The sequence below is a fragment of the Nyctereutes procyonoides genome, unplaced genomic scaffold (genome assembly GCF_905146905.1).
Source record: "Nyctereutes procyonoides isolate TBG_1078 unplaced genomic scaffold, NYPRO_anot_genome, whole genome shotgun sequence".
Classification (NCBI taxonomy): domain Eukaryota; kingdom Metazoa; phylum Chordata; class Mammalia; order Carnivora; family Canidae; genus Nyctereutes; species Nyctereutes procyonoides.
The window spans coordinates 71658258-71802436 of NW_026575135.1; the positions used below are offsets into that span (position 1 = coordinate 71658258).

The following is a 144179-nucleotide window of genomic DNA, read 5'->3' on the forward strand; positions in this document are numbered from 1 at the left end:
ATGGGTACAACTCAGATATATTTTATCTCTGTCTTTTCACATTATGTCAGTAAATACTCCATAGAATTGAATTGAGTAGGATGTATACTATCCCAATCACATCACTAAATTGTGTCTAGATAGTTTTAACTTGGAACTCTCCTGACAGGAAATAAAATGGGTTTTTGCACTAAGAAACAGACAGAGGGGTGCCTGGCTGGCTCAGCTGGAAAAGCATGTGACTTTTGATCTCAAAGTCATTTGAGCCCTACATCAGATGTACAGATTACTAAAAAAAAGTAAACAAACTTAAAAAAAAAAAGAAACAGACAAGTAGCTAGAAATTAACCATCATTTGCTACTTCTGTGTATCACTGGTTCTGGTAGTTATACAGCCTTTGTAAAGATTATAAATGATTTAAAACAACTGAAATGTCCATCAACTAGGAACTGATTCAATATACAATGCATTTATCAATATTAAAGAGAAAGAGGCAAACAGATCCATATGCACTGATGTAGAATACCTCCAAAAACTGGGCAAGAAGAAAAATAATTCTTTTTTGCAAACCTATTGCTTCTATATTCTTGGTCTCAAATTGTGTTAAGTACTTTTTTTCTTAAAATATTTTATGAGAGAGAGAGAGAGAGAGAGAGAGAGAGAGAGAGAGAGAGGCAGAGACACAGGCAGAGGGAGAAGAGGCTCCATGCAGGGAGCCTGATGTGGGAACCGATTCCAGGAATTCCAGGATCACACCCCTGGAAGGCAGGCGCTAAACCACTGAGCCACCCAGGGATCCTAAGTAGTTATTTTCTTATTCACTTCTAGCAAAGAACAAACGGAAGCCTGGCTATGCCTTGAAATTGCAAGCCTTTGTGAGAAGAAATTTTATATTATTTTATTTTTTTTAATTCTTGATTTTTTTAAATTTATTTATTTATGATAGTCACAGAGAGAGAGAGAGAGAGAGAGAGAGAGAGAGAGAGAGAGAGAGGCAGAGACACAGGCAGAGGGAGAAGCAGGCTCCACGCACCGGGAGCCCGATATGGGACTCGATCCCGGGTCTCCAGGATCGCGCCCTGGGCCAAAGGCAGGCGCCAAACCGCTGCGCCACCCAGGGATCCCGAGAAGAAATTTTAGATAAAATTAAGGGAATTGTTGATGCAGACACAAAAAGGCAACAGAATTTTGTAGAATACAGCCACTTAGGAGAAATTTGTAAGGTTAAGGTGAAGACAGGAAGCGTTCATAAAAGTACAAGTCCTACCTGCTTACAAATGTAACCATTAGAGCATCTTGTGACAGTATTTATGAAGTCCCTTTCTGAGATTTCTGGACTTATATAGTATAAAGTTTTCTTCAATGATGTTATATTTATTCTTAAAATACCCTGTGCTAATTTGTTGCTATGGATAACCAGATTCCTACTGTCATCTGTGGCCCTCTTCTGTGGATGTGAGGTAGGGATCCTTTTGTTTGGTAGAAAGCCTGAAAAAATGTCATTTTGTTTTTGTTTTTGTTTTTTTTACTTTTGGGCTAAAGGAAATTTAATAGATCGGTGACCAATCAATAACTTGTTCTAAACCTATGTGCAGAAGAGATTTTGTTGGGGAAGGATAATGTGTATAGTGTGCTAATAATTATAAAGGTATGTAAGAAAGAATATGCTCACATATGCACAAAATCTCTCTGCAAATGCACACACCATACCTAGGCAACAGAGATGCTGGGAGAAGCCCAGGAAAGGCATCAGGGTGGGAGGGACATGTACTTTCACCTTATGTATGCCCTCTTGTACTATTTTGACTTTTTGTTTTTTCAACCATTAGCATGTTATTCAGAAAAATAATTTAAGATGTTTTCGAAATACAAGAAAAAGGATTGAAGGGGAGAAACTTAAAATTTCTATATAATTTCACAACCACCATGCAAGATAGATGTGTTATTCTTATTTCACAGAGAGATGAAATACTGACTCAAAATCATAAAGCTAGAGGTAGAGCCCAGGTAAAGCTGAATCCAAAGCAAACTGGTATCTTTCAGTTTTTTTACTTTTAACACATAAATAACTTGGATTGTAGTTATGAACAAACTGTAAAAAAATTTAACAATGAAATTTAGTTGATATAATTAATACAGTTTAAGCTCCCTAGATGCAACACTGTTATTAAAGTTTTCTATGCTGTAAAATAAATGGCTACAGTAAATGAGAAGGTATAATTTTTCTAAGGTAATAAAAATTCAATTAAAATTCAAAGACTTTTCCAGGACACCTGTGATTTCTACCTGCCTTTTCAACTCCTCAGACCGTGTTCCCCCTGCCGCCCCTGGAGCTGTCTACTGAGTGGATACAAATGCATGGATGTAGCTCTCCTGTGCTGGGTGGATTCTCCCTAGAGGTCTCCTTACCCATGGGTTTTTAGGATCTTCTCTTCATTGGCCCTACTGTTTCCATTCTATTTCTTGCCTGCTGGCTTGTTAAGGCATCTTCTTAGCTGGGATGTTCTAAGCCAGCACCTCTATATATTTTCTGCGACCCCGTTATTTTAATTTCAGGAGCCAGTCTGCATCTAATTCACACTTTCCACAGTGCACGAGCCTACTTTCGGCTCCCCACTGGGAAAGCTGTGGTCTTATGACAGCACCAGGACACCTCTCTCTCCAACTTTGCTTTTGTCCTAAACCCAAGCCAATCACACTTCTCAGCCTTTCCTACCACCAAGGTTTGTGCACACAGAGCCCATGGCTAGGACGACCCATGATCTGCTCTTCTACTTGGCAAGCTTCTCTAAGGCAAAACAGAATGGGGTTTAGGACACAGCATTGGCAAGTTACTGGATTTCCCTAAACTTGTTTCCTTACCTGTCAAGTGGTGGTTAATAATATGTTGTGAGGATTAAATGAGTTAATGTGTGAAATGCTTAAAAGAGTGCCTACCACATAGTAAGCTGTTATGATAATCAATAATTCACTTAAAAAATACATACACACACAGATACACAGAAAGAGAATGTGCATGCATGTGCTAGCTCAGCCCAAATAGTTCCCTCCATTCATGGTCCTGTTTTCCCCCTGAATCCATAAATTCCTTAAGGGCAAGAACCATGTACACCTCAGCAAAAGCAGTCTCAGGGCTGGAGGGTGGCTGGGGGTCAGGAACCACTAGGCTGCCTTGGTTTCCTTCTGACTTTGTCACTTAATAGGTGTTCAATCTTGGCCAAGTTTTGGGATATTCTCTAAACCTTGTTTCTTTATTTGGAAAAGAGGAAAAACTATACCTCTTCTGATTTGGATACAGCCACAATAAAAAGTACAATGTATGCAACAACTCAGCATGATGTCTGCCACATCTTATGTGATCTGGAGCTGCTGGTTTTCTCCTGCCCAGCTTCACAGTAGAGATCTAGAATGGCAGTTCCTATTTCTTTCTTTTAAATTTTTCCAAGATTTTATTTATTAATCATGAGACATACACACACACACACACACACACACAGAGACAGAGACAGAGACATGGGCAGAGGGAGAAGAAGACTCCACACAGGGTGCCCATGTGGGACTTGATCCCAGGACTCCGGGATCACACCCTGAGCCAAAAGCAGGTGCTCAGCCACTGGGATCCCAGCAGTTCCTATTTCAACTGGATTCTTTCTTCTATTTGTTGCCATTAGGTTCTATTCTTAAACTTGTCTTGATAAGGAATTTAATATAACTAAAATTTTTTTGTAGATAAAAGTCAAAGAACCTTACTATTGAAAAAGACTAGTTATAACCCAGCCAGCCGAAGAGAATAGATTTAATTCTATCAGGCTTCAGTGGCTATAAATAGCTGAAGCCTGATTATCAGGTATAATCAGGAAGTGCTTTCCGGGGGTGCCTGGATGGCTCAGTGGTTGAGCATCTGCCTTTGGCTCAGGTCATGATCCCGGGGTCCCGGGATCAAGTCCCACATCGGGTTCCCTGCAGGGAGCCTGCTTCTCCCTCTGCCTGTGTCTCTGCCTCTCTTTCTTTGTGTATCTCATGAATAAATAAAATCTTTAAAAAAAAAAAAAAAGGAAGTGCTTTCCTATGAAAGGGCTTTTTGGAGTATAGATTGTATTCTTACACACCTTTGGTCTGTTGTACTGAGGTTGCCTTGAAATAAAACTCTTGAAAAATACGTTTTTTTGGGTATGTGTAGAAAACAAAAGACAAAAACAACCTATGTTTTGAAGATTACAAAGTTTTTCCAAGAAGGGCTTAAAACCGAAATATCAATCTGTTCCAGACTTGTTGTTTTCTAATTTTTAAAATACATAAACAAGAAATTACTCAACTTCCTACATTGCTTCTATTAATAAAGCTGACTTCTTAGTTGGTAGCACTGTGACTATGAATAAGCAAACACATTTTGATGAAACTTTGAATTCTGGTTCTAAGGAACCCAAACACCCACTTAAAGGATAACGTGTGCATGCACACGACACATCACGGTCTTAGCTGAGACCATGACTAATTGAAACATAAAAACTTAATGATGCCAGTTTAATCTCAAAGCCACAAAATGGCAGGTTCAAATTTCAATGGCTCATAAATCATCTGTAAGATTGATGGAAAGCTCTGTTCTATTAGTTCACTCATTTCATTTCTTAGCTCTTATAAAAGTTCTATATTTGGCCCCACATGGGACCTATTGTTTGAAAAAGTCTTATTCTCTGCTAGGGCTTGAAATAATGTGAAAAGGGTCAAAGTACACTAGCAGTGGCATTGTCATTAAGCAGTCTTACATCTCCTGCCTATTGAAGGAAAATAACAACTTGTCATAAATGGGAAGGAACAGCAAAGAGAACAAATTTGGTTAATTTTCACTGGAATAAGGTGAGGTGGGGAGAAACTATTCTACTAATTTGTGAAAATCTGCTCGAAGAGAAAAATTTTGTAGGTATTGAGGAAGAAGCAAACTTCAACACAGCCCACTCTAGGAATAAAGTCAAATACTTAGCTGAACTCTCTAGCATACAGTTAGCTGGAAATGTCAGGAGAGCCACTGAACCAGTCAATCTCAAGTGAAAAAGATACCTCTGCAGCTTCTAGAAATTCTTTAACCCCATATAACCTCTGCAGCTTCTAGAAATTCTTTAACCCCATATGCACCTAACAACAGAACCCCAGAATACATAAGGCAAAAATTTCTCTATTGGATAGCAGAATATATATTTTTCTCAAGTGCACATGGAACATTCTCCAAGATAGACGATATGTTAGGCCACAAAACAAGCCTAAATGTATTTAAAATGATTGAAATCATATAAAATATGTTCTCCAACCACAAGGTAATGAAATTAGAAATCTTTAAGAGAAGGATATTTTGGAAATTCACTTTTTTTAAAGACTTTATTTATTTATCCATGAGAGAGAGAGAGAGAGAGAGAGAGAGAGAGAGGCAGAGACACTCACAGGCAGAGGGAGAAGCAGGCTCCATGCAGGGAGCCCAATGTGGGACTCAATCCCAGATCTCCAGGATCACACCCTGGGCTGAAGGTGGTGCTAAACTGCTGAGCCACCCGGTCTGCCATAAACATATTTTTTAAAAAGATTTTTATTTATTTATTCATGAGAGGCACATAGAGAAGGGCAGAGACACAGGCAGAGGGAGAAGCAGGCTCCCTGTGGGGAGCCCGATGTGAGACTCAATCCCAGGACTCTGGGATTACGCCCTAAATCGAAGGCAGATGCTCAACCACTGAGCCACCCAGGTGCTAGTCACAAACATATTTTTAAGATTTTTTTTTTAAGATTTAATTTATTTGAGGTAGAGTGAAAGAATGAGTGCAAGTGGAGGGAGCAGAGGGAGAGGGACAAGCAGACTCCACTGTGTGGAGCCAGATGAGGGGCCCAATCTCACAACCCTGAGATCATAACCTGAGCTGAAATCAAGAGTTATTTACTTAACTGACTGAGCTACCCAAGCGACCCAATATGTGGGGTTTAAATAAAATATGGATCCAAAGAGAAATCACAAAGGAAAGTAAAAAATACTCTAGGATAAATGATGCAAAACCCACAATATACCAAAGCTTATGGATAGGCAAAATCATGCTTAGGTGAAAATTTATAGTTGTAAATGCTTGTAAGAAAGATCTGAAGTTAATAATCTAATTTTCTACCTTTAGGAAACAAAACAAAACAAAACTAGACCCAAAGCAGAGGAAGAAAGTAACAAAGATCTGAGCAAAAACTAATGAAACAGAGAATAGAAAAATAGGCAAATCAGTGAAACCAAAAGTTAGTTCTTAGAATAGATCAAAATTTACAAACCTTTAGCTATACTGACTAGGCAAAAAGAAGACTCAAGTTACTATGAAATGAAAGAGGGCATTACTACCAACACTGCAAGAATAAAAAAGGATTATAAGGGAATCTTACAATTGTATGCCAATGAGCAAGACAACCTTGATGAAATGGACAAATCACTAAAGAGATACAAACTATAAAAACTAACTTAAGTAATAGAAAACATGAATAGATCTATAATAAGTAAAGACAGTCAGTATACAAAAAACTCCCCACAAGGAAAAGTCCAGGCCAGATGGCTTCACTGGTAAATGCTACCAAATAATTGTGTAAGAATTAATGCCAATCCTTTTCAAACTCTTTTAAAAACCAGCAAAGGGGAATTACTTCATAATTCATTATATGAGGCCAGCATTACATTGACATTAAGCCAGAGAAAGACATCATAAGAAAATTACAGATCGATACCTTGTATGAATGTAGATGCATAAATCCCCCTGGGCTGCCGGGGAGGGGAGGGAAGGGATGGGTCTGGATTCAGGTGGATTCCCGCCTGGAATGGCAGATGGCCTCCGCAATGGAAAGGGAGAGGGTGATCCTCTCCGCAGAGAACCCTCAGTCCTTTGAGCGCAGTGTGATGGGATTTTACAAGATATGTGGCCTGTACTCTCAAAAAAAAAATGTATTTTGGAAATATTTAGATAAATACAAGAGTTGAGACCATCTGAAAAAAAATACTAGCAAATAGTAGCAACCTGAATTTTGCAACATATAAAGGACAAAACCCACACAATCATTATAGGCATAGAAAAAGCCCTTGCAAAATCCAAAATTCATGATAAAAACACTCAATAAGCTAGAAATAGAAGGGAACTTTTTCAATCTGATAAAGGGCATCTATGGAAATCCCATAGCTAACATCATACACAATGGTGATAGTCTGAAAACTTTCTCCTCAAGATCAGAAACAACACACGGATATCTGTTTGCACTTCTGTTCAACATTACATTAACGGGGGTCTAGCCAGGGACAATTAAGCAAGAAAACAACAGGACTCTAGATTGGAAAGATGTTAAACTACCCCCATTTGCTCATGAGATGACCTTTTATATAGGAAATTTTAAGGTATCCACTAAAAGACTATTACACCTAGTAAAGGAGCTCAGCAAGGTTGCAAGGATAAAAGATCAATGTACAAAAATTAATCATATTTCTACAAAAATTAAATGGAAAAGGTATCCTCTCTTCAAGGACTGAAAACTATTTTAAAATTTTAATTATTTTTAAAATAATTTATTTGAGAGAGACAGAGAGACCACGTGTGGGGTGAGGGACGGAAGAGAGGGAGAAGCAGACTCCCTGCTGAGCAAGTAGCTTGATCCCAGGATCATGAGATCATGACCTGAAGTCAGATGCTTAACTGAGCCACCCAGATGTCCCAATATATATTTTTTTAATTAAAAAAATTTTTTTAAAAGTAGGCTTCATGTCCAGTATGGAGCCCAACGTGGGGCTTGAACTCAACCCTGAGATCAAGACTTGAGCTGAGATCAAGACATGGATTCTTAACCGAGCTTCCTAGGCACCCCAAAGACTGAATATTATTCTAAAGCAATCTGCAGATTCAGCATAATCCCTATCAAAATGCCAGCTGGCATTTTTGCAGATTGAAAAATTGATCTTAGAGTTTATATGGAAACACAAGGGACCCTCTATAGCCAAAGCTATCTTGAAAAAGAACAAAGTTGGGAGGACTCACACTTCCCAATTTTAAAACTTACTACAAAGCAATAGTAATCAATATCATGGGATACTGGCACGAGGACAGAAAGGCAGACCAGTGGAATAGAATTGAGAGTCCAGAAATAAACTCATATATTATGCTTAACTGACTTTTGACAAGGGTACCAAGACCACTCAATGGGGGGGGGGGAGAATAATTTGTCCAACAAATGGTACTGGGACAAATGTATAGCCACATGCAGAAGAATGAAGTTTGACCCCTATTTGACACCATATGCAAATACTAGCCCAAAATAGGTCAAAGATCTGAATATAAGAACTGTAAAAGGGCAGCCTGGGTGGCTCAGCGGTTTAGTGCCACCTTCAGCCCAGGGCCTGATCCTGGAGTCCCAGGCTGGGCTCCCTCCCTGCCTGCTTCTCCCTCTGCCTGTGTCTCTCTGCCTCTCTCTCTCTCCGTGTGTCTCATTAATAAAGTCTTAAAAAAAAAGAACTGTAAAATTGTCGGAAGGTTTTGTCACCCTCAATTAGGCAATGGTTTCTTAGATATGATACCTAAAACACAAACCAAAGAAAAAAGCAGATAAACTGGACTCCATCAAAATGAAAAACTTGTACTGTGAAAGATACTCTCAAGAAAGTGAACAACTTAAAGAACAGGATAAAATATTTGTATGTCATATATATGATAAGGGCCTAGTAATCTGGAAGTATAAAGAACTCTTACAACTCAACAACAAAAAGACCACCCAATTAAAAAAAAATTGGCAAAGGACTCAGATTTTTCTCTAGAGACATTCAAGTGGCTAATAAGCACTTGAAAAGTTGCTCAACATCATTAGTCATTAGGGAAATGCAAATCAAGAGCATAAGGATATGGTTTTAAAAAGGAAAATACTAAGTGCTAGTGAGGATGTGGAGGAACTGGAACCCCTGAACACTGCTGGTGGGAATTTAGAAACTGCAACTGCTCTGTATAACATTTTGGCAGTTTTTCAAGTCAGAGCTACCACATGACCCAGCAATTCCACTCCCAGGGACAGACCCAAGTGAGCTGGAGATAAGTTCATAAACTTGTACGCCAACGTTCACAGCAGCGTATTTGTGATAGCTGAAACAACCAATGTCCATCGCTGGACAAGCAGATGAACAAAACGTGGTACACACCCATACAGTGGCATATTATTCAGCCACAAAAAAGGATGAGTACTGATTAAAGGTATAACATGGAAGAACTTGAAAATGTTACACTACATGAAAGAAGCCAGATGCAAAAGGCTACGTATTCTAGGATTCCATTTACGTGAAATGTTCAGAATGGGTAGATCCACAGAGATAGAGAGATTAGTAGTTTCCAGGATGGCAGGGGGAGGGCAGGGGTGAGAGGTTACTGTTCATGAGTATAGGGCTTCTTTGGGGGTGATGTAAATGTTCTGGATTAGGCAGTTGTGATGGTTGTACAACCTAGTATAGTCACAACTATACTAAAAACCACGGAATTGACTTATCCTTCAAAAGGGTAAATTTTTATGGTATGTGAATTATATCTCAATTGAAAAGATAAAAATCTTCAACCTACCAATTTGAGAATTTACTACTTTTATTGGTTTACTGTAGTGGGAGTTAAGTTCTCATCCCTTAGGGATGCTGAAGTAAAAGGCTGAAAATTCACTGCTCAAAAGGTTTATACACACTGATAATCCTTCAAGCATAGAATTCAATATAACATAAAATATTTCAACATTTTCCTCATCAATACAGCAAAAAATATTTCATTTACACATAAAATTGCTCTCTCCCAACTTTTTAGAATTTGCCATTTTTAAAGAGTACTGTACAAATCAGGTAGAAAACCATCATGGGTAGATGCAATTCATTACTCATCAGTGCGTAGTTTGGAAAATTTTCCATATACTCATTCTTTCATCCCACAAATATTTATTGAGTCCTTACTATGTGAGAACCACTTTACAAGGCTGGGGATACAGTGGCCAGCAACACAGCTAAACGTTTCTGCTGCTGTGGGGCTAATGCTCTGGTGAAGGTAGTAGGTCAACCACAAAGCAGTAAGAGATGATCAGAGAGCACGGAGACCCTAAAGAAAGTAAAACAGAGGAACTCCACGGAGTGCCTGAGCAGGCGGTGCCTCTGCTCTGGACTATGTTGGCATGGGAGGAGCCACTGTGAGAATGCCAACAGGAGCAGCGTCATGTTCCTCCTGTGGGGATTCATGAGCACATTCTGTCTCCGAAACACACATGTGAGATTTGGGTATGTGATCTCCAAGTCGGCCTTCCGAACACAAGTGAGTCAATGATACTCAATAGCATGGTCTTTTTATTTTATTATTTATTTATTTTAATACAAAGCTTTGGCATTAGCAATTTTATGAAAAAATAAAATGTACTAAAAATAAACGCTTGTATGGCATGATTGGTAAATGATGCACAAAAATAGGTTCTTTTTTCCTTGAAGGCAATCAGTCAGAAAGCAGTTTTTTCTTCTTCAAAACCACTCTACCCTGTGGAATGAAAGGGAAAAAAAAAGAAGTCAAGAATCAGTTAAAGGGGAATTGCCAATATTTTAAAATAACAGAGAAAGTGATCCTCACTGAGGGGTGGCCTGGTGCTGTCCCCAACTACTTCCCAGCCCTGTCTGGTAAAGCCAGGAAGCCACTGGCATCTTCCTGAACTTAGCAGCTTCAGATCTGTGATCAAGTGGCTCAGTCACCTTGGAAGTTTGTGTGTCCTCCCACCAGGAACATGGGCAAAAGCCCAGGCTAATAGCATCTCGTTTAAAAATTCAGGGACAGGGGCACCTGGGTGGCTCAGTGGCTGAGTACCTGCTTTTGGCTCAGGGTGTGATCCCAGAGTTCTGGGATCGAGTCCCACATAGGCTCCCCATGGGGAGCCTGCTTCTCCCTCTGCCTATGTCTCTGCCTCTCTGTGTCTCTCGTGAATAAATCAGTAAAATCTTTAAAAATAAATAAAAATGCAGGGGCAACTATACTGGGTTGCTGGTTCACAACTTTTCCTGGTTTGAATGTATGTTCTCAGGGCCGCGTGTCCTGGAATCTGTAGTTGTTTCTTTATAATAGGATCCCCCTTTATATCTCATGCAAGAAGGTCAATCTTTACTTTGAAATAAAATTTGCAGAACCCAGCCCTCCAGGGCTTATGGCTCTCATGGGACTTCCCCAGACTGTATGCACACACATCTATCCCTAAAGCAGGTGCCTGACAGTACCTGGGGCCTCTGCAGCCTGGCACTGTGGGGCTGCTCCAGCTCGCTGAAGCCCTGTATGGCTGGCTCACTTCCTTGGCTCCCCATTTGTGTCTTTAGTGCTGCTTCCTCTTCTCTCTGCTCAGTTCCAGAGCCACGTTCCTTGCCTCTCAATCTCTAATCACACATTGCTCCAGCACTACTTCATGTCCTCTCTTCCCCATGACTTCCTCCCTTAGATCCATACTCTCACCTCACCCATCATCCTGTCTGCAGTCTCTACGCTAGAGCAACTTTTCGGCCACAGGAATCCTCTTTTTGCTGAAAAGCCTTACGTATTAGTCGCTGTTTCCAAGAACACAGTCCAAATTCTGCAGCTGGCCTACTGCCGCCACCACTTCCAGCAGACACAACCAACCCACAACTCTCTGGTCCTGTTCCATGAGCACCCCATCCAGGAAGCCTCTGCTAACTTCCCAGGGCGTGAGCAGGGCCCACAAGCTCTCCCATCACTTCAGCAGGCGCCATAAGCCTGGCCATAAGCCTGAGCGCTGCGCAAAGCAGCCCCATTCCCACAGCACCCCTGCAGGGGCAAGGCCATTCACAACTTCACACAGAGCTTTGGACTTGACTGGTTACTGCAGCCCTGCTGAACATAACACACTGATTTACAAAATTTTCCCAGAGAAATCAGATGTTAGATATAACAACTTTCAATGGGCAAATCAAGATTTTTAAACTGACTTTATTTGGGCTGCTCTTCTAAGGAACTGTAAATCGCTGCAGCCACAAGATTAAAGGGACTTGTGAAAACCAGAAATGACCACTACAGAGACAGTGCAGAAGTCCAATCCAAGGTCCTCATTGCCTTTGATCTTCTCTGTGTCATCACATTTCTAGAAAGCCAACAGTCTTCTTCTACCACATTATCCAGAGCCCTGGGATGGCTCTCTGGAGTAGTCAAAGATGAGCAATGCAAAGGGAAGAGGTAGACCCAGAAACATCGAGCTTGAATTCCAGGCCCTTCTTCCTATGGCATTTCTCAGGGAATCCCCCAGCCCCTTTGGGCCTCAGGTTATTCTGTGTATGTATCTTAGGCTCAGAGTGGCTAAAAGGAGAAGTAAACACTAGCAGAAAGAAGAGGATTCGTTATAAAATTGGGGGCACGTTGAATCTTTGCTGGTGTTATGACAAGGAAGGCTGTCTTGGAAAAATAAGTAATCCTTGATGGGTGCCAGTGTAAGCAAAAGGTACTCGACTGAGAACCAGAAATTGAAAATTTTTAGTTCTGTGTTTTCTCAAACTGCAAGCGGTCTCCTATTAATGGACTTAAAAAGCCATGCAGAATTCCCGACCAGCATTAACAACAAAGTGTAAAGGAGGATCGGTGGAATACTGTGTGTAGGGAGGAAGACACCTGTAAACTTTGTCAGTTACACACTGGGAATGTCACAATGCAAAATGTAGTTCTTACAGTGGTAGGTGGTAAAAAAGTTTTCAAATCATTGCTTAATATTTAAGGTTCTAAAAGGAGCAGCCAGCCAGCAGGGCATGAAAGGATCATTGAGGACAGACAAGTGAAGAGGGGCTCTCAGAACTACAGGGAACCTCTGGCCTCCTCCCACTCAGGGTCTGCCTCCAAACAGTGCTAGCCTTGTAGCTCATTTCTGTCTGCAGCTCCCTGGCTTGCAAAGCATCCCACGTCAGAGACGGATACTGTCGACCAGCACAAAGCTCTTCCTTGTACTCAGTGGTGCTCTACCTTCCTGTGGATATCTTGAGAACTCCCCAACTACACAGTAAGCTCCCCGTGTGTGTGCACTGGTCAGTCCCCATGGGATTGTGATGAGTGTCACACAGGGTAACTGGGGCAGACCCGAGCCTGACAGGAATAGGCTGTTGGGAGGTACTTGGCAAACCATTGCTATTTTCATCTTTGCGAGCCCTTCAAATACTTGGAGACCTCCTTCACATCACCCTCAACTTTGCTCTTTAAGCCAAGCATCCCCAAGACATCAAAATGATTACACTTTCAAATCCTTTTACACTGAAACAAGTTAATGTTCCTCTTAAGAGTGTGAGCAGAACAGGGCGCCTTGGTGGTTCAGTAGGTTGAGGGTATGACTCGAGTACGACTCAAGTCAGATCACAGGGTTGTGAGGTCCAGCCCTGCATCTGGCTCTGTGCTCATTGTGAAGTCTGTGTGAAATTCTCTCTCTCCCCCTCCCTTTGCCCTTCCCCTGCTTGTTCTCATGCTCTCTCTCTCTAAAATCAATCTTTAAAAAAACAAAAAAACAACATCCATGAGCAGAACAATTCAGAACTACTGAAGACAGAGTCAAATAGAAGCACTCATTCCTTTGATCAGGCTCCTAACTTTCCGTCACTATGCCTCAGGAGCCAGCTCAGCAGGAATACTGGCGGGGTTGACTCTGACCTGCTGCAGAGCTAGGGCTTCCTGGCCTCGGGTTATGCCACAGGAGTTTATATTTGCTACAGTCACTGCACATTAACCACAGCAGGGTTCATTTCCTTCTGCTGAGATGGTTTTGAAACTTGAATGTCTGGGTTATTATACTCCTGGGCAGATCCGTGGGCACAAGTTCTATCAAGTGGACTCTAGGAACTGAGAAAGAACACTGGAGGATACATAGCTGAACCTCCCATTCCGCTCAAAATCCATCTGCATCATTGTCCTGACCTCACAACGCAACTCGTGCCTCAAATGAAAACAATGAAAATACTTACTGTTCTCATGTTGAGGCAAAAATAGACTGATACAAACATAAGCTGGTGAACACTGAGATTTAATGAGGTTTTTGGAATGATGAAGTAGAGCAGCAAACCTCCTTTGGGAGCTGAAGTTTACTAACATTGCTTACTTAGGTATTAAGAAATTGGGAGTATGGAAAATTATATATATAAATATATTTACCTTGGATGTTATTTGCTGCTTTGACTCTTTATATTTGCAAAGTCTCAACATTCACTAGATTTGTTTGCAGTGTTAAAAATTAAAGCACAATTAGTCACGGTTGAGTATTTAAATAATATTTTGACACAACAGAAGGGGAGTGACCTCAGATTCATGGACTTGATTGACTTCAGATCAGGAAATAGCCTCAAGCCGTGGATAATTGCAGAGTGTGGTGAGGGCAGAGGGCGTGCGTTTAGCCCTAGCAGGGCAGCCATCCACGCACTGCAGCCAGGCTTGGGGCCGCCTGGGTTCCACCACATGTCAGCCCTGACATGTGGCCCACACTGCTTCCTTTTGCCTACAGGGTTTCACCCGCAACTAGACTGGGTCAAGGTCTTGCTAAAATCACAATATACAAGTTCAGTGTAACACCAGCAGAAGAGTAAACTATAATAGTAGGTAATATGTGGGGAGGTGAATTTTACTATCAACTTCCAGACAAATTGTTAACATGTGAAAAGATGGAATATACTTATATAGAAGACTATCTCACACATGAATGAGGTTACCTAGAAAACTAAAGTAGCAATTAAATTGAAAAGGCAATCTCATTTTGGCTGCAGTTTTTGGTAATGGCAAAAAAAGGAAGTAAGATAGATTTCAAAGAATTCACTGATGAAGAATAATTAGATTTATGTACTAATAGAAACTTTCCTCTGGAATTAAAACCTCATAGGAATTTTTCATCAAATTCTTGGGAAGGAGACACTGAGTAAGAGTGACTATTATTTTTCATCCTCCACAATTACAATGGCCTTTAAAATATTAAGTAATTCATGTTTTATTGAAAATCAACATATAAAAGCACAATAGGAGAGAAAAACATCACCCCAAATTCTACTAAATTAGGGTAATCACCATTAATATTTTGGTGACCATTCTTTCATGCACTCATATGTCCACACACACACACACACACACACACACACACACTCTCTCTCTCTCTCTCTCAATGGGATCGTGAAAATCATCCTTCAGAGAAGTTCTGATTGGAGGCACAGAAATATCATCAGGATGAACAATTGCAGTATCAATCCTTTACAAAGGCTCATGGGAGAAGGGTTGGCCTAAGACATGGATCTAAGATCAATGTTTAGATTGAGTCATGCAGGCATTTATGCGTGGAACTGAAATATTATGGCCCAGGGACCCTGATTTCTAAAAGGTAACATGTCTATTGAGCCTTCTTTAAACTATCTGATGCATGACCTGACATCTGGCAGATCCTTGGTGGCAGCAAGGTGATCATCACTGAACAGTTTTCTATAAGTGCCCAGAGTGCCCCTACTTGCTGTGATTGGTTTTCACTCATTTGTGAAAAATTTAAGGAGTGGGTTACATCATCATCTAGTTTGATGTGGTCACTGTGAGAGTAAGCAAATGAGGTGATTGCAGGTGAAATCACCATTTCTCTACAAACTGAGGTCTGAATCACAGGACTCACAGAGTTCCTGTGATTCTGTATTATTTCATGGAAGAAAATGAAATTGATTTACCAAATGATAAAGGCAGCTATGGTCATCTTGTTCACAGGACTGGAAGAATCTCATTGGAACTGTTCAGCTAACATTTATTGAGCACTTATTATGTACCAGGCACTGTGCTAAGCACTGTATATGCTACTTCATACAACCTATGATGTACTCCTGCCGTTATTCCTGTTTTCTGCGTGACTAAAATGAGCTTCCGAGAAATACAGCTGCCCAGGTCTCCCAAGTAGAAAATGGAAGAGCAGGGAGTCAAACCCAGGCTATGTCTGACTCTAGAGCCTGAGCAATTAATACTTGTTATGTTGATGTAAACCTGCATTGGGTAGGTTGACGTGCTGGATGGAGCAGCTGAGACTACGCGCCAGCAGGCTAAAGATGCCAACTGACCATGGCATCCTCCCAACCTGTGCTAGGCCAGGGATGCCAAAGGGCACTTCTTACAAGTATCTAGATCAGGTTAGAGATAATAAAATCAGGTCATTATAAGCGGAAGTTACTTGCCCATTTGTTTCCATAGCTGGACAATGAGTGTTCCATTAAATCAATTACAGGAGCTTGGCTGGTTATTATTAATAAGTTAAAATGCCAGGGCATAAGTGAGTGTGGAGAGCACAGGAATTCCACCTGTGCCAATTTAGGTTTCTATCCGGACTGTGTCCCAGAGATAAGTTCACCTCAAACTAGCTTTCATGAATACTGGTAAAGAAAAGGACTCAATAATACCTTACAGTTAAATGCCTTGAATTTAAAACAAACTAACTAACAGAACCAAAAACCTTTCCTGCATCTTACCCCTGTGGAAAGCTATCCTAGAAAATCACTAGATCAAATGGACCTTAACAGTCAGCTAGCTCAGTTTTGCCTACTCCAAAAAATCTCTGACCTACAACAGTCCAGACAAGTAACATGCAGCTTTTGCCTGCACTCCTGGTCCTGAGCACTCCCCACGGCAAACCAGTTCACTCGCAAGGAGCCTCACTGACAGATGTTCTTCCTTTCACTGAGATGAAATTCACCTTCCTGTCATCTGCCCACTGGTCCTCATCTTGCCCCATAGGAATACTGTTTATACTTATTTTGTTTTCCCCTGACAGTCCTCCCAATATTTGGAAACAGCAGGTCTTCCCAATTGCTTCTTATAGGCTACACATCCAAGTCACTGTCCCCTGATCACAGGCCAGGGTACCAGTGTTCCATCAAAAGCTAAGTATGTAAGTAAGAATCCAGGTGAAGTCTGGTGGGCACATAGGAGTGGGACTATTCCTGCCAGTGATCCGGACACAGGCCTTCTTTATATGCTACGACTGTACTGGATCCCTTTGGCATCTGCATCACACTGCTCTTGTACTTTAAGCTTGTGGCTAATGGGAGCCCCTAGGTCTTTTCTCAAGTGAGCTGTTGTTGCTGAGCAAGGTGACCTCCCCGATCTGTGTACTGACTGCAAATATATGGTCACGAAATTCATTATTTTGCTAGGTATGATCTCATCAGGATCAGTATGAAACTGGTGGAGGCCAATTTTCACCATATCTATGAAAATTACTCTACAAGTTTTCTTGGGGTCATGTGGCACATGCAATCCAAAAAATAATTTGTTACTTACTCATTAGCATTCAAGCTAGCTGTGGCTCTGATGATCATGTAGCAGAGTGTGAGAGCACTGAGGAGGCCAAAACTGGCAATAATAAACCATTCTTCTGTTGACAAAGGAAAGGGAGGAAATCACTCTGGGGAGAAGCTTAAGTCAAATCGATGTCAACATTTCCCTCAAATGCAACGAAGCAGACGTCAACGGAGTTGTAAGCCAAGACTGGCCCAAGGAAGTGCAGCAGGAGGAGGTTTGCCAGAGAGCTACTAACTGGAGAAGGTTAGTGGAAGTAGTGGTGAAAGCTGCAAGGGAGAAAGGAAAGCATGGCCCAAACATTTCTTCCAGTTAAGGTCTTGAGGTTGTGGAGGAGTGTGGCCACCAAAAAGCGTGCAGTAGAAATATGTGTATAAAATTGCACGTGGACAGAGATTTTTAAATTACTACTTTAGATGACAGTAAAATGGACTGGCCATACTTATATAATCTTTCCTTCTTCACTTTGTCACTTCTGCATGGTTGTGTTACTCAGTCTTAGAGACAGGCTTACAAATATAGAGTAGGGGTCCCAGAGGTCTTGTGGGTACTCCACGCAGTCCGCAGGCTGGCCTTCCGTGGCACGCAGCTCTACTTTCTTTTTTTTTTAGAGACTTACAGTCTTTACTTAAATAGGACATTTCACTGGTGACTCCTGGAAAGGCCTATGCTTCACACCCCCACCTCCCCAGTGGGGAGCGGCACTGGGCTGCTCTGGTTGCGTCGAGCAGGTAGTTCACCAGGTACACGGCCCATTAGAGAGCTGAAAATCTCTGGTACCCAAAGTTTTTAGCTAGTCTCTCTCTAGATCCAGGAAGTCTGTGAATATTTTTCTTTCTTTTCAAAGTCTGTGTTGTCAAGGTAACATTCCAAAAACACTACTGAGAACCTCAAAAATAACCTGTGAACCGATCTGACTTCCTAAAAAGTCTTAACTAGAAAATATTTCGTAGAGGATACACTAACTGGGGCTGGTTTAACACAGTGCTACACAGTCAAGTCCCTTCTATATCTGCAGTAAGGCAGTGGGAAGACATTTCTACTTGGAATGTCAAATGTTTCTATGCAAAGTGTGTAACATGAGTGTTTCTCAATCTGGTTTCCATGAATCCCATAAAATGCAAAATTATGTATGTCTAGGAATTTGTCCAGAAAAGGGTTTTTATAATTTCACTGGACTTTAAAGGTGGTGATCTTCAAAAGGTTAAGACTTTGTTCTTCAGGATTCCAGGATGATGAGTTTGTTCTATGAGCATTTCTTGGCCATCTTGATATTTATTATTAAAATGCTTAGAAAACTCTTTCTTCTTGGTAACAGTGCTGCCAAGTGCGTCCTGGATTACAAATTCCTCATCATTCAGTGAATTTATAAGGTTTGAATTTATGTCAAAATGAACATTTAAGAACCCACGCAAAATCCACCATTTTTACCTGGAGATATTTTAAGTTAGGAGAAATGTACACTGGCATTTAAAAAAATTAAGAGATGACTGGTCATCGGTATCAAGAAGCTTCGAACTCAGTGTTCTTCATTTTTTTCTTCTCAGAGACCTTTATATGTGATAAGGTGATAAGACTAACTTTTAGAACTTCTATTACATGTGTGTTTCTGCATTCTGAATATACCATCCATAGGTGTATGGCATTTCAATTATAAAAACTAGTGACCAAAAAGAAACAAACGCCATTGCAATGATCTCCATAGGGGACCCCGGGTATCTGGGCAGCAGTCAGCTGCAGCTGGGTCCCTGATCACCTCTGTCCACCCCAGTGTGTATTTAGCACAGTGTCTTGCACAGTGGATGCTGGGCAAATGCACTGTAGTTGCTATAGCACTACAGAGCTTTGAGGGGAAAGGAGAAGTATTTTTGGTTTAATTTAACCATGTGAAGTTATTGATTAACATGCATTAATTTGGCTAAAGGTGATTAATTTGATACATGAATATTTTTTTATCATCAAAACCTAAGATTTTGAAAGGACATTCCTGCATAAAATTTATAACAGGACCAGAACTTAATGTAGTAGGAGGTGCTCAATAAATGTCAATCAATGAAGAGCCTACAAAAACTCAGTGATAAGCAAATAACCTTTGTTTCCTTTATTGTTACTAGGTCAGTTTTAAAAAATCTCCACTCTAAAACCTGAAACCATGAAAAGCTGTTAAATCGCCAGGATATGAAAGGAAATGAGTCAAACTGCATGGAAGAATACTTTTCCTGCTTTTATGAATGAATGAAGTCTCCTTGAGTTTAGACAAATGACAGAACAAAACCTGGGAAACTGTTTATTACTACTGATTTTTGGTCAGTGAAAAACATGTACACTTCAGTTGAACAGACCACATGAGCCTTACTATGTGGAGGAAAACTCCTGTGATGGCTTTATCCGTGCCACTGACTCATAGGGTGAGGCGGAGGTCCATCGGGTATAGGGCTCGAAGCTACAGGCAAGCGACAGCACACACTGGGAAAGGAAGCACCACAGTGGTGACAGGGAGGATGAAGAGAGGCTGTTAGATGGAAAGACCGTGTAGGGGATGGAGCTGAAGGAGACAGCTGGCTTGTTGCAGGGTGAATGCCCACAGGGCCTACACACACACGCCTGCCAGCCCATGCATACTGTACTTCAGCCTGCCCACTGACACACACACACACTCGATATAATCGGAGCACCGCTTTTCTTCGTGTCAACACTTTACCAATCAAGATATTCAAAACTAGTGAGAGCGTTTTTAAAGGCACATCACCCAATGGCTCTTGGTCCACCCTGTGCACAGTGATACCAAGACACCAGACTTCATAAAAAGTATAAAATGAAATGAGCAGCAACAGGCCATCTCAACTCCCCCCTGGAGTTGTTTGTTCATTTGTTCAAATTCTGCCCTCGTTTTTCACTAAGTTGCCTGCAGCCCAGTGCTCATGGCTGGTTACACAACACATGATGCCCTGTGTCACATCCTAACGTGACTCTTAAAATGTCTGTCTGCAAGGCAGTCATCAAAACAGGTTTATAAACAGCTCCTAAGACAAATCTCTGAACAACTACTTGTCAGATGGCAGCTATTCCTATTTATTATACACAAATACACAAGCTCCTTATTATAAGGACAGTTCTGTCTTCCCAAATACCTGTTTTAACAAACCTACCTGTCACCTTGTCCCTTACAGACTACTATTTCCCTGGCCTGGGTGACTGCCTCAACTGTCCTCTGGAGCAGTCAACACACACCAAGCAGCAGCAGCAAATCTGCTCTGCGCCTGGGTACAGGGTCCCACTTACTTGTTACTGCAATGTTGATCTCTCCCGTTCTGGGAGTGAGCTCCCCATCCTGCGCAAGAGGCGAGATTCCTGAAGTTCGAAGCGGCTCAAGGCCAAGGGAGTTTTCAGTGGCGAGGTCACCTAGGGCTGATCTTCGGTTAACTGCCTGGGTTCTGGTGAGCCTTTCCATGTCAAATGCTACGTTATCAGTACATGGCAAATTTGGCTGCAAAATATTTCCAGATTAAGAGTACTTATAAGAATAACAAAATTTTTAAAAATAAAATTCTAAACGTCTGACACGCTGTTGAAAAGATCTCAAATTTTTTTCCATGTGATTTCCTCTCATTTCTTTCCCCATTTACCCTTTTTCACCCAAGAGTTTTCCTTTACGAGATGATCTCTTCCCAAAAAATGATACAAAAACCCCCAAATCCACTGCAGAGTTGATGAGAAAACTGGATCATTCATCTTCATGAAGAAACAACCACCTTTGGAGGACATGGCTCACGGGCAAAGGGATTCATTGTCATTATTCTAAAGCTGACCAACAGGAAAATGTAATTACACTGGCTCTTCCATTAATGTTGAGGGAGAGCAGATAACATAAAATACTGCTTTTATCCTATTAACTTCGCTGTAATGCCCCATTTATCTGGCAGTCAGTTTTTACCTTTTGACACGAGGATAGCACACGACCAAGAGTGGATCAACATTGAAAAGACCTTTGAACTGTGAGTATACCATCTGTTTCAAAATCAAAGCATCTAACCCAGAGGGAGAGGTATAGAGCTGCCCTGGGGCCAATATCTACCAACTAAAAAAATAAACGGGTATGAAAGTGTTCTGAGGTAACAAGATGGATATTTGGTTTCCCTGGCAACCTTCAGTTCTTTTAGCAGACAGCAGGTTGGAAGCAGAGCTGGGAAGGATGGCTGAGAGAAGCTCAAGGATGGAGAAGTGACAGCCAGCCAGACCCAGAACAATGGCTTCCTGTGCAGAAGTGTTCTAGATTGCCCCACGGTACAAGTGAAAATGCTTATAATGATACCCAGTCAGAAGAGGTTTATTACAGTTTTTATAGTTAAAACCACAGCAACTTGTAATAGATTTTAGAAGGATGTTTATTAAAAACAAAAGGCAGAAGTGTCAGTACTTCAGAGAATAGGACTCAAAAAAACCCCAAACCAAACAACCACCAAGATTGGAGGCAACAAAAAAGGCTAAGTTAATACTTCCCGAAGCATCTGTCATATGCCAGATATTACAGCAGATGCTCTACATTAAGCCCTTCAAGCAGGGGTGATGGTTCCCCAAGGGAGACACAGCAATGTCTGGAGGCATTCTGATTGTGTGACTGTTGTGTCCTGCTACTGGCATTTAGGAGCAGCCAGGGATATGTGAGACACTTTCCAGTGTACAGGATGTGCACCCCACCCCCCGCCCCGGTGGAATGATCTGATCTACAGTGTCAGTGGTGCTGAAGTAGAGTAACCCTGTGTTAAACTATGTCAATGACATGATCTCTGGAGACAGGAGGAACAATCTTGCCTAACTGGACTGCAAAGCATATTTCAAATAGGACTACCTGGATGTGCTTTGGGTTGCAAAGCTAAAATGAGCAATTCATCTGTTGGATCAAACTAAACTTTCAGTTCCATAAAGAAATCATTCACCCACTCTTTTCTGAGACCTGACTTTCCTCTAAGAAGCGTTAATTTTGGATATACACTTCTGGTAAGGAAGAACTGTAAGAAGTCTCCCAGGTCCTGGGTTAGTCAGGGCAGAGCTGCCTGGCCATAGCTGAATGAAGTCCTCTGAGTGGCACCTGACCAAAGGCTGCCAGGGTGGCAGAGGTTCACCCTGGGCTGGCACTGCCCACCTTTGCTGCTTGCACCTGACAAACGCCCTGGGGAGCAAAGCCAGATTCAAGAGGAAGGAACAAAAGTGAGGACATAGTTTTATATGATGCTAAATACAGAAAGAAAAAAATCTACTATTGGATCAAAGTCAAAAGTCTATATTCTAATTCTAGTCTTAAACAAAACAAAACAAAATACAATAAAAACAACAAAATCAGAATGGAAGAAAACCCCCACCCCTCTTTCCACTGCTATTCTTCACCACATTTCCACCACCTGATAGAAGCACGCTCCCAAGTGGACTAGTTCAGTTCTCTATCTTCTCTTCTGGGAGTTCCCCAAAATGGGCTGGCCTTTAAGGACTCTAGAAGGGACCCCTGGACTCACAAGGCTGTGCAGCAAAGAGGCTTAACCACCCGCTCACGTGACGTTACCTTACACGTGGAGACAATACCACACAAAAGTAGTGACAAAATAGGAAACATACCACAATTCCCAGGGCCTTCAAAATATTAAGTTTGCACATTGGACAGGTACAATGTTCACTAAGCCAGGGATCCACGCAGGACTTGTGGAAAACATGCCTATAAAAAAAACGGAGAGTCGTATCACAGATTATATACTAACTATTAAACCCAAAGAAATGGAGGTTTAGTGTCTTTTAGTGGCTTTTGGACATACTGGCAAGTCCTAAGAGACAAATACTAGGGATGCATTAAAATACAGCTGGCAGAAAATCTGCCCCCAATCTGTATGATGAGAACAGATATTTGGCTGTAACACTAGCAGGTTTTTTTATTCTAGCATCTGAAGAAACTTAGGATATTGATTAGGAATGAAACAAACTATACTTTTAACATTCAGTTATCCTTTCTACAATAGCTAGAGTAAAAGAAGGGAAATTCAAAAAGATATGAAGGGTAGAGTTTTCCACAAAAGTACTAATTGGTTTAGTGGAACTTGGTTTAAACGTTATTTAAAACATTATTTAAAACAACTTCTAGGGCAGCCCCAGTGGCGCAGGGGTTTAGCGCCACCTGCAGCCCAGGGCGTGATCCTGGAGACCCGGGATGGAGTCCCAAGTCAGGCTCTCTGTGTGGTGCCTGCTTCTCCCTCTGCCTGTGTCTCTGCCTCTCTCTCTCTCTCTGTCTCTATGAATAAATAAAATAAAATCTTAAAAATAAAATAAAATAAAATAAACAACTTCTAAGCAGTCTATGTTACATGTTTGTGAAAGTTACAGGGTGGTTGGGAGTATTTTTAGAGATGAGCTGTGCCTAAGAATCAGGCAACACTGAGCCAACATTTTTTCAGTGGAAACATTAAAAGGAGAGAAAAGGATGGGTGATTTTTTTTTTTTTTTAATTCAGGAGAGCGGAAAGTCACATCCTTGTATTGGAAAAGAAGTCAGTCACGGAGAGCTCTCCATGTGGAAATAATTTCTCAAGTTCAAGTACTCCTCAAGGCAGCATTTAGAAGCTAAAATGAAGCCACATGGAAGCCCAGAGTCCTGGCCACACAGGGAAAGAAAACATACATTCTGGGAACCTTTGGAGGAACTAAACTTGGGAGTCTTAGGATAAAATAAATTTTAAGAAAAAAAAATTTAAGAAAGATAAAAAATTGAAACATGGTATATACCCTTAAAACTTTGTTAATTTATAATTTACATGTGGCTTAGTTAAATGGTTACCTTTAGCTGGTTAAAAATGCAGGCTTGATCAAAAAAAGTAAGAGTCAAAAAAAGAAATTAAGAGTCTAAACACACTGCTCCCAACTGGGATCTGGAAGAAACATTCATGCTTACTTACAGCTTCAACTTTAACAATGCCTATGCACCCACCTACTGCCACTTGGTGACCTTGCACTCATTTATATGGATAAGAATAAATATCTTGAAGACTGAGTTTATCAGTGCAATGAACTGGAATGTCCTCATCCCAGAAGGCTTTTATTTAAAATATTTAAAACTGCAGGTTTTTACTTAAGGGGCAAAGGAGTCACCAAACCACAGGCAACAAGACCAAAATTTAGTATACACAAGGCACTGTCATGTCTGCTTGTCACTTGTATCCTCATATGACAGTGCTCCAACAGGGGGATGAAGGGCTCCCTATATGCAGGGCTCCACTGGGCAGGTGTTTTCAGAGCCAGGGTTTACACCCAAGCAGCTGCCAGCTGTGCCAGTGTTCACTATAGTCCGTCAAAGATTAGAACAAGGCTTCTAATCTTTCTGGAGACACAGATCCCTTTAGGTCAACTAACTGACAGGATCCTCCCCCTTACACCTGCCTAATCTCTGGCCTGTAGATCTCTGAGGGTTTGGTTAGTGTTCGGTGGGGGTGAGTGGTTGGGAGAGGAGCTTGAAGCCAGTTTTATGTGGAACAGATGATGGACTTTGTGCAGTTGGCAGGTGACAGGAGAGGTGAGGCTGTGTGACCTCTGATGAAGCTGCTGCCATTAGCCAGCTGTTTGTGGAAACCCTGGTTTCTACAAGCAGCAGTGGCCTGGGGCAAACAGTAGTTTGCTCTCCCCACTCCCTCCACTTGTGTTTTTGCTTTCTGTTTTTCTTAGTCTACTTTTCTTAGTCTACTGCCTTTCGTTTTGATTACTGGTTGTTCAGAAAGAAGAAAATGGTATAATCTCATATTTAATTTTTAAAGCTATGTGAGTTGAATGTTCTCTGCTCATCTGTTCCTTTAGTTATAAATGGATTTTTCCTACTTTGAGCTTTTAAACTGTTTCCTTATAGGTTTGTTGAAATAAAAGACAGTGTCCCTCCATTCCTCTTGGGGTACTGTAATGGACAAGGACTGGCTAAGTCTCTAGGGACAAACTGAGAATGGCCCCTTGCCCTGGCCAACCCAAAATCTGAAAAAAAAAAAAAAGGAAAACAAACTTCTTTCTTTAAAAAGCCAACTTTTCCTTTTGAATATGTGTCCACCCCCGGCTCTCCTACTGTTGACCCCACCCCAGTTGGCCACCTGCCTCTCCCTTTGACAGATTCCCCAACAGCCTGGTTCCTGCACCTCGCCTGAGGGGAGGTGGGAGGTTGTCAACCTAGCTCCCTTGCATGCCCCTCTCGTCTGAAAATAGCCCGGCAGCTTTCCTGTTCACCTAGGGCCCTCTGACGCAGACCCCCAGCCTCCCTGGGGTTGCTGCTGGGATCTTGGTGGGTAACTACCCTGTGCTCCTTCTTGTCCTCACCCATCTCCTTCCCCCTAGGCACACTCCTGCAGTTGTGGAGTCTGAGCCTGCCTCCTGGCTGTGTCACCCACAAGCTGCCAGGCAGAGCAGTGGCGAAGGTGCAAACTCCCTTGTGAGTCTGTCTGGGGCAGTGAGTGATGAGCTGTTGCAGAATACTTAGAAAAAGCACAGTGTGCAAATGAAAGGTACTATTAAACCCATATCAGGTGAAGTAACGTTAATGTTTCACAGGATAACCCAATAAATGGTCAGAACATATTGTGCGGGCCTCCAGCGCCAGCATACCCAGCACCAGTGACTCCTGACTAACAGGTGTACCCCCTGCACCAGTCACAAAATAGAGCAGAGCAATGGCCGGGGTGGGGTGAGGGGGCCACAATGAAGCCTCTTGGTGTTGTGCAAGAACCTGGCGGAAATACAAGGACCTAGGATCCTTAAAGGTCAGAGACAGAAGTCTTTCCCTGGCCAGCCTGGCAGCAGCCAGAGGATGGAGCCCTCCTGGGCTCCCCAAATGGCATCCTGAACATAGTTTATCTGAGCAGTGGCACTCTACTTCTGAAAAGTATTCTTAACTACTAAAAAATTTTGTGGCTGACCTTTAAATAAGAGGTCTAAATAAGGTGATAGTTTCTAAGATGCACTGGCTGACATCCAAGGATGATCAGCTGTAATCAAATGACACATGTAGGAGGCCCCAGAGCAATGCCAAGTGCCATCTGTCCAAAGTAAATTAATGTGACAGAAGAGGCAAAGTAAAGGTCATGCAACAAAAAGCCAGCAATCCAGGAGAGCTCTGCTGTCTACAGATAAAAAGTCTTAGTTCAGTCTCCAGATAGGCTTGTTAAATTTAAGGACAGACAGAAACAAAGGCACTGGGGCTTTCCTTGGTCCCTTCCTCAGAGAAAGAAGGATGGTGAGCATAGCTCCTTCCCAAAGTCTGGCTGTGTAGGGAGGAGCCGAGGGTGGTAGTCAGAGAGAGCTTATGAAGCTGGCACAGAAGGTGCTTGAATGTGATGCAGCATCAGAGCTGCAGAAACAACACAAACTGGTAGGGGCACATTGCTAACAGAGGGAGGTCCGGGAGGAGGGAAGGAGTTGGCATGTAGAGGCTGAGGTGGGAGGAGCACATGGGGACAGATGGAGGGGAGGCTGCAAGGCTGGGTGGGGATGCAGGCACACCTGAAATATTGTGGTCAGGTAGTAAAGGGAATTTCAGGGTTGAACAGCCACACCTTCTCCATGAAGCTGATGGGGAAGCTGTCCAGCCAGAGCAAGGAGCAAGCAGATGAGCTGAGGTGTTTAATAGAGAATGAACAAGGAGAGGCAACCAGTGAAAGAGAAGGGCTGTGAGCAGCACTCTAGGCCCAGCTTAGGGGCTGCCTGGAGGCCTATGGGAGGCAGGAGGCCCCAGCAGTGCCTGGCAGCAAGAGCTTGAGGGAGGGCAGCCCTGGTGGCTCAGAGGTTTAGCGCTGCTTTCAGCCCAGGGTGTGATCCTGGAGACCCGGGATTGAGTCCCACATCAGGCTCCCTGCATAGAGCCTGCTTCTCTCTCTCTCTCTCTCTCTCTTTCATTACTAAATAAATCTTTAAAAAAAAAAAAAAGAGGGAGAGGGAACAGAGTCACAGTCTCCTTGGTTCCAAAGACCTGCAGACGAAAGAGGAAGGGCAGGGTGTCCCAGGCAGAGGGAACAAAATAGGCAGCAGTACGAGGCCAGAATTAATCGGAAAGGACTCTATAGGAGTGCCATGGAAACCAGAGGCGTGTGGAAGATCTGAAGTGCGAAGCTGTCCTCTAGGTCAGTGGTTCTCAGCTGCATACTTGTATTTAGTGGGTGGACTCAGGGATAATGCTAACTATCCTGCAATGCACAGGACAGCCTCCCCCCTCCTCTGGCCCCAACAAAGAATGATCTGGTCCCAAATGTCAATAATACCAAGGCTCAGAAACCTTGGTATTATTGACAAGTTGTCGATCCTGGTCCCATAAAAATATTGCCCAACGCACTAATTTTTACTATAGCTGAGTGCCATCGGTACCGTTTCAGTGACTGGTTTTGCTGAGCAGGTTGTGTGATACACCTCAGAGAAAGCTATGACTTAAGGCTGAAGGAGTACATCTAACAGATACCACCCTGCGCCAAAGCAAAAGGGGAACTCTGATATACAGGCATGGCATGTTAAGTCAGACAAGGACCCAGTAATGCAACACAACCCACTGAGGGTGTAGCACCGTAACTGCCGACACAGAGACCTGCCATTAAGTTTGCCCAAGTTCTAATACTCAGAAGCAGACCACAAGTACAAAAGGTGAAAACCAGTTCTTGGTTGGCAGGTGCAGCCAACAGAAAGGCTAGGACTCTGATGGAGGGTGCAGGCTGTGTCAGTGTTGCTTAGGTGACTATTAAAAGCCACATGCCCGGGGGGTTGGGGATGTGTTTCTGAATGATCCCCACTAATTCTGACACACTGTCAAGTTTGGAAAACACTAGAGTAAGTTAAGAAAAAAGAGAACTAAGAATCAAACTCTGTAAAAGCCAGTGCCCAGGGGGTGGGGAGGATGGGGAAGAAGCTTCCAGAGTAATCTATTTTTGGCTGAAGCTCCCCTGAGGAAGACACTCTCATGTCAGTAATAACCACAAATGGCTTCAGAGTCCTTTGTTCTCAAGTCCAGATGGTCCCTCTGGAGGGGGGACCCTGGCCTGAAATAGGAAGACAGAATTTGGGAAGACTTGGCTTATTATGCCTGGTGATTCTAGGGTCAGAGAAAATCTGTACAGGTGAAAATATGTTTAGATAGCAGCTAAGAGTTGATAACGCTTTTTTTTTTTTTTTTTGATAACGCTCTATAATGTACCTGATCTTCCTGGTTTGTATTTGGATGTGTATTTCCTTCAGCTCCATTTTTTTTTGTTTTTTTGTTTCTTGTTTTTGTTTTTAAAGATTTTATTTATTTGTTCATGAGAGACACACACACACAGAGAGAGAGAGGCAGAGACACAGGTAGAGGGAGAAGCAGGCTCCATGCAGGGAGCCCGATGTGGGACTCGATCCTGGGACTCCAGGATCACACCCTGGGCCAAAGGCAGGTGCCAAACTGCTGAGCCACCCAGGGATCCCCATAGCTCCATGTTTTAAATCATAAATGACTGCTGCTGAAGGAAATCTGGTAATTAGCAATTTTCTACAGGATGGCTTACAGTTTTGTAGATTTTCCTTTATATGTAAACTAGATCGACTTGACTTCTAGAAACTGTTTTCTGTTTCAGCATTTGGAATTATTCTTAATTTTTATGGTTAAAAAAAAACCCTCAAAGATCTTTCTAGGTTCAAAATAGATGACTTTGAGAATAGCACTATTAGCCTCATAGAGAAAACTACTGACAATTATTTTGTTTGTTCACATGTTCTGTGTTATTAGATGGGCAGAGTGGTGTGGATGTGTTTTAAGGGAGGGAGAAAGAGGAGGAAATGTCTTTGAGTTCAGGCTTCTCAGTAGGCGCTTTCATATTTTCCCGATCAACATGCTTCTAAAGAACATGTGCTCTTTTCCGAGCACCACATATACACCTTCTTTCTGGAGGGAGCTTCATGGTCCTATATAAGGAGCACCAACATTCAAGGCAGATCTTTACTTTGACTCTGCCATTTCTGGATTGTGTAACCCCGGCACCTACCGGGGGAGGAAAGCACTGTTAACTGTCAAGCATACAGAGCACAGGGCCTGGCCCAGAACAGGCACGCAGCACCCAGCAGCCACTCTGAATAATACAGGTTCAGAAGGATTAACCCAACTCCTGGAGTTTCCGTTCCTGGTGACAAGTGAGCACCACTGAGCCTTCACCAGAAGGCCTCATGATGCACTCAGATTTAACAGGGAGAGGAACAAGTGGCTCGTTTGGAAACCCCTAAGTCACAGAATTGAAAATTCTTGACCTTAGTGGTTTTAGGTTACGATGTGTCTACAGGATTTTCTCCATGTGTTTCTTACGAGCTGAGGAGGCTCTGCAACCAGTCTGTGCTGAGGCAGCATGGCTCGCTGCCAGCTGCCACTTCCACTATATGTAATGTGCTGTTGGGCCTCTGCCTGCCACGAGAGCTGTGTGTAAGGTGGCTCTCGAAAGCAAGTGGAATACCCACTCTGAAAGGGAGACATACATGCCATACTAATGTCATTCTGTTTTAGACAAAGAAACCTGACATACTTGCAGGGGAGAATCCGGACAACATCGTTCTGCTTATAGCTCTCAATGCAGACGGCGCAATGATCAAAGTCAGGGTCTGTTTCCTGCAAGGAAAAGCACAGGCATAAGAGTCACATTCTAAAATTAAAGATAGACATAAATGGAGGAGCTAATTCAGCTAAGAACCTTCCTGAGGCAACTACGGTAAGCAAGTGACTATAAAGTGAAAAGTTATGAACAGTTTTAATGTGTTTAGCTGTATTGATCCAAATGATATCAAAACCACTCTATCTTGTTTTTTTTTTTTCTATCTTGTTTTTAAACTATGTTGTAACCAACTAAGTCTATTTGTGAAATGTCTGAGGAGTCAGAATGCTTTTTTTTTCTAGGATTCAAATCCACCATCACTGCGGACATCCTCATCTCCCTCCCACCAATGCATCATTACTATTCTGGTTTAGTGGGTTTCACTGCACACCCTCCATAGTGTGGGTGGTCGTCTGACAATATCTAAGTACAGGCAGAAAAGATGGTAAGCCCCCAAGAAACCAAGTCCCAAGGATGGGAGCTAGTCACAGGTTTAGGGTAGAAAACAGTCATGGTCCAACCCAATAGTGGGTCTTTGTCAAGGGTCAGGAAGAGTCAGCCAGGTATTTGGTCATCTAGACTAACTGGCTTCCATCCTCGTCTGTGCTGGGAAGGGATGCCCCAGAGTTGTCATAAAATAGAGCACTGCCAGGAACCTAAGCCAGGAAGGTGTGACTATTTGCTATGTCAAGGCCACTGTACTGAAACTCAGCGGGACAACTCTTGGTAGGTACAAACTAGGAAGAGGTGTTGGTATGATCAAGAAAAGATGGTCTGGTGTTAGCCTGAAGGACAAAGTAGGATGGGCAGGTTACACCAGCTCTGGGGAATTTTAATTAATGTGGTAGCTGAAGGCTGCCAGGCCAAGAGGGTGGTGACCTCTCCTCTGGAGTTAAGGGGCAGCTGTTTTTTTGTTTTGTTTTGTTTTGTTTTTTTTAGGGGCAGCTGTTTTGATGCTGCTTTTATTTTGCAAATGTTTTTACTTTTTTCTTTCCTTAGTATACACTGAAGTTCGCTGAAAATGCCTCCACCTTCCAGAGAGCTGTGTCAAAAAAACCCCGATGTGATGGTGTCAAGGTGGTGGGAACAAAAATGGGTGAAGTCAAGAAAGTGGCGAAACTAAGGAGGTTGGAGGATTGTCTGAAATTATCCTCTTAGAGCTGCTAGTCAAAATGCTAGAACTGGGTGTGGGGCAGAAAACAGTTTTGGTTTTATACCTTTAGAGGTGTAACTTTTCTAGATAACTCAATCTGTCGAATGTCGGGTCTCACATCAAGGTGCTTTGTCCTCATGGACCAGAAGTGGGCTCCAAGTAACATGAGACCCAACTGGGGAGCTCTGGTGTGGTCACTGGTCACCGGGTTTCTCACTTGGTCCCCCCAAGCCGAGGGTCCAGCCGTGACACACGAGGTACTGCCCTCAAACTGTCTGGCCCACTATACAGAAAGCACCTTGCAAATGACACTCCCTTGAGATGCAGGTCTCCAGTTCTCTGGTGAGCTGGTGACAGATTAAAACATGAAGGAGATGTGGCCATGTTTCTCAAGAAACACAGGGAGAGAACGTACATTCCTGGCCTCCGAGTGCACCAACCGACCCATCAGGGTTCTTCTCGAAGGCATCCTTGGCTGCAGTGGTAGAAAGCTCTGTGGAACACCACGGCTAGGGGAGCTGTAAGTAGACCAGTGCATCTAATAATGGCAGGGACACTGGGAGTCCAGGAAAGTCAGACACTGTATGGAGGGCCTCCAAATGAGGTGAGCTAAGGGTAAGAGCTCAGAGGGAGGCTAGTTTAAAATGAAGCATTTAGATCATATACCTGGAGAAAAAGAGTCACCAAACAAATGAGACACAAATAATTAGGTTGTGCTCTCTCCCACCAAATAAAAAACAAAACTACTTTATTATTTTTATAGGGTTAGAGTTATTTCACTACCATACCTTATCACCCTTTTTTACTGTTCTGGTGGTCAATTTGCTGATGGCTTTCTTGGCAGCATCTCCAAGACGACGCTATGACAATTATAAAGAAAAACAGACATTAATGCAAAATCTCTGATGTCCTTTACTTTAATTAAATGTATGAAGCCCCTGTTATCCTACAACATTCTCATGTCATATCACGAAAGGATTCTAAAAAAGCAATTAAAAATATTAGAAAACCTGGCAGTTTTCCCATAGATCCAGCATTCTGAACTGAATTATTCTGGTTGAATAATTAAAAAGTGCGTGTAGTGAAAAATTCAGGTGTCATAACCACTACTGCATTCCTGTATTTAATAAACTTTTGAAATACTACAGCATTACTGAAGTCTTCTTGTACATGTCTGAGCTACTGCCAATGTACTAACAGCTTTCCTATTCTACTCTAAGGATGATGAGATGTATAAGCTCTATCTTAGTAACAGGAACCTCTAATGCCCCCAAAACTGCTTATCATGGTGCCAAGTGTGGCAAAAGAGACGCAGTCACAAGCTCTCCTTCTGTCTTTGCCAATACAATGCTCCATGATCTTAGGAAGGTGCATTTATCTTTCCAGCGTTGGGTTGTCCAAAAGAGTTAGGTCATAGACTTTCTGAAGCTGGATTTATCCAAGATTCTGGCAGACACTGCCAGTCTTGCTATATATACCAAGGACCCGCAGGTGAAAAGACAGTGCCCCCTAATCTTGTAAGGCCAAATGAATTGGGGAACAGACCACAGGGGTGTGTGGCAGCACCAAGGGGCAGCCTAATGTGGGTGGGTGGGGCTGTTAGGGAAGGCTGAGGAAACAATGGCTGAGCTGAGCTTTGGGACACTAGTGGGAAGGAATTCAATAAGGAAAAGCAATGGGCAGGGCAGGAGGAGGGGACATGTGAACAAAGGAATATTCTAATAAAGAGGTACGAAGCACAGGAATATGAGGGAAATTATTCGGTATCATTAGAATGAACATACATGTTATTGTGCAAATACAACGTTTTCAGAGACAGAGGGCCCTATTAATAATTACATGGGACAGTGGGTGCAAACAGGCACATGGACAGGTAGCCACTTGACACACAAGCAAATCTTGAATTGTGGCAAGAGGCAGAGGTGAGGCTGAAGGGTGATGGTGCAGGTTAAAAGGGGAGACCCTGGATTTTATACCTTGAAGATTAAAAAAAATCGTAATAATATAAAAATTTTAGGGGGAATTTATTTTTATTATTTTTTAAAGATTTTATTTATTCATGAGAGACACACATACAGGAGAGGCAGAGACACAGGCAGAGGGAGAAGCAGGCTCAATGAAGGGAGCCCAACGTGGGACTCGATCCTGGATCTCCAGGATCAGGCCCTGGGCTGAAGGTGGCGCTTAAACCACTGAGTCACCCGGGTTGCTTAGGGGGAATTTAAAAACACATAAAAGAAAATAAGTTGATGAACTTCTATATATCCATCATCCAACTTCAATGATCAGTATTTTACCTGTATTTTCATCTGTCCCCTTCTCTATTGTGCTATAGGATTTCAAGCATATCACAAGCATGGTAGCATTTCACCCACCCATAAAATCGTCACTATGTCCCAGAGATAGGGTTTTTGTTTGGTGCTACTGTCTCATCTAGCAAAATTAACAATAAGTAATCAACATTAATAAATACACAGATTATACTGTGTATAGTATAGTATACTGTGTATACTAGTTCTCTCCAAAATGTTTTCTGAAAAAGATTTGAGAGCGAGTGAGCGAGCAAACATGTGAGCAGGGGGAGGGGCAGAGTCCCCAAGCAGACTCCTTCCTAAGCGTGGAGCCTAAAGTGGGGCTAGATCTCAGGAACCTGAGAACATGGCCTGAGCTGAAATCAAGAGTTGGCCATTCAACCAACCAAGCCTCCCAGGTGCCCCAGAATGTCTTTTTATATAGTTGGCTTGTTTGACTCAGGATACAAAGTCCAAGCACAGCATTTGGTTGCAGTTCCCTTTCAAGTTTCTCTTGATCTGTGAGTCCCCTCTATTGTATACGTATCTGTAGCCTGTGGAAATAGAATGGACTCAAACTGTGTAGAAAGTGTACAATTGGTATTCGGACATGGCCCACAAAACCATCATTACCATCAAGACAATTTATCTATCACTCTCCAATTTCCTTGTGCCTCTTCCTAATCCTTTCTTCGTGCTACCCCTCCACCCATCACCTACTTTCTGCTAGTGTACTTTGTATTTTTCAGAGTTTTATATAAAAAAGATACACTGTGTACTATTCTGTATATGGTTTCTTTCACTCAGCATAATTATCTTAAGATTGATCCATGATGCTGCATGTATCACTAATTCACTGCTTTCTTATGCTATGGTATTCTCTTTTAACCTGTTGATGGAACTTTTGTATTGTTTTGACTGCAATGCAGCTTTTGACTGCAATGAATAAAGCTGAAAACCACCTTATTTATTGGTACAAGTCTTTGTAAAGACATGTGCCTTCTTTTCTCTGGGGTAAATACTTAGAGAGTGGGGAAGACCGACAATATTGTGGTGTGTGTGACTTTTTAAGAGACTGCCCAAGTGTTTTCCAACATTGAGTGGGCCATTTTACATTCCCATAAGCAGTGTATGAAAATCCCAGTTCCTCCATATCCTCACCAACACTTGGTCAGTTCATTTGACTGTAATCACTCTAAGAGGGGTGTAGTGATAACTCCCTGTGGTTTAAATTTGCATTTCCCTAATGACTAAGGACGGTGAGCATCTTTTCATGAACTTGTTTGCCATCTGTAGATCTTCTCTGGTGAAGTATCTGGATCTTTTGTCCATTTTTCTACGGAGTTTGTTTGTTCTCTTATTGACTTGACAGTATGTTACATATATTTTTTTAAAGATTTATTCACTTATTTTAGTGGGGAGGGGCAGAGAATCTGAAGCAGACTCCCTGCTGAGTGGGGAGCCTGACGGAAGGCTCGATCTCAAGACCCCCAGATAATGACTTAAGCTGAAATCAAGAGTCGGAAGCTCTTGATTGAGCCACCCAAGGACCCCTATGTTACACTTCGAAATACAATTCTTTTTGCATACTGTTTCTCTCCTTCTGTGGCATAAGTTTTTAATTTTGATGGTCAATTTATCAATTTTTCATTTTGGACTGTACTCTGGTGTCATATCTAAGTAATTTTTGCCTATCCCAAGGTTACAAGACTTTCTTCCATTTTCCTTTCTTGAAGTTATTTTAGGTTTCACATAGGCCTCTGGTCCTATATTGAGGTCATTTTGTATATGGTGTGAAGTACTGATCACACGCGTTTTTTGGTATATGATATACAATGGTGCTGGCACCATTTGTTGAAAAGGCACTCTTTCTCCACGAATTGCCTTTGTATATCTGGCAAAAATCACTTGCCCGTAATTTGTGGGTGTGTCTGAACACTATTTTATATCATATATATATCATTAAGCAAATATCACACTTATTAATTTATTGTAGTGCTTTATAAAAACAAATCTGAAATCAGATAGTATTACACTTCCAACTTTTTTTCTCCTTCTTTTCCATCCTCCTTTTGGTTGTTTTTGATCCATCCAGTGTGTTCCCATAAGAATTTTAGGTCAAGCTTGTCAATTTCCATAAAAAAAATTCTCTAGGGTTTACAGTAGGATTGATTGCACTGAATGCACAGATCAATTTGGGGAGAAGTGATATCTTAATAGTACTGAGTCTTCCCTTGAACACTGTCTATCTCTCCATCTATTTAGTTCTTATCTAATTTCTCTCAGCAATATTTTATAGTTTTCCATGTACAGGTCTTGCAAATCTTTTTGTCAGGTCTCTAATAATTTCTATTATTTATTCTAGTTTACGTTTGATGCTAATGGAAATGGTACTTAAAAATTCAATTCTCATTCATTGCTTGTACAGAAATAAAATTTATTTTTGTATATTATTATATCTCTCACCTTGCTAAACCCATTAGTTCCAGCAGCCTTTTTATAGACTCCATCAAATTTTTGATATAGATGTTAATATCCTTTTTGAATGAAGACAGCTTTACTTATTCTTTTCTTTCTTTTTTTATTTTTTTTTGTTCTTTATTTTTTTTAAATTTTCTTTTTTAAAGAGAAAGCAAATGTGAGCGAGCAGGGGACAGGGAGAGAAAGAATCTCAAGCAGGTTCCATTCCAAGCCCAATGTGGGGCTGGATCTCATGACTGAGATCATGACCTGAACTGAAATCAAGAATGGGACTCTTTTTTTTAAAATTTTTATTTATTTATGATAGTCACATACACACACACACACACAGAGAGAGAGAGAGAGACAGAGACAGAGAGACAGAGAGGCAGAGACACAGGCAGAGGGAGAGGCAGGCTCCATCCACCGGGAGCCCGATGTGGGACTCGATCCCGGGTCTCCAGGATTGCGCCCTGGGCCAAAGGCAAGCGCTAAATCGCTGCGCCACCCAGGGATCCCAAGAATGGGACTCTTAACTGACAGAGCCCCCAAGCATCCCTATTTACTCATTTCTGATATGGGTACCTTCTATTTATTTTCTTTATTCCTTGTTGTGCTGGTTAGAACTTAGTCATCAGAGCACAGATCCTTCTATTGTTCCTAATCTTAAAAAGAAGCATTTAATCTTTCACCATTTGGTATGATGGTATGGCTGTTAGCTTTCTACTGAGGCCCCTCATCAGTTTAAGGAAGTTATCTTTTATGCCTAGTTTGCAAAAAGTTTTTTTTTAAAGACTTTTATTTATTTATTCATGAGAGACAGAGAGAGACAGACAGAGAGAGAGAGAGAGACAGAGAGAGACAGAGAGAGAGAGGCAAAGACACAGGCAGAGGGAGAAGCAGGCTCCAGGCAGGGAGCCCGATGCGGGACTCGATCTCAAGACCCCAGGATCACGCCCTGAGCTGCAGGCAGATGCTAAACTGCTGAGCCACCCAGGGATCTCCTGCAAAAAATTTTAAAATCAGGAAGAGATGTTGGATTTTAGGAAGTGTTTTTCCCTCTACCTACTGAGACATATGATTTTCCTTTTTTGGTCTGCTAATATGATAAAATTACATTAATTTCTCAGTGTTAAAACAGCCTTGCATTCCTGGGATCAACACCCCCTGGTCATGATGAAATATCCTTCTTATATATTGTTGAGTATGATTTGCTAAAATTTTCTTTAGAGTTTTTACAGTTTTGTTCAAGAGGGATTATGGTCTGTAGTTTTCTGTTTTGTAATATTTTTTGTCTAGTTTTGGTATCAGGGATGTTGCTGGCTTTATAGGACAAAATGGGAGGTATTCTTGCCTTTTCAATTTTCTGGAGTTTGTAGATTCTTCTTTAAATGTTTGATAGAACTCAAAAGAAATCATCTGCCTTGAGTTTTCTTTCTTGGCGGAAGGTTTTACACTACAAATACAATTTTCCGGGATCCCTGGGTGGCGCAGCGGTTTGGCGCCTGCCTTTGGCCCAGGGCGTGATCCTGGAGACCCGGGATCGAATCCCACGTCGGACTCCCGGTGCGTGGAGCCTGCTTCTCCCTCTGCCTATGTCTCTGCCTCTCTCTCTCTCTCTCTGTATGACTATCATAAAAAAAAACAAAAACAAATACAATTTTCCTGGGAGATAATGGCTGTTTACCTTTTCTTCTTGAATGTACTCTGAACATTAAGGGTCTTTCATGGAGTTTGTCCATTTCATATTAGGTGCCATAGAATTGTTCATAATATTCACTCATTATCCTTATAATCAGTAGTCACATCATTGCTTTCATTTTTGATATTGTTAATTTGTGCCTTCTCTCTTCCTCCTAATCAGTTTGGTCAGATGCTTTTCAATTTTATTAATTTTCTCTTAAAACCACTGTTTTCTTTTTTCTAGTTCATTTTCCTTTCTTCTGTGTACTCTGGATTTAATTTGCTCTTCTTCCCCAGTTTCTTAAGGCATAAACTGAGTATTAATTTCAGAACTTTCGTCTTTTCTAATACAGGCACTACTTTAGTGGAATTTTGAAAATTTTGATACTGTGTTTTCATTTTCATTCAGTTCAAATGAGTCTCTTATTTCCCTTTTATCTTTATCTGATGGCTTATTTAAAAGTTAGTTTCTAAATATTTGAGTTTTCCAAAGATTTGTTATTGATTTGATTTTTTTTAAAAAAATTTATTTCAGAGAGAGGGAGAGCATGAGCAGGGAGAGGCGCTGAGAGAGAGGGAGAAGCTGACTCCTTGCTGGGAGGGGAGCTGGACTTTGGGGCTTAATCCCAAGACTCTGGGATCATGACCTGAGCCAAAGGCAGACAGACCCCCAACTGACTGAGCCATCCAGGAGTCCCTATTTCTGATTTAATTCCAAGTGGTCAGAGAACATATTTTGTAGGACTCAAACCCCATTAAATCCATTGAGATCTATTTTATGGTTTAGAGTACACATTAAGAGATTAGAGTTTTCTTTAAATGTCAATCAGGTCAAGTTAATTATGTTGGTTTGAAGCTTTTACATACTCACTGATTTTCTGTCTATTCTTTTAATTGTTGAGAGTGCGGTACTGAGATCTTGCACTGTAACTATAGGGCTGCCTACTTCTCTCTGCAGCACGCTGTTAAGTTTTCATTTCGCATTATTTTGGAGTTTTCTTATTAGAAGCATAAATGTTTAGGTGCCAGGTCTTCTTATCAATCAATCAATCAATCAATCAATTTATGATTAACAAGTTAACGTTCAGCTGACTGAGCCACCCAGGAAGTCCCCTGGGAACAAAAACCGTTCTATTTTCTGTCTTTTATGATTTTGACTACACTGAGTACCACATGTTAGTGGAGCCATTTGTTATTTGTCTTTCCGTGACTGGCTTATTTCACTTAGCATACGTCTTTCAAGGTTCATCAATGTTACAGTGTATTGCAGAATTTTCTTCCTTTTTAAGGCTAATGATATTTTATTGTATGCACACATCACATTTTGCTTATCCATTCATCTGTCAGTGGACACCTGGGTTGCTTCCATGTTTCAGCTACTGTGAATAATGCTATCAACATTTTTGTACACATGGGTGTACAAATATTTCTTTGAGATTCTGTTTTCATTTCTTTGGGTATACTGAGAAGTGGAATGCTGAGTCATGTGGTAATTCTACTTTTTTTTCTTTTTTTTAGGAACCTCCATACTTCTTTCTATAGTTGTAGTACCATTTTAAATTCCCAGCAGCAGCATGCAAGGGCTGAAATTTCTATATATCCTTGCCAACATTTATTGTTTCATTTTTTTTAAGTTTTCATTTAAATTCCAGTTAGTTAATGTACAGTGTAATATTAGTTTCAGGAGTACAATTCAGTGATTCAATACTTCCATACAAAACCTGGTGTTCATCACAGGTGCTCTCCTTAATCCCCATCACTTGTTTCCCCCTTTCTTCCCTCTGGTAACCATCAATGTGTTCTCTGGAGTTAAGAGTCTATTTCTTTTTTAAATATTTTATTTATTTACTCATGAAAGACATGAAAGAGAGACAGAGACACAAGCAGAGGGAGAAGCAGGCTCCCTAGAGGGAGCCTGACTCGGGCCTCGATTCCAGAACCCCGGGATCATGCTCTGAGCCAAAGACAGATGCTCAACGGAGCTGAGCCACCCAGGCATCCCAAGAGTCTATTTTTTATTTCCTGTTTTTTTTTTTTTATAGTAACCATCCTAATGGGCATGAGTGCTATCTCACTGTAGTTTTGATTTTCATTTCCCTAGTGATTAGTGATGTGGAGCATCTTTTCATGTGCCAATTGGCCATTCGTGTATCTTTGGAGAAATGTCTCTTCATGTCCTTTGTTTTTTTTTTTTTATATGGGTTGTTAACCTGTTAAGTTTTTAGTTCTTTAAATATTCTGGCTATTAACCCCTTATCAGAGACACGATTTGCAATTATTTTCTCCCATTCTGTGGGCTGCCTATTCATTCTCTTGATTATGTCCTTTGATGTACAGAAATTTTTAATTTTGATGTAGTCCAGTTTACCTTACCTGTTTTTTAAATTACTTGTGGGATAGGTGTTATATCCAAGAAACACTGCCAAATCCAATGTTAGGAAGTTTTCTCCCTATGTTTTGTTCTAAAAGTTACAGTTCTAGCTCTTATGTTTAGGTCTCTGATCCATTTTGAGTTAATTTTTGTGTATGGTGTAAGGTAAGGGCCCATTTTCATTTTTTTTCATGTGGATATCCATTTTTCCCAGAACCAATTGTGGAAAAGACTCTTTTCCCCACTGAATGGTCTTGGTGCCCTTGTCAAAAATCATTTGACCATACATATGAGGGTTTATTTCTGGGCTCTCTACTCTATTTCATTGGTCTGTCTTTATGCCAATACCACACTGCTTTGATTACTGTAGCTTTGGAGTAAGTTACTAAATCAGGAAATCTGAGACTTCCAACTTAGTTCTTCTTATTCAAGATTGTTTTGGCTGTGCAGCTCAGAGAGTAAAATTACCACTTTATGACAGGGGAAAGATGCAGGAAGAGCAGGGTGGGATATAGGATGTCTGAGGTCAAGCATACTGAGCACTGAGAACTGACTATTGCAGCCGGCCAATGGTCATGCAGCCTTGATGGAAATCACTCAGTGGAAAGATGGAAGGAAAACCTGTGGGAAGGGGACTTTCACTGGGACAGGGCAGTGGGAGCAGGGTAATTTTTAAATATTACTGAATTGCCTCATGAAAAGGCCCAGACCAACTTTAGCAAAGGCAGGTGGGTCTCCCACAAACCTCAGACTAGGGATAGGCAGGTCAGACCACCAGTAGTAGTGATATTCTAAAGGGATGTAGGCCAGCAGCTGTGCTGAGGCTGTAAAGAGAAGAGAAGAGGGGTTCTGAGTCCCTGGAGCCAGGGAACCCAGAAACCACCACAGAATACCTCCCACACCCCTGAGAGAGACTGCCCACCGAACAAAGGCCTCAGCAGGTGATGTTGAGGTACAACCAGTGACTTGGGGAGATTTCTCAGGCTCCACTTCATAGATGAGCCAACACAACATAACCCACAGGAATCCACGAACAGGTGGAGGAAGATCAGATGATTTAGGGCAGCTCACTCCCCTGAGGATCTGAAACATCCACTACAACCAACAAGGAAGGAGCCCTTCCTCCCTGAGGAAAACAAGACCTAGGACTGAACAGGGCAGGAACCCCGACGGGGAGGGGGGGAAGGGTGTTGTAAATGAGAGGGAAGATTCAAGACACTAGAGGAAACTCTTCCATTTTGGTCAAAACCAGAAGTCTCCACCATACTTTTTTTAAATGCCATTTTAAAATGACAAAATTGGGTTATTTGTCTAACAGAATATCCCACATTCTAAATTTGGCTGCTTGTTTCCTCCTAGTGTCATTTTACTTGGTCCAGTTCTTATGAAATAGTAGTTAGATTTAGGTTCACCTGCTTTGGTGAGAGTACATCCTAGGTGGTGCTATGTACTTCCTAATACACTCCAACATGAGGATGCAGTGTTCAGCTTTCCGATTTCAAGCAACATCAATAGATTCAAGCTTTGTCAGCTCATTCATTATAAAGCTCCCTAAGTCTTTCAGCTGATTATAGTATCCACTGGTGATCACTATGTAAGGCATAATTCACTGATTAGTTGGATTTTTTTTTTAAAGAATTTATTTATTCATGAGAGACAGAGAGAGAGAGAGAGAGAGAGAGAGAGAGAGAGAGAGAGGCAGAGACACAGGCAGAGGGAGACGCAGGCTCCATACAGGGAACCTGATGTGGGACTCGATCCCAGCTCTCCAGGATCACGCCCTGGGCTGAAGGCAGTGCTAAACTGCTGAGCCACCCAGGCTGCCCTAGAATTTTTGCATAAGGAGCTTTTCCTCACTAACTAGTTGGTTACTATACAATAATACAATGTGTACAGAAGACACAAGATGAATCATTTCTAAGGTCTTTCTCTTTCTCTCTCTCCTCCCTCCCTCCCTTCTTTCTTTCTTGTAGACTCCATGCCCAGCAGGGAGCCCAACATGGGGCTCATGACCCTGAGATCAAAACCTGAGCTCAGATCAAGAGTTGGACGCTTAACCCTCTGAGCCACCCAGGCGCCCCAAAATGAATCGTTTTTAAAACTTGGTTTTCAGAAGAGCAGGTTGGTTCTTTAACAGCTTCTGGTTTCCATCAACTGCTGTATTTATTCCTTGGTGCTTTTGTCTCACTTTCAAATATGGAGAGTTCCCTTAGATATCACACCTCAGTAGTCTTCAATCAGCCACCTTATATATTTGCTGCCCTAAACCTATACGATAAGCCATTTTTCCAAGGATCCCTGGCTCCTTTGAGTGGGAAATGGCATTTAAAGATAATGCTAGAGCAGCCTGGGTGTGGAAAGGAATGGTACAGAGCTTCATTATTTTATTAAGGATGTAAAATGGTAATTCTGCATTTATTAGCTGGAATTTTTCTATGAACAGGGGTATTTTTTGTTATTGGGTTGTTACTAGCATGGGCAGAGGAGCTCTGTACTATTTTAGAAAAAGGAAACCAGGGATCCCTGGGTGGCGCAGCGGTTTAGCGCCTGCCTTTGGCCCAGGGCGCGATCCTAGAGACCCGGGATCGAATCCCACATCGGGCTCCCGGTGCATGGAGCCTGCTTCTCCCTCTGCCTGTGTCTCTGCCTCTCTCTCTCTATCTGTGTGACTGTCATAAATAAATAAAAATTAAAAAAAAAAAAAAAAAAAAAAGGAAACCAGGAGTTCACACGATTTCCAATTCAAAAGTAAGATCAGTGTTATCACCTAATGTCTTTTAGTATTTTTTCTTAACAGTGAAAATCTTGGTTTCTATTATTACACAATTACTTATTTGCTTTATCCTGCAGTATGCATACAATATGCATATAATTGTTTCAAATAACAATATCACTAACAATAAGATTATTAAATGCAGCTGATTTTGTAGAGTACATCCCAGTAGAAATGTATTGTCCAAAAAAAGTGCCCTAAAAACAAAAAACAAAAAGTGGCTTAATAATTCCTTTATGTGCGTGTATGCCACCATCTTGAAATACATTTATGTTCACTTGTTTTCGTGTATTTATTTTGATGATTTCTTCTTTTCTTTAAATTATCTACAATGGTCACGTGGTTCCAGAGTCAAAACTACCAGGTACAGGGAAGTCTCACTTCTATCCCTAGTTCCTCCACCCTGTTCTCCTTCCCTTAAAGAACTCTTTAAGAGAATCCTGCTTTAACGTTATATTGTTTCCTTTTGGAAATACAAGCTCACAGGTATAGCGTGTGCATATGTACTATGTACATCCATTTTCGTGGGTGAATTTTCACAGTCCTCCTCTTTGTTACAATAAACTAGTGCACTAAAACTATTCTGTATAGGGGTTCCTGGGTGGTGCAGTTGGTTAAGCAGCTGATTCTTGGTTTCAGCGCAGGTCATCATCTCACTGCCCTGAGTTCGAGCCCCATTTTGGCTGTACACTCAGTGCAGAGTTGTCTTCAGATTCTCTCTCCTGTTCCCTCTCTCTCCAGCTCATGTGCAGTCATTTTTTATTCTACCATACTTGGAGCCATAATTTAAGGTTTTCCAAGTTTCTCTATTATAAAGGAAAATTTAGCCCACATTTTCTTCTAATATTTGTAGTTTTACTATTTATAATTAGATCTCTGATTCATCTGAAATTTATCCTGGTGTGCAATGTAAGGAATAAATCTAATTTTGTCCTTTTCCAGTTGTCCCACCACCATTTATTAAAAAGTTCACCCTTCCCCACTGATTTGAGATGATGTTTTTTATTATATACTGTACTTAAATTTCTACATGCAGTTGTGTTTATTTTTGGATTTTGCATTTTGTTCTATTGGTCTTTTCATTCACGGGCTAACTTTTAACATTCTTTTAAATAAGAGGCTTCATTTATGTATTATAAAACTTGGTGTGGCTAGCCAACCACCACTGCTCCTCTTTTTAAGTCTTTTTTTCTGACTATTCTTACTTATTTTGCCATATGATTTTTATAATTACCTTATCTAATCCCCCAAAATACCTGAAGGCAATTTTGCTTGGATTAAGTTAAATTTGAGTGAACGTTGGGAGAACTGCCATCTCCATTGTATAGAACGTTTATATTCCCACAGGAACCAGGTATGTCAGGAGTGTTGTGTGGTCTTCCTCGTGTAGGTTTACACAGTATTTGTGAAGTTCATACCAGGATTGAGCCACACACCCATACATACACCCATCCAGTTGTAAATGTTGCCTTCCATCCCATTTTATCTTTTGATTTTTTTCTATGTTAGTTTTTTTAAAAAATATGTATTTTACAGAGAAAGGGAGAGTGTGGGTACACTTGTGTGAGCAGGGTGGAGGGGGGAAGGGCAGAAGGAGAGAGACAAGCAGACTCCTTGCTCAGTATACAGCCCAAGTGGGGCTCAATCCCATGACCTGAGACAAAACTAAGCATCGGAAGCTTGACTGCCTGAGCCACCCAGGTGTCCCTCCAGATGTTAATTTTATATCCTGTTCCTTTATTAAGTTGTTTCCCTGTTTTAGTATGGTTCCATTGGCCCTTTTGGGATTTTTCACATAGACATTCGCATCAACTGGATATAGAGAAACTTCTGTGAGCCATATTCCTCTTACTGCTTGCTCTTATCTAACTGCTTGGGTCAGTACCTGCAGCACAACGTTAAAAAAGAGCAGCTCTGCTTCGTCCTGACTAGAGGTGAAATGTCTTCATGTTTATCTGCCTAGTAAGATGCGGGGCTTTCAGACTGAGGGTGTGCAGGTGTGTGCTCCTGGATGCCTCAGAGCCGAGGCACCCCACCACCTCTTGGGCTCCTTAAAGCTCCTTAACAGCCTTCCAAATCAGAGCCTGTGGTTTCAGCAGCTGTTCTAAGATGGCTTTGCTGAGGCTTTTGCCTCAGGGCGAAGCCCTCTCTTTCTGATTTCTGGGTTTCTGATTCTTTGGACCACAGGAACTACCCCTTTTCTTCTGTGGGCTACCTTCTCTGGGGTTATAGGGCAGGTCCTGCTGCTGCTGACAGTCTGGCCTGACCGCGGCTTTTTCTGGAGTTCTTGGAGGCACCCTGTGGCTTCAGATCATCAAAGATGCTGAGGATTTTTCCTTTTATTATCCTACCTGTTCTCCGTTGTTTACTGTTTTAAAGGCATTTAGGGAAATTAAAAAAAAAAAAAAGATACCCTACGACTTCCATCTTGTTCAGCTCAGAATTCTGCTGAAGAATTTTAAACAAAAGGGTTCCCTGATGAGATCTGAGTGTTGGGAGGATTGAGGCCTGGCCTCCTGAGAAAAAGGTATGTGACACAGGGAAGACTGGGGGCAGTGAGACCTGGAAGGGTCAGGGCCTCCAAGAGCAGGGAACAAGGGGAGGACAGAACCTGCCAGGCTTCAGAGGTAAACCTGGCAGAACCAAATGACTGACCGGCGTGGGGGCCTAAGAGGGGCAGGGGATCAAGATGACTGGCCATGTGGCTGTGGCACATTAGAGAGCTTCTGGAAGGAAGTGCAGGTGCTGGTGGTGCTCAGCCATTGGCAAGCTAGTAACAACGCATGCAGGGTATCTGATTAGAGGGTGCCTGAAAATATTTGGGTAAATCACCCCTTCCACTTCTCGACTTCCAAAATCTGGGGCAAAAGGGTAAAAAACAAAAACAAACAAAAAAAACAAACAAACAAACCCCCCTTCTCTCTGTATTTGATATTAATGTCAAGTATCTTCACTGTAGTATTTTTCACTGGAGTTGGCCATGGTACTTCCTTCTTGTGGACCCCTCACCATCTCCAATCACTCCAATCACACCTCCAAGGAAAGATACACATCAGCCATGGTTTCGGCCCTTATTTGAATCTAAAACCCACTGCTTTAATACTATTTGTGTTCTGCTGACTCTCAAAATCTAAGATGAAGCACAAATTCCCTTTGCTAAGATCATTTTTTATTCATTTGCTAAGATATATTTTATTTATTATTTATTCATTTTTCCTTGTCTATACCTGACCACGATGCTATGAAGTCACTGTTTTCAAGGTGTAGTCAGTGGGGCAGATGCTTGAAATTTACCTTTGATGCTTAATAATATGAAACAATGATATTTATAGTAACTAAGATTTATTCAGTATATACCACATGCTAGGTACTGACTGTTCTAAGCCTTTCCTATGGACTGACTCACATAATCCTCATCATTTTGTGAGAAAGGAACCACATTATTCCCATCTTACAGAAGAGGAAACTGAGGCACAGGGAGAGGTAACTTGCCCAAATCCAAGCTGGTAATCCAAATCTAGACTTCCGGCCTCAGCCTGGGGGGTGGCGGGTGTCTTAAGAAGTTGCACCTCCTTAAAGTGCACCTCCTCCTGCCCCCACATGATTCCTTACACACTGAAGTTTGAGATTCCCTAAACTAAGTATACACTCCCAACCCTCTCTCCAAAGCATTTCCTGGAGTACTCCACCCACTCCTCATATTCTCCGTATTTCTGACTGTGCTTTATTCATAGGTAGTAAAATTACTCAAGCTTCTACCTCGGTGCACACAGAGCAGTGGAATGGAGCAAACCACAGGGACACATCAGGCTGCAGAGGAGAAAGCCCAACCAGACACAGCTGGGGTGATGTTATGTGATGGCAGCACAATTGCTAGGACCAGAGTCTCTTGACCTCCATTCCTGTTTCCACTCTAAATGCTGCAATGACTCTCCATAAGACAAATACAAAGGGCTACTGATGGTCAAGGGCCACGCGATCTTGTTTCACTTTGCTAAAGGCACCGATGGTGCCAATGTGAACACTCTTCTGGATGTGGATGCAAAGCACCCATGGGTTTTAAATGGGCAGAAAACAACTCCGGCTTCACCGAACAGGAATACCTCGTTTAAAGCCAGCTGGTTCATAGCGTATGGAGGACAGGTCACTAGAATGACATTCAGTCCAGATATCCTGGTCATCAGAACTCTTTCTGGTCATCAGAGCTCTTCCACAGACCCACAGCAGGTCTGCATCAAAATGGAGCAGGGTTCTCTCCCAAACACAGTGAGATCCAGGTGCTGGGACTGTACTTCTTCTTGACCCAAACCACCTGGTCATCTGCAGTCTGCCATCCACTCTATCGCTACCACTTTTTGTCCCTTTTGTCTAAAACAAGTACCACATGCTCGTGCCGACCCCTCCCCTGCCTTCTACATGACCTTGCTTTATGAATATTACTTTCTTTGGCTCTTCAATCTTTCCCTAAGAGCTCCTTCCCCTTAAACTTTTCCCATCAGAAAAAAATATTCCATTGCTCCACTGCTAAAACCATCACTTTATGGCTCATTCTGGCATAGAGAATAAAGTCTAAATGCTTCAGTGTGTGATTCCAGCCCTTCATCTTCTTGTGTCAACATGCACCCAGATCAGCTCATAGGCTTAGGTCTCCTCCCCATGAATCCTGATGTCACTCCACCCTCCCGTCCCTCCTTTCATCCCTCCACGGTTCTGTGGAAAATGATCTCTTTGCCTAACTTTCCTCCTACTCCCTATTTGATGAAGTCTTATTCATCCTTTAAAATTCAGCTCAAATATCACTACCTCTGCTGTGAAGTACCCTGACTCACCTAGAGTAATATCATTCTGCCCCCAAAAGAACTCATAGCACACAGTATTTTGATTACACCCGTCTGCCTTCCTCATAAAATGTAAGCTCATTCTTTAATTCACTGAGTCAGTGTGATGTGCCAGGCCCCATGCAAAACCCTGAGGAGGCAGAAATGAATGTCTCACAAACACCTGGATCTCAACAGCATATTCTGTGCTAGAAAAAAATCTTAAGCTCTTGATGTGTGTATAACTTTTAGAAGGCATGTACTTTCTTTATATAGACAGTGGTATTTATTTATGTAAACTGATCGTAATAGCAGGACATGAAAAAGAAAGTAACACCGTTTGAGGTATATTAGAAAAATGATGAAGTAATACATACATAGCTGAAACACACCCCCCAGTTTTTCTAGAATTATTAATCTTTAATAAACATAATAGACAAAATTCAATGTACAATCCAACAATACAAAAGAAGTCTGTCTTTTTGACACATAATCTTTTCCTAGGGGAAAAATCTTGACAGTATGCACAGTATTCCCTCCCCTCCAATTAGGAAGGAAGCCATTGAGTCCACTGTATTTTTTTTTAAAGATTTATTTATTCATGAGACACATACACACACACACACACACACACACACACACACACACACACGGGGGGGGCGGGGGGGGGAGAGAGAGAGAGAGAGAGAGGCAGAGACACAGGCAGAGGGAGAAGCAGGCTCCTTGCAGGGAGCCCGACGTGGGACTTGATCCCGGGTCTCCAGGATCACACCCTGAGCTGAATGGGGCGCCAAACCCCTGAGCTACCCGGGCTGCCCGAGCCCACCGTATTTCAAAGACCAACTGTGCTTAAGCCAAGCATTAGCCCTCCTCTGAAGAACATTCGGTTTTCTTCCTCACACTTACATGCAAGTGTGCTCTCCCATTAGCTACCTTCCAAGATAAAATGGGCAATAAAAGCCTGCTTCATTTCAGTAACCTCAAGATATTTAAAGTCTAAGAATTATGTATATATATTTTGGCAAGGAGCTTTGGCAAGTTTTAAATACCTTAGAAACTTAGAAATATGCATTTTCACAGGGAATTTTCATTAAAAAGTCACTCTAAACTCAGGTTTAGCTTGTGGAACTTCTTTATATCTGCCTTATTATTCCTCAACCGTAAAATAAAAAATTATTTGTTCTATTGTGGGAATCAAACCTGACTTTAGGATTAAAGATGCAACATTAACATTAACTGTGAAGAAGTTTACCCTGAGGCTCCTTCTCGATAGAAACACACCAAACATAGATCTTCATGTGAAGGATTGATCACTGACTTACCAGCAGGCAGCACATTTGCGTCTACCATCAGCCATCCTGAGCTGTCTGTGCCTAAACACTGTATTTAGATGCACTCGGACAGTTTTTCAGAAAAAGCAGACCACCGATGGATGTTTAACAGTAACGATTAGTTCTAGTTCTTTCTGTACATGTGAAATGGTGTCAACTGTGTACATTATATTGTGCTTAGAAAGTTATTTATGATACATTGTCTTCCTTAGTAGCATATTCTATACAGAGCACTGCTTCCTGATGATAGTCTGGGAGAAAATGAGCCTCTCCCTAAAGTCACCGTTTCTCCTTTGCCAAAACTTCTGGCTTCTCGTTTAAAATAGCCAAAGGTTTCAACCAGTTGAGCTGCTGCCACCTTCTTATTAAACTTTAATAAGCTAAGCTTTTTAAGCCACATAAAAATTTCATCAAGTGTTTCTCAACCCTTAGGAAAAGACGGAAGGAGGAAAAAAAGGTCAGATAGAACATGTCTTTCTGCTCTGGCAGCATCTGGAAAAGGCTGTGGAAGCCTGTATGCAGCCAGCTGCACTACAAATGCTGGGGAGCCAGGGGGCCCTGGGCTGCACCAGATGGTGGGTGTGCCGTCACCTTCATCACACACGGGCCCCACACTGGGTGCTAATTAAAGTGCTACCGTCAAGCACCAGGCTCCTGGGACCAACTGTTTGCTCTTTTCCAAAAGTCCTTGGGATGTGCTATATTCACCCCACCATTACAGGGTTCTCGTGTTAGGAACACCATTTCAGAGCAACTCTTGATCATTTTACTTGCAGTGTTTCGTAATGGCAACATATTTAAGAAGTGTCTTCATTTTAAGAAAATGAACAGGGCATGCCACATGTTAATACAGAGTTAATAACAGAAGGAACAGACAAAAGAGTTGAAAGAGGTTACTTGTCTCCGGGAAACAAGAATTAGGAAATGACTGGGCAAGGAACCAAGCCTTGTGGTGCTATTTATTTTTAAGAATCCTGTTCATACATTGTATCGGTGAAACATTTAAATTTACAAATGAAAGTTCCATCACTGAGGAAAGTGGGCTATTAAAAACCACTTCAGTGCTGTGCCACAGTCCTCCAAGAAGCTCAAAAACTTCAGTTGACATCTATTTTCCCCAGACATCATCAGACAGGACTTCAATGATAAGTACACAAATGTTGTCACTTTGTTGGTGCTGGTGTGACTCTTCCTCATTTCATCAAAACTGGATTTCACATCTATTCATTTTGTCAAAGACCTCACAAAACTGGTGCCTTCTATTTGAAGGCTGTAAATGTGATTTCACACATTATGTCTAATAATCTTTTCTAGAACAGGCACATTTTAGATCAGCTAACACTTCCAGCTGTTAGTCCTTTATTGCCACCACCTATGTGCCCGCCCCAGCGTGGGACATGCTATGCGGAGTGTCCATTGTGACAAGAGAAGCCAAGCCCCTCCTGCCCAACCCTCCCTCCGGATCTGCTGACAAGCACATGAGTCTGAAAGGTGGACACCCTCCTCAGGGACTTTGAGACTGGAGGAATGCAGGGTGGAATGCCTGTACCCATCTTACTCTAGCCGCATCCCTTTTTCCAATGGTGGCTTCAAAGGGGCCCAGCAGAAAGGTGATCTTTCCACCCCACCTTCTTGCAGAAGCAAGCTCCATGCACCGATCTAATTGACATCTATAGAATATCCTGCCCAACAACAGATTGTGCATTTTTGTCCAACTGCCCATATTATATTCACCAAGACAGATGACATGCTAGGTAATAAAACAAGTCTCAACACATCTAAAAGAACTGAAATCATACAGAGTATTTCTCTAATGATAATGGAACTAAAATAGAAATCAGGAATACTAAGATAACTGCAGAATCTCCAAACTCCTGGAAAGTGAACACATGGGTCAAAGAGGAAGTTTCAAAAGAAAAAAATTACATAAAACTGAACAAAAATGAAAATACAGGATATCAAAGTATATGGGACACAGTTAACATAGTCCTAAGAAACTTAGAGCACTAAAGGCTTACGTCAGAAAGAAAAAAGGTGTCAAATAGATAAATTTAAGTTCCCATCTTTAAAAATGAAATAAAAGGGAATGCCTGGGTGGCTCAGCGGTTGAGCATCTGCCTTTGGCTTGGGTCGTGATCCTGGGGTTCTGGGATCGAGTTCTGCATCGGGCTCCCTGTGGGGAGCCCGCTTCTCCCTCTGCCTGTGTCTCTGCCTCTCTCAGTTCGTGTCTCATGAATAAATAAATAAAATCTTAAAAAAAAAAAAAAAAGAAAGAAAAGAGGCACCTGGGTGGCTTAGTCTGTTAAGCATCTGCCTTAAGCTCAGGTCATGATCTCAGGGTCCTGGGATCAAGCCCCATGTTGGGCTCCCCACACAGTGGGGAATCTGCTTCTCCCCCTCCTCTCTGCTTGTGTCCTCTCTCCTTATCTGTCACTATTTCTGTCTCTCTCGCAAATAAATAAAATCTTTTAAAAAATGAAATAAAAAAATGGTTCTTCAAAAAATATCAGTAAAATGGAGAAGTTTCTAGCAAGACTGACAAAAATAAAAAAAAAGATATAAATCATTAAAATCAGAAACAGGAATATCACCACAGACACTGTAGCATTACAAGAACAACTTAATGCTCATAGATTTGACATCTAAAAAACGAGCCAATTAAAAAAATAAAAAAATAAAAAAAATGAACCAATTGCTCAGAAACCACAAATTACCAAATTCCATCTCTCTCACAAAATTAGACACAAAGGTCCTAAACAAAATTAACCAGCCAAATACAGCAATGTACAAAAAATTATATACCACAACAAACTGGGATTTATTACAGGCACGTGGGTCTGGTTCAACACTAGAAAAATCCATGACTGCAATCTACCATGGTGGGCAGCCCTGGTGGCCCAGCGGTTTAGTGCCGCCTTCAGCCCAGGGTGGGATCCTGGAGACCCGGGATCGAATCCCGCATCAGGCTCCCTGAATGGAGCCTGCTTCTCCCTCTGCCTGTGTCTCTGCCTCTGTGTGTGTGTGTCTCTCATGAATAAATAAAATATTTAAAAAAATCTACCATGGCAACAGGATAAAGAAAACAAAAAATCATATGATCATGTCAACTGACACAAGAAACGTGACAAAATTGAACTAGAAACACAGAAGACCTTCCTTAAGTTGGTAAGAAACATCTACAAAACATGACAGCTAAAACATATTTAATGATGAAATTCTTTCCTCTAAGACCGGGTACCAGCAAGGATGCCCACTCTCACCACTGAACTCTCATGCCTGCCCATTCAACACAGCACTGAAAATCTAGCCACTACAATTAAGGCAAAACAAACAAAACAAAAACAAGGGCAGTGAGATTGGAAAGAAGTTCCTATTTGCAGGTAACATGATTGTCTATACAGAAAATCCCAAGCAGTCTACAGAGAGTTTATCAAGACTGCAAAATAAAAAGTCAGCATACAATACTGAATCACATTTTGATCTACTAACAGTGGACATATGGAACTTGAAGAAACTAAAAACACATTTGCAGTCCATTTACATTATATTATCACTCACAGTCACTCCAATGTGTTCAGGATCTGTATGCTAAAAACTATAAAATGTTGATGAAAGGAATGAAAAAGACCCAAATAAGTTGAAAAATATTACAAGTTCATGGACTGGAAGATTCAACAGAGTAAATATATCAGTTCTCCCCAAACTGATCTATAGTTTATTTATTTTTTAAAAGATTTTATTTATTCATAAGAAACACAGAGAGGCAGAGACACAAGTATAGGGAGAGGCAAGCTCCATGCAGGGAGCCCAATGTGGGACTCAATTCCCAGACCCAAGAACATGCCCTGAGCTGAAGGCAGACGCTCAACTGCTGAGCCTTCCAGGCATCCCTGATCTATAGTTTAATGTGTTCATATAAAAATCCCAGCAGGGTTTTGTGTGGTGTTTCTTTTTTTCTTTTTTGGTAGAGATACAGGCAAACTCATTCTAAAATTTACATGGAAAGACTCTAGGACCTAGAATAGATAAAAGAATCTTGAAACACAAGAATCAAATAGGAGGAATCACTCTACCCAATAGTGTGGTTACAGTCATCAAAGCAGTGAGGGATGGGCAGAGGGATAAAACCATACTTCAGTGGAATGGAACAGAAAACCCAGAAACAGAGCCATAGAAAAATGCCCAATGGGGGGGGGGGGGAGAAAAAAGAAAAAGAAAGAAAAAGAAAAAAGAATCTTAACCCAAATATCTCATTTATACAAAAATTAACTCAAAATGGATCATGGACTTCAACATAAAAGGTAGAAGTATATAACTTCTAGGAAAAAAAAAGAGGTCTTTGGAATCTAGGGCTAGGCAAAAATGTTTTTAGAGTTGCAGCAAAAGTAAAGTTGAAAGACCTCATCAAAATTAAAAATGTTTGCTCTTCAAAGACCCTGTTAAAAAAAAAAAAAAAAAAAAAAAACAACAAAAAAAACCCAAAGACCCTGTTAAGAGGTTGAAAAGACTAGATACAAACTGGGAAAAAATATTTGCAGACCACAATTCTAACAAAGGCTTGTACCTGGAATGTAACAACTCTTAAAACTCAATGATTAAAACAAAACAAAACAAAACAAAAAAACCCAAAAAAACCCAAAAACAACCCAGGTAGGAAATGAGTAAAAGTCATGATCGGACATTTCACTAAGAGGATATACAGGTGGCAAAAAAGCACATGAAAAGATGTTCCACATCAGCAGCCATGAGAGGAATGCAAATGAAAACCACAGAAGAGATGTGACTACACACCTAAAATATAAAAAAAATTGACAATAACACATGCCATCAAGGATGCAGAGGAACTGGGTCAGGAATATGTATCTAATGCAAATGTGGAATACTACAGCCACTTGGGGAAAAGGTATGGCAGTTTCTTACAGACTTTTATATATGCTTACCATAATAATAGAAATATCTATTTCATTCTTGAACTTTTACCAAAGGCAAATGCAAACTCATGTTAACACAAACATCTTTAACAAATGTTCATAGCCACTTTAAAACAGCCAAAACATTGAAACAATCTGGTTCACAAAACTGTGGAACCACCAAGCTACAGAATTCTACTCAGCACTAAAAACGAATGAGCTACCAATACATACAACTTGGAAGGCTCTCGAGGGAGTTGTGTTAGGTGAAGACACCCAAACTCTAAAGGTGAAGTACTATATAATTCCATTTCAACAGCTTTCCTGAAATGACAGAACTGTAGAGTGGGGAACAGATCAATGGTGTCGGGAGCTAGGCAGGCGGTAGGAGGAAGGTGCCTAGGACAGAAGAGCAGTACAAAGGATCCTGGTGGGGAACTGCTCTGTGTCTTGACTGTGGTGACCTAACACTGTATAGAACTACACACATGCATGCACAAGTACAGATCAAACTGGAGAAACCTGAAAAAGATCAGTAGCTTGTATCCATGTCAATATCCTGCTTGTAATATATACTATAATTAAGTAAGGCTTTACCCCTGGTGGAAAATGCATAAAGAGGATCTGGGATCTCCCTGTTATTTCTTACAAATGCACATGAATGTACAATTATCTCAAAATAAAAAGTTTAACAAATGTAAAGGGCTGGTATTCCTAAAAAGATGCATATAACCTGGATCTAAGAGTGAAGGAATACTGGATATCAGACAAACTCAAATACAAAACTATTAGTTTGGTTCTTCAAAAATGTCAATGCCATGAAACAGATTAAAAGACACATGACAGGGGTACCTGGCTAGCTCAGTCGGTAGCACAAGCAACTTTTTATCTTAGGATTGTGAATTCAAGTCCCATGTTGGGTGCAGAACTTGTTTAAAAAAAAAGAAAAAAGAAAAAAGAAAAGACAAGGCGACTGAATGCAACGAACAATGTTTGGATCAATCCAGGGTTTGCTTTGCTATAGAGGACATTATTAAGACATTTTTTTTTTAATTTAGTAGGCTCAATGCCCAATGAGGGGTTTGAACTCATGACCCTGACATCAAGACCTGCAAGCTCTCCCAACTGAGCCAGCCAAGGTGCCCCTATTATTAAGACAATTTTACAAAACTTAGAAAAGGTCTATAGATCAGTTATTGTTATCAGTGTTAACTTTCTGATTTTGAAAATCATACTGTGATTATGTAAGAAATGTTCTTCTGTTGCTTTTTAAAAATACACAATAAGGTATTTAAAGGGACATCATATCACAAATTTACTCTCAAATGGTTAAAAAAAGTATATATACATAGAAAAGTTAACAGCTGAAGAATCTAGGTAAGGGAATACTTTATACAATTCTCACAGCTTCTCTAGAAAATTATAAATAATAAAAATTGTCATAAAAATTTAAAGGTATACAGAATACTGCAGTGTGTGGCACATAAATGTGCAATAAACTACAGTTTTCAGATATTTTATACCTTTTATCAGATGAAGAAACAGGTTAAGAAATGAAATAAATGGTCTAAGAAAGGCCATGGCAAACTGGTGATAAGGTCAGGATTTGAACTTAGATCTGTTCCACAGCAGCATCTGTGTGTGCTTTCACTAGAATGAGGAAGGCTGAAAAATTTGACTCTCCCACAGGGGTCTTGATGTACTCTGTTTATAAGGAGAGGATGGCATTGCATAAAGACTGGCTTCAAGCCACTCTCTAAGCAGTTCCCTTGCTAGTTTCCTACCAGAGAAACCTTGGACTGGGACTGGGACCTCAGAGCTTCAACCCTGCCCCCCAGGTGCACTTTGTCTAGAGCATGTCAAACAAACTGATAAGATCACCGCCTGCAGGCCCTCCACTATAGGGCAGCACACCGTCTTGTCTTTCCTTGGTCTTTATTCACTGATCTGAAATCCACTGAACATTCAGTCTGCGCTCACCAATGGAAGTTCTAGGACAACCAGATACCTTTCTCCTACAGGTCCTCCTCCACCTCACCATCACCCCATGGCCAGGCTTAAACGGGGTAGGTGGTTTTTAATTGAATTATTTTTTCTGAATAGATAATACACATGGGACAAAAGTACTTGAAGTTTCCCTCCCTCCACTTCCCAGCTCCCCTCTCCACAGACAATGAATGCTTCAGCTCAAAAATGCAACTCCATGATATTTATCCAAGGTACTAGCATTAGCTAGATCGTACTATGATATGTGATACTAAGCTGACCATTTACCTCGGATATTCCCAAGTGATCACTGTAAATTTAAATTCTAAGTTTAGGCATTTAAAAAAATCCTGAAAATAACATGAATAAGTAGGTTTTCAACCTACTGACATGACTGAGGGTCACTGCTTTCTTCTTCTTCTTTTTTTTTTTTAAAGATTTTATTTATTCATGTGAGACATGGGGGGGGGGGCAGAGATACAGGCAGAGGGAGAAGCAGTCTCCATGCAGAGAGCCTGACATGGGACTCGATCCCAGGTCTCCGGGATCATGCCCTGGACTGAAGGCGGTGCTAAACCGCTGAGCCACCCCAGCTGCCCCACCACTTTCTTCTTAAGTGAAAAACTGCATTATTTATGACAATAGACATCTCTGAATTATGGTTGGTAAGCATGGATCATTAGAGAGTGCTAGGAGCTCACCTGGTTCCTGTCGCGTGCGTTCGTGTACCTGATCTTCTGAATGAAGTAGAATATGAGCCACGCGGAAGAAATAATCATCAGAACAATAAAGGATATTGACACGAAGACTAGAGAGCCACGGCTGAAGTTCTTTGGCGGCATTCGTGTTCCAACAGCTATTGTCATTTGTACAGAGATGTTTTTCTCCAGATAACTCAAAATATCCTTACCCCTCAATTCTGTAATCATGACAGCAATAATATCTCCAGTGCCTGTAATGTAAAATAAACACAGACACTCAAGTGACCTTTAAAATTTATAGGAACATCAAACATATAAAAATGCTACTTAGAAAAACCGCTACAAGTTTTGCTAATGGCATGGGTCTGCAGATTCGACTCTTTAATGCGATGAATTTGCAGTTGGGTATGCTGGCACCAAGTAGAAACAAGAATCTGTAGTATATTACTTAAGACACAGACAAAGTGTAAAAGGAATGCAGTGGCAAGAGCCATATAACTAGGCATACAACTAAATTTAAAAAATTGATTATTGTATCAGCCAAATGTGGCAACAGATAGTATAAAACATATTAAACAACAACATAATGTGATAAAATAATGGCAGGTCTTTCGTAAAACCTTTTCCATCTTGAAATGTTCCTTAGAAAGCCTCAGCTCCTTAAGAAAAGGAGAACAGTGCTGGTATTTATAGAACAAAAAATAGTTCAAAAAGCACTAGTATTTATAGTACAAAAGTTAGTACTTTTGGTACTACTCGTTTTTAGAAATATTTATGGAGCACCTATTGTGTATATAGAACTAGTATAGGGAAGAGAAAGAAGTACAGGATATGCAGTTTTATAATATCACTGGTGTGACACAAACCTGGTAACAGAACTGCAAAAGCCAAATGACCTGCCGGTGGTAACCTCGTTTTTTTTTTTTTTTTTTTTTGTAACCTCTGTTAATAACAGTGGAGACTAAGTTTGGTCTTCTGTCTAGACCTGATGAGAGGAAGGTTCCTTTCTTGTTTACCCCAGAACCCTTCTGGATATTCAACCCTCCCTGAGACAAATCCAAGCTTCCACACTCTGGGCTAGCTAGGCATCAAAACCCTTCCAGCTTCTAATAGCTGTCCAGACATTCTGCCACAGCCACAAACTATTTAATATTTAAGGTAATTATCAGGATGTTAAGTTGCTCTTTGAGTCATCTACTACTTTCACTTATGTGATTTCCAAGAGGAGTAATACAGTCAAGGCAAGTTACTCTCTGTTCTGTGGAGCACAAAATTACTATTCCTTTCCTCCTCCACAAAGGGAAGTCATTTTCCATTTCCTTTCCAGGAAAAAGGGCAGCTGTCTTACTCCAATCAAGCTGCCAACGATCCTCCTTTTTAAGGATCCTCCTTTCTAAGCTGAGGCTGGTGGCAACGTGCAACTTCTAGCACACTTCAAAGCAAAGACTAATAAGACTCTGCGGGTTGGAGGAAGGAGAATAAACATTTTATTTCAGGAAAGAGAAAATTAAAACTATTTATTCAAATTTGAATAAGGTCTGCACATTAATGTAAACCCCCAAAGCCAAACAAACAAACACCCACAACCTGCCTTTTCAAAGGCTTTTTCAATGAGTAATACTACTAAGGATCTGGTTTACATGTTTACATATTTAACTAAAAAGAACCACACTTGTTCTCCCATGCAGTCAAAAGGCCTCAGGCAACTGAAAAGAAATTTAATAATTAAAAGTTTCATGAAGCATTTAACCCAATGGAACATACACCTTTTATATTACCTTATTCAAAATTGTCCCATTTTATCAGAATACAGATTCAAAAAAAATCCCAAAAACAAAAAGAAAACTGTAAAATTAAAGCAAGCAACAAAATTAACATCTTGTTTACCTTTCTGAAGTAAAAGTTCTGGTCAGTAAGTTACAGAAAATCATAAAATAATGCAAAACCATTTAAAATTTGCCATTCAGAAATCTTAGGTCTGTGCTTTTAAAATGCTGTTCAACAGGCAGTGGTGTGCGGTGTCAGGTACCAGGCACGGCTATAAAGTAACTGAGACGGATCCCACAACCGACACATGACAATCAGTCTCATTGCTTTATAATCGCATCAGGTACAAAGAGTTTTAGAAACCAGTTCTGAGGCTTCCTCTTGAAGACTCGAGCTGGAAGAGGAGCAGGGCAAGCTGCACAGGTAGCCAGGGGAAACCGATGCACACAATATCACTTGTTCAAAGAACATTAAGTGAATACCACCTAATTTCAACTGGAAAGCTGTTTGGGAAAAGAAGCATTTAATTATTTCAACCATCCACTCAATGGTATTTATTGAGCACGTACTATGATCAAAGATGATCTAATGTTCACTTTTTGTTTTTTAATTATTTTTTTTAAGTTTTTCAAAAATTTTATTTATGATAGTCAGAGAGAGAGAGAGAGAGAGAGAGAGAGGCAGAGACATAGGCAGAGGAAGAAGCAGGCTCCATGCACCAGGAGCCCGAGACGTGGGATTCGATTCCGGGTCTCCAGGATCACGCCCTGGGCCAAAGGCAGGTGCCAAACCGCTGCGCCACCCAGGGATTCCCACCTTTTTTTTGTTTTTAAAGATTTCATTTTTAAGTAAGTGCTACACCCAATGTGGGGCTCGAACTCATAACCCCGAGATTAAGTCACCTGCTCTACCGACTGAGCCAACCAGGCACCCCTTACTCTAATGTTCACTTTTGAAAGTCAGAAAATTTACCTGCTGTGAAATAAGAGAAAACAGATATTATTGGTCTGCCCCGGTTCCTAGCACAAAGCTCCTAAAAACCCTCGGCAATTTCCTAAGTGGTAAGAGCATTAGAAGCATCTTTTGTTATATCTGGTCTTGGATCCTGACACCGAGCTCCCAAATAATCCCTCGAACTTCCTGGGTGACAGGAGAGTCTTCTGTTCTAATGAGGTGACTCTTGGTGGGCCATGAGGAAAAGTCTAGAACTTTAAGCCCATCCACTCCATTCTCTGGGGAAGGGAGAGGAGTTGGACATTGAGTTAATAGGATCATGTCTATGTGATGAATTCTCCATAAAAACCTATAAGGGTGGGGTCTGGAGAACTTATGTGTTGGTGAACACATGCAGGTGCTCGGACGGTGGCAAGCCAGAGAGCCTCTTTGCACATATCTTACCCCATGCATCTTTGGCTGGCCATTCACCTGTATACTTTATTATAACCTTTATAATAAACCAGTAAATCTGTTTCCTTGAGTTCTGTGAGCCATTCTAACAATGTTTTGGACACTATGAGGGGGTTGTGGGAACCTTGACTGGCTGGTCAGTCAGAAGTACAGGTGACAACCTGGGACTTTTGGTTGGCTTTGAAGTGGAGTGGGGAGGAGGCAGCCTCCTGGGACTGAGCCATTAGCTTGTGGGATCTGATGTGAACTCCAGGTAGACAGGGTTGGAATTCAACTGAGTTCTAGGACACTCAGCTGGTATGGCTGAGAATTGCTTCATATAGGGGAAAGGCCCACATATGGTAGGCCTTGGTGACCAGAAGTATCACAGAAGCATTGTGTGTGAATAGTACAGGAGACACACACAAGAGGGTTTTTTCCTCTTTATACTTGTTCTTGATTATGTGAAAACTGCATTTACCCTCAAAAAGCAAAGGAGAATCCAAATACAGTTAGAAAAAAAGGCTGAACAAAGTAATGAATAAAAGGTACATCCAGTTTTAAAGAAAGAGCAAAGGAGAATTTTTTTTTTTTAAGTAGGCTCCATGCTGAGCATGGAAACCAACATGGTGCTTGAACTCACAACCCTGAGGTCCTGACCTGGGCTGAGAACAAGAGTCGGACGCTCAACAGACTGAGCTAGCCAGGCGCCCTGAGCCAAAGGAGATGCGTGAAGGGGTTGGAGAGAGGAGCCCATGCAGGTAGCCTCAGCAGGCTGGTGCAGCGGAGGAGACTGCCAGCAGGACAGGAAAGGAGGCTCAAGCACTGCTCTTCAAGCAGAATGAAGAAGGTTGTCAGAATACTACTCAAGCCACTAGGTTTTTAACCATTTCTGCCTGCAAATCAGTTAGAGAATCTGATGACAGGAGAGCCTTCCTACAAGAAAAGTCCCTATACTGCTAATTTCAGGGGATGTTCATGGCTCTCCTCACTCCCCACTCCTAAAGCTGATCTGGGCTCACAGACCCTGATTTAAGGATGCCCCTGCCACTTGACTTTTAAAGATCTGAGAAGCCCTGGCCCCGCTTCTGGGGGTGAGGGTTGGGGGATAGTAATGCCAGAGAAAGTACAAGCTTCAGGATAAAAGCAGGGTTAGGTCAGGTAGTGACCGGTAAGAATTAAAGACTTATTAGACTATCATGATGTAAACACTCAAGGAAGAGATGACAAATATTTGGAGCATCCACCACCAACAACCTGAATCCTAACCCCTTGGCCAACACTGCTAATAAGTCAGACATGGCCTCAGAATCTCACACATTTCAACATGCCCAGCAGCCAGGATTAATTTATCAGAGATGACAAATAAATAAAAATCTACTACAATCCCTACTTTCACTTATTTTCTTAAAACTTTCTCCACTTCTCTTTAACGTGAATCTGTTTCTACCGCTTGAGTCTGGCTACTTCATTCAACAATTCTGTTCTCCTCTCCCACCTCTGCCTTTTTTTTTTAATTATTTTTTATTTTTTTATTTTTTATTTATGATAGTCAGAGAGAGGGAGAGAGAGAGGCGCAGAGACACAGGCAGAGGGAGAAGCAGGCTCCATGCACCGGGAGCCCGATATGGGATTCGATCCCAGGTCTCCAGGATCGCGCCCTGGGCCAAAGGCAGGCGCCAAACCGCTGCGCCACCCAGGGATCCCCCACCTCTGCCTTTCTTTAAAAAATTCCTTTTTCTTTTGAGAATTTCCAAACCCCCAAAACAGTTTCAAGTTATGTCATTTCCTCCCTAAATACTTCATCATTATCACCTAATCACAAAGACACAATTCATGTATAACATTCAGGAAACTGAAATCTGATACAGAACTGTTGTAACAGAATTCTAGAACTCCCTCTCATGAATCCTCCCGACCACCACGGGAAGCATGCAGGCACCTGATGACCAACATAGGCCTCCCGGCTTTCACAAGGACAAGTACTTTAGCTCAGTGAGTCCTCCCAGCAAGGAGGTGTTAGAGACCCAGCCCTGACCAATACGCGCCTTTTTTCCTGGCTCCTGAGGTGGAATCTCAGGGCAAGCCCTGTGCAGCTGGGCAGTGGATACTTTTACCCTAGAGAGGCAGATCCAGGAAGAAAACAAATAAGCTGTCTGAGGCACCAGGCCACAAGTGGAGAGAGGTGCTTTTACTGTATGCTGCTTTACCTTTTTACTGTAAGCTTACCATCTTTTTTTTTTTAAAGAAAACATCCTCTCTGTACAAAATCCCATTTTGCAGAGGTTTTAGTCCTTAACAGATGAAGGTGTTCGTTAAGTTCAAATCACCTGCCCAAGTTTTGGAGGATTTTCAAGCTCTTAGATGATCTTAGTAAATCTCCCATAAAAAAAGTTCAAGGAGATGCTGTATTCCCACATTAAGCATCTGTGGCGCTATTTTCTTTTTTTTTTTTTGGTGGCGATATTTTCATAACTTCTGGTAGGTTACTATCAATGGTGTCAGATTTATTCCTATAGAATTCAATGGCCTATTTTTATATGTAAAACAGAATACTACAAACTTTAGATGAAAGAATTAAAATTACTTTCAAGTTCTAGAATGGCTGCTGTGGGGGGGGGGACAGGTGGGTAGTACCCAGGGATTTTTTTTTTTTTTCTCCAGGGATTTTGTGTAACTCTCCATCAGGCTGTACAGATGAGCTGCACCCTGAGTGGCTGGGCCTCAGTGAGTCTGCTCATGAATGGTCTGAGGCCCTCTCTCGACTCTCTCCCGTGGCCTCCAGTCCTCCTCAAATGTCTGTCTGTAACACTCTCCCTTCTGCAAATCCAGTACTCACTCTTCTCTTCTTTGACCCCCTTAAATAACTGAAGGGGGAAAAGAAAAGATATGCTATGTTCTTTTATGAAATGAGTACAGCTTTAATTCTGACAGATGTAGATGACAGGTTGTATCAACTACAACCTCCTGCTGAGACCTGTCAGTGTTTTTCTAAAACCTAATTTGTCATCTCACTCTGTTCAAAGCCTCTGATATTTGAGACAACATGAATGGGCCCAGGGGGTGGTATGCTAAGTGAAATCAGTCAGGCAGAGAGAGACAAATGCCACATGATTTCACTCATAAGTGGAATTTTTTAAAAAAACAAATGAGCAAACACACACTAGACTCTTAAATACAAAGGGGTGGAGGTGGGATGGGTGAAATAGGTGAAGAGGATTGAGCTGTACAAGTTCCCAGTGATAAAATAAGGGAAATCACAGAGATGAGAAGTATGGCATACATAGGGAACACACCCAGAATGCTGTAGTAACTCTGTGTGGTGATAGATGACAACTATACTTGTGGTGAGCATAGAGTCATGTATAGAATTGTCGGATCATCATGTTGCACACCCAAAACTAAGATAAGGCTGTATGTCAACCATACTTCAACATCAAATTTAAAAAAAAAGAAAAAAAGAAAGAAAGAAAAAGCCTTCATCCCTTAGGTCAACGAAATAAAGTCCAAATTTCTTAACCTGACGTTTCAAAGCATTTTGGGAGCCAAATGGGCCTAAAGGTAACAGTCATGTGACAGGAGACACTCTTCGCTGCCCAAATGAAGCTGTTGGTCACACTGACTGAAACAGTGGCTCATCCAGTCCAACTGGAATGGAAGCATGACGCCTGGAGGAGGAGACCTGGAAGAGAATGGATCGAGAGCTCAAGGACCTGGAAGCTTCAACAAAAACAAAAGTCAGGAAGAGATCTCGGAGAGGAAAGCAAGGGAGGAAGCAATGGTCAGAGACCAGGACACTGGACATGAGACCAGCGATGCACTGAATCTGGGAAGATACCTGAGCATGGGTTTTAGGTGGATCCTGAGGCTGGCTGGGATAATGCAGGGCTGCGTGTAGGTAAGTGAGCCAGGAGTCCAGGCCTCCAATGAGCATGGGGAAGTGATAGGCAGGGAGGTGTGTGTATGTAGCACAAGAATGAAGCTGCTGTACTGAATCAAGAAAACACTAGCACCATGGCATCCAGCTGCATCCCCAGTCAGCACACTGCTGATCAGCTTGTAAGAGTGCTGAAGGTGAACCTCCATGTCCTGCCCAAGGCCTGCATTCGGGTGAGCCACAGAGACTCCCAAGTCACGTGATGATTCCTGAGCTACTCAAAAGTGGGCAGAGAGGGAGGGAGGGGGACACCCAGAGAGACCATACCAGTCAGCAGAGACCACACAATCTTCCAGCTAAGAGAGTTCTTGGGGGTCATCCTGAACACAATACAAATAACTTCCTGACCATTTGTAGGCAGCTAATTCTATCCACAGGTAGTTTTAAGAATTAGGAAGGTCTTCCTTAGAATAAAAACCTTGATTTCTTTTTTTTTAAATTTTATTTATTTTATTTATTTATTCATGATAGACATAGAGAGAGAGAGAGAGAGAGACAGAGACACAGGCAGAGGGAGAAGCAGGCCCCAAGCAGGGAGCCCGACGCGGGACTCGATCGTGGGACCCTAGGATCGCGCCCTGGGCCAAAGGCAGGCACTAAACAGCTGAACCACCCAGGTCCCAAAAATCTTGATTTCTAAATGCCCATTCATAGCTCTTTGTTCTCTTCACTCAAGAAGCACCACCAAATATATAAACTATATTTCTCTTATCGATGGTGCACAATAACACAGGCATCAGGTGCATCATTACTTGCATGTATCATGAAAGAAACAAACTGTCAGATGTCGTCAAATATGAGAAACACCCTGACTTCAAGCTGTAGGTCCCAGAATGGAGGAAAATCCTTCTTCTATGCAACAGTCCTTTGTTAAGATAGTCAAAGACATCTTCTCTGTACTCCACCTGGACTTGTCTTCACGTTCACTACTCCCAGAGCCCCAAATCATTCATTTAAAAATATCTTTAAAGAACCTAACACAGAAAAGCTGAAGTATTATATAAAAACCTCTTTTCCCCAAACCACTGAAGACTAAGTTACTGGCACAATGTGTCATCCCCTCCAAACATTTAATGTGTATTCTACAAACACACACCATTTATAAACAGAGTACAGACTCTCAACCTGGGAAATGAACACTGATGCATTACTACTGCCTCATCTGAGACCATCCAAGTGTCCCCAGCCTGCCAACAACATCCCTCAGGGCAGATCCGGATCAGAGCCACGTGCGCTGCCCTCAGTCGTCTTGCCTCCAGTCTCTGCCAGTCTGGATGTCCATGACCTTGACACTTAGAAGATTACATACAGCCTGGTTACTGCGTAGAATGCCCCTCCTTCCGGATTTCTCTGGTGTTTCCTCGGGGCTAGATTTAGGTCATGCACTTCTGGCAGCAACACCCAAAGAAGGGACGCTGTGCTGTTTCACTGCGTGCTAATGGGTGGCGCACAGTCAGGATACATCCCAGTGCTGAGGAAGCTCATTCTGATCATGTGGTTTGTAAAAGGGATGTTCTGCAGGCATCTCCACTGCCAAGTTACTCTTTTCCCTTTGTCATTAGCACGTAGTCTATGGGGGAGGTATTCTGAGACTTGGTAAATACTTCATTCCTCATCAAAATTTCAATATATTCTTTTACTTTTTAGATTACTATGAACTCATGTTTCCTGTATTATTTAATGGGCTAATTAAATCATTACTGTCATTATTCATTTTCATGCTCAAATTCCAAATGGTAAAACAGGGGTTACAGATTTTTTCAATCCTGTTCTTTTGTGGACATCAGTTTTTCAATGTCTTTATTTTTAAAATATATTTATTTGAGAGAGAGAGAGTATGTGAGCATACACACACACGTGGCAGGCAGAGGGAGAGTTTGAGGGAGAAGCAGGCTCCCCGCTGAGCAAGCAGCTTAATGAAGGACTTGATCCCAGGACTCTGAGATTCTGACCTGAGCCAAAGGCAGCTGCTTAACTGACTGAGCCACTCAGGCGCCCCTCAATGTCTTTATTAAAATAAAATGCTAAAAATGAATACAACACATCCAATATCAAGAGCAGCATGAAGCTAACCTCTCCCTATATCTGAATATTATGTTCACGAGATACAGCCCATGCTTTCAATATATTTTTTGGCAACCACGGGACACATTAGTGTATGCAGGGCTTACAGGATAGAAGGTTCCCAGGGATCCTCTGCCTGACTGTTACTTAAGCCAAGTCTCCACAACTCCTGTTATTTTTTTGAACCCATCTGCAGGTTAACTTAACGAATAGCTTCTTTTTGTTGTTCTATGTATTCCAAGATCTACCTAGTTTCATGTCATTTTCAAGTTAAGATGCTTACATTTATGTTTCCTTACAAATTTTTGATAGAAGCATTTTAAACAGGAGGAAGGAGGCATTCTGCCCAGAGAAGATATGCACCAAGCACCAGTGCTCTAAAAGCCTGCAGACCTGTTCTTTACATCTAAGAATCTGGATGTCTGAGAGCTCAGTGAATTCACTGAGAAAATGCACGGTGGGTGGTAGGAGCCAGGTTTCTCACAGTTGGAGTGGAAGTTTACAGGCAAGCAAGCGGAGGAGGCTAGAACAATCCATGTGGTCATGGATTACAGTTGGAGGCATGGGTATGGACTCACTCTTAGCTTAATACAGATACAGAGAACTACATACAGAAGTATTTCTGGATACATGTGTTATACACACATGTATTCCCTTGCTCTGTCAGCTGGGAGGGCCCAGGGGAAACAAAACTGCAATAGTAACAAGCACATCTAACACCCAGAGCTTGGTTTCTAATGCCATTTTCTCATCAACAGAAACCAGGGTTCCTGGGAGAAAATGGCTGATTCTAGGACCGGGACAGGAAGTACATACAAGATGAGCCTAGAGTATCTCATAGCACCACAAAGGAAGAAAGTGCTCAAAAACAAAAAATCAATGTCCTTGGTAATGGGTGCATGTCAAGGGACAGAGGAGCCAAGTGAAAGCGCTCCCAATTGCCAAGGATGGAATAGTCTGAGCAACAAAAATAAACCAAGTAGTACGGTATTATAACAGAGTATAAAATAAATATCCACAAGTCCATACTGATATAAATAAATGACTGAATAAATTAGTAAGTGGAGAAAACCCAAATCATCCATGCAAAGTAATTCCAAATAAGTAATACTCTTCATATGTGGTCTGTGCACAGTGACTTCCTTCTAAAGATTACTGTACGGAAGAGAAACAAGCTTTGCAGGGGAGAAGCCTGAAAAACACTCAACAATCAGCCAGGTGATCAAGGTCTACAACAACAGTCAACCCGTTGTTGATAGTACATGTAGTACATGTTGATAGTATGTATCCTGGATAAGATACTGAGAGTGATGCTGCACTCCTGTGATCTTCCTCTCAAAGTCCCTGTGATCTTCCTCTTAAAGTCCCATAACCTTAGTCTAATAATTAGAAAGGCATCAAATTCCAGCTGAAGGACATGCTACAGAATATCTGACCAGTAGGCCTCAAAAATGTCAAAAACAAGGGAAGTCTATGAAACTCTCACAGCCAGAGACAAAGGAGACCCAATAACACAACACCCCCTCCCAGATGGGATACTGGCAAAGAAAAAGGATATTATGTAAAAACTAAGGAAGTCTTTAATTTTAATGACAATGTATGTAGGCTGATTTGGTCATTAATTATCACACGTGTGACATACTAATGTAAGATGTCAGTAAGGGAAACCAGCAGCATTCTTTGTACTGTCTTTGCAATTTATCTGTAAAGCTATTCTAAAAAAATACAAATTACCTAAAAAAAAAAAAGACATTACATAAAAGAGAACACTCTTTCATTAGGAAGAATGGAGGCTAGAAAACAAAATAATAATACTTTTTAAAGTGCTGAAAGCCAAGTGCCATCAGCTCAGAAATTTGTGTCTATGTCCTTGAAAAATGACAGCAGAAAAAGACATTTTCAGAATAAATGAGTGATGAGAGAACTCGAGATAAAGTTGACCTACGTTGACAGGGAAAGGACGGCAGGTGGGACATAGAAATAGCAGGAGGACCTAAGAGCCCTGGAAGCACTACTCTGTGGGTAAACATACAAGTTCCCCTGCCTTTCCTTTATCATTCTCCCATTCCTCCTCTACAGGTACCAGAGACCTGGAAGGTGACAGTGGGTCTCAACGTGGGGGCAGAAAAAGCCTCTCGGGGCGTGCTGATCACAAACTTTGGGGAAGGACTATTTGCTGCTGCACACATGGAGAGCTGTCTTTGGCATTTCGTAGGCACAGGCCGGGGAGGCTGGATGTTATGTAATGCAGACGACAGTCCTGCAGAACAAAGGATTCTTCTGCCTCAAATATCTCTTACCCCTGCTTCATTCTGACAAACACAAAGTGCAGAGCGCCCTGTGGTATGCCACTGGCCAGGCCGCGGCACCTGCCCTGGCAGCTCTGCCTGTGTGGCCCACTCCGGGAGGGCTCCAGCACATCCTGACCACCAGCAAGGGGACAGCCATCAGGTAAAACCATGTCTCTCATCCTGTAAACTACGGACTTGGTTTCAAAGCCAGTATTCTACACCTCTGCTGATCCTTTACATTCTTTTGGCTTCCTCCTCTCTTCGGCTGTTGGTAAGGAAAGATAAGCACACGGAAGATATGGCAAACCAAGTGAGGAGCTGAAGCTACCCTCTCAGGAGCCAGAGCCTGCAAGGTAGGAGTTGGACAGGAAGGCGAGGGGACAAACTGTCTCAGGCCTCTGGCAGATGGATAGGCTCTTCACTTACACTTAAGATTCAGACACACAGAGGAAAACCTTTTGGAGTGGGGTTTTTGAACAGAACCATCAGCAGTGATTTTTTATAAGCAACTTTTATTTTTAAAAAGCTATGGCTTAAATGTTTTTTTTTCCAGTTAACATATGATGTTATATTAATTTCAGGTAGGAACTGAAGAATTCCATACAACACCCAGTGCTCATCAAAAGTGCTCTCTTGGGAACCCTGGGTGGCGCTGCGGTTTAGCGCCTGCCTTTGGCCCAGGGCGCGATCCTGGAGACCCGGGATCGAATCCCACATCGGGCTCCTGGTGCATGGAGCCTGCTTCTCCCTCTGCCTGTGTCTCTGCCTTGCCTCTCTCTATCTCTGTGTGTGACTATCATAAATAAATAAAAAAAATTAAAAAAAAAAAAACACACAAAAGTGCTCTCTTTAACCCCATCCCCTACTCCCTGCGCCCCCCACCTCCAGCCCCGGTCCCATGACCATCAACGTGTTCTCTGTAGTTTGTTTCTTGGTTTGTCTCTTCCTCCCCCCTTTGCTCATTTGTTTCTTAAATTCCACATATGAGTGAAATCACATGGTATTTGTCTTTTTCTGATTCATTTCACTTAGCATCATACTCTCAGCTTGATCCATGTCATTGCAAATGGCAAGATTTCATTCTTTTTGATGATTAATATTCCATTGTATGTATATACCAACTCTTCTTTATCCATTCATTAGTCGACGGACACTTAGGCTGTTCCCATATAGTGGGTATTATAAATAGCCCTGCTATAAACAAGGCGGCATGTATCCCTTAGAATTTGTGTTCTTACATTCTTTGGGTAAACACCCAGTAGTGTGACTGTGGGATCATAAGGTAGCTCTATTTTTAAGTTTTTGAAGAACTCCCTTACTGTTTTCCAGACTAGCTGCACCAGTTTACATTCCCACTAACCGTGTAGGAGGGTTCCCCTTTCTCCGTATCCTCACAAACACCTGTTGTTTCTTAAGTTGTCATGTTTAGCCATTCTAACAAGGTGTGAGGTGATGCCTTGTAGTTTTGATTTGCATGTCCCGATGATGGATGATGTTGAGCATCTTTTCATGTATCTGTTAGCCATCTGTATGTAGGTCTTTTCTAGAGAAATGGCTATTAATGTCTTTTGTTCATTTTTAAATTAGATTATTTGTTTTTCAGGTGTTGAGTTTTATGAGTCCTTTACATATTTTGGATACTGGCTCTTTATCTGATATGTCATTTGCAAACATGTTCTCCCACTAAGTAGGTTGCCTTTTAGTTTTCTCTATTGTCTCTGTTGCTGTGCAGAAGCTTTTTATTTTGATGACGTCCCAATAGTTTTTCTTTTGTTTCCCTTGCCTCAGGAGACCTACCTAGAAAAAAGTTGCTACAGCCAATGTTAAAGAAGTTACTGCCTGTATCCTCTTCTAGGATTTTTAGGGTTTCAGGTCTCACATTTAGGTCTTCTGTATCTACTTTGAATTTATTTTTGTGTATGGTATAGGAGAGTGGTCCAGTTTTCCCAATACCAACTGTTGAAGAGGCTTTTCCCATTGGGTAGTCTTCTGTTTTGTCAGATTAATTGATCATATAGTTGTGGGTTTATTTCTGGGTTTCCTATTCTGTTCCATTAAGTGTTTCAGTTTTAGATTTTTTTTGATAATTCTGAATTTTCTTAAAAATGTATGGATCGGGGATCCCTGGGTGGCGCAGCGGTTTGGCGCTTGCCTTTGGCCCAGGGCGCGATCCTGGAGACCCGGGATCGAATCCCACGTCGGGCTCCCGGTGCATGGAGCCTGCTTCTCCCTCTGCCTGTGTCTCTGCCTCTCTCTCTCTCTCTGTGTGTGTGTGACTATCATAAAATAAAAATTTAAAAAAATTAAAAAAAATGTATGGATCATGTGGATGTCCAATTTTCCCAGCATCATTTATTGAAGAGACTGTGTTTCTTCCAGCGGATAGTCTTTCCTCCTTTATCTAATATTAGTTGAACATAAAGTTCAGGGTCCACTTCTGGGTTCTCTATTCTGTTCCATTGATCTATGTGTCTGTTTTTGTGCCAGGACCACACTGTCTTGATGACCATAGCTTTGTAGTACAACCTGAAATCTGGCATTGTGATGCCCCCAGATATGGTTTTCTTTTTTAAAATTCCCCTGGCTATTCGGGGTCTTTTCTGATTCCACACAAATCTTAAAATAATTTGTTCTAACTCTCTGAAGAAGTCCATAGTATTTTGATAGGGATTGCATTAAACGTGTAAATTGCCCTGGGTAACATTGACATTTTCACAATATTAGTTCTGCCAATCCATAAGCATGGAATATTTTTCCATCTCTTTGTGTCTTCCTCAATTTCTTTCAGAAGTGTTCTATAGTTTTTAGGGTATAGATCCTTTACCTCTTTGGTTAGGTTTATTCCTAGGTATCTTATGCTTTTGGGTGCAATTGTAAATGGGACTGACTCCTTAATTTCTCTTTCTTCAGTCTCATTGTTAGTGTATAGAAATGCCACTGATTTCTGGGCATTGATTTTGTATCCTGCCACGCTACCAAATTGCTGTATGAGTTCTAGCAATCTTGGGGTGGAGGCTTTTGGGTTTTCTATGTAGAGTATCATGTCATCGGCGAAGAGGGAGAGTTTGACTTCTTCTTTGCCAATTTGAATGCCTTTAATGTCCCTTTTTGAACTCAGCCACAGTAACTTTTTGCAAGATACATCCACGAAGGCAAAAGAAACAAAAGCAAAAATGAACTACTGGGACTTCATCAAGATAAGAAGCTTTTGCACAGCAAAGGATACAGTCAACAAAACTAAAAGACAACCTACAGAATGGGAGAAGATATTTGCAAATGACCTATCAGATAAAGGGCTAGTTTCCAAGATCTATAAAGAACTTCTTAAACTCAACACCAAAGAAACAAACAATCCAATCATGAAATGGGCAAAAGACATGAAGAGAAATCTCACAGAGGAAGACATAGACATGGCCAACACGCACATGAGAAAATGCTCTGCATCACTTGCCATCAGGGAAATACAAATCAAAACCACAATGAGATACCACCTCACACCAGTGAGAATGGGGAAAATTAACAAGGCAGGAAACAACAAATGTTGGAGAGGATGCGGAGAAAAGGGAACCAACCCTCTCACACTGTTGGTGGGAATGTGAACTGTTGCAGCCACTCTGGAAAACTGTGTGGAGGTTCCTCAAAGAGTTAAAAATAGACCTGCCCTACGACCCAGCAATTGCACTGTTGGGGATTTACCCCAAAGATACAGATGCAATGAAACGCCGGGACACCTGCACCCCGATGTTTATAGCAGCAATGTCCACAATAGCCGAACTGTGGAAGGAGCCTCGGTGTCCATCGAAAGATGAATGGATAAAGAAGATGTGGTTTATGTATACAATGGAATATTCCTCAGCCATTAGAAACGACAAATACCCACCATTTGCTTCAAGGTGGATGGAACTGGAGGGTATTATGCTGAGTGAAGTAAGTCAATCGGAGAAGGACAAACAGTGTATGTTCTCATTCATTTGGGGAATATAAATAATAGTGAAAAGGAATATAAGGGAAGGGAGAAGAAATGTGTGGGAAATATCAGAAAGGGAGACAGAACATAAACACTCCTGATTCTGGGAAACGAACTAGGGGTGGTGGAAGGGGAGGAGGGTGGGGGGTGGGGGTGAATGGGTGACGGGCACTGAGGGGGGCACTTGACGGGATGAGCACTGGGTGTTATTCTGTATGTTGGTAAATTGAACACCAATAAAAAATAAATTTATTAAAAAAAAGTGTATGGATCATCACATGGGAGATACAGGAGAAATATTTGTAACTCAGGCAAAAAGATACATACAACTTAAACTCTGACTTTCTGTCATAGCAGTTCATTTAAACTACAGGCTTCATCTTTTCAGAGGTAATTAAATCCATATTCAATTAGAACCAAAAAACTTTAAACACTAAACAATAGTATGACTATTTTCTTGATGAGTTTTTAGGATAAAGACACCAAATTGACACGATGTGGCCCAAATTATTGATATTTAAAGATATTTCTCAATATGTTTATGATTAATCTTTATTTGCTTTCATAAAGTCATTTTTATATTCACAAGGTGAATTTTTTATATTGTACAAAGTGTGATGTTTTCTATTTATTGCTTGATAATAAATATAGAGGTGTGTAAGTTTTTTTTTTTTTAAGAAAATATGATGGAAAAAAGAAGGTAAAGGGCCATTCAACTAATTCTGTTCAACCAGCCAAAGGAACAGTGAGAAGCATTTGATACTGCTGATTGATACCAAGACTGAAAAGCAACATAACATTATTGTTTGGTAGCATCCTTATCTAAATTACATTTTCCTACTAACAATGGAAAGAATGTCCACAGATTCTTACAGACACAGATAAAACTCTAAGAGATTCCCAACTTGACAATGGTCTGACACAATTTAAGACTGGTAAATAATAACAGTAAAGCCTATATAAATTTTTAAAGTCCAAGAAGATAAATCCTTAACTTTCAGACAAATGTATATTATTTTGAACTATCCAAGAGCCCATAACTTCCCTTTTATACTACCACACATCCGCTAACTACATTACAAAGAACTCATTCAGCTAACTAGAGGTAACAAATCAAACCACAAATTGAGCTGTCTTTCCTGTCAATGATGTCATGGACACTGCACTGGGAAAGATGTCCTTCAGGCACTAAGCGAAGGACATTCAGTAGAACAAACACAGGCAAGCTCTTAGAACATCGTTAACAAAGCAAGAAAATGAAATACTTAACAATGTGTAATTTTTTAAGTCAGTTACAAATCCTATCCTCAAATGGAAGGAAAGCTCGATAAAACTAAGCATCTTAATGAAATCATTCCAGTGCTGTACACTTATTTTGGTCAAAGCATTCTGCTGACCACTGCAGAGAACAGAAAGATAAGACACACACTTTCACATAAAGAAAGCTGGCAAGTATGCAAATAATAACATAACAGGAAAAGGACAATACCGTCAGGGAGGTACAAGAAGGAGCTCTGGAGATCACAGAGGCCCCCGGTTGGAAACTAACTGAGGGCGCATCCAGGTCTTTTTTTTCTTAGACTCTTACCAATTCATATTAGTTCATATCACAATGCACAGCACAGAGAGGTGCTAATCTAAGGTTTCCTGACTAAAATGAAGGGTGGGCAGAATTGACAGGCGAGCTGGGGAGGGCTAAGACATGGATCTTTGGGTCCACTCCTTGAGATGAGGAGCTGTAGGTTGGGAGGGGAATACCCAGTGACTCTGATGCAAGGGCCCTTGAGCTTCACGTGGACAGTGCTGCCCTGCAGGGAGAGTAGGGTATCTGTGCAGGGAGAGGGAGCAGTAGCACACAAATGAGGCAGGACAGCAAGCGTTTCTCAGCGCATAAGGCTTCTCTATGGAGTATAAGCAGGAACAGAAGAGCAAAGCGCTAGGGCACATAGAGGATTGCTACTGAAAAGATGGAGGCCCAAGAAGGCCTGAGATGATGTGTGTGCTGAGCCTGTGCTGTTTAAGCTCACCCCATTCCCAGAGGGTAACAGGACAGACCTCCATTTAGTGTCACTTGGCTGGGCTGAAACAGGATCTTCCTATAAACTACCATCTCACTACCCTGAATGTGGACATCATTGGAATTCAGCCAGGCATCCAATGTCCCAGGGCCTTCCTGCTTCCAGGCTTTTCACCTGAGGGACTGGCCAGGGGTGTGTGTAGGGGGTGTGGGGGTGTGCAGGGACACACTGTGTGGAGCTCGATTTGCCATCGCTCATTCCCTCCACACCCCCGTCCACTGCTTCCGGCTGGGTTTCCCAAGCCCACACTTGGATGGCAGAGAAGCCAGATACAACTTTCCAGCTGCTTAAGACAGCAGCCACCAATGGAGCAGAGCTGCTCCGTGCTGTGTCAGGTGTGTGACCCCCAAAGCTACAGAGCCCCTAGCACAGTGCCGGGACCGACCGAGGGGGCAATCAAGTTAGGTGGCATTGGCCTCACTGGCCAAGAACTACATCTCCCACGTCTTTCAAAATCCTCACTGTGACTAATAACTAAGTCCTTGCCTTGGGCACAGGTCTACTCTGAAGAGGCCCTTACGTTTAATTTACTATTACCCTACCCACCTTCAGCAAAACCTTCCCAGTATTTCAAATGCTTTCACATTACTTTTTCCGCACCTCAGAGTCTTCAGACCGGAGGATTCTGCCTAGAAGACTCTTCTCAACTAGTGAATTCCTGTTCAGAGATCATCTCCTCAGGGCAGCCCTCAAGGCAGCCCTCTCTGACTCGGTGGAACTAGTTCTGCTTCATAAAGACTTTTCCTAATTATCATTTCTGATCCAATGTTTATCTTCTCTGCTTAATTATAACTCCATGAAAGCAGTTATCATGTGGGTCTTGTTTACATCTGGAGATCTGACAGCAGCTCAAAAAATATCTGTTCATGAATTAGCATATGGAACCCAAATCCCTCTGCTTGCTGTCAACCCACCCAGCCTCATTCCCTGCCATCATCCTTAGGCTCCTGCCCCTCCAGGGGTGGAACCATTGACTCATGTGGTTCCCCCACTGAGAGGGTCTCCTCTGGTCAAATCCTGACAACCATGGAAGGCCCCGCAGAATGAAAGCATCCTCTATGAAATCCTCTCATAAGTTCCTTCCAGCCATAAGAACCAAGAACTCTTCCTTGGTAACAATACTAAGGCCTGCCGTGCTAAGTCAGCATGCAGTGGGCCCCCAAATATTTTATGCATGTTTGTCTCCCTATAGGAGCAAATGTTCCTTAAGGACATGAACTCGCATATATTTCTGCAGATCCCTACAGGGTCTGTCACAGAATGCATGGCCTAGAGCAAATGTAACTTAATACCTGTTGATTAACTATTTTACACTAAATACATCTGAAACAATTGTCACCTGGAAAACCAGAAGAACAAAGAAAAAGTATACTTGGAAATTAAAAAAAAAAAGAAGTACTAGTCTTAAAGAAATAAGTAGATTGATTTCATAGTGATAAAAGAGGTGGTGCTCATTCAAGGCACAAGAAAAACAAATAACAACTGTACAATTTAACAAATTCATTCTCTCAATAAAGATACAATCATCCTGTTTGGTGATTAGGCAGATGCTCTCACTGTTTTACAAAAGAGGACAATGGTTTAAAGACTCATTCACCTACAGCCCCAAGGCTAGTCATCACTGAGCCTAGCATTCCAATTCCAGTCTCCTGACTGTCCATGCCAAACTCTTTTCACTATTTTAGAGGTGTTCTCTTATTGGACAGAGATTTAATTTTGTTTTTATGATGAAAAAGATGATGCAGAATGCTGTGGCAAATTACAGGTCAGTGACATACCCTTAAATATGCCTCTGAAAGATGAGAGTAGGAGAGTGAAGTCACTACAGAAGCAGAGATCTGTGAACCAGACAAAATACTCCCCAGAGCTTTTCCAGAGCGATGACTGCACCACCACAGAGAACAGACTGAAACGAAGACTGAATTCAGCTGGGCAAACGGGAGATGAACAACAGCTTAGGGATTCAAAAGAGGAAGGGCAAAAGTTCTCCCTATCCAGACACCAGTCAGACCTTTTCAGACCCTAAAATGAGCTTGTTTGCTCGTAACCCCCAAATTCCCAAACAAAATGGCATTTTAATTTTTCTCTAGTTAAAAGTAAAAATTAAAAATAAAATTGTGTTTCAGAAATCTTTTCAATGAATGGATTTACTTCCATTGCTTTTGTTAACAATATACATCCATGCTCTCATTTAAAATAATATGTGTAACTTTACAGGTTAAATAAACTGCAACCACCTAGAGCAGTCTGGTTTAGCCGAAGACTTCGTAACTCAAATATTTAACCTCTGTTTAGATCATGACTTGAGAGTTAATCTTTCCATCTTACACACACATGGGCATTTAACAGGTCTCCACTCACTGTAAAGGGGCTGTCTTCATTTTTACATTTTCTTGCTCACATTTTAAAATCATTCTATCCTTATATGGTCTTTAACATCTTACCCTGAATACTTAAAATGAGAACCAGTCACATAAGATCATCTCATGAGTACCTGCTCTAAGTCTCTCAAAGTAAGAATATTTAAGGGCATACAACTCAAAGCTTCCAGTTTAAGAATTTTTATGTTGCTTCTGAACCTTACACTCATGTTATACCTTTTCTAAAAGCAATCTCTACACCCAAAGAGGGGCTCAAACTCATTAGTCACACGCTCCATCGACTGACAGTTGGGTGCCCCTGCATCACACTTTTGAACAACAGTGTAATGAAGTGTAATTTATATGCTGTAACATTCACTTTCTTAAAGTGTAAATTCAATGATTTTGTGCAACCACCACAAGCCACATTTTAGATGTTCCCATTACCCCCCAAAATACCCTTGTGCCTGCCCACAGGTGATCTGCACACCCAGCCCCCAGCCCGCATATCCACTAATGTGCCTTCTGTCTCTAGGACATTCCACATAAAAGAAATCATGCCACATGCAGATGTTTCTAGCTGCCTCCTTTTACTTGGTGTAATGCTCTAGAGGTTTATCCATGTTGTTGCAGCTATCAGTAGTTAATTCTATTTCATTGCTGAACTATAGTCCATTCTGTGGCTCTGTGGAATTGTTTCTCCAGTCACTGGCTGATGGACACTTGTTTCCACTATTGGGACTACTGTATATAATGCAATGAGTATTCATGTACAAGTTTTGTGGGGATGTTTCATTGTTTTCATTTCTCTTAGGTAGATTATCAAGAGCAGGACTGCTGAGTCATATGGTAAATTTATGCTTCATTTAAAGAAAACCTGCCTCACCATTTTCCAAACTGCTTGTACTGTTTCACATTTCTACCAAGAAAGCAGGAGGGTTTCAGTTTACCCACTCCCTCCACGAAACATGGTCATACCTGTTTACTGTAGTCACTCTACTGGCTGTGGAATAATCTCCTGCTGTTTTGATTGTTTTCTAATAATTGATGAAATATTAAATCATTAAATCCTCTGCCCATGGTAAAATTAGGTTGCTTGTCTTATTCCTGATTTATAAGAGTTCAGATCTATGAGCTGGACCTATTTTCTGCTAGTTTTGTGGATTTGTCTTTTCATTTTCTTCATGGTCTTTTCTGAACAAAGTATTTTACTTCCGAAGACTGACACTGTTGTCTTTTATGGATAGTGCTTTCGGAGTGAGAACTTTCCCAAATTACAAAGACTTTCTCCTACGATTTTCTAGAAGTTTATGTAGTCTTACTTCTTACATTTTGTCTAAATATCTATTGTGAGGTCATTTTTATACATTGTAAGGTAAGGGTCTTACTTCTTTTCTTTTGTATCTGGAGAACAACTGTTCTAGTACCGCTTGTTGAAAAGACAATCTTTTCCCCACTGAAATGTCACAGCGCTTTGCCAAAAATCAACTGAGTTTAAAAGGATTTATTTCTAGACTCTCTCTCTCTTTTTTTAAGATTTTATTTATTTATTCATGAGAGACACAGAGAGAGAGAAGCAGGATCCACACAGGGATCCCAACATGGGGCTCGATCTGGAGACCCCAGGATCACCTCCTAGGCTGAAGGCAGATGCTCAACCGCTGAGCCACCCAGGTGTTTCTAGACTCTCAATTCTGATCCATCAGTGTATGCACCATCCTTAACTTATGCCAATGCCACAATGCTCTGATTACTGAAGTTTTGCAATCAAGTAGCACGAAGTCTTCCAACATTGTTCTTTTTCAATATTATATGGGCTATCCGAGTTACTCTGAATTTCAGGATTATCTTATCAATTTCTACCAAACATCATATTTGGGAAGTTTTCAGCAGTTATTTCTTGAAATATTTTTTCTGCCACTTTCTCTCCTCTCCTCCGGGATGTGACAATGTCCCATGGGCCTTTGAAACTCTGTTCCTTTTCTCCCATCCAAGTACTAACCAGGCCCGACCCTGCTTAGCTTCTGAGATCAGACAAGATCGGGCACGTTCAGGGTGGTATGGCCGTAGACTCTGTTCCTTTTCTTTAGTTTTTTAGAATTTGTTCTTCAGAGTGGATAATTTCTATTGCTCTAGGTTCAAACTCATGGATTCTTTTTATTTTGAATCCACTGTCCAAGGCCTCAATATTTTTCATTTCCAATACCATACTTTACAGTTACATGATTTCCATGTGGCTCTTTTTGATAATTTTTATATCCTTTATTGAGAATCTCTATGTGCTGGCTTGTTGGTGCCATTTACTGTTGTCATTATTTTCCTTTTTAATTCTTTAAATATCATTTCCTTTAGTTATTTAAACATGCATTAATTCCTTTGAGGTCTTTCTCCGCTAAATTCAGCATCTGGGAATACACAGAGGTAGCTTCTGCAGACTTTTTTTTTTCTAAATAGGCTCCATGCCCAGTGTGGAGCCCAACGAGGAGCCCAAGCACATGGCTGTGAGATAAAGACCTGAGTGAATATCAAAAGTTGGATGTTTAACCAACTGAGCCATACAGGTGCCCCTGCAGACTTTTTCTGAGTATGAGTCCCACTTTCATATTTCTTTGCATAGCTTCTCATCTTTTGTTGAAAACCAGACATTTCAGACAATAAAATGTCACAACTCTGCTGCATTCTGATCTTTTTTTCCCCTTAAGTTTTATTCTGTTGCCTTGTTTGCCTGTTTTGTTTAGTAGGATGGCCAGGTTAGACCTGTGAAATCTGCTTCTGATGTGGTGTGTGCAGCCACTGATATCTCTGCCCAGTTTCTTATTTTTTTAAATATTCTTTCAAGACTAGCTGTCAGCCAGTTGCTGGACATGGGAGCTCCAACATTTCAAATCAGTAAGACTTGTATCATCTGCTAACGGATCTGGGTGTGGGGAGAGAACAGTGTTCAACGTTGTGGCCACTTCCAAACCTGCCTGGGTTGCTTCTGCAAGTCCCTTATCTCTTACCTACATGCACAGCCTCAGGGCCATCCAGGAGTGTAAACAGCTTCAGCTCAGTGGTTACCACGGAGCATGTGGTCTCTCAAACAAGAACATACTTGGCTGCAATCTTGGGCTAGGAGAGACAGATATTAGCCCTTTCTCCACCTTCCTGCCCCCATGAAGTCACTTCCACAGACAACAATGTTGGGCACGGGTGTCACCCACCTTTCTGTCATGGCCAGGCAAGCCATCAGTCCTTGCCACCCACCCTGCCCTGGCAGAAACTCCATACAACAGAACTTGGGGAATGTGGGAAGCAGCCCCTGGCCAAACACCACAGCTTCCCATTGTTCTTACCCAAAGTCTGGCAGTTTTTCAAAACATAAATGAGCCTCAGATCATTGTATGCCTCTGGTCTATTTCCAAACACTGAAGTGATTGCTTTGTCAGTTTTGTCCACTTTTATAGTTGCTTTCTTTTGAGAAGAGAATTTGGTGATCTGCTTGGTCAGAGCCAGAAGTGCCACTCTTCTATTTACTTTTTAATCCTTCACAGAGTTTTACTATTGATTTTTACTTTGAAATATTTCAAAGTCCAAGAATTCAGAGAATATAATGAACATCTATGTACTCGACCTTGAGCTTAAGAAGTGACACATTACAGACCTGTCCAAACCTCATTTACTTCTCTCCGATCCTATTTAAATTCCCCTCTTCCTGCCCCCTGCTCAAATTCCCCTCTCCAGAAAGACCCATTAATCCCAAATTTGGTATTTGTTAATCTAATATATGCTTTTGTTATTATATATATATATATGCTTACATGGCAGCTACTGTTTTGCATTTTTAACTTCATTCAAATGCTATTTGTACATACTCTTCTACAACTTTTCTATGCTCATTATTATGTTATTGGGATTTATTCATGTAATTATGTGTGGCTTTAATTCACAGACAGTTAACTGCTGTATAAATATGCCACAATCACTCCCTTCTTCTGTGATGGACATCTGGGTACGTCCAGTAATTTGTTGTTACAATGCTCCCACGAATACTATTGTGTGTGTTTCCCGTGCACATGTGCAAGAATAACAAGGGTCTAGAGGATGACAGAGAGGGCCATAAATGCTTGTGTAAATACATGAAATCTCCCACTGATTTCCACATGGCTGGAGACAGAAAGTAGATCTCATAAGACAGGCAAAGAGTGGCTGTTCTCTACAACAGGGATTCAAGACCTTCCACAGAATCTAGGTACAGAGTCACAAGAAGCCTTCCCAGACAGAAGGCAACTTTCTGATGTTCCTGAGCAAGTCAGTGGAAAATCCGGGACTAAAAGCTAGGTTTCCTGTATTTACTTCCTCGTGTCTCAAAGCAAGAGCTGTGGATGAGTAAGGCTTATATCATCTGCTAACGGATCTGGGTGTAGGGAGAGAACAGTGTTCAATGTTGTGGCCACTTCCAATCCTGCCTGGGTTGCTTCTGCAAGTCCCTTATCTCTGAGGCATTAGCATCACCCTGGACATTTGTTAAAAATACAGAATCTCCGAGTGTACCCCAGATATGCTGACTAGAATCTTCATTTTAACAAAATGTTCAGGGACCTGTATGCACACTGAAGTCTGGAAAGTACTCTGGAGGATGTATACAGGCATGAAATTACTGGATCACAATGAATGAACTCTTTAACAAGATCCCATGATGCCAAATCTCTCTCCAGAGTATGTCTCAATTTAGTTTCCCAGAGTACATTGATTGTTTATGTGTCTAATGACAAGATAAAGCCATTTCTCATAACTCTTACCTCTGCTTTCATTCTATTTGCTTCACCAAAGTTCCACTTCCTAACACTATCTCCTCAAACTCTAGCCTGAAATTTCCTTACTTGTGCGGTTCCACACTAAACTGTGATAAGAGGGATACACAGTCAAATAAATTTGGGAAGCCACAAGTTAATCTGTGTAGAACAAGTTTTTATTTAATTTTTTAAAAATTTTATTTAAGATAGATTTATTTATTTATTCATTCATTCATTCATGAGAGACACAGACAGAGAGAGAGGCAGAGACACAGGCAGAGGGAGAAGCAGGCTCCATGTAGGGAGCCTGATGTGGTATTCGATCCCGGGACTCCAGGATCATGCCCTGGGCCGAAGGCAGGCACTAAACCGCTGAGCCACCCAGGGATCCCCTAGAACAAGTTTTTAACCCTAAAAGACCTCAGTATGTCTACGAGGAGCCTCTAAAAGTGGACCATATCTTTCAAGCATTTTCCTAAACTTATTTTACCACTTATCTTTTTTCTGCCATGTGTCATCTATGAACATATCTGAATAATATTTCAAGGAACACAGATGGGAAATCTGCAATAATTTAAAGAGGCTTCCCTCCTTTTTAAACAAAAAACATTAAAAAAGAAAAAGACATCAATTTCGTCTCTTACAATCCCCAGATCTTCTCATATTTAAAAGACTCATTCTAGCTACTTCTTTGCAGTTTTATGTAAATATCACCACTAGGAAAGAAAAATACATGTGCTCAAATGAATTTCTCTCTCTTCATTTTTTCTTCATGTCTTCAGTAAGAAGAAATCAGTATGGAATAATCAGGTCCAAAATTTCAAATAGTTTCTCTTCACTCTACTACAACAGCTGAGGAGAACAAACTGGCACCTGCTCGGAGACCTAAAGTAGAAAAGCCATGGTCTCTAATCCAGTGTTCTCCCATAGATGGCCAGCTGAATTAGACTGTCCCTTAATCTCCTTTTGGTTTCCCTGAAGAAATTAAAAGCTACAGAACTTCAGGGATTTCTGGACAGTGAAAGTCACTCACTCCATTTTATTCATTGTGTTTTCCTATAGTTTCAGTTTTTCTACACTGAGCATGTGTTACTTTTGGAACTAGAAAAAATATAGTTTAGCTCTAAAATGCTTAATATGAAAGGAAGAAAACAAGTCACAGAACAATAAAATTTAAATCCACCTCATTATTCTACTAAAATAGACACAAAAGGTGACCCTCAATTAGGGTGTGGAGGCCTTTGCAAGATTAGTGTCTAAAATGGATTATATCAAAATTATATGATTAAAATTCTTTAAATAAGTTATTAAATAATTTATATTTAAATAAGTCAAAATGATTAAAATTCTTCAAATTCATAAATAAAAAATTCTTTAAATAAGTAATTTGAAATCATTATGAATGCAGAACTTAACATTATCTAGGTTGCAACTTTAAGAAGTGAGAGACCATTAGCAAACCTGCTGGCCTGACTCCTGCTGTACTTTCCTGGTCAACAAGATAGGAGAGCACCTACACCATGCACAGCTATGGGGAGGACTATGAAAATATGTATTAAAAAGTGCTACATCATATCAGTAGGGAAACATATCGAAACAACTTATTAGAATTCTAGGCAAAAATCCAGCAAACGGTGACACACTCTCATTTATTGCTGGTGAATGTGCAAAATGGTATAGCCCCTGGGGAGGACAGTTTAGCAGTTTATAAAACAAAACATGCTTTTATCATACAACTCAGCCATCACGCTTTCCGGTATCTACCTAAAGGATCTGAAAACTTAAAACCACGCAAAACCCTGCACACAAATGTTTACAGCAGCTTAATTCATAATTGCCAAAACCTGGAAGCAATCAAGATGTCCTTCAGTAAGTGAACAGGTACACTGTGGTATATCTAGAAAATGGAGTATTATTCAGCACTCAAAAGAAATGTACTATCAAGCTATGAATAGACATGGAGAAAACCTAAATGTATGTTTATTAAGTGAAAGAAGCCAGTCTGCAAAGGCTGGATACTGTATGATTCCAACTACAGGACATTCTGGAAAAGGCAAAACTATGGAAATAGTGTAAATCAATTAATCAATCAGTGGTTGGTGGAGAAAGGGATGAATAGACAGGGCACAGAGGATCTTTAGGGCAGTGAAAATACTCTGTGTGATACCATCATGGTGAGTACATGCCATATCTGTCCAAACCCACAGAATGTACAACAGTAGTACTGACCCCCAAATTAAACTATGGCCAGTGGGTGATTATAATAAGTCACTGCAGTTTCACCAACTGTAAGGAACTTACTGCTCTGGAGGGGGATGTGGGTAGTGGGTGAGGCTCTGCATGTGTGGGGCTGTATGGGAAATCTCTGTACTTTCCACACAGTTTTCCTGGGAACATAAAACTGCTCTAAAGAATAAAGTTTGTTAAAAAAGCAACCTCCCCTAAAAACCTCATAGTCCCGTGCCTGGCATATATATATTTTATATATATATAGTAAGTGCTCAATAAATTGCTATTATTGTTATTAAAGCAGTTAAATTAAAAATATCCTCAAACGCTCCCACGAGAAATGAAGAAATAGTTACTACTGAGTTGGCTTCAACATTTATCCTGATAAGATAAAAAGCATCCTCCTTGAAGAGATAATCCTTGAGAGTCCATGACATAACCTAGACAAATGATTTTAAATGAAACACATTATTTTTCAAAGTTATCAAGTGAAACGAGAAATGCAAAATGACTAAAGATTTGGTCAAGGTCAGTCATTTATTAAGTACAAGTTTTACAGATGCTTATGGTCACTAAGAAACAAATTCAACTAAAGGAAAAAGACATGCATCTCAATAAACAAATGGTAATATAAAAAATGAATATAAAAAACAAATATAATCATAGAATTATGTTGTAAATGATGTGGTTCAGTGGTGGCAAAATGCTTACCTAAAATGCACTAATTTTTAGAAGGAGAAACAAAATTTACAAATCCCCCCCGCCATGTTGTGTTTACCTGGATGAGTCATGGTGACGGGCTCCTCTTTGGATTTATTATTGTAGATGACTACGGCAACTGCATTGTGGAAAGCAGCCCGTGATATTTTCTCTTTAAATGTGCAATTTCCCCTCTGCAGCAAGGCAATCCACTGTTTGATATTAGGAGGAACAAAGAACCGTGTTTGAGGATCACAGCCCAGATGATCAGCAACTAAACAGAAAAGAAAAAAAACTATTAATTTTTCTTCTCAAATAAAGATAAATAAAATTAATCAAGTCTTTATGAAAGTGTTCAACTGTTCCCTGAATACTCTGCGTATATCCAAGGCACTTCAAGGAGCTCACTGCCAACAGACCTATGAATATACCCAAGAAGGACAATACGGTGAAAATCAATCTGTATCTGTACAGGGAGAGAGGCTCCATTAAAATGTTACCTGTGATGCAAATTAAAGCTGTGAAAAAATCCTGTTTAATTTCACAGAATGTCAAAGGTAAAACAGATTGATACCTCTAACACCCAGGTTACCCTGATCTACCCCTGACTTCTGCTTCCTCCTTTGAATTCAACTTTTCTCCACACCCTTACTCTACTCCCACCCTCCTTACCCCACCCTCACGTGGCAGAAAGGGACTGATTTTGCTTGAGACTGTAAATGAGGCAGTCAAACTAACCTTTACTTCAGTTACCAAGTGGTTTGTTGAAACTCAAGCTTGTTTGAACAAATTTCCTAATAAGTGTCTAAGGAAATTAGAAAGGTAAGCTTTGGTTTGTATCGGAGGTTCAACTGGTTAAAATAACATGAGATTAGAAACTGAAATAGATTATTCCTTTAATTTACCTTTATTGGTAAAAAAAAATACAATTCCATATTAAGATACATGTATTAACTTTACTATATCCACCTGTCTGAAAAGATACATGAAGACCCTAGGACACTCCCTTTAGGATACTAATTATTACATGGCCACTATATGGATTTGGGGGGAGAATCTGTTTCAGATACCCATAAGTACACCGTAACAGTACACCATTAAGGCAGGCTCTGCAATTTGAGTCTACACCTATGATCATCATAGCTCTGCCACCCTCTGCAAATCTTAAGAAGCCACCCCAGGCTACTCTTCCCCTCCCTGTCCTCACGATTCCAGCTGGTTAAAGTGAAAGGGAAGGGTGCTCCAGAAGAAGGAAAGAAGTCACAGAGGTGAAGCCCAAAGGCCACCATATGCAGTGCCAGAGGACAGCAGGCCCTAGGCTCTGCACCAGTGTGAGTAGAGGGGCGGGGGTGGGGATGGAGAGGACAAAAGGGTAACACTAAAAGCAAATAAATAATAAAAATACTAAATCAGTGTTAATCAATAATAAACTGTACCAAAAGATGGGAAATATATACTTTCCACACCCCAGAAGCATACTACTTAGCAAAAGAAATGTTTATGCTACAATGTAAAGATGCCAACTAAAATCAGAGAAAGGTACGTCTATCCTTCCTACTTACATGGTCTCTTCCCCCAAATTCTCTTCTTATTGCGGTGAAGGATTGTAACAAGAGCGTATTTGCTACCCGGGGCCGCCTAACACACACTGAGACATAAATGCTTTCACAACATCATAATTATATTGCTGACAACTATCACCATTTTCCTTAAACAATTTCTGCACTCCGAAACTTTAGTCCTTTCTCAATCAAATTAAATGTATGGAAAAAAGCCTTTATTACAATTTTAGTAGTCAACTATTTATTGAAAGATACATTCAAGGCATTGTGAAACTCTAAAATCCTGAAACAGACTGTTTACTTGCAGTGCTGTTTCCCAGATAATTATGGCTTTGAAATATAAGCATTTAGGTAATGTGTTGTGATAACCTGTCTTGGAAAAACTTCCAATATTGTATATACTGAGCAATCAAAGAGTTGGTTTTAAGTGTTTCACTTGTTATTTTTCAAAACACGCTGCTACACAAAACCTGGAAGAAAATGCAGAAACAAGAATACCTAAGAAAACTTATCTTCAGCACAATACTCATTTTTCTGTCACTTGCTCTGTGTGGTCTATGATTTCACGCATATCACACTGCAGTAAGGAGGAAACAAGACAGTAATGGAATTAGCAAGACTGGGGTCCACATTCTAGATGAACTATGCACTAGCTGAGCAACTGCCTGGGTTCAATGATCAACTTCAATTTTTACTTACAAAGATTGAGTTAAAATTCTTATTTCGTAAGAGTCATGTATATGAAAAAGGCTCTAATTATTCCTCCACTCTTCAGCGCTTAAAAAAATTAATTCCCTTGGGATGCCTGGGTGGTTCAGTCAGTTAAGTGTTTGCCTTTGGCTCAAGTCCTGATCTCTTAGCAGGCAGCCTGCTTTTCCCTCTCCCTCTGCCCCTTGCCCTATAATTAATATATAAATAAATAAATAATCTTTTAAAAATTCCTTTAGTTTTATGGATGTCAGTCTATCTGGTCCTAGTGTTCCAGTTTGGTGCCGTGAGGATTTTCTGCACCAAAGTGTGTGAAATCCACCCACAGCATAGAGCACATGTCTGCCCACATCCCCAGTTCCTAAGAGCTACTACTCTGGTCTCATTCTCTCTCCCCACTGCACAGTGTCACCGTCCACTTAGAAGGCCAGCAGTTCAGTAATAGTCATAATTTCTAAGACTGAAAAAACACAGGAAAGGATGCAACCACACAGGCAAATCTATCAAAAATACTGAAGGAGAGCTTTAAAATTCTCTTAAGGAATCCCCACCAAGAACAGATTCTTCCAACTGTACGATCCAAACAAATTCCAACAGACTGAGCAAAAGAATGTCCTTGTTCCCAAAATTCACCCAAATTATCATCCATAAAATGTCTCTGAAAACATTTATATCAGTAAGAATATGCAGTAATAAGAATAAGGCATTCACGTTCCTGTTCAAGGAAGGAATGTTCATTATTTAGAAAAAGAAAAGAGGTTTTCATAGCCACTTAATGTTGCAGCATGTTTATTTTATTATTTATTCCTTCCTGTAATTAATAACTATGTATTTAGAAGCTATTAAAATTTATCAATAGCAATTTTGCTCAAACTCAAAATCATTTTACTTCTTTTTTTTTTTTTTTTAACCTGCCAAATCTAAAGGAGGACTACACCTCTGACTTCTTTGCATTTATTAGTTATAGTGTCAGGAAAAACTTTTTGGAAGTTATCATGAAAATGTGAAATTACAGATATAGAATATTGTACTACAGGATCTTAAAATTTTGTGAATTATATCTTCGATAAACCTGAAAAAAATGTATTGCAGACTGAACTTCAATTTTTTTGTGTGTACTATCCTGTTGAATCCAGAAACAGTAATGAGAATTTTATTTATTCCTTGAGAAGACCCAAATGATTACCAACAAGAATTATAAAATCCTCACCTCAACGAACACAGAAGGTCAGCAACAACCAAAACCCTGGTCTTGAATCTTAAGGAATCTCTAAATGTACTGAGAAGGCAAGCCTGGCACAGAAATGAAATCTCAGCAATACTGGTCAGTAGTATAAAGTACCAACATGAAAGGTGCTTAGAAATCTAGGAAAAGGAAAAGAACATGATGGTAAAGGTCTAATGGGTGCTGGAACCCCAATGGAATGCTGGAAAACTGCTAGGCAGAGAGGAGGGGATGCAGAAGTGACTCACGCAAGAACACAGAATAAAGACGAAGCCCTTCTTTGAACTCTCATGAAAATCAAGTAAGATTTTCATAACTGAAGCTACAACACTATACAAATTTAGGATAATCAAGTTCTGAAAAGATGATCCCATCTGCAACAAACAGGAATAATATTCTGGCGCAAAGAGTGTGTAAATATTTAAAGGGTTCTGCGAGGGAAGAGGTAAATAAATAAATAAAATCTCTTCTCCCCAAGCAGCCTGAAACTCCACATTGGTTCACTTGACTTAGACCTTGTCCCATCTAGTACATAGCAGTCACCACATTCGTGTGGGTCAGGTCTCCTCCCACGTCCGAGAACCACCCATCTGCTGCAGAGGGAGCTGGGACACGGGGTGGAAGGTGCACAGCACAGCTCCCCAGTGCACCTCACGCTTTCAGAACCTGCGTGGTCTGTTTCCTCTGTCTGAGATGCCAATTGCTTCCTTGCTGACCACCTCCTAAACCTCAGGATTCTAAAATCTCTCCTCCAGAACGCCCTCCCTGACCTCCTGAGGCCAAGCTGGGTGCTTTGTGTTTCCATGGCATTCTGAGATGACACCCACTTTAGCATTTATCATAATGTACTAGCCACTGGCTGCTTATTCCAAGTCTCTCCTACTCGATTATGAGACTTAGCATCTCCTCCAGTATGTGTGGCACACAGTAGGCACTTAACCTCCTAGGTAAAAGAAGAAATGGAAGAATGACACAGAGAGACTGAGCCAGAACTGACAAAGAAAAGGGTCTGTACTACAGACCAGTTTCATGTGGGAGCATTCGGAGGTTCTACTGGCTATGTCCAACAAAAAAAGTAAAAATAAAAATAAGCCTGACTAGTTACCCTAGATCTAGATGTTTTTTTCCATGGTCAGGTATGTTCTGGTTATTTGCTTCCTATTTACACATTAGATTATCATCTCTTTGATCTTGAGATTTCCTGCTTCTTATCCTGACTTTCCTTATTTTCCCTCTGTTAAATTCCAACTTTATGATTCAAAGGACAAGATACAATTCTTTGTGTTTCTCATTTCTTAACTTTTAATGTTCAGCCCCTGGATTTAAATATCTAGCTTTCATTCCTTCATCCACTTTCACGGATAACTTATTTGCTTACGATTTCTAATACTTTCACTTAAATCTAGCACCTTTTTATGACTTGTCTTCAGTGTTTAATGTTGTTGAAATGTTTTGCTCTCCTTTTGTCTTAATTTCTCCTTATTTTAAGTTCGACTTTTCTCTTAACCTTGTATCTACTTTGTTCTGATCCCCTCCTCCCACCCCTTCCCAACTTCTGTTAATGTTTATTCTTTTCTGGATTTGTTGCTATAATGGTCAGGAAAAATGATCTGGACCTTAGCCTTTCTTGATTTTTCAGGAACCTTCTATTAATGATCATTCCCTCTTTGTCTTTTTCCTTTCAATTTAACCTGCAGGTCCCTTACATCTTAAAAACAAAGAAGGACAAAAGATCTCTCAAAAGGCTTGCATTTGCAGCCACTGTTGTCAAAAGCTGCCTGTTCCTGCTGTCCCACCTCCTCTATGTCCATTCATTCCTCATCACACGTTTTAATCTTCACATCTAGCCACTACAGAAAAGTGCTCTGGCTAAAAAGCACCAATAACCTCAGCATTGCTAAGTCCTGGGACACTATGTCCTCCTCCAAACCTGACTCTCAGTAATATCTAAGCTGAGCGCTCTCCTCTCTTGGCTCTTAATGCTCTCATCCTCCTGGTGTTCCTCCTCCCTTCCTCCTCCTCCTTCACAGCCCTCCTTCCTTGTCTTCTTTTCTGACTCCCCTCCCTACACCTGAACCTTCAGGACCACTTGGATGTAGCTCTAGGACTCTCCAGGACTAGCATGTCCCTCTATACTGATGGTACTTTTTTCTTACTGCAACGAGGACGTTTACTAACATCTTGTGCCAATCAGCTCTTCTTTCCCGAGAAACTACTTTTCACTTTTTACTTACATAAACCCAGTTTCCAGTATATACAACTAAATCAGGTTAACAGCATGCTAAGAATCAGGAGAGGAATATGGAAAAGTATACACAGAGAAGGGATCCATTCTATCCCCTTCCAAGCAGAAACTGGTCTTACCCCTGACAAGCTGGCAGGCATTCCTGAATGTTTCCACTGGTTCATATGGAGGGAAGAAGCATGATGGACAGACTGTCACCCTGATTTGTTTCCAGGTTACTCTTCCCCCCTTTCCAGGCAGGACCATGGGGTCACTCTGAGGTCTGAAGTAGATTCTGTTAGTTACCCCCCCAAAACATAAATAAAACATAAACAAAAACAGAAACCTTATTTAATTTGGGCATCTACCTACCCTGCATATGCTTTCAGTGACAACTATATGAGTGCCAGCTCCAGGGGGAGGGAGGTAGACATACAGTCTAAGAGCCACAGGGAAGTGAAGAACTTAAACTACATTTGAGAAGAGGCCTTTCCTCTATTTCCCACAGGGAAGTGAATAAGGAAACATGGGGCTATACTTGCTGCTGGCAGCCATTCTGTGATAAAGAGGAAACAATCTTAGGATGAAGTTAAAGCTAGGATGGCAAACGGGAGAGATCAAAAGGAACAAGACCCCTAGTAACTCTGCTAGGTTTTGAATTCCTGAACCCTGAAAGTGGCCCTAGCTTTGAGCTTCCAGTTCTGACACAGAGCACTGTTAAGCAATATAAGTAGGGATTTGTGACTTGGAGCATTCAAGCTTCTTGTGTGAGTCAAGCAGCAATGGTTGAGATCTTGAGATCGGGGCTTTACTCCTGCTGAGGCGCTTTCTTAGTCCACCAGGATCCAAGCATGGCTACTCAAGCCCACCAAGAAGAAGGCCAAACCTAAGGAGAAAGCTTCCTTGGGGAAAGTCCTTTGACACAGGGAGACAGCCACGCATCCACTGACACAGGATGTCAATCCTTTGCCTCCTTCCCTCACTCAAGGGACATGGTAGCTATCTGGGAGAGGAGAGTTGCAGAAAGACTAACATCTAGAGCAAGGACTCTTGAGACAGGGCAGAACCCAAAAGGTTGGTGAAATATGAATGAGGGAAAACCATTTTTATTTTCACCACATTAAATGAAATCTACCATTTTCTTAATCTCTGAAGGTAAACAACAAAACACCTGAATCTGCAACTAACAACAATTACTTTAGTTACTGCAGATATGGCAAAAACATGAAAACATACTGGAGATTCACTTCATAGACCCAACACTGGTCATCAAAATGACTGGACTCACTGCTAGATCTTGTTACTTAGCATGATTAGGAAGCACAATTATTTTAAATACTGATACTGGGTATTTCAGGAGACTTGGTTTGCTTTAATCTTATTTACTTCTACATGTACTACTACTCTAAAAGCAGCCTAAGCATTTCCCTTCCACCAGACTGCCAAAGGAGGATCAACCACCAGGTCTGTGAATGTGTATTACTCACAGGGTATACTTGGATCTGTTTCTATTACTTTACTTTGTTCTCATGTATCCTGTTATTCCTAAGCTTCTTTATACTCCCCCTCCCATCCTTCTCTACTTCTGAAAGCACTGATCACATTTTCTCCATTCCCCACTTTTCCTCCATTTATATATTCAAGTTCTACTTTAGAGATTACTCTTAAAATGTTAACATGCATACCTGATAAAGAGTTTACATTTAATCAATGTCTCTAGTTCCTTCCTGAATAGCGCAGGCTCTTAAACTATGTATTAGTTTCATAGGGCTATCCCAACAAAACACCACACACCTGCTGGCTTACCCAACAGAAATTTATTCTCTCATAGTGGTGAAGGACAGCAGTCTGATATCAGGGTGCTGGCAGGGTCCCACTCCCTTGAAGGCTTCAGTGGCAAACCCTTCCTTGTCTTTTTTTTTTTTTTTAAGATTTTATTTATTTTATTTATTTATTCATGAGAGAGAGAGAGAGAGAGACAGAGACAGAGAAGCAGAGACACAGGCCCCATGCAGGGAGCCTGACATGGGACTCGATCCTGGGTCTCCAGGATCCTACCCAGGGCTGAAGGTGGCACGAAACCGCTGAGCCACTGGGGCTGCCCCCTTCCTTGTCTTTCCCAGCTTCAGGTGGCCCCAGGTGACCCTGGCTTCTGGCTGCATCATTCCAACCTCTGCCTCTATCTGCACATGGCCTTCTCTACTGTGTCTATGTCTTCACTGGTCTCTGAGGATACTTACTGTTGGATTTAAGGCCCACCTGGGTAATGTAGTATGCTCTCATCTCAAGATCTTAATTTAATTACATCTGCAAATATAACTTTTTCTAAATAACGTTTCCACATTCATGGGTTCTGGGGGTTAGGACATGGACATATCTTCTGGGAGGCCAACATTCAACCTACTGCCGAATACAGCTCCAACCACCCCCTTTCATCTTATGTGTAATGACCCGTATTCAGTTCCATCTTGCTTTAATTATTCCATCCCTAATATTTAATGTTTCATACAGTCAATGATTGTTAAACGTTACCTACAGATACTTGTCAGTCCTTATGTCAGTATGGGATCTACAGAGAAACAGTAAAATATGTGTGTGTATAAAGAAATTCCTTATAAGGAATTAGCTTATGTGATTATGGAGGCTGACAAGTTCCAAGATCTGCAGGGTAAGTCAGCAAGCTGGAGAATCAATGGTGTGGTTAGTCCAAAGCCTAGCAGCTTGAGACCAAGGAAGAGATAATGTTTCAGTTTGAGTCTGAAGGCAGGAAAAAGCAAAGGTCCTAGTTTGAAAGCAGTCAGGCAAGAGGAATTCTCTCTTATTGGAAGGAAAATCAGCTCTTTTGTTTCATTCTGGCCTTCAACTGATTGGATGAGGCCCACCATAACTGGGGATGGCAATCTGCTTTGACCTACTTTATTTAATCTACCAACTTAAATGTTAATCTCACTAAAAATACCCTCACAGAAACACCCAGAATGTCTGACCAAATTATCTGGACACCCTGTGGGGACACTTAAAATTAACCATCACAGGGATGCCTGGGTGGTACAGTACGTTAAGTTTCCAACTCGATTTCCACTTAGGTCACGATCTCAGGGTCTTGAGATCAACCCGTGTCAGGCTCCGAGCTCAGGAGAGAGTCTGCTTGAAGATTCTCTCTGTCCCTCTGCCCACTCGTGTGTACACACACTTTCTCAAATAAATAAGTCTAAAAAAAAAAATTAACCATCACTATCCTCTTCACATCTCACTTTTTCCTTTTGTGTTTCGTTTCCTCCTTCTATTTAAGAAGAATAAGAACATCCCTTTGATGTTCTTTCAAATGAGGATCTGTTCAGGGTAAAGTCAGGTTTTTGAGTAAACTTGTCTTTTTATATCTGAAAACATCCTTCAAATGATCCCACTCTTGAATGACAGCTTAATTAATTACCTAATTAGGTAAAAATTTCCAGAGAGTTACTTTTCTCTCAGCACTTTGAAGATATTCCATTGTCTTCTGCTTCTTATGATAAGAATAGCTGAAGAAAACATTTTAATTGTGTGAGCTCTCAAATGTTATTGTATCTAATTTTTCATTTTTGAATCTAGTATCCTTAAAAAGTAAAATAAATGTGTCCCTTATTTTTCTCCTAATTGGCAAATTTTACTCCTTTGGTTATATTCTAAAGTAATAAATTTTTACAAGTCGTTACCTTTCTGTATAGAGTTTTTAACAAGAAGGCAACATGAAGACATCTTCTGTACACCTGGAGTGCTAGATGTATCAGACTACATTGCAAGTAGGGTCATACTAACTGAACTGTCAGCAAGTTTAATTGTCAATAGCTATCCATTATCTTTCATCTTCTATACGTAGTTACTATGTATCACAAATGGATTTTGATTATTTTTCATATCCTTACAACTTAAATATATCTGCTGGATATTCTCCATGACATAATAAAAAGCATCTTAAGAGTAATTTTAAATGATGGCTAATACCAATCACTTCATCTAAAAAGTTATGCTCAAAGATAATTTCTATTACAAATGACACAACATCTTCATGCAAGACAGATGTACAAATCAAAAGAACTAAAAATCATGCTAGGTTCTTAGACAAACTGGTATCATGGTGCAGCAGAAGTGTGTTATTTAATCCACCACACTGCCCATTCCACAAAAGCATTACAGCACTGAGTACAAGTCTTTCTGTAGCTCTCTATTCTGTTGACTCCTGTCCACCACACTTTGTTCTCAACTCTCTGCATACTCTTGCTCTTCCTTCTGTTGCTAGCCTCTTTGCTGGAGGTGTTTCACTAAGCATCTGCCCTGGGCCCTCTTTTTTCAGTGGGCAACCTCAATCCCTCCCATGGTCTCAACGATCACCCTCTGTATATAATGTCTAACTAAATCTAAATCTCTCTCTTGTGCCTTATTCTGTAATTTTCAACTGTTTGCTAGATAGTTCTCCATGAATACTGAGTATCTCAAACTCATTATCTTCCCGCCTCAAATGTGATCTTCCCAATGTGGAATTCCTGACTGCCAGCATCATCATTTACCTAAACATAAACACATAAAACAGAAATCCCTGTTGAAAAACAAGGAAGTGACAATTAAGAGACAAGACTAAATAGAATGTCCAGTTTTCTTTGCCACCAAAACCCCACCAACACAGAAGAAAGCCACTGACTATACCTCAACACTGCTGGTACACGGAAGGAGGTAAGGATACCATTGGATAGGAGAGTCTTTGAAGGCATTATTCCTTTCTCCCATCCCAGTTTTACTGAGTTATAATTAACAAATAAAAACTACATATAAAACAACAAAAACTACATATATTTAAAGTGTACGATGTGATGATTTGATACGCATTGTGAAATGATTATCACAATCAAGTGAATTCATATATTCATCACCTCACTTACTTTTTTTTTTTTTTTTGTATTTGGTGAAAACACTTAAGATCTAGTCTCTTAGCAAATACAAATATGTCAACATGCTGTATATAAGATCGCCAGAACTTATTTCATCTTATACTTGAAAGCTGGCAACACTGGAAGGTACTATCAATTCTTGGGCAGAAAAGTAAGGAATGTGGGAGCATTTCTGTTTTATTTATTACTTCATTCTTCTGGTACTAGTACTTCCAGTATCAATGACTTGGACACAGTGACAATGTTAACAAAAACTGGGCTATCTGGAACATAATTTCAAACATAAGAATGATGGCTTCAACAATACTTAACTAAATTAAAGGGTCACACATTAAATTAAAGGGTCACACACCATATCAAGTAGGGGATTTGTTCCAGGGATGAAATGATGGTTCAACCTCCACAACTGAATGTGATGCTCTACATTAACAAAATGGAGGACCGGGGATCCCTGGGTGGCTCAGTGGTTTAGCGCCTGCCTTGGGCCCAGGGCACGATCCTGAAGTCCCGGGATCAAGTCCCGCGTCAGGCTCCCGGCATGGAGCCTGCTTCTCCCTCTGCCTGTGTCTCTGCCTCTCTCTCTCTCTCTCTCTCTCTCTCTCTCTCTCTCTGTCTATCATAAATAAATAAATAAATCTTAAAAAAAATGGTGGACCATGTAATCATCTCAATAGATGCACAAAAAGCATTTGACAAAATTGAACATCTATATATGACAAAAACTCTCAACAGGAAAGGTATAAAGGGAATGTACCTCAACATAAGACAGGCCCACAGCTAACATCATATTCCATTAATGAGAAGCTAAAACTTTTTCCTCTAAGATCAGGAACAAGACAAGGATGTCCACTCTCAATACTTCTATTCAACATAGCACTGGAAGTCCTAGCCAGAGCAATTAGTCAAAGGGCGGACGGACGGGAGAGGCATCCAAATCTGAAAGGAGAAAGAAAAACTGTCTCTATTTGTAGATGATATTATATATAGAAAACCCTAAGGAGTCCACTAAAAAGCTGTTACAACTTATAAACAAATTCAGTAAAGTTGCAGGATACAAAATCAATAAATATGCATTTCTAGACACTAATAATGAATTACTAGAAAGAAAAGTTAAGAATCCCATTCATGGGGATCCCTGGGTGGCGCAGCGGTTTGGCGCCTGCCTTTGGCCCAGGGTGCGATCCTGGAGACCCGGGATCGAATCCCACGTCAGGCTCCCGGTGCATGGAGCCTGCTTCTCCCTCTGCCTATGTCTCTGCCTCTCTCTCTCTCTGTGTATGACTATCATAAATAAATAAAAAATTAAAAAAAATTTAAAAAAAAAAGAATCCCATTCATAAATGCATCAAAAAGAATGAAATATTTAGGAATGAATTTAACCAAGGAGGTGAAAGAGCTGTTTACTGAAACTTATAAGACATCGATGAAAGAAATTAAAAAAAAAAAAAACCATAAATGGAAAGCTATTCTGATTGGAAGAATACTGTTAAAATGCCCATGCTACCCAAAGCAATTTACAAATTCAATGCAATCCCTATCAAAATTCCAATGGCAGTTTTCACAGAAATAGAATAAATAATTCTAAAATTTGCATTGAACCACAAAAGGGCCTGAACAGCTAAAGCAATCTTGAGAAAGACAAAGCTAGAGAGATCATGCTTTCTTATTTCAAACTATATTACAAAACTAATCAAAACTATATATAAAAACAGATACACAGGGGTGCCTGAGTGACTCAGCTGGTTAAGTGTCCCACTCATGATTTCAACTTAGGTCATGATCTCAGGGTTGTGAGACTGAACCCCGTCCCATGTCTGGTTTCATGCTGGGTTTGGAGCCTGTTTAAGAGTCTCTCTCTCCCTCTGCCTCTCTTCCTACACCCCCCTCCAAAACAAAACAAAACAAAACAAAAAAGACACATAGATCAAAGGAACAGAATAGAGAGCCCAAAAATCCACACATATTTGGTCAATTAATTTATAACAATAGAGCCAATAATGCACAACAAGGAAGGGATGGTCTCTTCAATAAATGGTGCTTTGGGAAAACGGACAGCAACATGCAAAAGAATGAAGCTGGACCACTATCTTTCTTTTCTTTTTTTTTTTTTGGACCACTATCTTATACCATACACAAAAATCAACTCAAAATGTATTAAAGACTTCAACGTAAAACCTGAAACCATAAAACTCCTAGAACAAAACATAGGCAGGAATTTCCTTGATTTGGCGATGATTTTTAAAATTTAAGTACAAAGTAAAGGCAAGAAAAGCAAAATGCACAAGTAGGACTCCATCAAAATAAAAAGCTGCTGCACAGCTAAGGAAACATCGACAAAATGAAGAGGCAACCTACTGAATAAGAGAAAAATATTTGTAATTCATATATCTGCTAAGGAGCTAAAATGCAAAATATATAAAGAACCCATATAGCAAGAACATTTCTTCACATTGGGGTCCTTGCTTTATGCAATATCCACACAGTTCTCCACCATTCCTTACGTTTGAGAGATGCTAGCTAAAAGTGTGTGATACTGTTGTTAACCTTTGAATAGATAATATGTGAGTTAAAAGAAATGACTCAGAGGAGAAAAAAAAAAGAAAAAATGATGGGCTAGGAATAGCTAACTGCTGAGGAAGGATAGGAGAACATGAAAAAAAATCATGAAGTCAGTCCCTGTGAAGGACAATTAGGGAAAAAACCCCACTGTAAGAGACTACTCACATGAACGAATGAGAACAGGAGGTTTAAAGCTTTCGTAATCTGAGATGTCCATAAACTAATATTTATAAGTAATAAGAAAAACTTTTAGATCACCTTAAATAACAACTAATCATCAAGACTTGTTGAAGTAGGTCTTGAGATTAGTCTATAATGATGGAGAAGTCTATCTAAGGAATTATTATTCAGAGAGGAAAGGATATTTTATATCAAGATAATAGACATCCTTTAGAGAAATCTAAGTGAACAGAACTCAAGAACATAAGAAACAGAAATGAAACTTTGATGGGAGCAATATATCTATGTCAACCGGCCAAACAAAGTAGATATGAAAGCTCTTAATACTTTCACAGAGCTGGTAGACAAGAGTACTGACGGGTATCTAGAGAACTGTGAAAATCTTGTTCAGCTAAATGCAGGGTGTCTAACAAGTTCGTGATTTGCTTCACCATCACTTCATCTCCAACAAGATAATGGCTAGGGATAACCAGAGGAAACTGCTACCAGAACCCAACACACATCCAGGACGCAAAACAACTAGTAACTTGGAAGAAAGCAACTCATCATTACAGAGTATGCAAAACCCAAGGCAAAGATAGCTGAGTAATTACAAATTATCCTGATGAGGAAGAAAATGAAGAAACCAGCAGGAATGCACAAGACAAACTAAACTTTAAGAAAGACTCACACAAAAGCTGTAAAGGCAAATGCAGGATGACAGTACAGACTTACAATTTTTTTTTTCAAAAATTAAAAAGCCCAGGAAGAGTTAAAGATTGCAAATAATGACAGGAACAGGCAAAACAGCTTCTCTCTCGCCTCCTTCCCAAAAGATTTTTTTTTTAAGTTTTTTTCAGAGCAAGAAAAACAGGAAAGAAATAGGTCTACTGCTCACAGTCAACAAAGCAGTGGACGAAAACATTTCTCAGAACCTTGTTTTGCTTTTGTTTCCTCTAACAAGGAGAATAACCTGAGAATGGAGACAGTAGAAGGATGGATAAAGGACACTGAAACTGGGTGCAGAGACTGTTAGCAGATATACAGATTTTCTCTGACACACTCTCATCTCAGTAAAACTGCTGTATCTTGTGGATTCATGCTGGTTTCTTCAAGAAATCTCATTCCTTTAAGATGATCTATGTAATTTTCCAGCGTTCTTTTCCCTGGGATTGGCAAACTTAGAAATAACATAGTTGCTTTTTTCCAAATTTCTAGTCCCTTTGCTCTCCATCACCAAATGCAAAGGAAATTTCCCAGACCTGGGCAAACATCCTCCTCAATAGCGTCAGCAGGGGCTAGCCACTTAATTTTGAGACAGTACACATTTCTTTGGCCTTCTCTCTCTCCCTCCCAGTCCCCCTGGCTATCCAGTCTTCCCAGCACCTTCTGTTGAAAAGACTGTTATTTTCCCCACTGACTTGTCTTGGCATCCTTGTCAACAATCAACTGATCATAAATGCAAGGTTTGTGAGATCCCACTTCTAGTCCATTGATGTATTGGTCTGTGCCAGAACCACACTGTCTTGTAGTAAGTTTTGAAAACAGGAAATGCGAACCCTTTGATCTTGTTGTTCTTTTTCAGAATTGTTTTGTCTACTCAGGGTCCAAGTGAATTTTGGAATCAGCTTATCAATCCTTGCAAAGACCCAGTTGGTATTTTCCTAGGATTATGTTGAACCTGCAGGTCAATCTGCCATATTAACCATAGCAGGTCTCTGGATTTGTGAATATGGGATGACTCTCCACTTATTTAGATCTTTAATTTCTTGTGACAATGTTTTGTAGTTTTTGATCCCAATGCCATTTTAAACGGTATTTTTAAAAATTTATTTTCTAATTGCTTGTTTCTGGCATATAGAAGCAAAATTCTCTTTTGTATTTGTATTGATCTTATATCCATTGACTTTTCTAAGTTTACTTGAGTTAAAAAAAAAATCATTCCGTTATAGGTAATAAGAGATTCAGCTTTACTGATGTTTCATTATGGAGTAACACTGCCTACTTTTCTCAATCCGTGTCTAGTTGTTGTGTATCTCCTATGGTATCTGAGGTATCCTGAGTGGGATCCCACAAATGTGAAAAGGATAGTAGTGACTCCCTCACACGTGTTTCACTTTATTGCAAAATAGCTGAGTTATGTGGGTTTACAGATGAGACCTTCTACTTTTAGATTTCATTAGACAAATGCCTTAAATAAAACCCTGAACAGTAAAGCAATAAATAAATAAATAAATAAATAAATAAATAAATAAATAAATAAATGTTGGCAAAATTGACATTTCTACTGCTGTACAAGCCCTTTCCAGTCACCATGAAAGGGCAAAACAAAAATAAATCAACCCCCCCAACCCCAAATCCAACCTAACATGAAGACTATTAGAAATACATATTTATTACAGCTGTTGACCTAAGTGCTGGGCCTTAAGATGCAATGTCTAAGAACACCAAGAACATGGAATAACATTCCTAAGTATAATGCATACACTGGGGATACGTGTGTATGCACAGCCAGAAAAGTTTGTGTTCTCATACTCCAGGGAATAGGTCAGAGTGGCTAACAGTGAACACAAGGAAGCTGTTAGGAGGCCACAGTCTGGATAAGAGATGAAAGTAGGCTGCAGTAGATGGGGCAAATGAACACATTTTAGAGACCTTTAGGAATCTGGATCAACAAGACTTGGTAAGTAATGAGATATGGAGGCTGAGGGGGGTGTCTCAGTTTCTGGCATAACACACTGGGTAGAAGGTGGTGCTGTTGGCTGACATGGCACACAGTGGAGGGTGAACTGAGTTTTGGTGGAAGACGATGAATTGTCCTGGATATATTGGGCCTGAAAGAAAATGGAGAGGGAGAGAATAGTCCCCTAAGCGCATCCCTATACAACGCTCCCTCTGTGTAACTAGATGTGGACGCAGTGTGCAGGACAGCCACAAAGCAGGCAACCCACATGCCCATCAACAGAGGAACAGATAAACTGTGATCTACTCATGCTCTGGATCACTGGCAAAACTACAGAGTAACAAGTTCACCTCACATATTAGTGATGGAAACAAAAGAAACTAGTCACAAGAATACAAAAGAAGGCCTATCAAGATCTATGTGCCTCAAGTTAAATGACAGGCACCACCTGTGGTGTTCAAAGTTTAGGAAGGGGGAGGTGTCATGACAGAAAGGGGGCTTCTGGGGAACCCCATGGGGCTGGTGGTGCTCACTTCCATGACTAGGTTTGGGGTTACATCAGTGTGTACACTATAGTAATTCAGCAAGCTGCAGACTTATGATGGTGTATTTTTCTGTGTATGCTGTGATTGAAAATGTTAATTCAAAAAAAAATCTGCTTATCTCACTCCTCAGGTTAAACCCTTCAACTGTATTCAGATACATGCTATGACATGGATGGATCATGGATGGACATTATGCTCAAGTAAAATAAGTCAGTCGCAAAATGACACACACTGTATGATTCCACTTATATGAGATTCCTAGAGCAGTCAAAATTTCGAGACAGAAAGAAGGAGGGTGGTTGCCAGGGGCTGGTGGAGGGGGATATGGGAGTTTCAGTTTTGCAAGATAAAGAGTTTTAGAGACTGGTTGTACAACAATGTGAATACACGTAACACTACTGAACCGAACACTTAAAATTGGTTAAGATGGTAAGTTTTGTATTCCATGTATTTTACCACAACTAAAAATTCAAACCAACCAGCAAACCAAAAGTCTTGTTCTTGAGATAAAGTAAAAAATCCTAACAGCCCAGAAAGTACTGACCTACCTTTCCACCTCTACTGTATATCGCTGTCTCCTTTACTCTAAATGATTCACTTATTTCCTCCAGCGCACACAAATGGTTTTTTTGTACCTTTTGGTCTTCGTACAGGTCCCCTGGCCTTGGAATGGTCTTCCTTTCTGTGTCCCTCTTAGTTTAACATCTGCTCATGCTTTTGTCCCCGCATTAACATTTAATCAGAGAAGTCTTCCCTGACCATCCTAGACTGGGCTAGCGCTCTCATTTATGCCCTCCTGGGGAGGCTACCTGTAAAACTAAAAAAAATTTTTAAAAAAATAAAGTTACTTGTGTTATCATCTGTTCAATGTCTGTTTTCACCATGAGATAATGAACAGGTGTTGACTCCCCTTGCCTCCCTGCCCAGAAGCATGCAAGAACTTCTTGTCCTGCCTGCCACACAGTAGGTACTTAATGAGTATGTGCTGAATGAGCATTTGAAGCAGCTGCCCACTTGAGTTTAGGATTTCTGATCCAGATGAATCACAGTCCGGTGAATCCCAGAAGAGTGCCATCAGAAAAGTAACCTGTAAACAGCACTCTAATGTTTATAAAGTGATGAAGGTGTGCAAAATTATGGATCTGTTAGGGAACCACTGATCCTTGGCAAAATTTCAGAAATTATTAAAAGAGTAACTGTAGACCCTGAGAAGAGAAAGCTGTAATCATGGGATCCTCGCACAAGTTCATTACCTATGAAAGGCAGAATAATGCCCTCCCTCCCTGACCCCAACCTAATCCCTGGGACCTGTGAATACTTTGGGTTACAAGCACAAGGGAATTAAGGTTGCTATTCGGCTACTTTAAAATAAAGAGATTACACCCTGGACTGTGTGGGTGAGTCTAAGGTAATCACAAGGTCTTTTAAATATGCGAGAAAGGGGTAGGAGGTCAGATAGATGTCTCACCATGAGTTCTGAAGACAGAAGGGACATGAGCCAAGGAATGCAGGTGGCCTCTAGAAGCTGGAAAAGGTGAGAATGGAGAATGGATTCTCCCTTAGAGCCTTCGGGAGAAATACAGGATTGCCAATGCCTTGATTTTAGCCCAGTGAGACCTATTTTGGGCTTCTCACTTCCAGAACTTAAGGCAATAAATCTGTGTTGTTTTAAGCCACCTAGGTTGTAGTAATTGGTTCCAGTGGCAATAGGAAACAAACACACTACAGCTGAGCCATGAAAGAGCCACTTCTTTTCCTTCTTTTCCAAAGCTCCTGACCTAGCAAATCAGGAACAGAGTAAAATATCTTTGTTCCTTCCATCAAAAACACTTGATTATGTCTTTTAAGATATAGTAAGACTAAGAAATAGGCACCAAATGTGGAGTCAACGAAGTAAATTGGAAAACTCTGTGGAGTGCCCATGCCCCAAAAGTGCTGACGAATGGAACACTGTCAACTGTCTTAGAAGATTCTGAGCAACACACTATGAGGGTCTGTCACATTCTTCAATACTTTTACCAATTACTCAAAGCAGAGATTCTTAACTTTGGGTTCGTGGACCACTTGGAGCTTTAAGAGGTCTCTAAACCTTACTGAAGTTTTGTGTATTATCTAAATATGTATTTTTTGGCAGAAAGCTCCATGGCTTTCATTAGTCTTAAAGAGGATCTAGAGGCTCACAAGGTTAAGACCTGATTTAGATGAAGATATAAAAGGTATGCTCATTGCATTCACTGTTGACACTAAGCTGCTGGAAAGAGCAAAGACTGCGGGTGACACATCAGGATTCAAACAGTATCCTGAAAGGCTGAATGGACAGGCTGTATCCAGTAAAGATAAAATCACAGAGCTTAGGAGAGCCACTGAAAAAGACTCAGAAGGTTTAATCAACAGTAAGCTCAGTTCGAATCAGTGATTAGGGATACTGAAATAACTTAGAGGACTCTAGACAGGTGTCCAGCGCTATGGAAAAAAGCAGTTCTACTCTCTCCTGCTTTGGTAAAATCAAATGCATCACTCTGTCCAGTTTTGGGTTTCCTTTGTATTCATTTCCTAGGGCTGCCATAACGAATGACCACAAACTTGGTGGCTTGAAACAACAGAAATGTATTGTCTAGCCGTTCTAGGGAGGCCAGAAGTTGAAATCAGAGTGTCAGCAGGGTTGGCTCCTTCTGGAGGCTCTGAAGGAGAAATGGTCCCACGCCTCTCTCCTAACTTCTGGGAGTCGTCAGCAATCCCTGGTGTTTGCTGGCTGTGGCAGCATAACCTTGACCTCTGTTTCCCTCTATCTTCACTCTGTACCTCTCTTTTTTCCCCTCTATCTTCACTCTGTACCTTTCCTTTTTCACTCTGTACCTCTATGAATCCTCTCCTTACAAGGACACCCAGGTTGGATTTTGGGCCCACTCTTAAACTATCACGATCCTTAACCACTTACATCTGTCAAGATCCCATTTCCAAATAAGGTCACCTTCTGAGATTCCAGGTGGACATGAACTTTTATGGGACACTATTCAACCCACAGCATCCTTTAAGTGGAATGCCAACGGCAAACACATTCTGAAGTTTACAAAACCAATATTCTTAGAATGGTTAAAAGAAATAGGGCTATAAAGCTGAAGGGTTAGAGGGCTTGAGTCGAACAAGGCAATTAACTACTGCTTACGAAGATTTGAACCAATTTTTTTTTTCTAACACTATCTTCCAGAGATGAGTGTGGTAGATTTCTGTCACTGGTTTGTTCAAGCTTGGGCTGTACAATCACCAGACAGGAATGCTGAGGCTTCATATGGGTGGCTAGACTCGAGATTCTCATCACCGATGACCACCAAGTTCTGACATTCTGTAATTCTCTTCCCTTGTCTCTGTCTGCCACTTTAGTTGGCCATCATACAGAACCATGCACTGTAAAGCTCCGTTAGCACAGCACACACCATATAGGGGAGTAGGAAGTGGGCAGCCAGAAGGTACACATTGTGAAAAAAAACTCAGAAGCCCTATGAAGTAAAAAATATCAGAACAGCTTCAGCATGGTGAGCAGGGGTGAGTGGACTGGCAGAAGTGAAGGGGGTACACCATGGGAAGGAGTTCAGATTTCCAGTCTAAGGATGATAAGACACTGAAAGGGTTAAGCAAGGAGTGTTACGATTCCATGCAGAATCTTCAAGGTTATTCTGGCTACTGTAGGGAGAAAAGATTAACGGGAGTTAAGAGAAGCAGAGAGACCAGGAATGGGCAGGAGGTGACAGCTGCCCATACTGCGATAGCAGAAGAAAGAAGGGCAAGCAACAGACTGGTATGTGTATCCTGCAGGTGAACTGTGGAGCAAAAATTGAATGTGGAATGTGAGGAAAGGAAGGATGACTCCTAAATTTGTTTATATAGTAAGAGTAGACAGTGATGTCATTTGCTGAAATGGGGAAGACCGGGGAGCAGGGGGAGCAGACAGGAAGGCAAAAAATATATCAAAAGCTCCATCTGAGGCCCATTAACCCAGAGATGTCCTTGGGACGTTTAGGTTGAAGATACCAAGCAGGCAGAGTTGAATGTGTGACTCCAAGGCCCAGGAGGTAAGATGAGGCTGAAGGTAAGCTGAAGAGACAATAGCAGACATTGGGGAGAGAGAAAATTGTTGCCTCAGAGAGCTGTCCCACTTCTCTAGAAGAAAGTACTTTTGGTGGCTGGCTCAGTCGGAAGAGTGTGCAACTGACTCCTGATCTCAGGGTCATGAGTGAGCCCCATGTTGACTGTAGAGATTACTTAAATAAAAAACTTTAAAAAAATATTTTTGGATTACTGAACATTGTTAAGTATCCACTTGTTTTTGCTTAAATTTTATGTTAACATAAATTTGGCCAGGTGGGTTGTTCTGATTTTATCCAGCAACATTCAGCTGCATGGTGACAGGAGGTGCAGAGACGATGCATGATACGTGGTTCACCCAGGATTGAGATTTTGCCAAAAGAGTCTGATACAGAGAAAAAAGGGGTGATTATCATGAAGAATCATGGAATCTACATCAAATAGGGAAATAAGTGAGAAGCCCCGAGGAAGCTGAAAGAGCACCAAAGGAGGCCAAGGGTTGGGGTCATCCTATGCTCAGTCAACGCTTAGGCCTTATCACAACAGACTGGGGTGGAAGGTAGTTGCCGGAGAAAAGGAAAACACTATAAGCCAATGTAGCAGCTACAACAATAATTATTTGTTGTTTGTCTATAGATGTAGATCTGTTTATGAGATAAAATCAGTTAATTCACTGGTAGCATTTCCTGATTTCAGAGTCTGTCAGTGCCTACTAAGTAGGAATGCTCTAGACACAGTGCTTAGTTTCTGCAGAACCCTATGTACTAATGCAGCCCTGGAGCTGGAAAAGACTGCAGATGCTGGGAAAGCAGGGAGCTTCAGGAAAGGAAAAAAAGGGGTGGGAGCAGAATTCATTTGTAGTGTGGAAAGGGGAAAGAGTGGGGATCTTACTGCCCATACAAAGAAAACACAAATTTATCCAATGGCATACAGTGAAGTGCACCTGCCCCATTCACCCTGTTGTCCCAAGTCCCAAAGGCAACCACTTTTAACATCTACTTTAAGTTGTTCTGGTGGTCACCATCCAGTTCCAAAAAGGCTTACAGCCATTATTTCAATGTTAGACACTATCTTTGGATTTACAAGTTCACAAATCAAGATCGTGCTTACTGAGGTTTCTCCATCTTCCCTCTCTCCCGATTTACTTCCGTATTTTCCTCTGCAGTTAAACCTTCCCAGCATTTGAACTACACACACCCTCCTGAATGCTTACATTGTGTGCAGAGATGAAGACACTGGCCCTCACTAGTTCCTGACATGTCTTTTCTCTCTCCCATTTCTCTTTGTCATCTATTTATAGTGATATATTCTTAAGGTTGGTAATGTTTACTTTCTGTTCTACAACGAATAGAGCCTCCCATACTTTAACTACAGATTGATTTTTAAACAGTGAAAACCAACGAAACCACTAAAGCATTAATATCATTATAGAAATTTTACAGAGCAGCTGAGCCCTGTGCTACGATTCCATTTCCCTTTCTAGGACCCGCTGACTGCTCAAAATCATGCCACATTTTACTTTTTTCCCCACATTTTACTTTTGTTTCATATTTGGATCAAGTATTCTTGGTCTTAGAGTTCCTTTTTTTTTTCTTACTAGGGAAAAATATGCCCTTTTCAATATATGTCTTGTATCTTCTAGTTTCCTACTCTTTCTGACCATGGCTTGGAATTCATTCCATGCTTCTTAAATCTAGGGAACACACAAACAAAAGAACAACCTGTTGATATGGACTTGTTCCCTTCGGGAAATAGGACTTTTCCCCTATGAATGTTCTGTACTGAAAATTAACAATTTCGAGTGAGAGAAAGCGAGAGAGAGAAAAAAAGAGAAGAAAATGAGGAATGTCACCCACAATCAAATCAATATAACATATCTAGTTTTATTTTTGCACATTACTTTGAGTCCTTGTCTGCTGTAAACAAATTTAACATAGTCACAGTTCAATCACTGTATATTCATTTTTGTAGGATATAGGCAGCTTTCATAATCCGCTTTAATGGCTGCATAACATTCCACTGAGTGGATATATCATAATTTATTAAACCCATTTGGGAAGCAGTACAAAAAAGTGGTTAAAGTATAGACACTGCAATCAGACAGAGCTATATCACATCCCAGCTCTGCTGAATCCCTACAGTCACACGTATGGCATGTTCCCTCATCTTCTTTAATCCATCCCATGCTAATTACCCAGTGTCACCCTACTATGTTCCAGGTACCACACTGCACACTGAGTATACAAGAATGGACACAGAAACTGCATCTCTGCCCTCAGAGACAAAACAAACCGGAAATATAATTTCCAATCCTGTACAGTGCCCTAAGGAAAAAAGACACTCAGTGAGAACCTGGAGAACCCTGAATTCCCATAACTATCTATGGCTGTTATTAAAGGACCATCCATGTAGAGTACTGGCACCATCCTCAATCCACAGTATGTGTTAACTATATCACTGCCTGAGATACACTGAGAGCACCAGAACAGCAAACATCATCTTGGTAAACTCATTTCTCTTCTATTCTCTATCAATATAAATTCAACCCTTTTTCTTTTTTTTTTTTATTTTTTTATAATATTTTTTTTTATTTTTTTTAATTTTTTTTTTATGATAGTCACAGAGAGAGAGAGAGAGAGAGGCAGAGACACAGGCAGAAGGAGAAGCAGGCTCCATGCACCGGGAGCCCGACGTGGGATTCGATCCCGGGTCTCCAGGATCATGCCCTGGGCCAAAGGCAGGCGCCAAACCGCTGTGCCACCCAGGGATCCCTAAATTCAACCCTTTTTCAAGTTGAGTTAATGGCTAGAAGTCTGACATGGGTCTTTTCTGTATTCATTTCTCTTATCATGTTCGTTTTTTCTTTTATCTCCTTGAACAAATGGGGTAGATCTATAATAGCCATTTTAACATCCTTATCTGCAACTCAATAATTTGTTCCCTTTCTGATTGCTACTGATTGTTTTTGTCTGGCTATAGGTCAGATTGTTCTGTTTCTTAGCATGCGTGGTGATTTTTGACTGGATATTGGTCTTGGATTTTATGTCCTTGGGACCCAGAAGTCATTGCATCCCTTTAAATACTGTTGGGCTTTGTTCCGGACCAGTTACTTTGAATCAGTTCTATCCTTTTAAAGTATGCTTCTAAGCTTTGTTAGGTGGGGTCCAGAACAGATTTTTACTTAGGGCTGACATGGCCCTGCTCTATGCCCTGTGCATTAGGGGGTCTCCCTACACTGATGAATGAGAATATGAACTATTCTCAGCATCATGGGAACTTCAGGAGTTCTTTCACCTGCAAATTTCTGACAGTTCTTCACAAAACGTACAGATCAGTCCTCAACCAAAGACTTGAGGGGCCAGCTGCAGCTCTCCAGAGCCCACTCTCTGTGCAGCTCTCTCCTCTCTGGTACTTTATCTCCTTGCATGTCCAGGCCCATTCCAACTGCCTTGACCTCCCTGAGCTCTGAACTCTGTCTCAGCAACTCAAGGAAACCACCAGGTTCCTTCTGGATTCCCCCTCCTTGCATGGCAACATACAAACACTCAGGCTGTATGCTGGGGCAGTCATCTGGCTCCAGTTTATTTCCTTTCTCTCAAGGATCACTATATCATACTCTTTGTTGATCTATTTCTAAAACTGCTGTTTCATAACTTTGTCGGGTTTTCTAGTCATTTTAAGGGGGGAAGTAAACCTGGTCCCTTTGACTCCATATGGCTGGAAAAAGAACTCATCAAGATAGATTTCAAATTCCATATTTTTAATGAAGCCTTTCCAGACTACAAATCCAGATCATGTTTTGTTTTTCTGGTCTTCGTTCCATTTACAATGCAGCACCCTAACAGAGGCCCTACAGTATCCTCTGTCCATCTATCCCCCTCTCCCCACCTGCCTACAAAGCCTGCCATCAGTTTCACCACCAGACCAAACACCACAGGATTAAATGCAATCATATATTCCAGTGGCTTGCTAGTGCCAGGCACAGTCCTAGGTGCTGGACTGAAACAAAGACAAAGTTGTCCCTAACAGCCAGGAGCTCAAAGTCTGTGGCAGTTTAGGAATCAAACTTTCATCTATACAACCACAACATAGTTTTTAATGGGAAAAACTAAGGTATAAATGAACTCTTAGGATACAGACTGTCAAACGTTCTCTTAAAGGGCCAGAGAGGAAGTAGTTTAGACTTGCAGGCCACATAGACTCCTGTCACAACCACCCAATTCAAAAGCAGCCAAAGACAAGCGAACAAATGGCCACAGCAGTCTTCAATAAACTGTTTACAGTAACAGGTGGCTGGCCCCTGGCTGTAGTCTGCAGACCCCTACTTTAGAAAAACATCCACCAATTGGTGAAGACAACCACATCATCTTTCACAATGTAGACAAGGCTGATCTCAACAAGAAGGCTCAACTCTCCCAGGCAGGAAGTGCCTTCTGCACACACTAAAGGACTTATATAACACAAGCGCAGAGTAGGTACTTTTTGTTTTTTTTAAAGATTTTATTTATTTGTTCATGAGAAACACAGAGTGTGAGAGAGAGGCAGAGACACAGGCGAAGGGAGAAGGAGGCTCCATGCAGGAAACCGGACGTGGGACTTGAACCCAGGATCACGTCCAGAGCCAAAGGCAGATGCGCAACCACTGAGCCACCCAGGCCTCCCTAGAGTAGGTACTTCTTAAGTACTTTTGTATTGATGCCATTTTGCATTTGAAGAGCTCCTTTGTTTTACCCAGAACTGCTTCCAACAGTAAAGAAAGCTACACTTACTACAATTTACAGAAAATAATGTCTAGTGCAAAAATACTCTAAGGATGATAAAACAAACAAATGTTGATGGTCCTGAAAAACAGTTTCATTTTGTAAATAAGTCAAGACTGCTATACTTAAATACTCAAAAGAATCAGCTCTGGGGACTATCCATTCATCCCACAGATGCGGCTGACATGGCCTCAAACACTAGACTTCCTCTCTTGAGAATTATCTAAAGAGAGAATTCACAAGCACATAAAAAAGCATGGACTCAAAATAACTTTCAATTGTCAAAATTCAAATCTATCTAAGAAAGACAAGGATTTGACATATTGCACACCATTTTTAAATTGTTCAATCAAAAATAATCTTACAAAACAAATTCTACAAGTATTTCAATGTATGTTTTCCTTGCTACACAGTATGTATGTGTATGTATGTATATACATATGTATACATATGTATACACATGAAGTCAAGTGACTGGTTTGAAAAGAATCACTCTTCTTTATAGGTGCATTCTGACAGGTCTGTTCAAAAAGATTTGTCTTACCACTTTATAGTCACACTTCGATCAAGGTGGAAGAATCTTAGACGTCATTTAATCTGACCTTCCTTCAAATGAAGGGTTACTCTTTTATAACATTCAAAACAATGCTCTGTAGTTCATCCATTTTTTAAAACTCATATGCAGAACTACACATGAACTAGAGGTGGCTTGGCCTCTATGAGTGGGGTCCAGTGTTGGCCAGGATCTAGACACCCAGATATATGAAGGCTGGAGAGGGCCTGTCCTGCAAAAGACAGTTAACTTTATCTTCTTTCAACTCCCTTTAATGCAGGAGATTTTTTTGAAAAAAAAAAAAAAAACTGGAATTCAAGACTATTTATTTATTGAATTAACTTTTTTCTTAGTTTCAACGCACCATTCCACACATTGAGATCCTAGGGATTCTGTAGGCCAATATATCATTTAAAATGCCATGCTCTTATCAAAATCACTGGCACAGCAATCAAAGTCTTAGAATATGAAGAACAGTCAGAGGAAAAACTGAAGGCAGCAAATACGGACAACACTTATGAGAAGCTTTGCCATTTAAAGAAACAGAAATAGGATGGTAGCAGGATGGTTATTTGGCCAAACGTTTTTTTTTTTTTTAAATATTCAAGTACTTATATGCCATGGATCATCCAAAAGTGAAGGAAAACACAGTATGTTAAACATTTATGTTAAACATTTTCTAAATTGCAAAATTCAATATAGCCCCGAGTGGCTCAGTCAGTTAAGCAAGCGTCTGCCTTCGTTTGACTAAGGTCATGATCCCGGGGTCCCTGCTCAGCAGAGAGCCTGCTTTTCCCTCTGTCCTCCCATACCCCCCGCCCTCCACCCCCGGCTCCTGCTCTCCCTCAAATAAATAAAATCTTTAAAAAATTGTAAAACTCAGTATAAATAGAATTTATTGTATATATCTCTTTTATCTGCTTGCTTGGCTATTTAATTTATATTAAAATCTGGTTTTTAGAACCTCCACCTCCTTTTGAATTCTTTTTCCTATCAGAGTCCCTGCTTCCAGGAACATACCTATTTTTTCTCTGAATATTTTGAAATCCCTATCTCCAGTAGCCCCTGCCTTTGCCGTTATGAATTTCAACATTATGTGACCACTTTCATACAAGGTCTTATTTCCAACATCAATCTCCTTCACTCTTTACCAGAATTTTAAAAACCATATTCGGGTTTAATGGATTCATCCAATAAAATTGCTTTCTTAAGCTTAAAATTAAAAAAAAAAAATTATCGTATCCGTACAGTCAGCAAGATGGTCCCTCCCCCGAAAAGTTGATCATTTGGTAAAACTGTTCTCCAAGGCTGTAACATCTAATCCTCAAAATTTCTATGCAAAGCAAAAGGCTGATACCAGATTCTTCCCACCAGCACATCTGCATACACAATGACATCATCAACACAGGGCCTTTTCCTTCCCAACCCCTCACCCCAGGCTCAGACAAAAAGTTAGTGTGCACACACACAGAGCGCATTTACAATGTCTGCTCCACAGCAGGTACTAGCTAGTTTTTACCTTTGTTTCTGGTTCTAAGCTCACCCTTTGAATAGATCAGTAATAAGAAAGCAACTGTAATCTGCAAATAAATACAAGACCTGTTTCTCCAAAGGCCCATTTCTAAAAATGAATTCCTTATCAATTAAAATATGAAATGTGGTAGCACCAAATGGATCTTCATTTACAAGTGAATTCTATTTAATGACAAAGAATGTTCTCAAAGTAGAACACTTATTGTTTTATAAAGTTTTACACTTTCCAAAATGTACTATTAAAATACCAAAGCATCTTGGGGATCCCTGGGTGGCTCAGCGGTTTAGCGCCTGCCTTTGGCCCAGGGTGCGATCCTGGACCCCGGGATCGAGTCCCGGGATCGAGTCCCGGGATCGGGTCCCACGTCAGGCTCCCGGCATGGAGCCTGCTTCTCCCTCCTCCTGTGTCTCTGCCTCTCTATCATGAATAAATAAATAAATAAATCTTAAAAAAAAAATACCAAAGCATCTAAACAAAAAGTTGCCTATTTATCCTTTAAGGATGTAGGACAAATAAATTTTGCTCAGTAATTCATACATGCGTAATTGATAGTAGCACGACAAAATAAGAAAGGTTTCACAAAACAATATTTCATAAATCAAGGCATAGATTTAAAATGAATCATGTTAAGCTCTAGGAAAATGTGAAGTTATTTTGTCTTTATGTTCATCACTGCCAAACACTTATCCTCAAAATGCATTTTCATAAATGTCACATCTAGGGGCCTCAGGCTGGTTCAGTGGGTAGACTCTTGATCTCAGGGTGGTGAATTCAAGCCCCACGTTGGGTGTAGAGCGAGAAAGAAAAGAAAAGAAAAGAAAAGAAAAGAAAGAAAAGAAAAGAAAAGAAAAGAAAAGAAAAGAAAAGAAAAGAAAAGAAAAGAAAAGAAATCGATTCACATCTCAACTCACAGCTGCTTTTGCCAGAAATTCTATTCATAACATTTTTTGTAATCTAAATATCACTTTATTTACTGTCAATATACAGTAAATCCTCAACATGCTAAGAGCTCTCTTCAATTCAAAATTTTAAAAGCATAAAGATAATTAGAATTGCAATATTTTCTCTTAAAATATAAAATTTTGAAGCTCACTAAATCAAGAATAGCCACTTTCTTTCTCGCTTTTTTACCGAGATATAATCGATGGAAGTTATTTCTTAAACAGGAGTAATTTTAACAGGTTTATATCACCATTGTTGTTTTTAAGATATATTCCTAAGTTCCTGCTGCCAAAGCATGAAAATGTCTTGGATTTCATGATTTACAGGTAAACTGATTTATAAAGGCCCTTACTAGCACTTTAGGAAGAGAGATTTTTACCTATTTTGTTCATCTCCCCAGGGGCACAAAGGATTTCATTTTTTTTTTTAAGATTTTATTTATTCATTCATGAGAGACAGAGAGAGAGAGGCAGAGACACAGGCAGAGGGGGGAGCAGGCTCCATGCAGGAGCCCGAAGTGGGACACGATCCCGGGGCTTCAGGATCAGGCCCTGGGCCGAAGGTGGTGCTAAACCACTGAGCCACCCGGGCTGCCCCACAAAGGATTTCAATTAATATTTGCTAGACTGAAAGCACCTACGTGCGCAGACCCCTTGGTAAGAAGTCAGATCCAAATCACCACTCACACCCTGAGAAAACGAAGAACAGTCTCACGTATGAGAATGGAGAAAGGGAAGACAGACACTTAAGGAAACGGACCCCAGACTCAGCCTTTACACACCGCCCTAACGTGTTCACTTTGATGGGATGTCTAAAACCTCACCAATTTAGACTTTCATTTAGGTTAACAAGTTCGGTCTCTTTAAGAATGGAGAAACTATGGGGTGCTTGGATGGCTCAGTCGGTTAAGCACCTGACTGGATCTCAGCTCAAGTCTTGATCTCAGAGTTGTAAGTTCAAGTCCCCTGTTGGGCTCCATGCCCAGTTTTTGTTTTTTTTTTTTTTAAGATTTTATTTATTTATTCATGAGAGACAGGGAGAGAAAGAGGCAGATTCATTGGCAGAGGGAGAAGCAGGCTCCTTGCAGGAGCCGTATATGGGACTCGATCCCAGGACCCAAGGATCACACCCTGAGTCAAAGGCAGACACCCAACTGCTGAGCCACCCAAACGTCCCCATGTGCAGCTTTAAAAAAAAAAAAATGCAAAAAAAAAAAAATGCAGAAACCATATATACCACTCAAGAACCTTACTGAAGTAAATATGTCATCATTATGTTTTGCTGATGAAACTGAGGTTACGCAGCCAATCTACTTTCCCGGTGTCACATGCTAAGTATATGTACAACAGGGTCAGAACTTTTAATCCGACAGTGATGCTACCTCCCCAGGGATAAGGGACAGGACTCGCCTTCATCCACACATTGGTTGCATGTTAGCACCCAATACCCTTCTATTCCAACACCTAAAACAAACTTTCTCAAAGACAGGGCTTTCATTTGGGTTGCTGACAACCAGCAACAAGTAGTCTTTAAACATGGCACACTCTGTAGGCAAGTATCTAAAGTGAGGATCATGGATTTAGGATGCCAAAAGGAACCCAGCCCCAAAGAAAAACCACAGATTACAAAACACACAGGGCCAGCTCTTGCTTCAGAACCTCTTGCCTCTCTCTCTTCCTCTTCCTCCCCTACCACGTGACCCTCATGGTTCTCAGCACCAGAAAATAGGCTACCATTGTTAGTGCCATAGTTTGGCAACATTCTGTGATCCAACCACAGTGACTGGCACAGAACAGGCACACAAATATTTACTAAATGAACGAAAGACCAAAGTTGTTTCTGCAGGCAAGCTGGGACCCTAACAGCTATTTCTAACAAAGTGGAGATGAGTATATGCACATGAAGCCCCAGACTGTTGGCGTAAAAATGAACTTTGAGAGGGCAGGTCTAAATGGGGGGTGGGGGGGGGAGCAAGCTACAGGGAAAGAAAGCCTCGTAGGATTCTTTTTCTTCAGTCAGTATAAAACTGCTCACCGGTTCAGATCACAAACGCAGATCTCAGGAGAGGCACGATGTTTTAATATTGTGAGTACAAAAACAAACACCATTACCTTATTTAGGCTGCCTTGTTTAGGTCATCTTAACATGAATAGCAGCTCAAAAAAAAAAGTCCCCTCAGCATTCTCAGGATGAGTGTGGGGGTGGAGAAGATAGCAGGCATTTCCCAAAAAGTTCGCAGTGGGGGGGGGGGGACCGCAAAAAAAAAAAAAAAACGAAAACAACCAACAACAACAAAAAAACAGCCCACAGAAAATATCCAAAGGAAGAAAGGGTCCTTGAAAACATGGCCAATAATTTACACAAATATACGTTTCATACCAAATCATTAAACAGACCCTGCGTGTTTTAGGAAGTCAGGAGGATAAGCCAAATGGCTTCAAAGACAATTCTTGAAAATGTCATCTATTTCCCCTAAGGTCGGCACCCGTGCCCCGGGGACTTGGCTACTGGTCCCCACCGGTATCAGATTCTTCATAATGTGAGATTTTCAGGCGTCAAATTACAGTAAAACTCCTGGGGCGGGACAGGAGCCAAAAGCAACAGGGAAGATGCCCATTCCTCCTCGCCCTCCTCCCACTTGCCACTTAACAAAAACGGCACGTTTTCGCGTTAGAAAAGGGCCTTATCCTTCCAGATCCAACGCAGCGTGAAGTCCGGGAGCTCCGGGACGAGCCCGCCGGCTCCGACAGGCAGGTCAGGACCTGGTCCGCCGGGAGTCGGTTCTGCGCTGCGCCGCCGCCGCCTTTGTCTGACCGGTGCCCGCAAACTCGCAGCCCGGTGCCCCCCGCAAGCCGGCGGCCTCGACGACAAAGAACGTTCTCAAGTCTTCCTCGAAGGAGAGGAAAGCCCCCAAACGCGTCTGGAGCCTCAGCGCCAGCCGCCGGGCAGGCCGGGCTGCACAGGACCGACACCCCGGGCCCGGGCCGCGGCGAGCGGGGCTGGGAGGGGGCGCGGCGTCCGCCGCCCCCGCGCCCCGGCTCGCCGCCCGCCGCCCGCCCCCCGCCGCCCGCCCCCGCAGCCGCCGCGTGCCCTCCGCGGCCTCTCACTCACCTCCGTGGATGGGCAGCGGCGCCAGCACCTGGCCGCGGACCTCGGCCTTGGGCGAGTCGAGCCCGTAGCGCCCGCGGTCGATGCGGAACGTGAGAGGGGCGCCGCGGCCGGGCTCCTGCACCGTCACGTTGATGAGCGCCGTGTAGTACTCCTGGCTCGCGTTGTCGGCCCGCGCCGGCCACAGGCTGCAGGTCAGCAGAGCCAGCGCGGCGAGCCGGGCCGGGCCCGCCCGCGCCGCGCCGCGCATCGTCCCTCCGGCCGCCGCCGCCGCCGCCGCCGCCGCCGCCGCCGCCGCTCGCGGACCGGGCTCCCGGGCCGGCGCCGAGAGGCGGGGCGGGCGCGGCCGGCGCCGCGGCGGGAGCGGGAGCGGGAGCGGGAGCGCGCGCGCGCGGCCTGCGCGGAGCCGGGCACGAGCACGAGCACGGCCCTCCTCGCCGCCCTCTCGTCCGCGGCCCGCCGGCGGGGACGCGCCCAGGAGCCCCCCGGCGAGGGCGGCGCGTCAGGCCGCGCGGGGTCTTCTCCTCGGGGCCCAGCTTGGGCCGTGGGGACGGGCCCACTCCATCCCCCGGGGCTGGTCCCGCCGCGTCGGGGGCGCCCTGCTTGGAGGCGGCTGGGGCCAGGCGGGCGGCTCCGGGAGGGTGCGCCGCGGAGGGTCCGTGGAGCACGGACAGCCCTTGCCGGACTGCCGCCTCCGGGCGCGCTCGCTCCCGCCGCGCCCCGCCGCGCCCCGCCCCGCCCCGCGCCGCTCCGCCCCGCCCCGCCCCGCGCCGCTCCGCCCCGCCCCGCGCCGCTCCGCCCCGCCCCGCGCCGACCCGCGGCCCTCCTCCCCCGCCCCCGCCGGCGGCCGAGCCGCACCGCGCAGGCCTGGGGCGCTGCCCCGCCCCCGCGCGCATGCGTGCTCGGCCCTGCCCGCTCCCGCCCGCCCGCACGAGGGCCCCAGCCGCCGGGCCCCGTCCGTGCGTCCTGCGTGGGGGGCGCGGGGCCTGGGGCCCGAGAGCTTTCCAAAAGCCGTGGGAAGGTTCGCAACGAGAATGCAAAAGAAAAAACGGTTAAAACCTTAACTAAAAAAAGTAAGTTCATGTGAGATTTCACATTTTCGCAGCTCAGCTGCTAGTCCTATCATCGACATGATCTCGGCAGGGAGATGTGGGGGCCCGCAACACCCAGAATTGTCAGGGCGCCTGTGTGGTTGAGAAGGATCTCTGCAGACTAGACTAAACTTCCAGAATCACTGGACGAGGAGGAGACTGGTGAGCCCCAACCAGCTCCCAGCACACACACACACATTGTCAGTTAAGCTGTGTGCCCTTTTAAAGCATCAACGAAGGGGAGGGATGGGTCCTGCGTCAGGTGTAGCTGAATCCAGGAGCTTATAGACTACTGGGCAGGGTGGTCCTTCTTACTCTGAGGTAGAAGGAAACAGCATCTCCCGACTGGCCAGTCCCGGATCCTCTGAATCTTATAGAGGAAAGGGGTGGAGTCAACCTTGACCAACCAAATGTACTGAATATCCCAGAAAGAGGAAGCTTCACAAAGGAAAACCGAGGCACTGTTCCCAGGTAAACGGCCTGGATGCAGTGCTGGCTAAAATAGCAGATGTCCCTGGGTGACTCTAGCAACAGCCTTCGCAATTTCTCCCTGTAGATCCTTCCCTTTCACCCTCAGTGCCATCACCTGTCTACTTCCTGGCCATATCGACGCTGGATTGTATTTTATTTACATGCCTCCAGAAAGTACAGTCCCCAGACCAAAATAACCAGGTCCTCTCCCTGGGCCTAGCGCTTAGGCTTAGTAGGAGCTACTCTGGCCCTTCTGCAGCTGCCACCCTCATCACAGACCAAGGATTCTTTGGACTAAGGAACCCATGTTCTGGCACCTGAGACCTGGAATTCCCTGCCCAGACAACCCTGGGTCCGGTGGGGATCTCTCTGCTCTGCTCCTCTTACTTGGTATGCCCTGGTCTGCCTCCACCTGACATGTTCATGCCTCCCGCTGCTTTGTCCTTGCAAGGGTCTTTCAAAGCATGGGATACAGAGTGGGATAAGGTCTCCATGCATAGCCTCAGCAAATGCCAGCATCTAGAGCAATGTTAAACCACTTTCATTTGGAAGTGTAATTGTTTTTAATTTTATGGACAAGAGTCCATAAGGCAAGAGATTTTCATTTATAGTAATGATACATACCGCCTTTTAAGAATTGCCAGAAAATAAACAAAACAGGGGCACCTGAGTGGCTCAGTCGACTGAGCTTCTGCCTTTGGCTCAGGTCATGATCTCAGGGTCTTGAGATGGAGCCCTGCATCAGGCTTTCTGCTCAACAGGGAGTCTGCTTCTCCCTCTCCATCCGTGCTCTTTCTCTCTCTCTCAAATACAGTATTTTTTTAAATACACAAAATAAAATTTATCATAACCATTTTTAAGTGTTCAGCGGTATTTGATATATTCACACTGTTGTGCAACCATCACCACTATCCATCTCTACAATTCTTCATCTTGTAAAACTGAATTTCTGTATCCATTACATAATGACTTTCCCCAGCACCCTCCCCCAGCCCATTGTCACCACGATTCTACTTTCTGTTGCAATGAATTTCACTACTCCAAGTATATACATATAGACATTTATATATATACATATGTGGAGACACACAGTATTTGACCTTTTGGGGTTTTGTTGGTTTGCTTTTATTTTTAGTATTTGACCTTTTGTGATGGGTTATTTTATTCAGCATAATGTCCTCTGGGTTCATCCATGTTGTAGCATGTGTCAGAATTTCTTTCCTTTTTAGAGATGAAGAATATTCCATTATATATATATATATATATATATATATATATATATATATATATACCACATTTTGTTTATCCAACCATTGATGGATGCTTGAATTGCTTCCACCTTTTGGCTACTGTAAATATGGGTGCATAAAAATCTTTTCAAGATCCCTATTCAGGGGATCCCTGGGTGGCACAGCGGTTTAGCGCCTGCCTTTGGCCCAGGGCGCGATCCTGGAGGCCCGGGATCGAATCCCACGTCGGGCTCCCGGTGCATGGAGCCTGCTTCTCCCTCTGCCTATGTCTCTGCCCCCCCCCCTCTCTCTGTGTGTGTGACTATCATAAAAAAAAAAGATCCCTATTCAGTTCTTTTGCATGAATACCCAGAAGTGGGATTGCTGGATCATAGTGTAGACCTATGTTTAATTTCTTGAGGAACTGCCATACCATTTTCCACAATGGCTACACCATTTACATTTCTCCATATCCACATCAACACTTTGGACAAAACTACCTTCTAAAGTATTTAAGTTAAAAAAAAGTTGATTAAAAGTACTAATAACAGCACAGATTTACTTGGCTATGATAGAGCTTATGAAGGATGTGTGTTGAGGGCTGGGAGTGAGATCTGGGTCCAGTCTCCAGGCTGTACCCTCTATAGGGCTTTTTCTTTTGACTCCACCACACATGACTTTCCCTTACCTCTGCTCCTATATCCCACCTCCTAAGAAATCCAGGTCACCTGTGAGCCCCATCTGCAATCCCCCTTCTCCTCAGAGAATTTAATTTCTCCTCCTCCCCTACCCCATTCCCCTCTTCTTCTTCTCTTTCTTTATTAAATGGCATAGGAGGGGCACCTGGGTGGCTCAGTGGTTGACATCTGCCTTTGCCTCAGGGCGTGATCCCAGGGTTCGGTGATTGAGTCCCACATCGGGCTCCCCACAGACAGCTTGCTTCTCCCTCTGCCTGTGTCTCTGCCCCTCTCTCTGTGTCTTTCATGAATAAATAAATAAAATATTTAAAAATAATGGCACAGGATCCCCTTTTGGCCCTAGTAAGGCCTCGATCTTATTATTTATGATTTCCTTTTTATCACTACTTCTTGCTCCCATTCCCTCCCCACAGGCAACCATATGAATGCATTTAATGCATATCTTCTGTGTTCTCCCAGAATGTGCGGTATCCCTTAGTACACATATGTTTCTTAATTGTTCAATGGTATTGGTTATAGATGCCATTCTGTTTCTCACTCTCTTCATCTAGCACTATGTGGGTATTTGGTATACCTTTTTCTTATATTTAGTTTTTAAATTTTATATTGAAATAGCACATAGCTGTACTATAGTACAAAAAAATCTTATGTATATGGCTCAACAGATGTTTAGTAAGTGAACATAACTTTATGTAACCACTATCTAGACTGAGGTGGGCAACCTTAACTGGCACCCCTGAGGCTTTCCTGGGCCTCTCAGTCATTAGCACCTCACATTCTGATTTCTCTTACTGTAGCTTAGTTTGCCTGTTTTGGGACTTGATAGAAATAAAATCACACAACACATACTCTTTGAGGTCTGGTTTCTTTTTCTTGACATTATGTCTGTGATATTCTTTCTTTCCTTGCATGTGGTAGTATGAGGTTTCTCTTTTTCTTTTCTGTATAGTACTCCACAATTGATTTGTCCATTTTACTGTTGGTGGGTATTTGTATTGGTTTCCATTTGGGGCTGTTATGAGCAGCACTGTTATGAAGACTCCATGTGTCTTTGGTAGACATGTGTATGCCTCTCTGACAGGATATATTCTGTAGTGGAATGGCTGCATTGTAGGGTAGGCACGTATTTAGCTTTGATGGATACTAGCACTGCCCTAGATGCCTTCTGCATGAGCCTGTGTTTTTGCTTCCTCCCTCGGGCTTTGTCCCTTGGAGGTCCTGGTCCATACTGGCTGCCCCCTCCATTGCTGCTGCTGATCAACACCCTATCCCTCCCACCCACCGAACTGTGGTGGCAAGAGAAATTATTATGGAAACCTTTAGGGACATCAAGACTCTCCAAGACACAAGTCTAAACACTGGCTGAGCATTTTCACATTCATATCATATTTGCTGTCTCCTCCTTTTGAAGGACACAGTGACATATGCCATAACCCTTTCATATGGTGGCTGTTATGGAAGCCAGCAGAAGGATGGGCCCCAGGTCCCCAGAGTGTAGCCTCCAAGTCACGCAGGCCAGCACATGGAAAGGGTATTTTAGGAAGTGCAAAAAATGTGTTTATTTTAGTAATTTAATGTTTGTTTTAATATTACTTATTGCTTATTCTTTATAGCAAGTGATTTTGCTTTTCAGCAATAGTAATGTCAACCATCTTTAAAAAGTAAGGTGTTGGGGCACCTGGGTGTCTCAGTCAGTTAAACGTCTGCCTTTGGCTTAGGTCATGATCTCAGGGTCCTGGGATCCAGCCCTGAGTTGGGCTTCCTGCTCAGGGAGTCTGCTTCTCCCTCTCCCTCTCCCCTCCTCCTGCTTGTGCTCCTTCTCTCTCTCTTACAAATAAATAAGTAAATAAATAAATAAATAATCTTTTTTTTTTAAGTGAGGTGTCTTAGGGAAAAATATTTAATAATAGTCAAGTGGAAAATTGTAAAAGTGGTGTGCAAATGAGCAAGGTGTAGCAAATGCTGGCAGAGATGCCCAAGATTGGGTTCAAATCCGTGGTGCTGATTGTTAATATTCAGGAATTTTGCAAGCCATTTGTTAAGCCATGGATCTCTTGAAATTGACCATGGTGGTAGGTAATATTTATACCTCCCTTCCCCTCTCTCTGTCTCCTTTTCCTATTTTTCAGAGGGTGGTTTACCAGAATGGCCCTGGATTAAGTCCCTGCTTCGATACATGTCAAGTGGGTGGCCTCTCCAAACTCCTCTCCTTCTGGGGTCAGTTTTCCTCTGTGAAGTGGACCTTATGGCCTCACTCTCTACAACTCTGACATGCAAATTAGATGATGGGTGCCTGGAAGCTGTAGCTACCACTGTCACTCCTCCTTTCCCTATGACTTGTCACAGGCATAGGAACCTGTGAAGGGTTTGAGGGGACTGCAGTGCACCCCCCACTGGATGCCCAGGCTGGCCAGCATCCTACACACCCAGACACCAGGAGGTACCTCACAGCCAGTAGGGACACCACATAATACCATCATATTTAGAAAAATGTACAAAACATTTGAATAGACAGTTTAAACCTTTTGTTTTTCTTTAACTCTCATCTTTTTTTTAAAGATTTTTATTTATTTATTTGAGAGAGAGAGGGAGAGCACAGAAGCAGAAGGAGAAGTAGACTCCCCACTGAGCAGGGAGCCTGATGTGGGACTCAATCCCAAGATCCTGAGATTAGAACTGAGCCTAAGGCAGATGCTTAACTGACTGAGCCACCCAGCTACCCAAACTTTTCATCTTTCTTAATGAAAAGCTTCAAGTATGAGAAAAAGTTGGAAGAATGGTATAATGAAGCGCATGTACCCCACCATCTGAGTTCAGTTGGGGTTCACATTTGGTCATAAATCCTTTACCTGTCTATTGGTTTATTTCAACAATTTTTTTCCAAACCATTTTATGACTCTTTGGACTGTTCTCCTGTATGACCACAAACAAGACAATGTACTGTAACTCTGTAAAACAATCCCATATCCTACTCTATTCATATGTTTTCAAACATCTAAAAATGTCCCCCCCACCCCTACTGATTTCTTTTTTCAAATGGGAACCAATGAAGATTCTGCCTTGGATTTGGTTGTTTTTTTCTAGAAACTCAGACTTTTGAGGGTACAGCCCCAACTCCAGCAGATTATAAGAAGTAAATGGCCATCAGGTGACTTTGTGTCCCATGCAGACTGTACCACTAAAGTCGTTCACCAGAAAATGTATTGAGTTATTATCTTGTCAATCACATAAATATATTGTATCATATTTTTGTTGTGTGTACAAAATTTTTATTTTTGTAAAAGGTTTTATTTATGTATTCATGAGAGACACACAGAGAGAGGCAGAGACACAGACAGTGGGAGAAGCAGGCTCCCTGCAGGGAGCCCAATCCGGGATCACGCCCTGAGCCAAAGGCAGATGCTCAACCACTGAGACCCCAGGCGTCCCACTTTCCTCATTTTTAATACACTGGGAACCTCAAAAATGAAAGCAGCCCAGCTTCCTCTCCACTCTGGGCCCACTAGAGGAAGGAAGCAGATGCCCTCCCCGCTCTTTCTGGTGACATGGCATTAGGGAAGTCGTGGAAGGGTTAGGGGGAGTGTAGGCCGATGGTATTGGCAGTCCTCCAGCCTGAGGTCACCTAGGTGAGAGGGGGCTTGGGGTCCAGCAAGAGGCACTGTGAAAATCCCTGTCGACAGAGGAGGCACAAGGAGAGACAAATCAGTTCAGATTCTGAACCTGTAGTGGTCTAGAAGCTGGAATATAATTCTCCCTGGGGACTCCCGGGCATGGGGATTATTGCACCCATTTTGCAGATGAGGAACCTGCAGTTCAGGAGTGAACTCTTTGCCCAGCGACCTTGCTCCAGCTAATGGAGAGTGAGTGGTGGTGCTGGGGTAGAAGCCCAGTCCTCACCGGCTCCAGGCTCCTCACTTCTCTCTCCCTAGCTGCTTGGCCCCAGGCTCAGGATTCTGATAATGTCTCAGTTTCTTGGTACTTAGCCAGCCTGGAGAGCCAAAGTCTCTGTCCAGGAATTCGGGTGGGTCTTCGGGCCAAGGCTGAGTGGGTGCAGGCTGCTGGCATGGCTGCCTTTTAGCAGGATCGAAGGCATCACTTTGTCCTTTGTCAATTTTTGTTTGGTCAGAGTGATAAATTACTGAGTCAGAGATCCGAGAGAGGAGATGCTAGCTGGGCTGAGCTGGTCTGGGCATGCCGGCCTGCATGTCTGACTACTGACCCTCAGGCTGGAGGCTCCACCTGGAGTGGTGGTCCTTTGGGTCTCCAGGACTCCTCTGCCAGGGGGCCTGGCTCTGTCTGGGAGGGCATTCTGTTCACAGAGATATGTACAGAAGGAGACTCTTCTGGAAGGCTGTGGGGTGAAGGCCAGGGAATAGGACTAGGTTCAGAATGGACAGCACCCGGGAAGTTCTAGGGATCTGGACCTGAGGAGAGTGGCTTCACCAGGGCCTGGCTATTGGGCTAAATCAGTGTTGCTTTCCTCCAGGAAGAAAGCATCTGACCTGTCTAGTTTGAGTCAGATGCCCACATCTTGATCCTAGAAACACAGAACGTCTTGACTGTCAGCCTGCCTAAGAAGCATCTGATAGAGGAGAATAGCAACCACGAGCTGACCTAGCCTAGTGAGCATGGGAGGTAAGGGCAACTTGGTCTGCTGCAGGGAAATCACCCAGGTTGCTTGATCCCCCTTCCTGCCAGGTGAACCCCACTGGTGTCTTTTGCAAGTAGGGGTGGGATCCCAAACCTCTCTCTTCAGACATGTCATCCAGTAGGGGGACTGTGCTGCTGCCAGTTCATTGGTGGTTGACCAAGAGACCAAAATTGGAGGCTCAGCAGCTTTTCTCTGGCCAGCAGCCTGAAGTTTCAGGTGGAGTAAGGCAGCTCAAGCTGCCGGCCCAGAGCTGACACTAGCCTCCATGCTGCTTTTCAACCAAAATTCCACACTAGGAAGAGAAAACTATGTGCCCAAGGATGTTTATCGCAACATTAGCTACAGAGGCATAAAGTTGGAAGTAAACTCATTTATTTGTTAAGCAATTATGGTACAACAAATTTAAGGATGATTATGCTGCTATTAATATATCAAACAAGCTGTAGCAATGTGGAGAGCACTTATGATGTACTGTTGAGCATAGACACAGGATAGAAAATAAATCTCTGGCTGTCACTCTGTAAAATAAGTCCACATATGTGAACAAGGCCAAGAATAGAACTAGCAAAATGAAAAGAATTTGGTTTATTTGGGAGGATTATGGGTGTCTGTTTTTACTTTCCCTCCCCCCCTCCCCAGATGTGTTCTTTTTGCAAATATAGTGAAGCTCTTACTAGTGATCCATCAGGAGATCATTAAGGAACCTATTTGAGGTAGTAGAACAGTGGTAGGTGGAGCCAAGGGTAGGGAGATTTAGTATTAAGGGGAGGTCAGGTTGGCAGAATTGGGGAAGGTGGCTCCTGGTGGCCCTCAGTCAAATTCTGCTTTACAGGCCTAATACCCTCTATACATTTAATGATTCTGTCCCTATCCCTTAGGGAAAAAATAGACATTAATTTGACCTATTGACTGGCTGCACCATTGCTAAAAAGAAATCTCACATTATTGCAGCACATGGGATATGTATGATGGCAATGTTCCTATAAGAAGTCCTAATTCAAAAATGGTGCCAGTTTGTTGTTACTGAAAGCAGAAGGGGCCAGCCTGTTACATTCCCTGGAGTCAGTTGGATCTCATTCCTGTCATCATTTTTGCCCCAAGAGAAGTTACAAAAGGTGAGGAACACATCTCCCCAATGAAGCATATGCTCCATGATGGATAAAAATCTCCTAAGATTGGGGTGGGGGTAACCATATCTGGCTCAGATATACGAAAAAAAGAATTCTTATAAGAGATCCCACCTGTGGAGGGTGAAGGCCCATTGTGTGCTAGTGTGGGGAATGGGGGTCAGATGATGTGAGGGATCACTCAGTGGCCATTCCAGTCCCTTCTTCCTTGCTTGATTCCATGAAGGGGCCAGAAGGAGAAAAAAAACTCAATTTTCCCATATGGGAATCCATTCATCAAACTACACACCCATCCACCCAATCATCCATCAACCATCCACTCATCCATCCATCTATCCACCTATCCATCCACTCATTCACTCATCTACCTATCTATCCACCTATCCATCCACCCCTCTACCCATTCATCCATCTACTCATTCACCCATCAATCCATTCATCTACCACCCACTCATCCCCCCAATCACCCATCTACCCATCCACTCATCCACCCATTCATCTATCCCCCCATCCATCCACCCATCCACTCATTCACCCATCCACCTATCCATCCGTCCATCCATCCATCCATCCATCCATCCATCCATCCATCCAGTCATTCATTCAGCATATTTATTTGGGCAGCAGTTCTAGGCACTTGGAATACCTAAGCAAACAATTCAAGATCCCCACCCTCAGGGTATATTTCAGCCAAGATGCTTTTCTGGGCAGTGAGCTGGGATGAAAGGTTGCTTTTGCCACATCATCCCCTTCCTCCTGCCCACGTGGGATCATAAGCATGGAAGCCACACACCAAGGGTGGTGGAGAAGCAAGGGTGAGGGAGTGTGAGTCTGTGTCCTCTGTCTTCTGCATTTCTTTGTTTAAACTGCCATGTGAAAGATTTCCCATTATTTGCATCTGAATGCAGCCCTAACTGATAGAGACAGAAGGAGAGAGAGAGAAGAAGAAGGAGAAGGAGGAGAAGAAGAAGAAGAAGAAGAAGAAGAAGAAGAAGAAGAAGAAGAAGAAGAAGAAGAAGAAGAAGAAGAAGAAGAAGAAGGGAAAAACACTATTCCTGGGCTCTGGATGTCTTGGTGTTCTGAAATATCCCCCATACATTTCATCTTAAAAGATTCTCAGACTAAGCCTTTCCTAGAGAAAGGAGCTTCTCCTGACTGAGGGAACAAACTCTAAGAATGAAGAAGGAGCTTGGGATTTGCTGTATGAGCGAAGGGGGAAGTTTGAAGAGGGTCTTGCTGCAGGCAGGTGGCCCTGTAATCACTGGGCAGTATGTACTACTTGGGGTCATTTTATTTTTATTTTTATTTTTTAAAAAAAAAATTTAAAAAGATTTATTTATTTATCTATGATAGACATAGAGAGAGAGAGAGAGAGAGAGAGAGAGAGAGAGAGAGAGAGGCAGAGACACAGGAGGAGAGAGAAGCAGGCTCCACACCAGGAGCCCGACGTGGGACTCGATCCCGGGACTCCAGGATCGCGCCCTGGGCCAAAGGCAGGCGCCAAACCGCTGAGCCACCCAGGGATCCCCTATTTTTATTTTTTAAAAAGACTTCATTTATTTATTCATGAGAGACAGAGAAAGACAGAGAGAGAGAGAGAGAGAGAGAGAGGCAGAGACACAGGCAGAGGCAGAAGTAGGCTCCCTACGGGGAGCCCAATATGGGACTCGATCCCAGGACCCTGAGATTATGACCTGAGCCAAAGGCAGATGCTCAACCATTGAGCCACCCAGGTGCCCATACTTGGGGCCATTTCAGTGGCAAATATCAGAAATCTAACTCACTGTGGAGGAGAATTTTATATACGGTCACTTAACAAAAAGTCCAGGGGTTGCTCAGGCACAAGTGAATCTGGGAGCTCAAGTTATCAGAGTTGGGATTCTTCTGACTCCTTCTCAACCTTGTTTTCTTTTCTGTTGGCCTTCATTTGTTCTCAGGTGGGTTCTTTCCATATGGATGCAAGATAATTCCCAGGAGACCAGGGGGTACATTCTATTCTGTTCTTGCAGAATCCCAAGAGGTCAAAGCAGGAGAGAAAGTCCTTTTCTTTCTCAATGGACTTTCCATTCCATATTCTGAGTCTCACTGGTCCACCTTATGTTATGAGTTCAACACTAAGCTGACCACTGTAACCAAGGGGATAAAATGCTCTGACTGGCCAGTCCTTATTGGATGCTCACACTTGGAGGCAGACAGAGTCTCCTTGACCCAGCCTCATGGACTGAGAATGAAGGTGTGGTATAATAAGAAAATAAATAGGGGATCCTTTGGTGGCTCAGCGGTTTGGCACCCGCTTTTGGCCCAGGGCATGATCCTGGAGTCCCAGGATCGAGTCCCACGTTGGGCTCCTTGCATGGAGCCTGCTTCTCCTTCTGCCTGTGTCTCTGCCTCTCTCTCTCTCTCTCATTCTCTCTCTGTGTGTGTGTGTGTGTGTGTGTCATGAATAATTGAATAAAATCTTTTAAAAAATAAGAAAATAAATATTTGGTGTTTGCCTCTGGTTCCTGGCTCCTAAAACCTTTGGCATCTGCAGAGTGGTAGAGTGTTTTCTCTCTCTTTCTTTTTTTAGATTTATTTTATTATATATATATATATATATATATATATATATATATATATATATAGAGAGAGAGAGAGAGAGAGAGAGAGAGAATGAGTGGGAGTGGCATAGGGGGAGATAGAGGAAGAGGGAGAAAGAATCTCAAGCAGACTCCCTGCTGAGCGTGGAGCCTAAAGCCGGGCTCAATCCCACCACCTTGGGACCATGACCTGAGCCTAAAACAAGAGTCAGGCACTTAACAGACTGTGCCACCAATGTGCCCCTGGTAGAATATCTTTTGTATGCTAAGGAGAAGAGATGGCTGAGGGCCCCTAAACAGCTTTGGGATGGGAGCTGGTTGCCAGAAAGACCAAGGCATGTTTAGAGGGTTGGAACTTTCAGCCTCACCCCCCACTCCAGGGAGGATATTGAGTTAATCGCCAATGGCTAATGATTCTATCAGTCATGCTTACATATTGGGACCTCCATTAAACTCCTAAACAACAGAGTTTGCAGAGCTCCCTGGTGGGTGAGCACATGAAGGTGTTAGAAGGGTAGTGCACCTAGAGAGGACGTGGGAGCTCTGTACACTTCCGCATATCTTGTTCTATGCATTTTTCCATTTGGCTATTCCTAAGTTATATCCTTTATAATAAACTGATAATATTAAGTAAACTATTTTCCTAGTCCTATGAGTCATTCTAACAAAATATTAAATCTGAAGAGGGGTGTTGTGGGAACTCCTGACTTTGTAGCTAAATGAGACTGAAGTGCAGGTGACCTAAGGGGTCTGATGCTTCTGACTGGCATCTGAAGTAGGGCCAGTCTTATGTGACTGAGTCTTCAACCTGTGAAGCCTAATGTAACCCCAGGTAGTTAGTGTCAGAATTGAATTGGACTACAGGACACCCGGTGGGTGTCAGAGTTGGTTGGTGTGCAGAGTTGAAGAATCGGTTATTGGTGTGGAAACAAACAAGCAAACAAACAAACCAGAGGGGTTTCCCAAGGATATACCCACAAGCATACAGGACACAGATCTGGACAGGGACAATAGAGATGTGCTTGAATTCCTTACCTGTGATCAGAAGTAGGCTTGCTCTTATCCTAGGCACAGAGTCAAGAAGTTCTCTAGCACTAACCTAGGGACGGGGGCTCCTGGAGACCATCTAAGAACCGCTCAGGCTGGGATGGGTCAATTAGGATGCTTTGGGCTGCAAGTAACAAAAGCCTTGACTTAAACTGGCTCCCTTAAGAAGGAAATCTAGAGGAAAAGGAGGTGCCGGGCAGGCTGTTCTATATGGGCATTGTCCCAAGGCTGTCTTCTCTCACAGCTGTAGGTGGATGCCAGTGGTACAACAACATACTTTTAACAACATATTTCCTCGTTCATCTTGGGTGGGGATACAGAAGACACTCCCTCAACTGTAGAATAAAAATCCTTGTCTTCAGCTGATTGTGGTGACCTGCCCAATTGTACCTGGACAAGTAAGATTAACAAGGAAGTGCCAAGGCTCATTGGGTTAAGCCTGGACCCTGAAGGGAAAGGGGGGTAGGAGTACATTATTGCTTAGAGAGGTGACTTGCTTGTACTAACTTTGTAGAAGAAGGGGATGCCTGTAAGGGGTGGGGTGAATTCTGGCTAGGTACTCTCAACACAGAGCTGCTGTTGCATAATACTTCTCTTACTCATGTGGAAGAGACCTCCTTCTCTTCTCTAGGCTCTCCTTCTCTGCCTCTTCTTCTTTTCCTCTTCCACTTCAGCCTCTCTCTCTCTCCACCACTCTATACTTCCACTTCCTACTTTCCTTTTGCCCTCTCCTGCTTTCCAACTCTATTCCACACGCCTGTTCTGTGAGATAATTAAATTTTTTTAAAAAATTTAAATTCAAGTTAGTTAGCATATAGTGTATTATTAGTTTTAAAGGTAGAATTCAGGGGGGATCCCTGGATGGCTCAGCGGTTTAGCTCCTGCCTTCGGCCCAGGGTGTGGTCCTGGAGTCCTGGGATCAAGTCCCACATCGGGCTCCCTGCGTGGAGCCTGCTTCTCCCTCTGCCTGTTTCTCTGCGCCTCTCTCTCTCTCTCTCTCTCTCTCTCTCTCTGTCACTCATGAATAAATAAATAAAAATCTTTAAAAAAATAAAGGTAGAATTCAGTGACACATCAGTTGCACACAACACCCAGTGCTCATTACATCACATGCCCTCCTTAGTGCCCATCACCCAGTTACCCCTTCTCCCCACCCAACTCCCCTCCAGCAACCTTCTGTTTTCTATAGTTAAGAGTCTCTTATGGTTTGTTGCCCTCTCTGATTTTGTCTTATTTTGTTTTTCCTTCCCTTCCTCTATGTTCATCTGTTTTATTTCTTAAATTCCTCATGAGTGAAATTATCTGATATTTGCCTTTCTCTGACTGACTTACTTCACTTAGCATAATACCCTCTAGTTTGTCCACATTGTTGCGAATGGCTAGAGTACATTCTTTTTGATGGCTGAGCAATATTCCATTGTATATGTATGGACCACATCTTCTTTACCCATTCATCTGTCCATGACATAATTTTAGTCATGTATATATTTCACCTTAGCATTAGCTACATAGTTTGGGCAGGTGGCTATGCATCTTTTAGGCCTTGAGTTCTTTATCTTTAAAATAAAGATAGTTTATTTTGGTTCTTGGGAATGCTGAAAGTTACATTTTTGGGTTCTGATGCTGGTCAAGATGAAGTAAAACCACTACAATCTACCTATTCCTCTGATTACAACTAAGCACTCTAGACAAAGTGAACAAGTAACCAGCTGAGGACTCTAACCTGTTAACGATGGCACACAGGTTGGAGAGAAGAATCAGAACTTGAAGAATGACCTGCCGCGAGGGTGAGACTCCCAGTTTCTTTTTTTTTTTTTTCCTCTGGTTTCTCAGTTTTGATTAAAGGTCAGTTCTAGGGTAGAACGTGCAGAGAAACCATCTCTCTAGCCAGAGGACTGGGATAGAGGCCTCTGCAAGATGAAGTGTGTATGGGAAAATCCTTGAGCTCACTTTTATTTAATCTTTTTTTCCTTCTTTTACCCCTGTCCCAAGGATAGCCGCAGCTGCGGAGCTATACTCTAGTACCAGCATCATGAACACCTAGAACTCTGAGAGGAAATCCATGTGAGCCAGAGAATGTGGGGTGAATCCCAGAAAGAAGAGAAATGGAAGGAAAATTCCTAATTCTGTGGGTGAGCTGACACAAATCCTAGGGTTACCTCCAAGCTGCACAGAACAGATCCAAAGCAGTATGGCAAAGTTTTTTTTTTAAAGCTTTTATTTTGAAATAATTATAAATTCATAGAGTGTACCCTTCACCCAGTCCCCCCACAATGGAGCATCTTAAATAATTGTAGTGCAATATCAAAACTGGAAAATTGACATTGGTACAATATTATTAACTATACTATAGACCTTATGCAGATTTCACCAGCTTTCGCGTGCCGTGTGTGTGTAATTCTATGAAATTTTATCCTATGTGTAGATTTGTGTAACTGAAACCAAAATCACACAAACACACAGAATGGCTCCATTGCCACAAATAGACCTCCTCCTGCTGCCCCTTAACTGTTGTGCCCACCCCCATCTCCTTCCCTGTCCTCTGGCAATCACTAACCTTGCCTCTGTTTTTGTAGTTTTGTCATTTTGAGAATGTTGTATAAATAGAATCATAGAGTACATAATCTTCTAAGATTGGCTTTTTCTACTAAGTGTAATTCCTATGAGATCCATCCAAGTTGTGTCATGTATCAATAGCCTGTTTCTTTTTATCATTGAGTAATATTCTATCGAATGGTTGTGCCAGAATTTATTTAAAATTTACCTGAGGGAAGGCATTTGGGTTGTTTCCAGTTTGGGGCTATTCTAAATAAAGCTGCTAAGAACATTCATGCAAAGGTTTTTGTGTGAACGTAAGTTTTCATTTCCTTTAGATAAATGACCAAGAGTGCAATTACTGGGTCATATGGGAAGTGCATATTTAGTTTTCTAAAAAACTAGTTAGCTAAAAAAACAAAACAAAACCAAAACCAAAAAACAAAACAAAAAATACTAGTAAGCTATTTTCCAGAGCAGCTTTACCATTTCACATTCCCACCAAGCAAAGACTTTGAAAAGTAAGGTGACTTTGGATTTACCAGTGACAGAAGATGAGACAGAACTTGTGGTCTGAATCTAACCAGGATTGCTTGATTGCTAAAACACTGTAACAAAATTCATTCTCTAAAGGACTTCAATAGAACCCAGCATTGCAACAAAATGATATTCAAAATGTCCAGAACACAATCCAAAATTAGTTCAAGTACCTATAGCAAGGACAAATGTGACCAATTCTCAAGTAAAAAGGCAACCAATGAAAGATGCCAACCCCCAGATAACCCAGATGTTCAAGCAGCTATTAGAACTATGCTCCAGGAGGTAAAAGTAAACTCTTGGAAAAAAATTAAAAAGATATTCTCAGAAGAGAAAAGAAAGCAGCCAAATGGAAATTTTAGAGTGAAAAAATTACAGTATCTGAATTAAAAATTCACTCAATGGGGTATGTGGCAAAAGAGAGATGACCGAGGAAATAGTCATTCTTGGTGGGCCACTGGAAATGATCCAATTTGAACAATAAGAGAAGTAAAAAATGCAAGAAAACAGAATCCTGAGGGATCATGGGATAATACCAAAAGGTTTATTATTCATGCTGTTGGAGTCCCAGAAAGAGAGGAAGAAAAAAATTAAAGAAATAATGGCTGAAAAATTCCGGAATTTGATGAAAGGCAACATTTACAGACTCAAGAAGCTCAGCAAATATCAATAGGATAAAACTCAAAGAAAACTATGCTCAAATACATCATAATCAAGCTGATGAAAACTAAAGATAAGGAGTAAATCTTGAATGCTGTATTAATGGATTAGAAGAACTAATATTGTTAAAATGTCCATACTATCCAAGACCATCTATAGATTCAGTGCATTCCCTATTAAAATTCCAATGGCATTTTTTCACAGAAACAGAAAAGCAATCTGAAAATTTGTGTGGACCCACAAAAGACCCTGACTAATCAAAGCATTTTTGAGAAAGAACAAAGCCAGAGGCATCACACTTTCTGATTTCAAACCATATTACAAAGCTATAGTAATCAAAACAATATGTTAGTGGCATAAAAACAGACACATAGACCAATGGAACAGAATCAAGAATCCAGAAACAAACTTCCTCATACATGGTCAACTAATATTTGATAAGGGAGCCAACTTTATTCAATGGGGAAAGATAATCTCTTTGATAAATGGTGCTGGGCAAATTGCATATTCCTTGCAAGAATGAAACTGGATCCCTGTACTACACAACCTACAAAAATTAACTTGAAATGGACCCAACTATAAGACTCGAAACTGCACAACTACTAGAAGAAAACAGGGGAAAACCTTCTCAACATTGGTCTCCAGAACCGTTTTTTGGATATGACACCAAAAGTATAAACAACAAAAGCAAAAATAAGTAAGTGGGACTACATCAAACTAAAACGCTTCTGCACAGCAAAAGGAACACTCAACAAATGAAAACGCATCCTATGGAATGAAAGAAGATATTTGCAAACCATACATCTTGATAAGAGGTTAATACCAAAATATTCAAGGAACTCATACAATTCAACAGCAAACAAGGATATTAAAAATATATCCACATATATAATATATATCCAAAATATATAAGTAATTCATATAACTCAACAAAAACAAAACAAAAGAATCCCAAATACTCAAATTTTAAAATGGGCAGAGGACCTGAACACACATTTTCCCAAAAACATACAAGTGACCAACAGGTACATGAAAAAGTACTCACTATTACAAATCATCAGGGAAATGCAAATAAAAACCACAAAGTGATCTCACTTCACACCTATTAGAATGGCTATTGTCAAAAAAAAAAAAGGCAAGAGATAAGTGTGGGTGAGGATACGGAGCATGTTTGGTGGGACTGTGAATTGGTTCAGCCACTATGGAAAACGGTATGGAAGTTCTTCAAAAAATTTAATTAAATTCCAAATTAGCACTACCATATGATCCAGAAATCCCATTTCTGAAATCAGTATCTTGGAGAGATATTTGCATTGCTCACCACCACGTTATGTAATATATATATAATTATATATATATGACATATATATATATGACAATATTATTCAGCCAAAAAGGAATCTTGCCTTTTTTGTTTGTTAAGTGGGGCTTGAATTCATGACTCTGAGATCAAGACTTGAGCTGAGATTAAAAGTTGGACACTTAAACAAATAAACCATCCAGGTGCCCCAATCTTGTTTTTTTTTTTTTTGACAACATGGATGGACCCTGAACACATTGTGCTAAGTGAAATAAGTCAGATAGAGAAAGTAAAAAACCATATGTTACACAAAAATCATATGTGGAGTCGAAAAAAGCTGAACTCATAGAAACAGTAGAATGGTGGTTACCAGAGGTGGAGAGAAATGGGAAGATGCTGGTCAAAGGGTACAACTTTCAGTTATAAGATGAACAAGTTTTAGGGACCTAATGTATAATATGATGATGATAGTTCACGATACTATATTATATTCTGGATAGTTGCTAAGAGAGCAAATATTAAATATTCTCATCACACACACACCCCCAGTATCATCCTTTCTCTTATTGATGAGGTGCATTACATCAGAGATATTGGCCTATAGTTCTCTTGTTTTATAACACCTTTGTCTTGTTTTGGTAACAGGGTAATGCTGGCTTCATAGAATGAGTTTGGAAATTTTCCTTTCTAATTTTTTGAAATCATTTGAGAAAAACAAGTACTAACTGTCCTTTCAATGTTTGCTCAAATTCACCTATGAAGCTGTCTGTTCCTAGACTTCAGTTTGTTGGGAGTTTTTGGTTACTGATTTTTTATTTCCTTGCTGGTAATTTATCTCTTCAAATTTTCTATTCCTGTTTTAGTTTTGAAAAGTTACATGTTTCTAGAACTTTTTCCAATTTATTGGAATCTAATTTTTCATAATATTCTCTTACAATCCTCTGTATTCTTGTGGTGTCATTTGCTGTTCCTTCTCTTTCATTTCTCATATTTTTTGTGTGATTTCCCCTCCTGCCTTTTTTATTTGGCTGTTCTTTGATGGGTATGGCTAAGGGGTTATCAATTTTGTGGACCTTTTATAGCACTACCTCCAGGCTTCAATGATCTGTATGATTAGTTTTGTAATTTCTTTTTATTTATTTATGATAGGCACACAGTGAGAGAGAGAGAGAGAGAGAGAGAGAGAGAGAGAGAGAGAGAGAGAGGCAGAGACACAGGCAGAGGGAGAAGCAGGCTCCATGCACCGGGAGTCCGACATGGGACTCCATCCCGGGTCTCCAGGATCGCGCCCTGGGCCAAAGGCAGGCGCTAAACCGCTGCGCCACCCAGGGATCCCCTAGTTTTGTAATTTCTTTTTCATTTTTTTGCTCTACTATATCCTATTTTCTTCTTTCTGCTGGCTTTAGGCTTCATTTGCCGTTCCATTTCTAGCTCCTTTATGTGTAAACTTAGGTTGTCTACTCGAGAATTTTCCTGCTTCTTGAGGTAGAGCTGTATAGCTCTAAACTTAATTCTTAGAACTGCTTTTGTGATCAACCCTATTTTTCGGTGAACTTCCCAGGTAGTAAAATGACCTGGAGAGTAGAGGGACACATAAGAGTATCTGCTGCAGAAATTACACCTGATTTCAAAGCACAAGAGCAAGGTATTGACAAGGATCCACTACAACTAGGGCTTTGCCTTTTCACAATGCATTTATCCTGTATATACTTATTTTCTTCAGAGTATAATGGGCATGATGTTTCCCTCATAGGAAAAGGGCATTTGTGTGCAATCACACCATAAATATGCATTTTTGTTAAGAGTCAGAAGCTAAAATTAGGATTGAACTCGATAGAGGTATGTGCAAATTTAGGTCTGGTTTTGGCATTTAATACTTTTCTAGGAATTTATTTGTTTTATCTACTTTTAAAAATTTAGTCGTGTAGGGGCACCTGGGTGGCTCAGTTGGTTAGGCATCTGCCTTCAGCTCAGGTCATGATCCTGGGTTTTTGGGATCCAGCCCTGACTTGTGCTCCCTGCTCAGGGGGGAGAGTCTGCTTCTCCCTCTGCCCCTCCCTACGCCCACTTGTGTGCCCTCTCTCACTCTCAAATAAATAAATAAATAAAAACCTTTAAAAAATTAGTAATGTATAGCATCATTTCACTAACTGCTGGTATGATTACCTGCCTGAAAGAACTGATAGGATCCAGAGAGAAGCTACTAAAACCAACAAGAGTTTAGCAGGGTTGCTAGATATACCATTAACATTCAAAATGAAGAAAACATTTCTCTATGCCAGCAACAACCAATCAGAAAAGTTATATTCCATTTATAATTGCAATGAAACTGTGAAGTATTCAGGAGTTAATGTAACCTAGAATATAGAAGACCTTCATGGAGGAAGTTGCCAAAATGAAATCTTCAAAAAGATAAAATCATGATGTTCATGTAAATGGAAAATGGACCGGTGTCAAAGGCTTTAAATCAATTAATTAATAAGGGAACTGATCAGGTCGGGGTCAGGTCGAAGAGCCCTTACGGAGCCAGGGATTTGGTATTTGCCGGTGCGGCCGAGCCGTGAGCAGCAAGTGCGCGGGGGCGCGGCGGGAGCGCCGCGGGGCCCTGGGTCCGGGGCCGCCTCCCGCGCCCCCGCGCCCCCGCGCCCCCGCGCCCCCGCCGCCCGCAGGCAGGTCTTACCGGGCGGACGTGGCCCTCGCTCCGCGCCTCGGAGTGTCACCCGCCCTCCACCAGTACGGCCACCTCCTCCCAGTGCCGCCAGCTGCTGCGTGACTCCGGGCCACCGCCTCTAGGCTACACCCGGGGAACTGGGCACAGCCAGGTCCCCCAGAGCAAACATGCTGAGCGGCTGCCCATCCCGGAGGAGCTGGGGAAGGAGATTCGACCCACTACGCGGGGAGCGAGAGCGCGTGGAGACGCTACGGCGAGGCACCCTGCAGCCGGAGGACCGGCCCCAGGGTGCTGGTCTCAGACGGAAAGGAAAGCCGGGTCCTAGCTGCCCAGCAGCGGGCAGGGTTCTCCGTCTTCTCCCAAGACCAGAAGATACAGCTCGTCCCCCACGTTCAGATGAAACTCTTGTTTTCAAAATGGTAACAGTTTGGTTTCTCCTTCCGGTGTCCCTCCCATGGTTCGTGAGGCTCTGAGATTGAGAAATACTTTGCAGTTGACTAGGATTTACATTTTAAATAGGAATCACCCAGGGTTCTCTGTTTTTATTTTTTGGTTTTTCGTTTTCTGTTTTTGAAGCATTGATTTAAAAGATGCAGGTCACAGATCCCTATCTCCCAGCAGGTATCCCAGCCCCTTTCATCCTCTTTTCGGAGTACACTGAAGTTACTCAGATTGTTTTACATTCTCTTTCATAAGCTAATACAACGCTGAGGGCTTTGTTTTGAGTGCATCCGTTTGCCACGTGGTGTGGATTCTGCTTAATGTAACTTCTTTTGAGCTTAATTAAGCATTTGCTTGCATGACTATTAGTGCTTTGAGGTCAATTTAAAAAATGCACAAGCTATAAATACCGAAGAAAGCGCAACCTACCAAACCTAACCTAACAAGAACTCCCCTTCCCCCACCAAAATTTTCCTCCTAAGACTCTGTGGATTTCAGTTCTGCTTTACCTGTAAGTTGATCCAAACATCTGGAAGAAAATGACTAAAACTGTTTGCATCTTTGTATGTATTTATTACTTGATGTAATAAAGCTTATTTTCATGAAGAAAGAAGAAGAAGAAGAAGAAGAAGAAGAAGAAGAAGAAGAAGAAGAAGAAGAAGAAGCAGCCGCCAGGGATTTATACGCAATTTAGTAGAGAAATATGAAGATAAAATTATTGAATTGATTATAACATAAATGTACCACCGACCTTAAATCTTGGGAGTTTATCAGTCACAAAATTATTTGCATCTACTGGATGAAACTCGAGAAATTAAAATGTAACCTCACTAAGTCTGAGACCTTTCAGTAATAGTAAATGGTGAGATAAACCAGATACATTTCATAGCAATCCTTTCCTTTTGTGGCATTTATCCCCAAATGATATTGAAAGCATGTTCCATGCATCTTTTGGGCCTTATTTCCAAGTTTCACATGAATTTCCTGATGCTTTAAGATTCTAGTGAAAGAGGGCAGCCCGGGTGGCTAGGCTCCTGCCTTTGGTCCAGGGCATGGATCCTCTCTCTCTCTCTCTCTCTCTCTCTCTGTCTCTCATGAATAAATAAATAAAATCTTTTTTAAAAAAAGATTCTAGTGAAAGATATAAAAGATGATCTAAATAAATGGAGCAGCATTTCATGCTCCTGGATGGGATGAATGTATATTACTAAAATGTAGATTTTCTTCAATTCAGTATATAAATGCAATCCAATTTCAATCCAAAGTACAGTTAAATATTTTGCAGTAAAATTTGTAGAAGCAAATAAAAGCTCATGGTTGCCTGTTACTTAAAGAGAAGTCATAAAGTTGGAGACCTTGCCCTATCAGGTATTAAGACCTACTACAGGGCCAAAGTGATAAAAAGCAATATGCTATTGGTGTAAGATCAGATAAACAGATAAGTGGAAGAAAATAGTACACTCAGAAGAGACATGTATCCTTGGGAATTTAATAAACTTTAAAGAAATTACCACAAATCAATGAAAGCTGTTTAGTTGAAGTTTTTTTTGGAAAGCTGGCTCACTATATGCAGAAAAATTAAATTGGATCCCTACCTAACCCCAAATAAATATTGATCACCAGGTAGATTAAAGATATAAATTGGAAAGGGAAAAACATAGAGCTGATAGAAGGGAATGTATGAGCTAATCCTTGTAACCTAGGAATAGCGAAACAGTTCAAAAAATTCAAAAACAAAGTAAAGCAAAAGGTTGATAACCATAGGTAGATCAAAATTAAAGCCTTCCATTCATGAAGATTACTCCATGACTAACTAGGAGGAGGTGTTGTCAGCATATAAAACTGGCAAGGGATGAATAATTAGCAGAGATTCTATAAATTGATGTCAGTTTCTGTAGCAGGGAAACAAAGGATATAAACAAGGAATTTACAGAAAACTCTCAAAACCAACATGTACCAGAAGCCATGCTAGAGATAATAATCAGATGCAGGTTAAATGAACAATATTAAATTGGCAAAAATCAGAAAGCTGGATAATGCTGAGTGTTGTCAGGGAAGCAAGTGCACAGGAAGCTTCCTGGGGAAGTAGACTGGCACAGTCACTCTGAACAATCTGTCATGATGTATGCAAATTAAATATATGTATATGCTATGACCTGGCAATTCTGTTCCTGAGAATTTATCCCCCCCCCAAATTAAAATATTTATGGCGTGACAAATATAAAGATATTTATTGCAGTGTTGTTTACAGTGGTGAAAGTTGGTGGCACTTTGGGTACACAGAACAGACTTGGAGAATACCACCGTGGGTTCTTAGGAAGCATTAGAAAGAACACATCTGATATGTACATAGAAATAAGATCAGATCTTTAAAAAAAAAAGAGCTTCATTCAGAAAAATAGAAAAATAGAAGCTGAATTAGATCTATAAGGATTTTCATAGTTTAACATAAATGCCAACAAAATTACACATCCAATTTTTAAGCATTTAAAAATAAAAAGGAATAAACACAACAGAATGGTTACTTTGGAGATGGGGATAAAATGGAATAGATAAATATTAAAACTAGAGAGCCTCATATGGATCAGTGTGCCTTGAACTGAGGAGTATAATTAATATCTGATGAATAAATTTAAAAAAAAATAAGAAAAAACAGTGTACCGGAGGATCCTAAGTGTTCATTGTTCATTGTTATAGAGGAATTATGACTTGCCTACTCCTTGCCTCTTCAAATTTACCACCATGATTGCCTTCTGGGGGATAGCCCACCCGGGAGGCTGCTGTGGGCTGATCTGAGGGGTTTTCACATGGTCTGAGGTTAGAGACCAGCAAGAGAAATCAGAAAGAAGGAGCACATGCACCACCAAAATGGTTGTGATCTCTTTCGTACATGTTGTTAAAATGCTGCAAAAATTTTGAATATTATCTTTGCTAGCAAGAATTCCAATGTTTCTGCATCTCCTCCCCTATCTGTTTAGTGTATTATCTTCATGTTTAGTAACAACTCATGCTTCTATGGTCTTACAATATACAAGTCACTTTGATGAAACAATGATTTGTGTTTGCTACGGATCATTTGGAGACCCTATCATGGTACTTTTGCAGCTAAGAAGGCAAAGGCCGAGAAAAACCAAACAACTTGCAAGATGTCAAATATCTGGAAGTGATGGAAAAACATTTTAATGTCAGGACTTTTGGCTCCAAACTCCACTTTTTAGAATCTAATGCTTTAGGCTGTTTTAATGCAAAGAAATCTTTAGTCCTAACTGAAATTTAAGAAATCAAAGAAAAAATTAATGGAATTCTTACAGAGGGTTTTATTGCTATTTATGCAGAAATTAGCTAAGAATTAATTGGGAAGAGTTAGTAGAGAAGAGAACCAGGGTAAGGCAACTTTCCAGTGAAGTCTAAAAAGCAGTGATAAGTACTGTAATTAATTTCTTGGTCACCCAGTACTGTTTGGAAACCATAATGCATTTTATAATAAATTCTGAATTTCAAAGAATCTCAATTTGTCCAAATGCATTAGGCTATGAATTGCAGATATTCTATAGTGTCATCCCAGATGCAGTTTCAAAAAAAAAAGGAAAATTTATGGTATTAAACTTCTCAAATTTAGAAAAATTTTTGGGAAGTATGTCATTCAGTTTTGCAAAATCACAGATATGGGAAAGCTGATTAAAATGGAACATAAATGTTGAAGCGAGAGAGACAGTAGTCTACTACCACGGGGCCTGTGGGCTTTCTCCATGTGTCTTCTATGAAACAAGACTACTGTCACCTCTCTCCTGAACCACACAATGTCCACTGCCTCCCAGTGCTCATTTGGCACACAACAGTCAGGGTGATCTGATTATTTTAGAGTTCTCCAGCACAAGACTTCCACATTTGCTTTCATAATAAAGAAAGATATATGGCCTCATCTAGTTCTATCTTACTTCCTTTTTTTTAAGATTTTTTAAAAAAATTATTCATGACAGAGAGAGAGAGAGACAGGCAGAGGGAGAAGCAGGCTCTTCTCAGGGAGCCTGATGTGGGAGACTTGATCCTGGGTCTCCAGGATCACACCCTAGGTTGAAGGTGGCGCTAAACTTCTGGGCCACTGGGGCTGCCCTAGTTCTATCTTCCAACACTCTACTCCCTCATCAATCTTTTTTTTTTTAATTTTTTTTAATTTATTTATTTATGATAGTCACACACACAGAGAGAGAGAGAGGCAGAGACACAGGCAGAGGGAGAAGCAGGCTCCATGCACCGGGAGCCCGATGTGGGATTCGATCCCGGGTCTCCAGGATCGCGCCCTGGGCCAAAGGCAGGCGCCAAACCGCTGCGCCACCCAGGGATCCCTCCCTCATCAATCTTAATCTAGAATCAATACCCAGTTCTTCTACCTTCTCAACTTGCCGTGATCCCTTCCACTACAGGCCTTCTGCATATGTGCTTCCCCTGACTGGAATGTTCTGGAATGTTCTTTAGCTCCTTTCATCTGCTTACCTCATTCCTTCCTCAGACTCAGTTCAGAAATAATTTCCTCAAGAAGTCTCCTGGATCCCCAGTTCGAGTTGGGTCCCACTGATAACAACTCTCGGAGACCTGGATCTCTCTCCTTTGCATCACTTGTAGGGTTTATGATTGTATCTTCATTAATGTGATAACTTCCTGATTTTTGTTCTACCTTCCCCCCCAAAAAAATATAGATGCTGCACAATTTGTTGCTTAAGGTGTTTTCTTTTACCTTATCGTTTCATCAGTTTGTGTCTAGTGCCCTCTTGCTTGTTGGAAGCACTGGTTATTTATTTTAACTTTTTGGCACCTTTGTACCTCTTTCTTTTGTTTGGGGGAATTCTTCACTTTCTGAGTCCACGACTCACAGTGGCAGAGCCCAGAAACTTCCTTCCCTAGCCATCATACTTTGTAGCCATGCACAGACAGTGACATTCAGCTTTTCACAGGCACAGTCTAGAAGACTCCAGAAATTGTCTTCGGTACCTGGAATCACCAGTGCAAGCTATGGCCTTGTGCCTCATGCTAGCTGTGATGCTGGCACCATTTCACATCCTATTTTGAATAATTTTTACTGGGAAGAGTGGTCATCAAGCCTGCCTCTGTGACTTTTCCAGAAATTCTGAGGCTTATGTCCTTTAATAAAATATCTTTACCTGGGATCCCTGGGTGGCGCAGTGGTTTGGCGCCTGCCTTTGGCCCAGGGTGCGATCCTGGAGACCCGGGCTCGAATCCCACGTCGGGCTCCCGGTGCATGGAGCCTGCTTCTCCCTCTGCCTGTCTCTCTCTCTCTCTCTCTCTCTCTCTCTCTCTCTCTCTGTGTGTGTGTGTGTGACTATCATAAATAAATAAAAATTTAAAAAAAAATCTTTACCTGCTTTAGTGAGCTAGAACAGTTTCTTTGGTTTGCAACTAAGAATCTCAAAATGAATGAATGAATAATGGAATCTTTTTGTTGCCAACACAAATTGGATGTTTTGATGTCTATGCTGTTCTATGAAGTTAGTACAAAAGAGATTTAAATTACAGAAATGATCTGAATGTTGTCTAGAGTCTTATTATGGCCTAGTATATTTCAACTGTAGGAGTCTACAAAATGTTCTTAGATTCATGTAAATATACGCATTGTCTTCCTAACATATTTTTCTTAAAATCTTTGACAAGTAGTTTGGAGTTCTGTGTAAGCAATTTCAAAATAATTCAGTTCTTAATGCCTTCTGTTTGTTGCTTTATTGTACACCGCTAAACTGAAGGAAAAATATTAGATACTTTTGTGTCAGGACTTATACTACTTCATCCTTTGTTCAACGCTGAAGGAAGATACTTCAAATTAAATAAATTGGAAAAAAGATGTATGTGTGCTGTGATTCTCTGAATCACAGCAGCAAAGATTCTGTGAATGTATGTATCCTAGAAGAAAAGAGTATGTATCATGACTATGTATTCTTCTGGTAATGAACTTTGATATCCTGGGGCACCTGGGTGGCTCAGTTGGTTAAGCCTCTGCCTTCGGCTCAGGTCATGATCCTGGAGTCCTGGGATTGAGCCTCCCATCAGGCTCCCTGCTCACTGAGGATTCTGCTTCTCCTTCTTCCTCTGCCCCTCCCTCCTTCTCATGAGTTCCCTTTCTCTCAAATAAATAAAGAAAATCGTTAAAAATTTTTTAAAAATGAACTTTGGCATCTTGAATGGAAAGCCTAGGAAAGCAGAAATATAATATTGCCAGTTATTAAATATATGAGCTGAGGTAGCAGCAGCAGTGGCCTAAGAGCTTAGTTGGCCTGTGCTTGAACCACTTACCCCTACCCAGCCAGCACTCACTTACATAGGATAGGCCCTCAAGCTCGAATGTTGCTGAAGCACAAAAATATGAAATAAAGCTGCTAAAAGACATGTAGGAGTGGTAGGGATTGCACAGGACATTGTGCAGAGCGTTCATGCTAGTAAAAGATAGCCTGAGTTTATCTGAGCAAAAATCTATTCAAACCAGGCAGCACCAAGCCAGAAGTGGTCAGGAACACTCCATCGACAGGAGTTTGGTGAGACACTTGTATAGAGAAAAGGACCAAACAAACTAAGGAAGCTCTTGATTGGCTACAGTGAAAGCCTGGTTGGCTGTTTGTGATTAGTTGTTGTTAGTGTCATTTTTAAAAATATTTTATTTATTTATTTAAGCACACATGTGCGTGAGAGAGAGAGAGGAGAGAGAGAGAGAGCATGAGCAGGGGAGGGGTAGAGAGAGAGGGAGAGGCAGGCTCCTGGCTGAGAGCCGGATGTAGAACTCGCTTCCAGAACCCTGAGAGCATGACCTGAGCCAAAGGCAGATGCTTAATTGACCCACCCAGATGTCCCTAGTTCTTATAAGTGTCTTGATTTCATGCTCTTGAGGCATTTGCGGGCTTAGATTTTGATTTGCTTAATTAGGCTGCCATGGCATTAGAGCTATATTGGTCTAACGACCTCCTTGTTTAATTAACAATTCCTGGCTTTTGATCATTTTTTTTGCTTTTGTCTCAATGTGAAACTCTTAAGTTATGATGTCAAATCTGTGGAAGAATTGTTATTTGCTGTTCATCTCCTTGTTCTGTAAGTAAGTAAGGTACCAGGATGGGTTTTTCGAATGTTTTCCAATGTTGGTAGTATAACCAACGTTTCTGATTGTTTCCTGTTACAAGAACAGATTCTTACTGAACTTCTGCAAATAACTATTATCGCCATCAAATTAAGAAGAGGGCTTCTGAATTCCGGTGGCATCAGATAGGAAGAAAAAGATAAATGTTTCATCCTTGCTCACAAAGGTGTATTTTCCAAATTTTCCAAATTGCTGAGAAAAGAGATAAACGGTTTCCTTAAATCTGGAAAAGCAAAACATTAAAGGTCCCGCACAAGTCATAAAAAGTGCAATAATCCTCATCAGTTCATTGAGTCCCATGTAATTAATTCTTACTGATCTTGGTTTTTTGTTATGATTTTGTGAAGCTGTCACTTTCTCTGTTCAAGTTCTGAAATTCTGACCCTGTTCAGTAGTATGATCTGAAAGTTAGCACAAAGTTGTACTCATCAGAGTCCTTTCCATGAGTTTTCTTGAAGATGAAGCACTTTGGCAAAGGCATCAGAGCTAAACGGTAACTGTCCAGA

General features: G+C 41.6%; 1 protein-coding gene across 1 annotated transcript; it reads right to left on the reverse strand.

Moving 5' to 3' along the window:
- Positions 1-10321: 10321 nt before the first annotated feature.
- Positions 10322-115772, reverse strand: RNF130 (ring finger protein 130). Its single transcript, XM_055302090.1, has 9 exons — positions 115505-115772; positions 84011-84205; positions 56379-56629; positions 31844-31915; positions 29837-29919; positions 22915-23011; positions 20587-20791; positions 17287-17380; positions 10322-10515 (listed from the first exon to the last, which is right to left on the reverse strand). Exons 1-9 carry the CDS (start codon positions 115749-115751, stop codon positions 10500-10502), a joined length of 1260 nt encoding a protein of 419 aa, XP_055158065.1. The 5' UTR covers positions 115752-115772; the 3' UTR covers positions 10322-10499.
- Positions 115773-144179: the final 28407 nt, after the last annotated feature.

Bases quoted from the DNA above. Each gene is read 5' to 3' on its own strand.
- RNF130 (XM_055302090.1), bottom strand. From the start codon at position 115,751: ATGCGCGGCGCGGCGCGGGCGGGCCCGGCCCGGCTCGCCGCGCTGGCT. The intron at 56,630-84,010 runs GTAAACACAACA...TTTACATTACAG, and splicing joins CGTCACCATGACTCATCCAG to GCACTGGAGATATTATTGCT. The intron at 23,012-29,836 runs GTATGTCAGGTT...TTTTTTTTATAG, and splicing joins GTCCGGATTCTCCCCTGCAA to GCATGTTTTCCACAAGTCCT.